General features: G+C 39.4%; 7 protein-coding genes across 13 annotated transcripts; 5 read left to right on the top strand and 2 right to left on the bottom strand.

The window, feature by feature from the left end:
- Positions 1-2,845: 2,845 nt before the first annotated feature.
- On the top strand, positions 2,846-13,757 carry LOC146500679 (acetylcholine receptor subunit alpha). Its single transcript, XM_085135744.1, has 9 exons — positions 2,846-3,134; positions 5,620-5,762; positions 5,865-5,909; positions 8,643-8,752; positions 9,154-9,349; positions 10,601-10,838; positions 12,515-12,738; positions 12,951-13,187; positions 13,287-13,757. Exons 1-9 carry the CDS (start codon positions 3,092-3,094, stop codon positions 13,413-13,415), a joined length of 1,365 nt encoding a protein of 454 aa, XP_084991870.1. The 5' UTR covers positions 2,846-3,091; the 3' UTR covers positions 13,416-13,757.
- Positions 13,758-15,521: 1,764 nt separating this feature from the next.
- Positions 15,522-28,815, top strand: gpr155a (G protein-coupled receptor 155a). Of its 4 annotated transcripts, XM_085135740.1 has the most exons (16): positions 15,526-15,812; positions 16,031-16,552; positions 17,174-17,573; positions 17,923-18,091; positions 18,188-18,343; positions 19,625-19,708; positions 19,869-19,989; positions 20,083-20,164; positions 20,419-20,509; positions 20,605-20,803; positions 21,523-21,612; positions 21,771-21,901; positions 22,498-22,593; positions 22,681-22,745; positions 27,065-27,199; positions 27,442-28,815. In XM_085135740.1, the coding sequence occupies exons 2-16, from the start codon at positions 16,090-16,092 to the stop codon at positions 27,635-27,637; spliced, it is 2,478 nt and encodes an 825-aa protein (XP_084991866.1). In that variant the 5' UTR covers positions 15,526-15,812; positions 16,031-16,089; the 3' UTR covers positions 27,638-28,815. The 4 variants fall into 4 exon arrangements, with proteins under 4 accessions (XP_084991868.1, XP_084991867.1, XP_084991869.1 ...); XM_085135742.1 differs by lacking the exons at positions 27,065-27,199; positions 27,442-28,815 and adding an exon at positions 25,908-26,164 and having other exon boundaries at positions 15,522-15,812; XM_085135741.1 differs by lacking the exon at positions 21,523-21,612 and having other exon boundaries at positions 15,523-15,812.
- An 8,314-nt stretch (positions 28,816-37,129) lies between these two features.
- scrn3 (secernin 3) lies at positions 37,130-40,342 on the bottom strand. Of its 3 annotated transcripts, none has more exons than XM_085135746.1 (8): positions 40,235-40,342; positions 39,910-40,081; positions 39,599-39,780; positions 39,320-39,519; positions 38,325-38,537; positions 38,071-38,233; positions 37,800-37,980; positions 37,130-37,685 (listed from the first exon to the last, which is right to left on the bottom strand). In XM_085135746.1, the coding sequence occupies exons 2-8, from the start codon at positions 40,063-40,065 to the stop codon at positions 37,524-37,526; spliced, it is 1,257 nt and encodes a 418-aa protein (XP_084991872.1). In that variant the 5' UTR covers positions 40,066-40,081; positions 40,235-40,342; the 3' UTR covers positions 37,130-37,523. The 3 variants fall into 3 exon arrangements, with proteins under 3 accessions (XP_084991872.1, XP_084991871.1, XP_084991873.1); XM_085135745.1 differs by having other exon boundaries at positions 39,910-40,077; positions 40,235-40,334; XM_085135747.1 differs by lacking the exon at positions 40,235-40,342 and having other exon boundaries at positions 39,910-40,221.
- An 877-nt stretch (positions 40,343-41,219) lies between these two features.
- cirsr (corepressor of RBPJ and splicing regulator) lies at positions 41,220-47,240 on the top strand. Its single transcript, XM_085135736.1, has 10 exons — positions 41,220-41,418; positions 42,891-42,985; positions 43,206-43,279; positions 43,422-43,435; positions 43,791-43,843; positions 43,927-43,975; positions 44,602-44,722; positions 45,383-45,489; positions 45,768-45,853; positions 46,197-47,240. The coding sequence occupies exons 1-10, from the start codon at positions 41,347-41,349 to the stop codon at positions 46,906-46,908; spliced, it is 1,383 nt and encodes a 460-aa protein (XP_084991862.1). The 5' UTR covers positions 41,220-41,346; the 3' UTR covers positions 46,909-47,240.
- Positions 47,241-47,334: 94 nt separating this feature from the next.
- Positions 47,335-51,577, bottom strand: sp9 (sp9 transcription factor). The gene is made up of 2 exons (XM_085135737.1): positions 51,416-51,577; positions 47,335-50,902 (listed from the first exon to the last, which is right to left on the bottom strand). Exons 1-2 carry the CDS (start codon positions 51,434-51,436, stop codon positions 49,604-49,606), a joined length of 1,320 nt encoding a protein of 439 aa, XP_084991863.1. The 5' UTR covers positions 51,437-51,577; the 3' UTR covers positions 47,335-49,603.
- Positions 51,578-52,527: 950 nt separating this feature from the next.
- On the top strand, positions 52,528-97,558 carry LOC146500684 (obg-like ATPase 1). 2 transcript variants are annotated; one of them, XM_085135734.1, is made up of 11 exons: positions 52,531-54,987; positions 55,107-55,198; positions 59,087-59,230; positions 61,259-61,386; positions 76,815-76,990; positions 80,463-80,543; positions 80,911-81,008; positions 91,132-91,272; positions 91,828-91,924; positions 95,222-95,344; positions 97,335-97,558. In XM_085135734.1, exons 1-11 carry the CDS (start codon positions 54,973-54,975, stop codon positions 97,434-97,436), a joined length of 1,197 nt encoding a protein of 398 aa, XP_084991860.1. In that variant the 5' UTR covers positions 52,531-54,972; the 3' UTR covers positions 97,437-97,558. The 2 variants fall into 2 exon arrangements, with proteins under 2 accessions (XP_084991859.1, XP_084991860.1); XM_085135733.1 differs by lacking the exon at positions 97,335-97,558 and having other exon boundaries at positions 52,528-54,987; positions 95,222-97,324.
- A 6,534-nt stretch (positions 97,559-104,092) lies between these two features.
- On the top strand, positions 104,093-114,111 carry sp3a (sp3a transcription factor). The gene is made up of 6 exons (XM_085135732.1): positions 104,093-104,264; positions 104,649-104,746; positions 108,192-109,428; positions 110,911-111,097; positions 111,180-111,376; positions 112,309-114,111. Exons 1-6 carry the CDS (start codon positions 104,258-104,260, stop codon positions 112,596-112,598), a joined length of 2,016 nt encoding a protein of 671 aa, XP_084991858.1. The 5' UTR covers positions 104,093-104,257; the 3' UTR covers positions 112,599-114,111.
- Positions 114,112-144,179: the final 30,068 nt, after the last annotated feature.

Consider the following 144,179-nt stretch of genomic DNA (forward strand, 5'->3'; position numbering starts at 1 on the left):
TGTAGTATTGTTTTCTATGTTGTCTGCAGCTTCATTTCCAGCCTTTCCCTCCATTTAGGTCTTTGTGCCTCAAATTTCACCACTAAGCATTTGAGAAGCAATCGCTGCTTGACATTTAATCACTCCGGTGTTGTGGCCACATCACATTGAGTTAATGTAAGCTAAATTCAGACTTGTCTCCGGTGATTGTGTGGCAAAATTGGATTTTCATCCAACTGTTTAGTGCCCCCCCCCCCCCCCCCCCCCCACCACCACCACCACCATTATCAGCCATTTTAAACATATCATAGTACTGTGAATGAGGGTAAGCCGCACAAATAAAGCTATCAAGCTTTCTATCACTCAGTCAGATGCGGTGATAACACCATGCAAGAGCAGCGTCTGCCAAATGTATTGTGCGCTGGATGTGCATTATTCACAGCATGAGAAATCTGAAAGGCTGTGATCCATGAGATAACTGACCTTTCTCTCTTAACTGGATGGCAACGCTTTCTTCCCTGCTGAACGCTGACCTGAATACATTTACAAGCGCAAGTGAAATATAAGTGCAGAATTTGAAATAGCAATGCTTATCCTTTTAATTAGAGGCTAATGCTTGACATTATAGCACAGTGACTGTTTCTGTGGTTTAATTTATACGCTTTCCAAATGCACACAATTTTTCACTCGTAAAAATAAATATTAACACATAACAATAATATATGGAAACAGGAGTAGTACATATTGAATTAAAAATCATGTGTATGCAAAATATGAGTCAGTGTTTCTACATTTACGTTGCCACAATTTGTAACAAAGCACAATGTTTCCTTTGTAATTTCTAATCCTCTCAATGTTCATCAAACCATAACCATTCAATATGGTGTCCACTGTTCATCCACCACCTGCAGGTATTACATAGGTGCTTTTATTTGTATTCGCTGAATATTTAATCACTCACAGAGCAGATGTAAACACACAACTCGCACTGTGAGGCTTCAAAGCTGGACAGTGCACCAGAAGTGTCCGACTGAGACAAGGCTGACTGAACAGATACAATGAAGGCTTGTCCTGCATTACATGACAGACTAGGAGAAAGGCAAAGCGGTGCTAACACGGTGTAAATTCAAATGACCTGAGTGGCTAGTGGGAGAGCAAAGGGGGAGGGTTGAGAAGAATCTCTGTTAATTCAGATATTGCCAAAATGCTCATTTGTTCCTAAGTGAGATGAATGAGGCTCGTGGTTCAGTGGTTGGCTGATTGAACGGAGTAGATATGTGAGGAAATTGAGTTGCTTGACCCACCACTGGCCCGACAGGATGGGGCAGTGCACAGCAAGAAAGAAATGCGTGGGTGTAACACCTGCCCTCTAGAAAGGACACCGTGTGGATTGACAAAGCTTTAAACAAAGCAGTCTCACAACATGATCCATTCTGAAGGTGTTTCTGGCAGGGGCAGGTCCAAAAATGCTTTTCTATAGGGGTGACAAGCTGAGATCACCACATATTTTGTGGTGGTACTGAAGACTAATCATTTTACTCAAAGGAGTATAAAGACAATGACAATGTGTCTGCATAGCAACAACAGTAATAGAGCTCTGGCTCTGCAAAAAAGCTCTGTGGGGAAAATACAAGTAACTGGATGTAACTTTTGTAAGTTTGATGAGTTTAACCCCTCCAGCAGCACTTTATTCTGAGTGGTGGCCATATTTAGTCTTTTGTGACACTAGCCACCCCTGGCCACTCAGCATTGCCTCATGTGTCCTGGAACTTTTACTCATACTAAATGGTTTCTTGCAATGACCATTCTGCTCAAGTCTTCAGAAAAAAGCAACATTGAAAAATGTACGCATAATAATTAGTTATCCCTAATTTCTTCATATTTTTCTATCAAAATAGAAAATATGTACAGTGGTGTTGTATGAAAAATATGCAAACATAAATGGAAACATACCATATAGCATGACCACAACATAGCCTGAACTCTCTGAGGCAAGCCATCTTGTAATTTCCTTAAGTAGCCTTCAGGAATAGTTCTCCCGGCTCCTTGTAGGACATTTAAAGCTCCTCTTTGGATGCTGTCTGCCTTTTGTTCCATTCACTATCAACATGATCCCACACTGCTTCAATAATGTTGACATTTGGGCTCTGGGGAGGCCAGTCTATGATGAATGGTGTTCCATTGTATCTTGATGCATGTTCAATCATCCAGGTAAGGAAATCCCAGAAAGTTGATTCTGCTCACAATAGATATGCCAAGTTGTCAGCTCTTTGGACGTTACCTTTTGGAGATTCAGTTAAAGAAATGGGAACATATTGTGTGTTTTGTGACAGGCTGCTTGAAATAACGTAGCTAAAGATAGTATTTAAAATGGGTTCTGTGATGAGTAGACACAAAAACATCCGTTTTGTTAGGTGCTTTTTATATGCTGGATTAATTCACAGGTCAGTGTTAAATGGCTTAACAACCAAAAAAAAGCATTCTTCTAAGAATGGTCACGTGCAAGGAATGGATTAAAAATGAGCGAAAAACCAAACAATGTCCAAAAGAAAAACTGGAGAGCGATTGCTAAAGATCACTTTAAAAAAATTAAAAGAAACATCTTGTAATGTTGAACCAATTAAAATCATCTGTCACACTTGAATTTATTTTTGTTTTTTTTGTCCTGTGGCACAAACTCATAAAGACAGATTTATCAATGTGGAGACATCATTTTGATTTACACAGGTCTGTAGATAAGGATTTCAAAGCTTCAATAACAGATTATTAGAAAGAGAAAACGCACAGAGCAAGCATGCTCCATGTCTTTGCACCTAGAGGTTGTGTGTGGCCAAGTTCATGATACGATATTTCAGGGGTGGATTACTGTGGAATGTTGATCTTATATGTTGTGTCCCTCTCAAATAACAAGCGTTGGCAGGCAGTCTCTCACATCCACTGTGCGACAATAACAACCAGGCTGCCAGTGGAGAGCTTGAAGGTTGTACAGTAAGTCATTTGCCAGCGCTAAAAGAATCTTTTACGTGGTTCAACGCATTTTAATTCTCGAGTCATCGACAGGCAACATGTCGAAGATGGATCTTAGTTTGGATGCCTGAGTTTACTCGCAACAATGAATGTTGTGATTTTTATTTTTCATCTAGTCACCCTAACAGGTAAGAAATTGTTCTAAACTAAAGAAAATGTGTGCTTGATAACTTTTGACATAGTGTACTCACCTTTTTTACATTAATTAAATGTTTCAGACATCAGTTATAATTATACATAAATAAAAATACAAATAAATTCTTCATTAATTATATTTACAGAAACTTTTCTGAGGTCAGTGTAAACTGATCCAATTCACAGAACACAACTAATGAGCAAATTTAAGCTTTGTACAAACTGGCTCTCTTGCGACGCCAAGTACAGTGAGGCTTTTTCTTCTGCGTTTCAACCCTTCATCTGCCTGTCACCACATGAAGTCATCTGCATAATTATAGACAGGCAATTCCTTAGTTTACTGTGTTGAATGTCCCGAGAATCATTCAAGCATTCAAACCACATGTTGCTGTAAAATGGCCTTCATTTCAAGGTCATGGGAAACGAAAGGAGGTCCTGCTTTGGCTTGTGACAGATGCGTAATGGAAAATGGAAAAATAATATCTCTGTTAACAACCCACACAGTGGAGCCATCACATGTTTCAATGAAGTGTTGCCAAAATTAAACTCTCTGCACATACACACCGTTTGTTGTGTTTACACTACAGGCAGTCCCTATGTCTCCAGGACACAAATATTTTGACAAAAACAAAGCCAAAATGCAGAAGCAGTGCGTAAAAAAAATAAAGTAATATTGAAGTGTCATGATCAGGCTGTGTGCAGGCAGGAGAGGACCCAAACGCAAACTCACGGGAAAACAGGACTGAACTCAAAATACAGCTTTATTGCTGACAGAGGATAAAGGCGATACAAAATAATATGAAACTAAACTGGGAAGTACTAAGGAACTGACTCACAAGGAAACACACAGAGGGGCACACAGTCATGAGGGAGAAGGCGACACAGAACTGAGGGAGACGCAGACATAAATACACAAAGGGTTAATGAGGGAAGTGGGAGCACACGGGGAACACAGGTGACGCTGATAATCATAACAAGACACGGCAGGAGTAAATGCAACACTGACGGGAGACTTTCAAAGTAAAACAGGAAGTACACAGAGGTTCAGACAGGAGGAGAGAGAGCACAGACATAACGGGCTGGGGAAAACATTAAATGAAACACAAGGAGGGGAAACGAGGGCTCACAGATACACAGAGGGGCACACGGGGGGTAATCAAATAAGGAACATCTTTAACAGAACCTAGGAACCACGGCATAAGGAACAAAATACAAATATACAAGAAAACTAAGAATGCAGGACCATGACACAAAGATTCAGTGCCCGAGATGTCCAGAGCCTGTCCTAACCTCCTCACCACTCCACCATTGTATTTAACAGTTGGAGGATGTTTGTGCTGATATGCTGTGTTGAGTTTTTTCTCAGTGTGATGCAGTGCATTACTGCCAGACATCTCCACACTAGCCTTCTATGTTGTCCCAGAGGTCTTGTAGTTTGTTCAGATGCAACTCTGCAAACCTTGGCTCTGCTGTCATGTTCCTTTTCTTCCCTCCTGGCAAACCTTCCAAACAAGCAACTGTTAATTTGTACTGTTGTGAACTTGAAAATGAAATTGACCGTGCACAGGCCAGTAGAGCTCTCTGTGCATTGCAAAGTCTAACTTTGGGATGAATTTGCTGGGACATCAACTCATGGGAAGATTGTTCTTCCACTTGCAAACAATCTTTCTCACTATTAAATGGTGGATGATTGGCATGGGCCTTATAACCTCTCCCAGATTGATGGGCAGCAACAATTCCTTCGCAATTCCTTAATCCAGTGCTGATTTTTGCTCCTTAGCATTCTATTAAAACACACTTGAATGTCCCAGAACAGCAAAATGCCCAAACTTATGCTTTTATATAGGCGCTCACACTTGCTGATGATTAGTTAACCAACTGCATTTTACTAGCAGCACCCGGCTGCTACCTACCCTTTTAATTCCTATGAAACCAGTCACGGTATAATTCGTTTTTTACTCACAAATTTTGCATTTTTATTCAACTTTTGTTAAATAAATAACAGAACAGTATATTTCTCCATGTCTGTAGTTCATCTGAGGTAATATTTAAATAACTTCAAGACCTGCTAAGGAAAAAAAAATGTCCACATACAAAAACCCTTCGAACTAAAAGGTATACTTTCTTTTTACAGTCTGCATGTATACGTTTTATTTATATATCAAGTAAAAGTCTATTTTACATTGTAAAATTTCATGTCAGCACTTTAAGAGTTATGCAGCACACATACTATAGATACTACACACCATGGAAACAAGAGTTTATTTTCACACTGCCGTGTACTAATTTTACAAACATGTTGCACCTACATTATCACGTCTGTTTTCCAGTCACACTAATTTAGGTCACCCTAAGTGTCAGGTGTTCTTAAAAACCATCTGATTTTCCAGCACTCAAGGAGAGCTACCAAGAGTGGTGTCACTGTTTAAATGACTCCAGACGTAACTCATCACAAAGCAACTATGTTGTCTGTTTCAGGCACGGCCTGGGGCTCCTTGGAAGAAACACTTCTATTTAAAACCCTTTTCACTGGTTACAATAAGGTTGTCCGTCCTGTCAGTCATTTCAAGGACAAAGTGAACGTTACTGTGGGTCTTCAGCTCATTCAGCTCATCAGTGTGGTGAGGTCTTAGTTCGCAGTATATCACCTGTCACAAGATTCACTGTTGTCACACAATGCTAATCTCTGTATGTGTAACACAACACATTTTTTGGATCCACAGGATGAGGTTAACCAGATTGTCACCAGCAATGTGCGACTGAAACAGGTTTGTTAATTTTTTTGTTGTGTTATAGTGTATGAAGGAGAAGGAAGGTATTCCTCTATAGTCAGTTCTGGCATCGACAAAAAGGCCAAACTCAGTCAAATATTAGGCTGCACTGACTTTCTTTTGATAACAATTCTTCCTTTAATTCATTGATAGGTGATTTTTGCCAAATAATCCCAGGGTTTTATACTATTTTAGATTTTATACTATTACTTCCTCTAGCATTGTTCAAAAAAGACAGATTAACCAAAAAAATCTGAAAAAGAAAAGACCATGAGGTAAATAATTAATCACAAATCACAAGCGAAACCACAAGTTAAAGTGGTGGTGGTGGTGGTGTGTGTGTGTGTGTGGGGGGGGGGGGGGGTCCTGACAGCTGCTGTAGCAGTGTGGAAGAGGACGAAAAAAGAGACACGAATCTATTTTAAAAAAATTACTGTGACCTTTTAATTTTCTGAGGCTTACTGTTCTTTGGGGATTTAACTGAATTACAGTTCAGCTTAAACTGATGTCTCAGTTCAATGTAACCTTACAATAACTGACCATGAACACCACAGTCTTCACTGTACCAGCTCAACATAGCATGATCGTAAACTTAACCACAATACTGCAAACTAACCAGTTTTTCATGCACTAAATTGCATTAGTATTTTCATGCAATCTGAATTCGAATTATTATATCCTGTCAGCTTGAAGAAACACAGTGCTAGAGTAGCACAGAGTAGCTGGTACTCCTCTACAACACTGCAAATTTTGGTATCAATCTGATTCTTTTGGAGAGTTGGAATATAAATGTGCCTGTCTCTAAAACCCTTTGGATCAGTTTCTGTTGTTTAAATTATGGTACTTGTTTGGGGTACATTATATTTTTTGTTTCCAAAAAAATAATTAATTAACCCAGGACAATGGGCTACATACTGACCTTAAAAGAAACAAAGTATCAGACTAGTATCGATGCAATACCATAACCAGCATTGGTATCAATACTATGGGTATTTTGATAGACCCATCTACCTCTAGTAGCTCTACAGGGTTAGGGCAAATCCACCACTTCCTTTCAAACCAGGGCCACAGCTATATTTTAGCTACCAAAGCAAATACAAGGAGGTTTTTCCCAGCTGGCTGGGATTTTTCCCTACCGACACATGGTCGCCACAGGGACACTGATGGTCTGTAGGGCTGCTGACCACTAACCACTAACAACCGATAGCGGAATACAAATTTTTCCCTCAGGACAGGTTCCCTATAGCCTGTTCACTGACCAGTCTATAGGCCTGTGCGACTAGAGCTTTATTCACCTGTTCCTACAATGCTTGATTGTCACACATCCGAAAAGACTGGTTAACATCATATGGTTAGCAGTGTTGGGGAGTAACGGAATACATGTACCGCCGTTACGTATTTAAAATACAAAATATGAGTAACTGTATTCCGTTACAGTTACCGTTTAAAAAGGTGGTATTTAGAATACAGTTACTTTGTTGAAATAAATGGATTACACGGCGGTACTTCCCTGTTTCATACTGTGGCGGGTCAGGACTGTTTGGGTTTTGTTTGACAGCTACGTTCTGTAGTTCCAGGTGGCAGCGTTAGGTTGCCATGGTTACAGGGTGACGCTCTCTCTCTGCGTGTTTCCTGGGTGAGCGAGCGCCTGTTGTTGTTGTGCTAAGCTAATAGGCAGAATGCTACCGGTATAGCTCTAAAGAATGTAGCATCATAGGCAGTGTAGTCCGTGCTGCAGGGAGAATGGACTGCCATACACGTTATGTGTCTGTGAGCGAGGGAGGGAGAAAAAGGAAAAGTACGAGCTGTCATCGAGCAAAAACAGGAGCTGGAAGCATGTAAATATAATAATAACCACTGCAGCCAAGAAGAGTGCCTGACGAGCCCAGTTGTAAATAAGCTATTAAGACTCGACTGTACACCGTGTTCGTGTTTTCCTCCAAAAACAATAAGTTCCGTTGGAGCAGCCTTTCAACGCCTCTCTCTGTCTCTCGCTAGCAAAGTTGACCCAGACAACAAAGTAAAGCTAGTTTTCGGCTACGAGCCCGACACAGAACCCACCGTATTAGCCAGAGGTCCCTTTACTACGGTTCGGAGCCGCGGACCTTCAGTAACAGTAATAAATCACAGCAATAGTACATTCATGTAGTTGTAAACAGCATGATAATATATTAAGTAATCCAAAGTATTCAGAATACGTTACTCTCATTGAGTAACGTAACGGAATACGTTACAGAATACATTTTGGGGCATGTATTTTGTATTCTGTAATGGAATACATTTTAAAAGTAACCTGCCCAACACTGATGGTTAGTGATCACGTGTCTGCAAAACCTCAAAAATAGACAGCAATCATTCCCACAAGAACTGCCTGAGAAATAACAAATCATCATTATGTTTGGTCTATAATTAATAACTCGCACTTTTCTAAGGAGTTTATGATGAACTATGATCCAAACACCAAAAATCACAGAACAGTAACTATTGATTCATTACGGATTATTTCAAGATAGTTTGTTGTCCTCCAAGCATTGTGCAAAATACTTTGTCCCTCATTACTTCAGGCTTGCTTCACCATCATTGTGTCCACTTTCAGCATGATGATTATAATTTTCACTCATTAACAGCTTTTGTGATGTTTTCTGTTTTTTCCACTAAATGAACCATTTATACTGGCTGCTATTTTTGAAGTATAAACTATTGTCCTGGCTGTCCCTCTCTGTTTTTCAGAAATGGAAAGATGTGAACTTGCAGTGGAACCCAGAGGATTATGGTGGCATCAAAAAGATCAGAGTACCTTCCAGGGACATTTGGCGTCCTGATCTGGTTCTTTACAACAAGTACGTATTCAAGCTATAACTGGCCAATGCCATTTTTTTTCCCTAAAATAATTTCCTTAATAAAATTATACTTGACTGGAAAATTCTGACTGCAAGAAAACAATCAGCACACTCATCAGTGATATTTTGGATCACACATTTCTATACTGCAGCATGTAGTGTGTGATAGCTTGGATTTCATTGTGCTAAATTTGGCCTCTGTATAGCAGACCCCCCACCCCCCACGCCCGTGCCATATGCTGCATTGACACTCTGCTGTTTTTTTCCCTTGACAACCAGCTCTGCTGCCACAACAACTTGTGCCAACCGCACCCTGTCCTCAAGTGCTGATGTCCCCCTGCGTGAACATTTAACTTATTATCGCCTATGTTGATGCCGCCTGTGCTTGTCTGTACCCGCAGTGCCGACGGTGACTTTGCCATTGTTCATGAGACCAAAGTGCTGCTGGAGTACACTGGGATGATCACATGGAACCCACCCGCCATCTTCAAAAGCTACTGTGAAATTATTGTGTTGCATTTCCCCTTCGACCTCCAGAACTGCAGCATGAAGCTGGGTACCTGGACCTACGATGGGAACTTGGTCGTCATCAATCCCGTAATACATATCACCCCATTCACAGTCTGTTTCATAAAGTTAGTTGAGGAGATTTATGCCACTCTCAACTGCCTCAGTCCAAAAATAAAAATAAAAGTGTACACAAAACCTACAAAATAATGACAAATGACAACTTCTGTTTTGCATGAATTAAGAACTCAAGCTGTCATTTGTACATACACAAAAACGGTGTTGCAACATGTAAATAATTTCGTTTTCTTTATTTACACTGGCAAGGGCTAGGCAAGAAGTTCCCCTTCTAGTCTTTCTGATAAGCTTGTAGACAACTACAGTTTTAGCCAACTAAATTTGAGGAAAAGTCATGAATTGCATATAAAGGATCGACAGAGTGACTATGACATCAGCCATTCATTTATTAACTGCTGTTTTAAAGCCTCAATTTCTGACTTTAACTATGCTTTGCTTAAGAAACCAGATGTACTACTTGGACAAGAGTGTGTAGTTAATCAGCTAGCACTAGCTAACTAGCTTGGTTAGCAAAGTGCACATGATACAAATACAAGCTTAAATTAAAACAAACTGAAACAATCAATCTGTTAGTTTTTTACTACAACAAAATACTGAACAGGCTAAGATGCAACAGACTGAGAAGGTGCTTACTCTGTATGCTCACATTATAGCCACTTATCAATCAGAGCCATGGCTTAAAATACACTCTCTTCGCTATATCTAGCACCCATATTTTACAAATTCAATTGGAAATGGATCGACATTTTAGGTTTTATCAGCTTCTACTGACCACTCAAAGCAATCAGTTAAATGTACTTAATCATGCATTCATATGGTTCTTTATTTAATACCTCCCTAAAGAACCTATTTTCCATGGCTAATCTAGAATCTCTAATTAACCAAGCATGCTTGTGATTGGATGGAGAACCTGAAAATAACCCATTCAGTTACAAGAAGAGCATGCAAACTCCACAGAGAGAGCACAAGTCAGAGTCTGAACCAGGTATTTTCTTGCTGTGAGGCAGCAGGGCTAACCACATCACCACCAAAGACTTAAACCCAGCGAGCAGGATGATAAATTAATGAGATTATTTATCAAGTCAAATGCAGGGTTATTTTCTCAAAAACACTGTTACAATCTGACTTTCTTTGCAACCAGACGAAAAGAATGAAAGCAGATTTAAAGCTTACTGATTATACTTTCTTTATAACTTTCTTTACATTTCTCTAGAAAATTTACATAATAGGAATATTTATCATCATATTCATATTTCCTGACAGGACAGTGACCGCCCAGATCTGAGCCACTTTATGGAAAGCGGAGAATGGGTGATGAAGGATTTCCGTGGCTGGAAGCACCAGGTGTACTACGCCTGCTGCCAAGACACCCCCTACCTGGACATCACCTACCATTTCCTCATGCTGCGGCTTCCTCTGTACTTCATTGTTAATGTCATCATTCCGTGCATGCTCTTTTCCTTCCTCACTGGCCTTGTCTTTTATCTTCCCACGGATTCTGGTATGTTTACACTGAAAAATGTAAACCAAACAATAAAACATCTATCATAGATCATAATATACAGAAAGTTTTAAACACATCCTCTCACTAAAAAGGATATAAACCATAATTCTTATAAGTAATTTGATATACTAATATACATTAATATACTTGAGGAAGTTTCTCACAATCTTGACAAATATAGTACTAGATTTATCTTGAGCTTTGCTTTTGTTGTATGGTTTTCAAATATTTTCAAAGGGAATCATTACCTGCGAGCCAGTACTTCAGCCTCTTTGGAAAAATGGTATGTTGTTTCCTTTCAAGAGGCTGACAGAAAGATTTATGCCACTTTCATGTCTGGAAGAAACAGCCAGTTAGCAAGCTTAGAATAAAGTCTACAAGCTAAGCTATTTATAACATGTCCAAAGGTAACAAACTCCATCTACTAGTACTTGTAAAACCTCAGTAACTTTAAAACCTTAAAATTGCATAGACAATTGCAATTTTCAACTAAAAAAAATATCTGTTTAGAAAAGGAAACATTTAAAATGTTATTTAATCGCGTTTTTCAAATCTGTTTAAGTACATTTGCTTGAGCTTCAGACAAAGCCAGCTCTTTTACTGTTTCCTGTGTATGTGTACATATATGCAAACGATTTAAATTGTCAAAATTAGACCAGGGCCACTATTTGGCTTTCCTATTATGATATCAACTAAAACCGTGTTGGAAAAATCTGTGTCTCTACACTGGCTTTTTCAGGAACTGCACAGCTTATGTGCACATCTGGCCATGTTCCCAGTGTGTCGGTCTGCTTCATTACCCAGAGTCCCTCTGTGCTGTCATGTCTGAAAGCAGGCCTTTGCTTTAATGTATAATACATCACTTGATCCCTGTTTCTGATATGGCTGCTGACAGGAGGAGGAGATGCTAGTGCCAAAAAAGATGCCCTCCCTGGGATAAATGCTCTTACTGATCAACAACAAAAACAAACCCCAAAAAAAGAACATGTCTCACATTTTACTCATGTGGAATGGTGTCAAAATCTCTTTATACTCCTGGTTTTATGAAAGAGGAAAAAAGTAGCCTATCACCGTTTGGATTTGATTTGCTTATTCGGGTGAACAGTGCAAATGTGCTGCTGTATAAATTCAAATTAAAGTTAGTTGATGGGATTCAGGAAACAGCCCTCCCTTGTGGCAGTTTAATAAGATTGCATGTTCAAGCAGTTTAATCTGCACGACATTTGCACCTATACGTTCATGTTTTTCAGGTCAAGTTATGGTCTAAACATGTTATCAACCCTTCAGAGTATCGGGGATTAGTTATGGCATAAACATGGTGTCCCTACATTTACCATCGTAGTTCCTAAGAATGTAATTACATTATTTTCTTTCTTTTTTCTTTTTATTTGAATTATTTTTAGACTACTGAAGAGGTCAAGAATAGTAAACAAGAGAAAAAAAAAGATCTGATGAACATCTACGTATCATGTGCTGATAAAAACTGCATACTGCGAAATGGAATTTGAACTGAAATAATTTAATAGGCAATTTTATGTTCTTTGATTAATAAGTCCCTATTGTCACATGACCAGAAATATTTACACAACAGCTGACTGTGTTTGAATTTCTACACCTCATGCTGATTTTTACACAAACTAAGAAAGAGTGAAAGTTATAATGGTGTCTTCCAGGTGAGAAGATGACCCTCAGCATCTCTGTCCTGTTGTCTCTGACTGTGTTCCTGCTGGTCATTGTGGAGCTGATCCCGTCTACCTCTAGCGCTGTACCACTCATTGGGAAGTACATGCTCTTCACCATGGTGTTTGTCATTGCATCCATCATCATCACTGTCATTGTAATCAACACCCACCACCGCTCCCCAAGCACTCACACAATGCCAAACTGGGTCCGCAAGGTGAGCACAAGAAAGCAAAAGACTACATTTTGATAGTGGAGCTGAATAACTAAAGGAGTAGATTTGCTCAAGCGAGGCAAGCTTGAGTTTTTCTCCTGCATTATATTGCCATCTAGTGGTAACAGACTTAAAATGTTTGTTTTTTTTCTTCTTTATCCATCTTTTCTGGTATTGTACACTCACTGACACATTTGTCGTCTCCTTCATGATAGGTTTTTATCGAAACCATTCCCAACATCATGTTCTTCTCAACAATGAAACGCCCGGGAAAGGAGAAGCAGATAAAAACCATCTATGGTGCTGATTTTGATATCTCAGATATCTCTGGAAACCAGGCCTCTGCTGTTCCCTACTACTCACCCATCACAAAGAATCCTGATGTGCGCAGTGCCATTGATGGGGTTAAATACATCGCAGAAACCATGAAATCAGATGAGGAATCCAGCAGTGTAACCATCCTTATAATAAAAAATTTTGCTAATATGTTGCTAAAATCCAATCTAGAGTCCTGCAATTGATACATTTTCTCTATTGTTTTTTTTTTCCAGGCTGCTGAAGAGTGGAAGTTTGTGGCCATGGTGTTGGATCACATTCTGCTTTGTGTCTTTATGGCTGTGTGTCTAATTGGCACATTAGCGGTGTTCGCAGGCCGCCTCATTGAGCTGAGTATGCTTTAAAAACCCATCATTTATATTCTACCAGCTACACTTCTCAGGTGATCACATTCACCTTTGTTTTTTGAAGCTCCTGTACAGGCCTGACAGCATTTACAGCTTGTTCTGCCTTTCTCTTGTTGTTTGTTTTTGGAGTGTGAACAATTGTATCCTGTAAGAACATGTAATTTGCAGTATTTTCATATTTATATTCAACATATTTTGACAGAGTTACTTTTTCCCTTGTGTGTATGGACAGGAACATGTGTGCAACTGGACATAAATCTAATGTTGTGTAATATTGTGCAGCTTTGCTTGACATCTTTATACTGTACAGCTGAATAAAATTGTTTTGTCCTGTTACAAGGTGAGATATGACTGAAGGGTAGACTTTATAGCGCAATAAGCAGAAAAACAGATGAAAATTGATAGCCTCCTTCCTGCAGCTCCTTGCATTATTCTGTTCTATTGTCCTGATACAAGAGCACTGGCACGTGCTTCATACCACTAAAAATATGAAAATTCTGACCTACACCTTCCCAGGTAAACATAGAGATTAGGAAAAAAGAATCCAGTTCTAGCTAATGTGCGTAGCAGCACACGGCAGGCTGCCAACTTCTGGAGCACATTTTAATGTCTTTAATATCAAATGGTACATGTTAGAATCATATAAGCTATAATCTAATTATAGCTGGTAATTGTGCCTAAGTTTAAAGCGTGAGGGTCTGATTGATAATCGTGTCACTATTATTAGTCAGACTTATTTTTCTGAAGCACCTCTGCCTTTTGTTTCCCACGTCACTGTTTACACTGTACACCTTATGTCGGCTCTCTATTTGAAATTCAAATATTAATGCAGATTCTGTACCTGCCCACTTTTACTTGTAATGTGCTTTTACATGCTTACTTAGCTCTTGGCTCCTCAGTTCACAGCAGTTATTTGACAGGTGCATGTGACACAGGCATCAGCTAACTTTTTTACTTAACTCACAGGGCACACAGGAGACTAAATTTGTGGTATTTCTGGGTTTTATAGGTTGTATAAAATGTGCACTCCACAGTTAACTCCACAGTTAAGATACTTGGGAGAGTATATCAACATTTTAATTTCCCTGATATACTCCCACATCCCAGATAAATGATACTGCCATGCTTTGTGCTCATTTGAATGTAATTGTTCTCCCCTGTTCTTTGCTTTACAATTTGCTAGTACTGGGTCCACAGCAAGGTGCTGGAAACAATCCTAAGTGATTCTGGTTCATGTTGACATGACAGCGTCACACAGTTGGTGCAGATTTTTCACCTGCATGTTTTTCAGTGTTTTAGCTGACAGGAATGGCTCTCATCTGGTTCAGGGTTCAATGTATTGTGCATTCAGAGACGCTTTTCTACATACCTTGGTTGTTACAAGGGATAGTTTTAGTTATATCTGCCTTCCTGACAGCTTGAACCACACTCACCATTCTGACTAACATGAAACTGCAACAACAGTCTGCATGGCTCTTGACCAAGAATAACAAAAAACACAGAAAGATTTATGATCATAGAAGACAGAACATTTCATGCAAAAGATAACTCGTACAGTTAAGTATATATTGTATTAAAAGATTGCAAAGACAAAACAGGATCCTTCCATTCAGCACGTGAGAAGGGCTGAATGTTAACATTTTCCATCACTGTCATCATTTTTATGATGATAACTGTGGTTCTTGTCATTTTTAGATTAAAGCCTTTTTAAAACTATAATTTGGCATAACATGCAGATACACCCTTTTCACAAAACTTTTGCTTAATTGAAAATTAGCATTTAAATGCTTTTTAGTCATTTAAGACAGTCTTCAGTCTTTCGTAGCGATGATTGGTCATGTGACTTGTAGACTATACTCTACCATACTTGGCTGTTGTGAGGTGGCGGTTGAATTTCCCCGTACAGGGGGTTTCCAGACTTTAAATTTTTAAAGCTGTTTAAATTTAGGTAGGCGTCTGGTAAACTAAACTTTTACTAAGTTTATGTTTGGGTTAAAATGCACCCTTCAAGCCTGTCTGTCAGCACTGCGGAAATAAGTGGTCATAGTTATGCTATCTTTCTATACCGTCTCTACGTTGTTTTTGAAAAGGATAGAAAGAAGGCGCCACACCACGCCTCTTTTCACTATCTTGAAAAGTGATTGGTTGAGATGTGTTGACAAATCATGGCTAATGAAACTTGTGGGTTGGATATTAAGCAACGCGGTCACGTAACAGTAAGAAGAGCGCTAGTGCCAAGTTATTTTTAAGAAGTTAGTAAAGGTGGAAGGCGAAATTTGGATCTGTAAGAAGCTCTGATTAGTATCTGCCTCCAGCTTCACGTTAGCTCGCTGGCTAACTCTGACGGCTACCTAAATATGACTAGCGCATGGGTGCTCAACCGCTGTCAGACAGGTGAGACTGCATTATTAAAAAATATATATACAAGTTATATCGGTTGCAGTGCTTTTTAAATATGTGTAAACAACGTTAAAACCTATCTAAAAGCAGTCTTGTTAATATACGATATTATTTCGGTTAACTGACGTAGTTAGCTCTACGTGTGTAATGGGATTACAGCTGAACCGGTGATTTTAAAGGTTATAAGTGAAAGTTTTCCTCGGTGACCCTAGTGACTGACAGTGCCGACCGGTGAGGAGGAGGAGGGGATTAATGTTACCGCAAACCAGACATGACAGCTGGCGGCAGAGGGAGGGTCAACATAATGATGGAGGCACCGGAAAGAAGCCGCAGCTTCAACTTTTCATCTGAGGAGCTGGACTCCTCTGCCCTCTCCTCCAGCATGTCCATCGACAGGCTCTTACCGGCTCTCCTGGAGTGCTTTGGGATAATTTTGTGCGGATACATCGCAGGGAGGGCAAACATTATCACCTCCACCCAGGCCAAAGGATTGGGGAGTTTTGTTTCCAAGTTTGCTCTCCCAGCACTGCTGTTCAAGAACATGGTGCTGCTGGACTTTGGTAATGTCATCTGGCCATTTCTCTGGAGCATCCTCATCGCCAAAGTGTGCGTGTTCTTCCTCGTCTGCATCCTCACATTGATAGTAGCCAGCCCCGTCAGTCGCTACAGTAAGGCTGGGCTCTTCTCAATTTTTGCTACCCAAAGCAATGATTTTGCTTTGGGATATCCTATAGGTAAGTAACTTTTAATCCCAGCAAACACAAAGCTTGTCATTCAGAGCTGTGACGTGTAAACGCGCTGTCCCATTGTTTGCCCATCCATCATACTCAGAGTTCAGTTCCCCAGGATTTTATTATTTGTTAGCAAACAGATTTTGATATCACTGCTTTTGCGGCTTTTCTTTTATTCACATCAAGTTCATCCATGAATAAATAAATAGAGTGGTAGATATAATGTGAACCAAAACCACACCCAGTTGAAAAAGTCAATTTAAGTTCAAATTAACTGACTAGCATTAACTGTATATTTTTAATATTTAATTATATAATGTTTATGTGGCCAGAGATGCTTTTTGTTTTGCACTCACTTCAGCACTTCCATCCACTGTCTTCCTTCTGGGATGTTTCAGATTAAGCCTGCTCTTCTGCTTTATGCTTAAAGTCAGAAATAGAATCAAGCTATTGCAGTGATAGGAGTTATGATCACCTGTTCATGATGCAGGCACACTCGCATTTCTTTATTTTACTACAAACTACTGTATAACATTTTGTAGGTATCCAGCTCGGTTTTGTTTTAAACCTTTTACACATTTCTTCATCATTTATTTATTTTTTTTGCTTTATCTTCATCCACAGTTGAAGCCCTGTACCAGAGTACATATCCAGAGTACCTCCAGTATATCTATCTGGTGGCACCTGTGTCCCTGATGTTTCTCAATCCCATCGGCTTTGCCCTCTGTGAGATCCAGAAGTGGAAGGATCAGGGAAACCATCAACAGAGCAAAGTAGTGATTGTGGGAGTTGTAGTTTTACAGGTCATAAAGAATCCCATAGTATTTATGGTTGTTATCGGCATCATTGCCCACTTTGTGCTGCACCAAACCGTTCCCGTCTTCATGGCTCAGTTTGTGGATGGCTTGGCTAACTCTTTCGGGGGAGCAGCTCTGTTCTACCTGGGCCTGTCCATGGTGGGCCAGTTGGGGAAATTAACCAAATCTACAGTGGTGACACTGATATTACTTACTACAGCAAAACTGTGAGTGGAAGTAATTTAGATTTTTATTGCACTTGATTTTCTAGAACAGGGTGATATTAGTGTTATCAGACAACCTTGTCTTATATTTATGAGGTGTACTATGGAAGTTTAGAGAGAGTCAGCATGTTCAGGCTTTTCAAAGTGCTCCCACCATGTTGTTTTGTGCTGATGCTTTAGATGAGTCAGACCTTTCTCTGACCAAAAGCTGTTATCAAATAGATGACATATTAAGTAGTCTCAGGCACAGCATGCTTGTCAGTGCATGCAAAGTTTGTATAGTTACACTGCATTTCACATCAGTGTTAAATAAAGCCTCAGGTAATGGTACATGACTTGATTTGGCTTTCAGGTTACTAATGCCCCTGATTTGTAAGGACATGGTGGATCTGTTGGACAAACGCAACACCAGCGATTTGAACCACTCCAGCCTCTCTGATTACGCCTTTCTTTATGGAGTGTTTCCCACTGCACCGAGTGTGGCCATCTATGCCGTTTATTATAACGCAGAGCTAGAAGTTGTGAGTTCTTTACAGCTTCCTGCCAACATACCACCTACCTTATGCTTTATCTCTCTAACTCACTGTGCATGCTTTCTTTGTTCTGATTCCTGACAGGTAACTGCTGGGATGGTGATCAGCACTTTCCTCTCAGCTCCAATAATGTATGTTTCTGCCTGGTTACTCACGATCCGTTGGACGGATCCTCAGCGTTTAATGAATTCACTGCAGAACGTCAGTTTCAACATAAGCATCGTGAGCTTAGTTGCACTGGTGAGTCACAGCTAGTTCTTTATCAGCTGATCACTGTTTAAATGTATCTCAGTGGATGGGAACTAAGGTCATAGTGAACTCAGAGTTGCCTCCACTTAATAACACACAGGGCGCTCACTGACTGTATTTTCTTTGTCAAGGTCAGCTTTATTAATACTCATCTCCTGTTTATCTGCTCTGATGTTCGACCATTCAGGACAAGTAAATTAGAGATGCAGGCAGTCTTTGTAGATGTTTAAACCACACTGGCAAACTAACCTTAAAAGCCTCTGCCACTAACAGGATATGCAAGTAGACAGATGTTTAGTGACTTGCAGACCTACTTCCTCATTCTTTGCCTGTTGATATATCCTTTAAGGAACTTGAAACTTGTTGCCACGATTATCTTTTTGCAATGATTAAACAACATTGTTTTCTTTTTTGTTGTTTCCCTTCAATGTTTCCATTTTTTTTAACATCCACCAAGGAGATTACATTTTTGGAAGTGTTGTTGGAGTGTAGAGTGGGGTCACATGGTCAAAGTGTGCCACATTTGTATGGAACAATCATTTGAAGATTTGGAAGTTTTTCATGTAACCCATATACTCATCTCTGCTCCTTAACCCCTATATGCCAATATGTTGTACTGACTACATATTGGCATATGGGGATTCTAAATACCATGTTATCTTGGACCTCTGATCACTTATCCAAGGTCAAACTTTCAAAAAATGCCCTTTATCTTTAAAAGTATGCCTACAAATCTGCTGCCTTTGTTTGTATTGGCAACAGGAAATGATACTGGTATATGGGAATTCTAAATGTCAAATTATAGTTTGCATCTAAATTTCACATTAGACCTCTGATCTCACTTTTTACTTGGCATCTGCCTTTTTTCACATTGAAAGAAAAGTTTTAAAGATAAAACCTTTGTATCTTTAAAGAAAAGAGAATGTGCTGCCTATTAAGTTAGAAATATACTCTTGTATAATGTTACATAATAAGCTCAGGTTATAAATTACATACTACCTAGTATCTATTACTTACTCTCACAAAAATGTTTTTATTCGGGATATAATACTATCTGCTTAAAAGTAGATACTGCCCAGAGAATAAACTGTCTTGATGGAAGTTTGCTCCCTCAGAGTGCTTGTTGTTTAGTCATGTGTTTCATAGTTCTCAGTAATTTCCCATTTACTTTCTTCGGAAAATGAACAACCAGTCACCATTAGTGTACTATTTCTGGTAAAGTCTTTGTTTTTGCAATAATAGATAATTTACAATCCATGTTTTCTCTCTCAGGTGTGGACTATTGCTGTCATGTTTTTAAGTAAAAAATTCAAAAGGCTGCCTCACTTGTTTACAGTTAACCTTTTCTTTGCACAGGTAAGCATGGTATTGCATTCATGAAAAACTAATAGCACCATTAATGTCTAATATGTCTAATGATTAAGTAAATCATATAAATCATATCTATATGAAGGAACTCACCTGTGGGCATTCAAAAATGACTAAGTGCCTGTATTTGTTATTTTGTTCTCTGTAGGTTCTGACTTGCATTGGGATGATCTTGTGGAACTTCGTAGTGAAGGAAAATAACTTTATTGGTCAGGTCCTGACTTTCACCTTATTATGTACCTCACTCTTCAGCACTTTTATATGGCCAGGTACGCATTAAACTAATTCATGTTGGTTCATACTGGTGAGATGTATCAGTAGTGTGACTACAAATTTTGAAATTGATGTTTTGTTGTTTTAAGGTTTGATAGCACTCTCACTTGTGCTCTTGAAGTCTGAGGATCTGAAAGTTTCAGCGGGCATGTTGGTCATTGCGGGCTGGGGGTAAGAGGAATGTGCACAGAGTGGAAAACACGTCACTTTGGTTTAGACTGACATTCATGATGCAATCAACAATGTAAATGAACTAAATATATCATAATATAATGTGATTTTGCATGATACCACCTCACTTAAAATTAAATAGTAAAAAATGTATATCTGCAACCAAGTGTCATGCACGTTGTTCAGGGTAATCCCATTGACCTGGTTTTTATATTTTAATACTGTGATTGAATTTGTTGCATCTATGGTTGCAGGATTCCAGCTTTAATAACTGCAGTTTTGCTCATTTGTGGGGAAAAAATGTTTGGAGTCATTGATGCAGCTTTCTTCTATGGCAGAGCACAGGTAATAATACCAGGGGAAGTCATTTTCCTGTTTTCTGCCATGAAATTACAGATAATGAAATAAAACCTGCATACAATTTGGATGTTTTCTTTCAGATAATCTGCACCACATTCGTAGTTGCCTTCAGCATATTCCTGGGAGGAGGCTCTTTTGTGTGTCTCAGCAGAGGAAGCTGGGCCCAAAATGTCCAAACTGAAGAGGTGAACTCATTTGACTCTCCAGAAGATCCTTTGATTGAAAATGAACCCGAAAACCAGACCCTGTTTGAGACTGACCCCCCACCAAGAGATCAAGGTGCGTTCTGGTTTGCCAGATGTCTGAAGCGAGATGTTAAAATTTAAATCTCCTGATCAAGACTTGAGCGTGCATATAGAGATGTCAGTTGTTTACAGCCAAGTTGGACTGGAAATCCAAAGTTCAAATTAACCCTTATCTACTAGTTTTCTACAGTATACTGCCGCACAGTGCAACCCCTTCCTCTCAGATAAGGTTTCAGTTAATCACGTAGACAAAGTCTCTGCAGTTATCAAAAAGCAAAGTACACACACAAAAAAAATCTTTTTTCCCCAAGGACACATGATGGTTCCATACTGAAGACACAATTCTCCACAGCAAGGACGCTGGTTAATGCTGAGAAAGGAGTGTCAGAAAGGAACAAGTTAGATCCAGTGCTTTTGTTTCGCTACATGCCACAACTGATTCATGGTCATAGTTCCAGTAAGCAAGACACATTATTGCAAACTTGCAAACCAGTTCTGCAAGTAGTGAAGAGAAACTGTTTGAATGATTCAATAAAAGAGTTTATTATCTTGTTTTGTAAGTACTTGTGTTGTATCAGCAAAAATATTTGTCACTAGTATTTTTGGGGGGCTGTATTTTCATATGCATTATTCATAGTCAGTGAAAGTACTTTACTTACTTTCCTGGAACTTGTATTTTATTGAATATCTGCATCCTGTGTAAAATGAGATAAGCTGAGAATTGCTTCCAAATATTTCTTTTTACTTTATCAGCATGCCTCATATGTGACTGTGCACCAACCCAACCCCTGCCTGACATGATCATCAGTGCAGATATGAGCAGCACACCAACCACACAAGCAGGTACTGCACTGATAAGAAACTGACATGAGTGTTTTTATTGTGAGACTTCAAAAAGCAGTAGGATTTAGTTCATTTTATAGTATATGAGCATCAAACTGAATATTCTTGTAATTTATCAGGTTTAATTATTTCCTTATTTGTTTCGCTGCCCCCCTCAGGTCAGTGTGAGAGCAGGTGCGAGTCCACAGACTGCCTCCTTGTCCAAGTGGAGGAGCTCCAACAGGTTGCAGACAGACAAGTGGCCCGCCATGTGCTCATGTGTCTGCTTCTGACTGTCAGCCTGCTTGCTGTGAGTAAACAACCACCTTTCAGTTCTACAGTGACGTGAAGTCAGCCTTCATCCGCCTGCATTATTATATTTAGTGCATCTCAAACCAAATCGGATACAAATGGCTGAGCTGTGTAATTTCCAACTGCTGTCACTGGAAGACTTTAAGAAACACATTCAGAGACCCCATTAGAAAAGTCATGCCTCTGGCTTTATATTACTGTTACATTGAATTTTATATATTTTTATTACTGTACAAAGAAATCTTAAAATAGTGTATTAGGGGTATCTAGATTAAAAAACTGAAAGTACAAGAAAAGATACTAGGTATTGCTGGTAGATGCTTTGGTATACTTTCATGTGTCAGCTGCGATGTAGTTCCTTTTCGTATATTATGAGAAATTAGTGATTCTGGGCTTAAATGAAAAGCTTTTACTTATTGCTGAAGCCAGTTTTAAAATATATAATTTGATCTCATTTATTCACTGCAGGCATACGAGGGAGGGACTCTTTTTGTTTTAATGAATTTCCACTCAGCTGGTTCTACAAGCTGGTTCAGTGAACAGCGTTAGTTACTATTTCTAGTTCATAGGTCTTCTTACATCCTGTTTTCACAGAATTTGTCCAGCTGCGTGTGGCTGCTCTTTAACCACAATCCTGGTAGACTCTACTTGGAGCTGCTCTTCTTTTGTGCTGTGGTCAACTATGGACAGGTTTGTGTTAGAAATATCCTGTTACCTATTCATGACTGTATACTCACCCACAGCACTAAAGTCATGCTTATCTTTTCCTGTTGACAGGGGCTTCTCTCCTTTGCTCTTTTTGGGCTGGACAAACATTTGATTTTGCTGCCGTTTAAAAAGAGGTAAAAGGCTTTTATATGAAACTGCCAAATTATAAAGCACATTCAGACATTTTTAGACACTTACTGGCCACTTCATTAGGTACACCTTACTGGTAAAAGTTGGACTTTATTTTTCCCTTCAGAACTGCTTTCAGTCTTATGCAGGTAAATCAAATTTACCCGCTGGTTTATATGCTCACTGACACTTTATTAGTTACACCTTACTAGCCTTTGGTTGGATTCATTTTTGTCCTTTTAACTGCCTTAATTTTTCATAGCATAGATTTAACGAGGCACTGGAAAAATTCCTCAGAGATTTCATCCAAACTGAAATAATAGCATCACACAGTTGCTTCAGATTTGTCGGCTGCACATCCATGACGCAAATCTCCCATTCCACCAGGTTCAGCAACAATGTTCAGTTGGTAGTAAGGAGCCGAAAGACAAAAAATATCCCCCACACTATTACTTCAGCACCACCGTACACCTTTGATACAAAGCGGGATTGACTCATACTTTCGTGGTGGTTATGTCTAATTCTGACTCTGCCAGCTGAATGTGGCAGCAAATAATTCGCAATTGTCCAATTTTGGTGAGTTTGTGTTTATTGTAGCCTCACTTTCCTGTTCTTAGCTGACAAGATTGGTGCCTGTCTGCTTCAGGGTTCAATGTGTTGGGCATTCAGTGATGCTTTCTCACAAATCTTGGTGGTTGTGAGTGGTTATTTGAGTAACTTTTGCCTTCCTATGAGCTTGAATCCGTTTAGCCATTCTCCTCTGACCTTTGACATCAGCAAGACATTATTACCCAGAGAACTGCTGCTTACTGGATATTTTTACAGACCATTCGGACCTTAAAGATGATTGCTCAATTCAATTTTATTTATATAGCACCAAATCACAACAACAGTTGCCTCAAGGCGCTTTATATTGTACAGTAGAGATAGTGTCTGTCTCCCGAATCCAAACTGGAAGCTGGTTCCACAGAAGAGGGGCCTGAAAACTGAAGGCTCTCCCTCCCATTCTACTTTTAAATACTATAGGAACAACAAGTAGGCCTGCAGTGTGAGAGCAAAGTGCTCTAATAGGGTGATATGGTACTACAAGGTCATTAAGATAAGATGGGGCCTGATTATTTAAGACCTTGTATGTGAGGAGCAGGATTTTAAATTCAATTCTGGATTTAACAGGAAGCCAATGAAGGGAAGCCAATACAGGAGAAATATGCTCCCTCTTTCTCGTCCCTGTCAGTACTCTTGCTGTAGCATTTTGTATTAACTGAAGGCTTTTCAGCGAGTTTTTTGGACATCCTGATAATAATGAATTGCAGTAGTCCAGCCTGGAAGTAATAAATGCATGAACTTGTTTTTCAGCATCACTCTGAGACAGGATATTTCTAATTTTAGAGATGTTGGGCAAATGGAAGAAAGCAGTCCTACATATTTGTTTAATATGTGCGTTGAAGGATATGTCCTGGTCAAAAATGACTCCAAGGTTCCTCACAGCGTTACTGGAGGCCAAGGTAATGCCATCCAGAGTAAGAATCTGGTTAGATACCATATTTCTAAGATTTTCAGGGCTGAGTACAATAACCTCAGTTTTATCTGAATTAAGAAGCAGAAAGTTAGCGGCCATCCAGGTCTTTATGTCTTTAAGACATTCCTGCAGTTTAACTAATTGGTGTGTGTTATCTGGCTTCATGAACAGATAGAGCTGGGTATAATGTATGCTATGTCTTCTAATGATGCTGCCTAGGGGAAGCATGTATAATGTAAACAGAATTGGTCCTAGCACTGAACCCTGTGGAACTCCATAATTGACCTTAGTGTGTGAAGAGGACTCTCCATTTACAAGCACAAATTGGAGTCTATTAGATAGATATGATACAAACCACTGCAGTGCCAGTGTTGGGAAGGTTACTTTTAAAATGTATTCCATTACAGATTACAGAATACATGCCCCAAAATGTATTCTGTAACGTATTCCGTTACGTTACTCAATGAGAGTAACGTATTCTGAATAAAACCCAGCATTTCTGATGAAATGCTGGGTTTATCCATCTCCTGGGGCGGGTCTACGGAGGAGTGCTGAAGATTTCCCTGTGAGGGAGCTGCTGGTGAAGATCATGAGTCCTGCTTGATCAATGCCATGAGCTTCAGTCTTCCTGGTGTTTCTTAAATGATGCCTGTTACAGCGGGTCAACAGAACTTATGGCACAGGACAGCTGTGATGAAAGAAAGGGAGGAAGTTTCTCCAAACCTCTGGACCCAGGAAACCCAGCTTGGTCCTGATGGTCTCCCTCACTAGTTTCTCTCCAGGGTGAATGTAGCTGTTGATATAATATGGACTCTATTATTAAATGAAAAGAACAAATTAGACTACACTACTGAAACATTCTGCTGATGTTTTTAAAGTCTCCATGTTACCAGGCTGTAGAGATTTAAACAGTTTTTAGATCCATTACACTCACAGTCTTATGTTAAAATCTCAAAGGACAGCATTATATTTTTGATATTAACAGTAACTCTGGGCCTCTGTAGGGTGTACAGCTGATCTCATCGCTGTCTAAAAATGGATAAAATAAAACATAAGTGTTGAAGAGTATTAAGAGTAGCAGGTGTGTAGCATCGCTAACTAGCTAGCAACAAGCCTCCAACACAGTGCGTATGCTAGCGGCTAATCTAACTAACGAATTAACAACAGAGCGATTTTAGAACTATAAGATGATAAGCTGTGTGTCTTTTTTATAACAGTGACATGGTTGTATTTACCTTAATTAAACGAGTCGTCGGTCGCGGTAAACCAGGAAAAAAAACTCGAGCAGCCGGGCTACGTAAAAAGTGTAGGGGGGCGTGTTTGCGGTCACGTCCAGCGGGTGTGTGGGCGGGAGCGTTACACAGTCGCTCCACCTCAAGTCACTACTGCGCAGACTCTGGCTCCAAATTTGCAAGATGGCAGCCTCCACAAGCGGGGTATTTTGGCTTCATTTTTGCACTATGGTAGGAGGCGTGGTCGAGTCGTCTATGTTTTCTACAGTCAATGGTCTTAATAGCTTACTTACAACTGGGCTCGTCAGGCACTCTTCTTGGCTGCAGTGGTTATTATTATATTTACATGCTTCCAGCTCCCGTTTTTGCTCGATGACAGCTCGTACTTTTCCTTTTTCTCCCTCCCTCGCTCACAGACACATAACGGGTATGACAGTCCATTCAGCACGGACTACACTGCCTATGATGATTAGCACGGCAACAACAAAAAGGCGCTCTCTCACCCAGGAAACACGCAGAGAGAGAGCATCACCCTGTAACCATGGCAACCGTAACGCTGCCTCCTGGAACAACAGAACGTAGCTGTCAAACAAAACCCAAACAGTCCTGACCTGCGACAATATGAAACAGGGAAGTACCGCCGTGTAATCCATTTATTTCAACAAAGTAACTGTATTCTAAACACCACCTTTTTAAACGGTAACTGTAACGGAATACAGTTACTTATATTTTGTATTTTAAATACATAACGGCGGTACATGTATTCCGTTACTCCCCAACACTGTGCAGTGTAATACCTACAGCGTGCTCTAATCGCGCTAATAGGATATTATGGTCAACAGTATCGAACGCTGCACTAAGGTCTAGCAGGACAAGCACAGAGATGACTCCACTGTCAGAGGCCATAAGAAGATCATTTGTAACCTTCACTAAAGCTGTTTCTGTGCTGTGATGAGCTCTGAAACCTGACTGAAACTCTTCAAATAAGCTATTCCTCTGCAGATGATCTGTTAGCTGTTTGACAACTACTCTTTCAAGGATTTTTGATATGAAAGGAAGGTTGGAGATTGGCCTATAATTAGCTAAGACAGCTTGGTCTAGAGATGGCTTTTTAAGTAAAGGTTTAACTACAGCCAGCTTGAAGGCCTGTGGTACATAGCCGATTATTAGAGATGAGTTGATCATATTTAAGATTGAAGCATTAATTAACGGCAGGATTTCTTTGAGCAGATTGTGAAGGAAATCCCTGTAGGTCAGCAGTTTCTGAAATACTCAGACCAGTCTGTCTGTCACCAACAAACATGCCACGTTCAAATTCACTTAAATCACCTTTCTTTCCCCATTCTGATGTTCAGTTTGAACTTCAGCTTGTTGTCTTGACCATGTCTACGTGCCTAAATGCACTAGGCTACAGCCATGTGATTGGCTGATTAGACATTTGGGTTAATGAGCAGTTGAACAGGTTTACCTAACAAAGCAGCCAGTGAGTGTACATTGAATATAGCAAATGTACAATCGACTATGTTTACATTATATTACGGTGTCCGCTGATTTAATTTTGTTCTGTGTTTAGATTATACAGTCTGTGGTATGGAAAACAAGAAGAGCAGCCACAGAGTGATTTACCTGAGGAGATCAGGATGACCTGCACCCAGTTCACCAAATACCACAAGCAGCAGTGTTTTCATGACATTGTTAAAAAGAGAAGGTGAGAGCACATTGTCTTACTGACCGCTGCTCTGGTTGAAGACTGATGACAAATGCGTTTCCCAGTAATGTCTAGGCAAACCTTTGTTGATGCTCGGTGACTCACAAACCACAATACCTTCAAAACAAAATTATTCCTGATTCAGTAATTTTTCTGTGTGTGGGTTCTGTCTGCTCCTCTGTTTCTTGTGGATTTTTTTACAGACAACTATCCTTTGGGTGATTTCTTCTTTTGACTTTCAGGTGTGGAAAGAAGACTATGGTGGACTGTTTTCTTGGCTGTGAACTTGTTGAGTGGCTTCTGCAGGTTGGTTTAGCTCAGGACCGTGGCGAGGCAGTACTCTACGGGACGCGATTACAAGAGGGTGGTGTGTTCCAGCACATCAAGCAGGAATACAGCTTCCAAGATAGTCCGCTGTATTATCGCTTCATGGCATAAGATGCTTGCTTAAAAAAAAGAGCTGCTTTTTTTTTTAAAAGCCTAAAAGAAATTTCAGTCAAAACAGAAAATTCCTGTACAGCAAAAGACTCGATGTACTATTTCCTTTAATGGGAAAAAAAAAAAAAAGGCAGCTGTGTGTAGTTTGTCTCAAAGGGAAGGAGAAGTGTATAATAACCACCTCAGTCTCTATATCCAACATGTCAAGTTTATTTCTGAGGCACTGTGTCAAAGCCACATTGCTAAAACTTGAACATGAGCCATACATATATTCCTATTCATCCAAATCTATTGTTTGGAGGTGACATCAAAAGGAGATACACCTTAAAAGCAGCTGAATAATTCCTGACTATGTGAAAAAGCTGTGACTCGCCTACTGTTTAATACAACACATTTCAGGAAAATCAGGTCAGGCTTCAGATTGTGATGGATGTTTACAGAGAAGAGGTATTCTTTAAGGTGTGGAGGTGTATACTGTATGTGTCACACTGGAACTTCACTGGGATTGTGATTCAAGGGAAGAAGCTTCCAAAAGTAGATTTTTTTTGTTTTGTTTTGTTTTGTGCGGGACACTTTATTTGTATGTTTTATGCCATTCTGTGAGTGATAAAGCACAAAGAGGTGTTCTCATTTTAAAAAAAAGTGCATGTGAGGTGGGAAAAAAAAGTCTCCTCTGCTTAATCCAGTCATTGATCTACTAGGACACCTTTGTTTTTCCTCACTCTTATCAAGAATCATTTGCCAAATAAATAAAGGGAAAGGAGTCACATTTCACCAATTAATTATTAATTTCGCATGAAGCAAAGGTATCGTTGCTTTGGAAACCTGTACTTGAACGGGTCTTGACAGTGATGCACAACATTATTTATACAGCTTTAACAAATAGCAACTGGCCAGTTCGATCAACATTTTTACTTGCTTTTGTTTGTCCATTTCAGTAACCACATAAAAAAGTAAACATTAGCAAGAAAATCTAAGTCTTCACTTGAAAATGGGTTTTGTTTTAGAAGTTGGAGATGCTGCAGTTATTTTTTTCCCTCTCTCAGGTAAACAAGCAAATTAATTAATTTTCTAACTCTGATATTAATAGAATGTATGTAAATATCTAAGTTACTATAATATAATGTGTATCATCACACATTGGCTAATAAAAGAAAAAGTTTATTACCAAACCTTAACTCGTGTATTCATGAATTTGTTATTGAACAATTGAGCGAAAACTTAAACCTGCATTTTATAATGTGGCATTTATGAATTTTTCACTCTGATCAATTATATGAACAATGGTTTTGAATATTATTCAGTTGTTTCATACTAGTTCATTGTACAAGAAGGTTTTGGGTGTTTGTTTGTTTTTTAAATGCCTGATTTAAAAATGAGTCTAGTGTCAAACTGTGGAATCGTTTTGTGGTTGCATGTAGATGTGGGCCTCTGTTTTTACACAGACATCTCCTTCTGAACAGAACTTAAAAACAAGTTCACCAGAAAATCTGGATTGATGACACCTCGTAGAAGTTGTTTTTCCATGTTTCATAAGCTAACTTATACCTTTTGTGATCCAGGTGCACACTTTCAGCAACTAGTGACCACAAAGGCCGAGTTACATATTTTGGTAAATTGTGGGCTTGAATTCATTGTGCAGTGGAAATGCTCCCAAAATTTTCAGATTGTGTTATGAAAAATGAGACTTTGAGCACTGATATACTTCAAAGGTTTTTACTGTGATTCTATTAGAAACATGGTTTGTTAGAAATGTCTGCGAAGTATAGTCATTGTTTATGAAGTTTATTTCAAGGGGCACATCCATTAAAAGCACCACACTGAGTATTCAATTCAGTAAATTAGTAAAAGTGTATGTCTTGTCAAATCTAAAATAAAACTTGCTATAAAGGTGAGAAAGTTTAGCCGAGTTATGCTTTTTCATTTTGGCAATTCTTAAAAAAAAAAAAAAAAAAAAAAACTTTAACAGCCCAATTAATTTAAACATTTTTAGCTTTCATCATTTACTTTCAAAGGCTCACAACCGCTGAAGATGAACACTTTAAATACAGACCTGGAATACAAAGAAGAACCAAGCAAATCCCTGCTGGTAGCTGGAGTCAAAGAGTGCTTCAAGTGCTAGGACTGAGCTCAAGTACTGCACCTCAGGCAGATCGAAGTTCTGTGAGCACCACAGATGGCACACTTCCTGTGGTCATGAACATGCCCTGATGCCATATCCGCATCCCTCAAGATATTATTCATTGTCTCTGCAGTGATATGACCTTCTGTAAATAAAATCATAACATGCATAAACAGTGGTGGTGACCATAAAACCATTGTCCTGATGTTATCTTAGTTTCCCCGCGGTGCAGCTATTCATTAACCAGTACCCTTTTCCTCTCCCAGCTCCTGCAATCGTCCATTGTGGCTGCAGGTGAGAAGATGAAATGGGTCTTTGCATCCCACCAGCTCTTACTTCATTCATAGGCCCTCATCTTTGGATGTTCCCATCTTAATTGTGATGCTACACTGCTTTGAGATGTTGCGATATCTACCTATAGAAGAGGAAAATGTGAATAGCCATCAACCAAGTAGCACAGTGTTTTTGTTATAAAACTCATGATGATACACTGTGTTCATGGGATTCTCATTTAGTTCTGTACCACTTCAGCTACATTGAATAAATGAATGAGTTTATTGCCATTGTATGTACAATGTAATTACAATGTATCTCCTTTAAGAACTGCAAACAGCCACATATACATTTGCATATTTACACGATTTAGACACTGAGAGTAGGGTTGTACTGAAGGCATTAACTTAGCCAAAAAGGTTTAATAAACTCAGAAGAACAAATAAATACATTTTTAAAAAGATCCATCCCTTACATGTACTGTAAGCGGGACAGCCAGCGCTCTCTTGTGGCTAAAATGTCCAAGTGCTATATGACATGTTTCATTTATTCTTTGTCCAATTCCTTTTGATCTTTCACACTACAAAATGGCTACATGTTGCAAAAACTCTGTCAGTTTTTCAATTTAATTTGCTTATTCGGGTGAACAGTCCAGCTATTGTGTTGCAATACCAGCTGAATTCCTGGTGAGCTGATGGAATTTAGAAACAAGGTCTATGGAAATAGTTTCCCTTTGTGACAGTTTATCAACATGACATGTTGGTGCAGCTAAATCTGCTCTGGATTTGCATTTCTGGTTTCAGGTTTCAGCCTTTCTGTGCTTGAATGACGCAGGATATGCTTTTTCATAGTGAAGTTTTTTGTTATAGTGAAAATACAGGATGTACCTCTACACTAACTTACTCTGTAAACATTTAATCAACTCAAGTTTTTTGGACACAGTGTAAGTTGTGGTAAAAAGATATATGGCAACCTAACATTTATAAAGTATTTGATCTTTAATTGTTTTTCTTTTTTTCATTTGACGACTTTTAGAGTCTGTAAGAGGTCAAGAAAAGTAAAAAATACAATTATTGATGAAGCATTGAATTATTTAAACTTCTTTTGTAATCTGTTGATTATATCATATGAGCAAAGCTCTTCTACTCTGTGCTACTTTGAATTGACTATAAATTGAAACAGTTCATTATCAATACTTTTGTGTCATCTCACAGCTTTTCAGGTTTTTATCATCCTTTGAACTGGTCTCTAACTTCTCCACTGGGAACTAACATTCTGTTATATTATCACACATATTTACACAAAAGCTGCCTGTGTTTCAGTTTCCGTACCTTATGGTGAGTTTTATTCAAAACTAAGAGAGAAGGAGCAGGTATAATGGTGTCTTCCAGGTGAGAAGGATCTCTTTCTTGCTGGTCATTGTAGAGTTGATCTGTACCCACTAATTAAGATTGGCACAGCAGGGAATGAACCTGGTACAAACCTAGTTATTTTAAAAAGTGAAAGTTCTCAGCTTTCTTTCTTAGTGTTTGACAATGACGAAGACTACATTAACTTCACTGCAAGTTAGACATGACAGCTGGCAGCAGAGGGAGGGTCAACATAATGATGGAGGCACCGGAAAGAAGCCGCAGCTTCAACTTTTCATCTGAGGAGCTGGACTCCTCTGCCCTCTCCTCCAGCATGTCCATCGACAGGCTCTTCCCGGCTCTCCTGGAGTGCTTTGGGATTATTTTGTGCGGGTACATCGCAGGGAGGGCAAACATTATCACCTCCACCCAGCTCTGCCAGCACTGCTGTTCAAGAACATGGTGCTGCTGGACTTTGGTAATGTCATCTGGCCATTTCTCTGACTCCCAATCTGGGTGAGTGGCTCCAGCAGATCCCATGAAATAAATCCAAAATCTCTGTCCGGAATAGTGCAGTCCTAGGAACAGCAAAGCTAGGACACACAAGCACTCAGGCCTCTGGCAGATGATCCGAGCTTGAGATTTTTAAGACCTAATCATCCAATGGTTACGTTTCCAAAAATATCTTTTGTTGTTTTGCTTTCATTTCAGCAGCTAACGATTCACATCCATCCACAGCTAGTTGTTGGGTAATTGTTTATTTGTTTTCATCTGATTTTTATATTTTTATGTTTGTTTGTTTTTATTTTAACTTGACTAAGGTCTCTGTGAAGTCAAGACTAAGTCCACTTAATAACTCGCAGGGCTTTCAATTACTTTATTTTCCATATCAAGATCTCATGTTTATCTGATATTATCACCTGGGACAAATAAAGGAAAAGTAAAAAGATAAACACCTGGTTGAACTACCTTGGAAAACTAATGTTAAAAGGTCCTGTTTTCAGCATTTTTAACTACACAGATGTTTTACCGACTTGCAGACTTACTTCCTCATTCTTTGCCCATTAGTAAACCTTTAAAAGAACTTGAAACTCATTTCTGCACTGACATAATATTTGCAGTGATAAAATATAACTTTTTTTCTTTGCTTTAACTGTTCGCCCACAGTGTTTACATTGTTGAGTCATGTATTTCATAGTTCTCAGTAATTTCCCGTTTACATTCCTCAGGAAAGGAAAAACAACCAACTAACACTGTTGTGTACTATTCTTGCTAAAGTCTGTGGTTAAAATAGTGCATTGTTCACAATCCATGTTTTCTCTCTCAGGTGTGGACTATTGCCGTCATGTTTTTAAGTAAAAAATTCAAACGGCTGCCTCACTTGTTTGCAGTTAACCTTTTCTTTGCACAGGTAAACATGGTATTGCATTCATGAAAAACTAATAGCACCATTAATGTCTAATATGTCTAATGATTAAGTAAATCATATAAATCATATCTATATGAAGGAACTCACCTGTGGGCATTCAAAAATGACTAAGTGCCTGTATTTGTTATTTTGTTCTCTGTAGGTTCTGACTTGCATTGGGATGATCTTGTGGAACTTCGTAGTGAAGGAAAATAACTTCATTGGTCAGGTCCTGACTTTCACCTTATTATGTACCTCACTCTTCAGCACTTTTATATGGCCAGGTACGCACACCACCATCTACCACAGTAAACCTACATTGAACTAATTCATGTTGGTTCATACTGGTGAGATGTAGTGTGACTACAAATTTTGAAATTGATGTTTTGTTGTTTTAAGGTTTGATAGCACTCTCACTTGTGCTCTTGAAGTCTGAGGATCTGAAAGTTTCACCGGGCATGTTGGTCATTGCGGGCTGGGGGTAAGAGGAATGTGCACAGAGTGGAAAACATGTCACTTTGGTTTAGACTGACATTCATGATGCAATCAACAATGTAAATGAACTAAATATATCATAATATAATGTGATTTTGTATGATACCACCTCAATTGAAATTAAATAGTCAGAAAATGTATATAGGAGGCTCTCTTGTGTGTCTCAGCAGAGGAAGCTGGGCCCAAAATGTCCAAACTGAAGAGGGGAACTCATTTGACTCTCCAGAAGATCCTTTGATTGAAAATAAACCTGAAAACCAGACCCTGTTTGAGACTGACCCCCACCAAGAGCCCAAGGTGCGTTCAGTCAGGAAACCTTTAACAGACACTGCTGGCTTCAGTAGTCTGGACTCGACAACAGTTAGGACGTTGTCATATTAATGGAAAATATTGAATATCTGAGGCACTAAATAAAGACCTTATCTACAGGTCATCTACACTTAAGTTCAACACAGTTCAACTTGTCTGTGGCATTCAACTCATTCCCATCAAAAACAATTTCAGTTAAAGTAGAAACGGTCTTCAGTTACCAAAGGACAATATATACGTGCACGCAGAATCATTCCTCAGAGGAATGACAGTAAGTTTCAGATTTGTTAAAATTCCATATCACCCACAAAATTACTCGCTTGTACAGGCAAAGAAAGGAATGTGAGAAAAGAAGAGGTTACATGCAGTGCTTTTGTTTTGACTAAATGCGAGAGTCATGGTCATAGTTCCACTGTAAACAACAAACTCTAGTATATGTAAACCAGTTCTGCAAGTAATGAGGAGAAACTATTTGAACCGCTTAATAAAAGACTCCATTATTTGATTGAAACACAAGCATTCATAATCCAGTTTTCACAAGATCCCTCATACCACTGACTGAAATGCAGCTCCAAATCCCATACCTCCAACATGTTTTACACATGGTTTGTAGACTGTCACAGTTGTACCCCTCTATCTGTTGCATAATTTGACGCACCTCAGCCTTTTCTCCGTGTTTAACGTCCTTCAGAATTACTTCTTTGCCAAGTTGTCTTTTAAGCATAGACACATCTCTGGGTCATCCCTTCCATTTGGTGCCTTTTTTGTGTTTGACCGATTCATAGTAGAGTGTTAGGTCACAAAACATTTCTCTGAAAATGGCCAGGTACAGGGACTAAAAAAGGAGTGGAAAAAGCAACCGATGTCCAAAGAAAAACTTCTGAAAGCCTGAAAAACAGAGGCTTGAGACATTTTCACGGTAAAAGTCATAGTATATGTGTAATATTATATAGTATATACTGTCACTGACCTGCATGCTTTTGTATTTTACAAGGGTTTGTATTTATCTATTTGTGTTCTGCTGCTGCCCCCCTCAGGTCAGTGTGAGAGCGGGTGCGAGTCCACAGACTGCCTCCTTGTCCAAGTGGAGGAGCTCCAACAGGTTGCAGACAGACAAGTGGCCCGCCATGTGTCTGCTTCTGACTGTCAGCCTGCTTGCTGTGAGTAAACAACCACCTTTCAGTTCTACAGTGACATAAAGTCAGCCTTCATCCGCCTGCATTATTATATTTAGTGCATCTCAAACCAAATCGGATACAAATGGCTGAGCTGTGTAATTTCCAACTCCTGTCACTGGAAGACTTTAAGAAACACATTCAGAGACCCCATTAGAAAAGTCATGCCTCTGGCTTTATATTACTGTTACATTGAATTTTATATATTTTTATTACTGTATGAAGAAATCTTAAAATAGTGTATTAGGGGCATGTAGATTTTTTTAAGAACTTACATGAAAAAGATACTTGGAATTCCCGCAGATAAAAAAAGATGAATTTATGAAAAAAAAAAAAAAAAACATTAACATGTGTTTAGAAAACACTTAAAAATGTCTTTTTCTTTTAACGAATGCCCACTCAGCTGGTTCTACAAGCTGGTTCAGTGAACAACATTAGTTACCATTTCTAGTTCAAAGGTCTTCTTACATCCTGTTTTCACAGAATTTGTCCAGCTGCGTGTGGCTGCTCTTTAACCACAATCCTGGTAGACTCTACTTGGAGCTGCTCTTCTTTTGTGCTGTGGTCAACTATGGACAGGTTTGTGTTAGAAATATCCTGTTACCTATTCATGACTGTATACTCACACCCACAGCACTAAAGTCATGCTTATCTTTTCCTGTTAAACAGGGGCTTCTCTCCTTTGCTCTTTTTGGGCTGGACAAACATTTGATTTTGCTGCCGGTTAAGAAGAGGTAAATGGCTTTTATATGAAACTGCCAAATTATAAAGCACATTCAGACATTTTTAGACACTTACTGGCCACTTCATTAGGTACACCTTACTGGTAAAAGTTGGACTTTTTTTTCCCTTCAGAACTGCTTTCAGTCTTATGCAGGTAAATCAAATTTACCCGCTGGTTTATATGCTCATTGGCCACTTTATTAGTTACACCTTACTAGCCTTTGGTTGGATTCATTTTTGTCCTTTTAACTGCCTTAATTTTTCAAAGATGCTTTTCTGCATATCTTGGTTGTTCCCTTTCTATCACCTCAAAGCAGTCTGTTCATTCTCCTCTGAACTCTGAGGAGTTTTTGCACAGTTTTTACAATATATTACGGTGTCCACTGATTTAACTTTGTTTTGTTTTTAGATTATACAGTCTTTGGTATGGAAAACAAGAAGAGCAGCCACAGAGTGATTTACCTGAGGAGATCAGGATGACCTGCACCCAGTTCACCAAATACCACAAGCAGCAGTGTTTTCATGACATCATTAAAAAGAGAAGGTGAGAGCACATTGTCTTACTGACCGCTGCTCTGGTTAAAGACTGATGATAAACATGGTATTTATAGTGTCTTTCTGTTCTAATGGACACTCAACGCACACAAAAAGCCACATTCACCCAATTATACAAGTGCTTTTTAAAATTTCCTAAGCACTTTGTCATGCACACACAGTGGGTTCAGTATTTTGCCCAAGGGTACCTTTACGTGCAGGGATTGAATCACCGCCCTTCCGATTGGTGATCAGCTTGTGCTACCTCCTGTTAATGTCTAGGCAAACCTTTGCTGATGCTTGGTGACTCACAAGCCACAACATCAAATGTACTGTTTATGTTGGGGAAACCTGCAGTCAGTAGACACTGAAGAAGTCATTTGTATGAGTGACGAAACGTTTCTCCCACTGAAAACACTACGTCCAGATGAACAGAATCAAGTTTTGGGGATTTCCTTACCATGCATGCAAATTTAACTTAAAGAAAATCCCTGTTAGTGTAAGGTGAAAAGGTGGGCACATCCTGAAATGGATGGATGTTTACAACAGAGACTTGGTATTCAAAGTGTGTCAGTGTATACTGTATGTGTCACACTGGATAAAAGGGGAATTCTAAATTTCAAGGAATGAACCTTTCAAAAGTTTAATGTTTTTGTTTTTACACCATAGATTTGATTTGACTTTATGTTTCATGCCATTCTGTGAGTGATGAAACACACAGAGGTGTATGTCCAAAAAGTCACTCAACTACTTAATCCTTTTCAATCCTAATTTCTACTAAGACACTTTTACATGTTTTGTTAGTTTTTTACTAAAAACCGCTCACCAAATGAATAAAGTGGAAAAATGATGTTATTTGATGTTATTTCTTTGGAAACCTTTACTGGATATTGTTTATGAAGTTTTAACCAGAACTATAATTGTTAACATAGCAACTGCTGGCCAGTTTAATTAAAAAATGTCATGTTTCAGTCATCATATTGAAACATAATGTGGTAGCAATATACAATGAAAATGTTTATCTTCTGAGCGTGATGGGAAAACACTTTTAGGAACAGCTGCAGATCTTCTTTTCTCTCAAGGTAACAAAATATATAAGGCGCATTTCTGTGGCAAAATTTTGTTTTATTAAACCAGATTTTAATAAAATGCATGCAATTCATTTCTAAAAACAAAAAAATGCATCATCACACTTTGGCTGTATATTCATAACGTGTTTAAAAACAAAAGTTTATTACAAAAGATTTCATTCTTGCATTATGTAATGCATTTGTTATGGAACATTTCTCATCAATGATTCGTTAAATAAGAGTCAAGACTTTAATGTCATGGGATTTAAGAACGTTACACTCTCTTCAACTTTCTAAGCAATAGTTCTGAACAGTATCCTGTTGTTTTACAGGTTTATTGCATGAGCATTTTTGTACTTGATTAAAACGTAAAAAGCAGAATGCCCTCTGCTAGTGTCAAAGTGTGGAACTACGTTGTGGCTCCGGACTCATTTTTGGCTGTAAACACAAAGCTCCCTCTGGATAGAACTTGAAAACAAGTTCACCAGAAAATCTGGGCTCTCAACACCATGTAAAAGATGTTCCTCCATCTCTTTTATCATCTCCTTCTCCAGCTGCCTCATACCTTCTGTGATCTTCCTTCCTCTGTCCTACAGAGGAAAAAACACAAGTTGCACACGTTCAGAAAAAAGGTCCATAAAAGACAAAATAATAATAATAATTTTACATAAATCGCAGGCTTGAATTGAATTAAACTGTAAAACCTTGTGGGACTCAATGATGGCAGCCACCAGTTCATGTTTGACAAACAACTCGTGCTTGCGGTCAGGCTTGCTCTGAAAGCGGGGTTTCTTCTTCACAGGGTCATCTAGGCCGTAACTCGGGGAAGACGTCTCCTTTAACGGATGGAGGTTTTTCACGAAAATGAACGGTTTGAATACAGACCTGTTGTTACAAAAGAAGAACCCAGCAGATCATCAGTAGAAATGCATTGGAAGAGTGCTTTAAGCGCTAAAATAAGAATAAGTACTATACCTTTCAGGATCTGGAGTTGCTGTAAAATAGTGAACCCCTGGCAGATCAGGATCCGTGGGTATCACAGACACCATACTTCCTGTGGTCATGAACATGCCTTCCATGTTGATGCCACTATCTTTATCCCTCAGGATATCCATCATTGTCTCCGCTGTGATATGACCTTCAGTGAATAAAATCACACCAGTGGTGCAGATTATGTAACCTTTGTCCTCCTGTGACCCCAATTTTTCTGAGTGTGTTCATTGACTAACCGTTGCTCTTTTCCAGCAACTTCTTCCCCTCACAGTATCGGCTCCCAGAGGCTTCTATTCTGGCTGTAGTCATAAAGGAGTAGATCGTGGCAAAGTTGAACTCAGTCTTCCCATCCCACCAGCCCTTACTTTGGGCATACGCCCTCATTTCAGGATGCTCCTTGTCTATCCTAGTGGTGATGCCATACTGGTTTGAGATGTTGCGATATCCACCTGTAGAAGAGCAAAACATGAGCAGTCACTAAAATTAAACCATACACATGTAACACACTCCAAACAGCATAATTTTTATTAGAGCAAATCTAAAAGCATTTATTCTCATTTAGTAAATCTATTTTACACTAACATTCCTTTACTGAGGTAAAAAAAAACAAAAAAAACAACAAAAAAAACAAACAACAACCATCCTTTAAATGTTAGAAAGTATTCTGAATAGGACAGCCAGCACTCTCTGGTGGTCAAAATGTGTAAGTACATCTAGGACAGGTTTTGGTCTTGTTAAATCTCTCACACACCTCTTTCTTTCCAGATATACCGAAATTAAAAGCTGAGACTTTGCCCTTTAATGTAGTACCCACTATTTTATTCCAAAGGACATAAAATGTGTGTAATTTTTGTATTTGTTCTAATGCCACGTATAGACTAATATATCTAATCTACTTAAATTATCAGTGTAAATATCCAACTAATGTGTATTTTGTTATGAGGCTTACCTCTTGAGGCCTGTAAAATTTGCAGACTGCAGAGTAGTGAGCGATTCAGTCCTTTTGTGCTTTTTATGCCTTTTAATAACCATAAATGTGCACACACTGAGAATATTTCATCATCTTCTCTTCTGAATTTAACAGCTCCCATCCATTATTCTTTTTACTACTACTTATCACAAATATTATATAAAAGTTACTGGTCTATTTAGGGAGTTTACTTTCCCAGAGTATTCCCTGAATTGGCCAAGGAAGTGTTATGTTCAGAGTGAACTTTTTCTTTCCAATTACCTTCGACTCTTTCTGCTGCCCAGTACTTTCCTGACGTTTCTAGGAGCCATGCTTCCTTCCTGTCTGAGATGAGGAAGCTGTTGTGGTAGGTGAAGCTACTTTCATCCTCCATGCACGATCCTCCCTGACCATACTTCTCCAGCAGCTCGGTGATAACGGTCACTGCTTTCTCAGCTGTATCAGCTCTCTCAAGTCCAAGCCTGTGAAATTGACAAACAAAATTATAAGTATAAAGATGGAGCTTTAAAAAGCAGACAATTTCTATACAAGCGGGTTTACCTGACGAGATCCATGCCGAGGAGAGCCTCCTCGCCATCTGCGCTCTGTCGGCCCCACACTGCTTCGTTTCCAATGCACACTTGATGCTCATTTGCACCCATCTCTGCCCCCCACAGCCATGCTGGTTTGCTCAATACAACTGCATAAGTGTGGACGACCTGCTCAATCTCTATATATGTGCACTTTTCACAAAAAGAAGAACACACAAGGGCAAAAGGTATTAATGGTTATCAGCTGGGACGCTAAGCAAGGAGTAGCACTGTGATAGACTGAAGGTTGGAGGGCAATGATATGGTCTCTTTATTACCTACCTCAACCTTCTCCCCTGCAGCATAGTCTGCGGCAGGAAAATACACAACCTCCTGGACTTCATCGCAAGGCCTGTCAGAGTTTTTCCCAAAAATGATGCGCTGTCCCTCAGTGGATGGGGGCAGAGCCACAAAGGTGTCACACGAAGATGGGCGCATATTAATCCCAAACTATCTAAAAGAAAGGTCTTAGTTGTCCAAAACAGTTTTCACTGGTGCTCAGATTTAGCAGATGTAGTAAACCGTAAACACACAAAGTCACTTGTAAGCCCTGTAATGTTAATATACTGATGGCGTATAGCGCTGAATAGCACATAAGCAGACTTACCCAGCGTTGTTACCATCAGTTTCTATTCTCGTGCGTTTCTTTCGTCTGTCAAAGTTCACAAACGCGGAAACAGTGCAGTCACGTGACCGAGATGAAGTCAGTTTCGTTTTCGTAGTTAAAAGAATTGCGCACAACCGTTGCTGTCAGTTTTATTCTTATGTACGTTTCACTTCACTTTATCAAAAGAGATAAAAACATAAAAAACTAGTTTTCCAGTTTCTCAAGGGGATTAAAAAAGTTAACAGAGAGAGAGAGAGTAATTGTGTTTAAGCCTGTGAGAATAAAAAGGTTTTAAGTTTTCTTTTTTTCATTCAGATGCTTAGTTCAATTCAGACACTTTTCTTATTGAACTCAGGTCAGCAGGCACATGTTTCAGGACCACAGATCTGCACCTGATGACCCGAGAAGTCTAGTTGGATGATAAGCACTGAACAAGTCATTAGTCCTAATGTACTGGGTGGCCAAACCATTGACAGTTTTTTTTTTATTAATTATTAATTAATTAGTAATTAGTAATTTGAATAGTATTTTCACATTCCCGCGTAAGGACTATGACTGCTGCTTTCTGAGCAAGATTAAATCATTCTTCTAATGATCCTACAAAAAACAACAACAACAACAAAAACAGCATTGTAGTAATCTAACTTGCTTGATATGAACGCATGGACCAAAGGCAGTTTCAGATAAGAATGTAACTTTTGATGTATTTTTCTGGCGATAGAAATAAATTCTGGTGACCTTACTAATATGATTAGCAAATTTGAGGTCACTGACAAATACGTCCAACGTCAAAGAATAGTACGAAACCCATAATGTATTTTTGATTTGGGTTTTTATATACATAAAACGGCACACGCACAACTGCAGAGCTGCCTTTATTTCAGTCTCTATCTTTACATTTTCCAAATACTGTGGCTGCAGTTTAGTCAACACTGTGTCACGTGATTTTTGCCATCCCACAGACCAATCAAGCTGCGTGCCTGAATACGTCACGTGACACCAATACAAACCCATCTTCGTAACAGCGGTTCTGTTTACATGCCGAGGAAGCTACGCTACTACCTGCGTTAGCTAAACGTTTTTAACTCAGCTAACGCTATTGGCTCGCCACCATGGGGAAGTCATTTGCTAATTTTATGTGTAAGAAGGATTTTCATCCTGCATCGAAGTCAAATATCAAAAAGGTAACTGCTTGATAACTGTTGACGCTGCTGAAACTACTGAACGCAAGATTAGCTTCCTAGCTACTGCTACTAGCCTAGCTCGCTACGTCTCAAAAGCTTACACTATGGCGACTGTCTTATGAGCTGACTGCTAATTGTTGGCTTCAGTGAGTAATTTTATTTAGTCTGTTTTATGTGAACCATAAGGTTGGATAAACCAACAAAGTTAGCTGGTAGAGATGTTTTATAAAACTAGGAAGAGTGAGTGCTTTAGCTTCCCTGCGATCTTTAGCGACAGAGTGAACATTAATACTCTGAACCTTAGCTTTCAGTCACATGCTGCTCATTTGAAGTCTGGCCAGATGTGACCATTTATTTACTTTTATGTTGTTTCTTTTCATATTTGCTTACTGTTGGATGCACTTTTGACTACTTGATTCAATGTGAGTGTTTGAAAGTTATAGTATTGGCATCCATAGTGTATAGGGTGGGTTTGATTGTGCACTTCTGATGCAGTAGTTTAACAGCCAAAATGGTTACTTTGAGATACTAAAGATACTATCACAGAGGGCGGATTGGTATTTAGTGTTTATTCTTTTCTTAAGTGTTTAAAAGCAATCAAAATTGTTGCTGATCCAACTTCTTTAAGCAAACTAACCATTTCGTGATATTAAAAAAATCGTCTTTAGTTTAATATGGATTGAAGGGTTGGTAGTAGGTATATGTATATGATTTGCCTTTAAAAGTTTTAATTCAATTCTGTTTTATTTATATAGCGCCACATCACAACAGTGGCCTCAAGGCACTTTATACTGTAAGGTACAGACGCTATAATATTCCAAAGAAAACGCCAAGAGCAACCGCGTTGGTAACAGTGGGAAGCAAAAACTCCCTTTAAACAGGAAGAAATCGCCAGTAGAAGCAGGCTCAGAGAGGCTGCTGTGACCGGTTGGAGGTGAAGGGCAAATTTTATTTTTGCTGCTTCTGGTCCAAAGTTTGGACATTTATAATGATTGTTGTAAAATTTAGTCATCAATATATCAAATACTGAAAAATTTCTTGAAAATTCCTGAAACTTTCACTAACTGTTCTTACCACAAAGAGGGGAAAGTAAATCAGGATCTGTATTTTGAGATAGATACATCAAAACATCTGATATTTGGCTCATTAAAATTCAAAAAACAAATAAATAAATCAGTCCTGTAAAGTATCAAATTTGAGTGCATACAAAAACAGTGATTCACATTGCAAAAGACAGCTGGTGATGAGTTTTGAATGGTATATAGTTGTATTTCACAATAATAATAAAAATAAAACAAATATAATACTTTTTTAAATGAAAGTCTTTGTCACAAAAATAAAGAAGAAATGGAAAAAATGTGACAAGTTGTACAACTAAATAAAAATATCAGCAAATAGTCTAATCCAAATAGAACAACATTCGTTTCCAGATCGCCCACAATGACTTTTCTCTTTCTTTCTTTCTGTTGTAGGTATGGATAGCAGAACAGAAGCTGACCTTCGAGAAGAAGAAGCAAGAAGACCTAATGCAGGCATATCTGAAAGAGCAAGACACTTACAACAACAGGTTAGATAAATACCCAGGAAGATACCTGAAAGAACACGTACAACGTGCGTTTTTGTACACTTATAATTGAATATTGAATATTTTACTCAGTAAATTGAAAACTTTTCTTTTGCAAGAACAAAATCTACTCATCTAATCATTGTCTTGCAACATCCTCCAACGTCTTATTTGTAAATGTTGATAAATACTGTTTAAATAATAATCGCTTTTTTACCTAAAGGTTGTTGATGGGTGATGATCGTGTTAAAAATGGCCTTAATTTCATGTATGAGGCTCCACCTGGAGCATCCAAAGGTATGTGGTATTTTATGAAACAACTGTAATGTGTGATAAAGATCTCAATTCTGAAAATGTGGTTGTTAAGAAAAAACATTCCTTGTGATTTAAATGCTTGTTCCTTTTTATTTTCTCCTCATAACTGTCTTCTGTCCTGAAGAGGAAAAGAAAGAGGTAAAGTAAAATTTTACTGTAATCATTGTTTCAGACCAGGTGTGGGGATAATTTAAGTGAACACAAATGTGTTGTTGTCTGTAACTCACAGACCTACATTAGAAATAATTATTTTAAAAAACCCTATGGTTAAACATCATAAACTGTGTTTTCAGGGAAAAAAAATCTTATAAATGCATTGCAAACTATATGTTCCGGGTGACCCTAAAACTATAAATATAAACTAATGCTTTTACCTTTATATTCAGTTACTTGTATGTGCATGATGGTTTGGTAGGAAACAACTTATATAGGTTCATTCATTTATAATAAGAAAAGTTACTAAAATTTGTAATGAAAGACTTCTGACTTTCAGGAGGGGGAGGAAGAGTACAAATTTGAGTGGCAGAAAGGAGCTCCTAGAGAGAAGTAAGTGGTTGATTTTCATACACAATGAAGTTTTCTGCATTACTGCCAGAATTTGCGTTGCTTTTTAAATTGTATCTTTTTAGGTATGCAAAGGATGACATGAATATTAGAGATCAGCCCTTTGGAATCCAGGTGTGTAATGAGTTTAAATTTATATTGCACAAATAATCTCCCAGCCTGGCAGTTAATGTGTAAAGCTGCTTTCACACATAAACTTGGGAGAATTTCAGGAGCGTCAGGTTGGGATGTTTTCCACAGTTGCCCTTTCTCACATGTAGCGCACAGCAGGAAACTGTCTGCTTTAGACACGTTTGCACTACTGGAAATAAACCGTGTGGTTTAGGTGAAGAAGCTGCATGGGTAGAGCATGCAGGAGGTAGGACATAGGACAACCACTTTTCACATGTGCCTGTGTCGGGTAAGTCCTTGAAAAGTTCAGGGCTGCAGTTTATTTGTGGAAAATGGCTTAAGAGTCATGTTAAGCAAGTGACAAAAGAAATTATGTTAAATTTATGCATTCAAATCCTACAAATGAACCTTTTAGAAAAATCCCTCTCTGTAGCCTATGACTAGAGAGTCAGCTGTAGACAGTTATTTGTTTTTGTTTTTTAGAGGATCAGAAGCTAAAGAGAAAATGGCAAACACCGTCTTATGAATTATCTCTGTGAATTATGGTGTATTTTTCTTTTAATTAAAGGGTTGCATGTGCCTCCAGTGTTCGGTCAATTCTAATTTCTGTTATTGCCCAACTTTCCAAGGTGCGCAACGTGAGATGCATCAAATGTCACAAATGGGGCCACGTGAACACGGACAGAGAGTGTCCTCTGTTCGGACTGTCGGGTATCAATGCCAGCTCTATGACCTCAGAGGATGGCGCAGGTAAATACGTTTTTTTTGTTTGTTTGTTTTTTAATCTTTTAAATGAGAAATTCTGTGTTAACGCTGCTTTGACATCTATATAAAGACACTACTATTATTGTTGGGTACAGTTTTTTTTATTTTATGGCAGGATAGTCAATAATGAGTTTAGCTGTAGTTCACATATACAGAATCTTTTTGCAGTGGAAAAACTAGAATAATTATTACTACAAAAGAATAAAGCGCCAGAAAATTTGCGAGCACTGGGAAGCTTTGTCTGTCACACGATTCGCAGCAGGTACACCGACTGTATCGTCCCTCTCTGGCTTCTGCTGGAGCTCCCGGCCTTGAGCTGATTCTGACTTGTGCAATCAGCCAGTTGAGTAGTAAAGTAATAATGTTTACCCTGGGAGAGTCCAGTCAGTGGTGTTGATGGTGGAGTGCTGTAATGGTCCCCCTCCTGTGCCGGGAGAAAAAATGTAATTATTGTGTATTCTGATTCCCTTAACTGCTGCTTTGGCAGAGAATGATATTGTATGATTTGCTCAGCCGGAAGTGGAGTGAGTTGATTTGATGTCCCATTCTGTTAACAAAGCCGCCTCTGAAATTCCCACTGTGGAGATAGTGGATGGTATGGCTCTGACATCAATGGGACTCTGAGGCTGTGATTTGTGCCAACAGGTCCGTCGATGCACCCCTCGGAGTTAATGGCGGAGATGCGAAACAGTGGGTTTGCTCTGAAAAAATCTGTCCTTGGTAGGAATTCAACTGTTTGCGATCCATTGCAGGTAATTGTGTCTCACACTGTCATCTCCGTGCACACAGGACAATATACGAACACACACGTACTGTAAACTATACCCTTGAACGGGAGAGAGAATAACTAACTACAAATGTGGTTTGTCTTTTGATCGAATAGATTTGTAGAAAAGTGTAAAATAAAAATCAGATAAGTAGATTTAATAAAGAAGTATTGTCACTGTCAAAGCCGATCAATGTAGATTTATTGTCAGGGCTTATATTTATTCATAAATTGTAATGTTATGTGTGGTTTGTGATATTTCAGGATTATGTGGCCAGTGAGGAAGAGGAAGACCCCGAAGTGGAATTCCTGAAATCTCTAACAACCAAGCAAAAACAGAAACTCCTCAGGTGAAAAACCTGCACATATGATCACTTTTATTTTATTAAATAAAATGTGAATATTTAGACAAAATTTAAAACATGGTCTGTTATATTTTAGTGTCTATAGCTATTGTAGGCTCAGTTTCCCTATTATGTTTATATTACATTTAGTTTTTTATGTCTTGTGTCTTAATGCATTTTTTTTTTAAATAATGCAATCACTACATTTTCCGTTTCTGGTGAAGTGTTTAACTCCAATCTCTGCAAACATTGTGCCTAATCAGAATTTATTATGCACAAATTAAATGTCCGCTGCGTCACTGAAGAATTTTAATTGAATGCTTGTTTTCCTTTATTTTTTGTTTTGCAGAAAACTGGATCGGCTAGAAAAGCAGAAGGCAAAGAAAAAGAAGAGCAAAAAACAGAAGAAGAAGAGCAAAAGAAAACACAAGAAAAAGCATGAAAGCAGCGACAGCTCGAGTGACTCCTCCAGTGGCAGCAGCAGTGATGATAGTGGCTCAGATTCAGACAGTCATAGCAAGTCCAAGAGCCAGAAGAGAAAGAAGAACAAGAAAAAAGATTCCTGTCGGGATAACAGCTCTGAGAGCGAGCGACAAGTCAAGAGTCAGAGAAAGGCCTCTTCTCACAGGAGCAGGTCACCGAGCCCTCGCACTGGACAGAAGCAGACTAAAGAGGAGTCTGGAGATTATAGACAAACAAGGATAGAGAGGGGAAGGAGCAGGAGTCGGAATCGCAGCCCCAAGAACGCGATCACGCTGGAAGAAGGTCAAGAGAGAAAGAGGCACAACAGCAGGGACAGGCAGAGACCTAGCAGCTCCAAGTCTGGCTTGGTCAGAAGTAGAAGCCACGAGAGAGGCAGGGAGGACGAAGGTAAAGACAGACGTCACAGTAGAGATGGTGAGAGGAACAGAAGTAGCACAGAAGGAAGGAAAGGCAGAACAGCAGATGGGAGGAGCAGAAGCAGAGAAAGGAGAAGAGAAAGGGAGGGCAGAGAAAGAAGCAGGAGTAAGAGTAGGGAGAGAAGAGACAGAAGTGGGGACAGAACAAATAGAAGACACTGACCTCCTTTTTTTAAGCTTGTTTTTCCTGCATATAGAACTAGAGGAAAAGGAAAATCTCATGCATGTCTCTTGCACTATCTATTAAGTAGTGATTTTTGTTATGCATGTAGATTCCCTTTATTTAAATAGAAGAAATTGTGTGTGGATTTCCGTTTCTTCCAGCAGAGGGAAGCAGTCAACAGAAAATATCTAGATGCATGTCAGTGCACACTGATGCTGTTTTGTACTGTATGAAAGGGTCTAAATGAATTGGTTACCATTAAAAGCAATTTGCATCTGATCCATTGATGGGAAAATGTTGGACTCCTTTTCAGGGTCACTACCAAAAATAATAATAATAATAATAAAATTCATCTGATGCAATTTTTAAATCGTACTTTTATGATTGTGTTTGTGAAAATTGTTTCGATTTTTTTTTTGTTAAAAGCAGGACTGTTATTTTCTGATTAAATATTTAAATCAATTAGTTTATGGAGTTATTTATCGTGATGTTTAAGTTTAATGTCAAATTTCATGAAAGTGAAGACGTGGACTGATGAGCCGTCAGTCTTTATACCCGTGTGTTTTCTTTATGCTCTGGACACCTCATAGAAATTTCATACACTTTTTTTTAATCCACAAATTATTATTATTATTATTATTTTATTTTTTTAGTAATGGGCACAAACATTTAAGACCAGTTTCCCCGAATTTTAATGGCCTTTAAAGTGCGTTATCCCTGAATCTCTGTAAAACGCTCGTTGGGCTTTTTCCGGGCGTTAAATGAAAATAGACAAAGAATAATTTGTGTACAAATAGCCAGCGAGCATAGTAACACCCAATAATAACAATAAGGCATGCAGTAGATGTGTATAAATTAAGGCAGTTACAATTGCAGTTATTTCATTGGCTACTTTTACATGAGACATTTACATTAAATATAACCTGTAGAGTTTTAATGAATTTTTGTAGCGATTTTTCTTTGACATTTAGAGTTACAAATTGCAGATTTTGCAAACTGTTTTGATGTCGATAAAAAAAATGACACATTTTGCCTCCCCCCCAAAATAATAATAATAAAAATATGGAGGGGGAAAAAAACAGTTGCTGAACGTGTCGACAAAATATTAAATTTCAGCGTTATTATTTAGGCTGTTTATATCTTTTTTGATTAAATTCAGATTGGAAATGTAGTAATTTGATAGTTTTCACTTTCTGCCCGTTTCCTTGAAGCCGCTGCTACACAAAAGGAAATGAAAATAATTTCCCTCCTATTGCCTTCTGGTCAATTTAACATCCTCCTTAAAAAGAAAAGGGGAAAAAAGAGGGTGTCTGGATGAGATGCTTTTCCGTGACGTATCCCTAGTCCTGGATTCATGCTGTAATTATTCCCCGGCCTTTTCTTTGAGAGTCGGACGCTGCACTGGGTAAGCACAAAGAAGTCAGAGAGCATCCTTGAACCCTTTCAGTGCGGGGCCACTGATATTCAAATAACATGCAGCTACCGTTTGACTGCGCCGTGCAAAGAGCATTTTAAAATTCAACATTTGCATGTGACTCTTTGCCCCCTGTCTTTTTCTGAAGTTTAAAAAACTGTTCCCATAACGTGTTTCTGTCAAAGAGAAAGAAGCCACATCCTTATTCTCAGTCCATCGATTGCTATGCAAATGAAAGCAGTTAATTTGGACAATTAGAATAAATATTCGGGGACCTTTGTCAGCGAACCCCCTTGGAAACCCCTCGATAAAGTGAAACCGAACAAAAGATGTCTCGGAGATTAATTAGATATTTGATAAGACACGAATCCCTAATCGCAAATACAAGACACATGGGGCTGCGATGTGCTCCAAGTCATAATTAATACCATTTAACAAGATTTTCATTTGGGCATGAAATGTCTTTTCCGGGGCATTAAACATTGATTTATTCCATAGAGGAAATAGTTAAAGTCGACGTATTGTAGGTGATTTTAAGAAGGGAAAAAAAAAGCCTGTGATGAGCTGTCACACTTTTAAAAAGTAAAAAAATAAAAAATATATATTTTTAGATTTAAACCTAATAAATAAACAAAAAATATATAAACTCTACATCACACACTTAAAGCCTTTTTTAAGATGTTTTAATTACGATAAAATGAAAGCCTTATACGTGTGACTTTATACAGGTAAACATTTATATATAGATAATTTTTTTTAGCAAAGAAATAAAATGGTTAACCAAAGTTTAAAAAGCCGTGTACATACATATCCACAAAGTGCGTCGAAAGTAAACTCCCTGATTTCCAGGATACCAACACGAATAAAACAATCATAGCCTAACATTTACATGAAAATAACACATAGTTTAGTCGTCAATATACAAGGTGTAACTCACATTGTCCAACCAAAGTTCAACAGGTTTCGCGCATTAGCAAACATCCATTTCATTTTCAAGCTGTCTCCCTCAAATTTTCTGAAGGCCTACAGTAAATCACTCTTTTTTTCTTTCTTTCTTTTTTTGTAAAGATGAATTTACGAATGAAATACTCGTCACGCCTGTGCAGAATATATATATTTTTTTTAGATTTTGCTATCGCTTCTCGAAACATTTTCCCCTTTACTGTCCGTCAGATAAGACCCGTTTTCATTGCTGTGCAGTTTGTGTTTTTTATTATTATTATTATTATTATTTTTTGTGTGTTTTTTGTTTTAATCTGGATTGATTTTTGGGAGATGCCTCAGGGTTCGTCGTGAGGAGACGGATCCTTAACAGTAATTCTGGGGTTCACCCCTTCCAAAATAAGTTCTGGGGACTCGGACCTCGGGGTCTCCAGGTTACTGGTGTCGGTGTCACTGTCGCTCCCCTTTTTGCCTCCTCCACCTGCCGTGTGAGTTTTGATGTGCTTGCTCAAATGATCACTCCGCATAAAGCGCTTGTTACAAACCGGGCAAGCAAACCTTTTCTCGCCGGTGTGGGTGCGCAGATGTCTCTGGAGCTCGTCGGACCGAGTGAACCTTTTGCCACAGAAAAGCCAGTTGCAGACAAAAGGCCGCTCGCCGGTGTGCCATCTCAAATGCGCTTTGAGGTGAGAAGTCTTTCCGTACACTTTACCGCAGCCGGGAATGTGGCAGCTGTGGAGTCCCTTTCTCCGCAGGCTGGCCCCGGCGGGTCCCAGCCGCTCAGCCTCCTGGCAGTTCGGGCAGTCGCATGTTGCTCTGCCAGAGTACCTCCTGGACGACCTCGAGGAGCTACTTATTCCTGAACTGCCCCCTGAAATCATGGCGTTGGCGGCAGAAGCGTCTGTGTAAGAGGGGATGACTGTTTTGAAACCGTCCTGCGTTAACAGGTGCTGGCTGGTGGACAGTAGGTGAGACGCAGAGGGGCTGATTCCAGTGGAGCTAAACGCCGAGTGGGTCAGCGAGGAGAAGTCCGGGTTGTAGCCACTGAGCTGGGAGTGGATAGCCTGCGGGGTGCCGGAGTGCAGAGAGGTCTGAAGGGTGCTCGCGGGGTTCTGGACATCGAGCCACGACCCGGGATTTGTGTGAACGTCCCACCACGAGGACGCACCATTGGTAACGTCACCGGAGATGGTTGAGTGGAACCCCGACTTGTACCACGACTCGTAGGGGTGCGCCATCCCCACGCGCGGGTACAGAGTCTCTGCTGATGTGTGGACTTTGGAGATAAAAGCTGACTGTCCAGATTCCTGGGTCGTGACGCTGGCGGAGTTGGAAAACAGACCGCTGTACTCTGTGGAAAACGCAGACGAGGTCGGGGAGGTGGAGGCTAAGCAAAAGGCGCTGTTGCTCGTGCCACTGGTCTGTGTTAGTCCTGTCGAAGCGCGGCTCGTCGCTACCGTGAAACCGGGCAGACTGGATCCCAAGTTGCAGCTGGAGGAGGATCTTTTCCACGGGTGAAATCCACCTTTCGAGAAAGCGCTGGAGTCAGGTAAAGTTGTAAGAGGACTGGTGTTGCCAATTTTGTTACAAGTTGCAGCCAGCATCGCTAGAGGTGTAGTTCCAAACCGTGGTTCTTCCTGGGTGGAAAAAAAAAGAAACACACAAACACACAGACACACACACACATGGGCTTAGAACAGAGAATAACAAACGAGAAAATGAGGAAAAATCATTTCGCTTGGCTTGGAGAGCACTCAGCATACATGACTAAAATTAATTAAATACGACAAAATTTCATAACTTTACTGAAACGTCTTTGGAAGCGAATGAACCCGAGATTTTCTTCTTAAATGTGTGCATGTATACAGAGTGCGTAACATATAAGCAAAGCAAGGTAAGAAATAAAAGTGTTCATCGAGTTTCTAAACATATTAAGAAAATCTTTAAACGACTGCAAAGTTTCATCTCCATGTTTTATACGTTTTGTCCAAGATTAAAAGTTTTAATTGTAGTAACTGAGAAAATTATAAATTCTAGCCGTGGAAAACACGCGTGTTTTGAAAAGCAACAAACACATCCCGCCGCACAGCAAAGTAAGCGGCGACAACTTTACGCGCAACTTCTGTGCTTGGACACAAAGTCAGACTCACCCCAAGTATAGACGTAGCCATATCCAGGGTCTGTGCTGTGATGAGAGGGTTCGCGATTTCAGTGCTGTATGGCTCCAATTTGTGTCAGATTTACCGTGTTGACTCAGGTCACACGGTTTCTCTCTTGGCTCGCAGCTCCCAACACTACCTAGTTGTAGCGAGCGTGTTCTTTGAAGTACAGCTGGCGAGGACGCGCAGCCAATCTGATAGCTGCATTCATGGCCGGGGTTTCAAGTCGGCCAATGAGAGAGCCGACCACAGACAGAAACACCAAAAACCCCGCCGTCAATCATCTGTTTGTGCAGCCTCCGGCCAGACTGTCATACAAGACACGATTTGGTGTTTTTTCTTTTTTTTAAATGCATACAGTTATTTTTATGTATTCTCACACGAAGGCTCAATGTCTCCTTTCATTGCAGAATAGAGTTTTTTAACACGTCAGTTCTCCAAGAGGTAAGCGTTTCACTAATTCTCTAAGGCTTTTGTAGATTGCGGCTTCTAAGGTGCAGCTCCAGGTTTTCCCTTCTGATTTTTTTTTTTTTTAATATTCAGATCATGCGCAACACGTCATTGAGAAATTGTTGATTTAAGCGCAGACTGTATGCTTGTGAAAGATAACTCGGAGATGGCTTTATCAGAGCGGTCTGCAGAAGTGCAAGCGCAAGTGCAAGCTGCTGCGTGTTAGGCACGGTGGGAAACGACTGGGGTTTTAAAGTGGTTGTGTTTATATTGGGAAATCAGAGACGGATTAAAGTTTAGCCAAGAAGTCCAGAAACAGGCCTGACAGCGCAGATCTCCACTTTTCCGAGCGCAGTTAGATTATTTACGAGCCTGCTGCATTCGAGTGACTTTATAGGTGAAGGAAAGCAGATTCATCCAAGACTCGCAATTAATCAGTTAACTTTTTTTTCCAGCCAAAATCTTCACTTATTTGTGCCTATGCTCGTGTTTGCGCGCGCCAGTGCCACACGCATACCTCCCTGCCCACTTGTTTGGGGGGTGGAGGGACGCAGGTGAGGGGTTAATTAAAAATGACAGCTCACCTGATAAGTGAAAGCAGTAGATCTGTTTTAAAAGACAAGTATTTTATAGTGGGGGGGGGGGGGGGGGGGGGGGAGAGAGAGAGAGAGAGAGAGAAGTTTCAGTATCCAGGAGATTCCTGCTGTAAGGCCGCCAGTCATCTCCATTAAACCGATTTATTAACGCGATGTCTTCATTGTAGCTGAGAAATATTTTTTTTTAACATCAGCCCAATCCCACATTTAATTAAATTGCGGACAATAAAGAGGATGCCGCGTTTCGCCAGTTTCTTCTTCTTCTTTTTATTATTACTATTCTCCTTTCTCTAAACTCGAGACTTTTATTTTTCTCCCTTTGAATATAACAATTCAATAAAGCCGCATATTTCATAGCTTGTTAAAAACGCTCAGGGATAATGGCATAATGTAAAATTGACCTGCTCTGATGTGAATCATCATCCTTTTAAAAGTTAAAGCAATTTTCCAGAGAAAGGCTTGACCGAAAGATGTGCATTACTGTATTCAAAACGCGCAAATAATGCTCTATTATAGAGTGTGAATGCTGCCAGTAAACACAGGCGCAATTTGTTCAAATACTCTTTTTTTTCTTCTTTTTTTTTGCTTTAAAGCCCCACCTTTAGAAGGGTGAATAAAAATCAGTCTCATCAAACAGGCTACTTGGCGCTGCCAAGAAAATGGAATCATTTTTTGCAATCATGACAATTTGGCAGAGTGCTGTTAACAGTATTAAGCGTTTATTCTACATAAGCACAGTTTATTGTTGCTAAAGAAGTTAAATGAGTCTGAGGATTAAATGAAATTTAATGTAAGCGTTTATAATTTTTTTTTCCTGCATGAAAAATATCTTCACCCTGCAATTAATTTCAGATTACCATTATTTCTTAGTTTTGTTTACTATAATGTTTGTAATGAATTATATAGTTAAAATGAAATCGGCTATTGTTGTTCTTATATTAATATTTCTTATTCATAATAATAATAATGTATTACTATTATAATTATTCTGATGAGCAGTGTGACCGTTCACATTGCTCCTAACAAAGAAACGTGTGTAAGAATCACAAGACCCTTGTGCACTGATAAATGTTACCCACCTATATTTTTTATTTAAATGTACTAGTACAGAAATGTTTGTGTTAGTTCCATTAACCCAGGCTGATAAAATATGGGTGGTTTTTTCATAGCATGTTTATTTGGGACAAGAGGGGAGAACATGATCTTTCCTTGTCATTCAAAGGAAAATTCTGAGTTGAATCTGTAATTCTGGACTCCATTCGTGAGCACTTCTCTGTGGCAATTAGGAGCCTATTACAAGCCATTAGATTGATCAATGTACCTTAAACAATGGGAATGATTTATTTGGTCGAACAAAACGCTCTGCATCTATTGTGATGAGTCTAAGTGGGGGTGCATCCATCAACAAAAGATAAATGATTAATTCAGACCTATTCATTTAAATTCTTTCTACAAAGCCAGCCTCACTTGCCTCAAATCCAGATTATTAGAGCCTCATTTTCTGCATGTTAAACTAGACAGGCTGCTGGATGGGGCAATGGTTTTTGGTTGTGCCCCTGTGTGCTTTAATTTGTATTTCTGCAGCGGGAAGTTTATTTGAGGATGTTTAACTAATTGTTGTAATTTCGTGTGCTCATGTGGCTACACCTGTTTCTCTCGAAAGGGGGTTGAAGTGTAAACTGTGAGTGAAAAGGATGTTATACTTTACTTCTGTGGTGCTGAAGCTGTACATCTTTTTATCTGGCAAGTCCACTTGGATCACAATATCAGAGGAAGCCCAGTTAATAGAAAATAAATGGGTACAAATATGTTAATTTGATCCTTTTTTTGTTATTTTATGGCTTTTTTGTAAAATAAATGTATAGATAACGTGTTATATATTTTGCATGGATTTCAGTTGTGTGTTTTCCATGAATTCTTATTGTTATATTAGTAACAACTAAAGAGCGACCGCAGTCAGAAAATAGATGGCATAAACTGAAGTGCATTGGGAAATTAACCACTTGACAATCAGCTTTTATTTCCATAGGAAGGTAACAAGCTATAAAACAAGGGAACAAGACAAATTTGCACAAACCTTTGAGCACTGAGACCCAACTTGTGGAAGCCCCAAGTTAGACGAGCACCAAGACTGGCGATGGAAATGTTCATTAGAAAAAGAAGAAAAATAAAATCAGACAATACAGTCTAGCCTCTGAGAAGGAAAAACTTTGCTTTTAGTAGCCACTTTTCTTCAGCACTGTAGTGCTGATCTTATAGGAGCTCATCGACCTGCATCAATATTATCGACAGCTAAATTTGGAGGTGCAGGTCAGCTCGCCAGCTTACAGTGTCAACTTTCATTTCCAGGGGCTGCAGGTTCTATTTTGAGCGCAGCGAGCGATCTGCTCAAAGTGCAGTCAACTGGTTGCATTTGAGGACTTAGCTTAGCCCATTTTCCTTCAATGAATGAGCTTTTCTTATAGCTGTAGTGGAATTCATTGGAATCTTATAGTGTGAGAAATGGCTCCAAAAAAGGTGTGTTTTGTTAAGGAACAGATTTGTTTAAAAAAAGGAAAAAACGATAGCATACCCTGTAGATTATGCAATGACAAGTGCTTTTCTGACTGCGTGCATTTCCACATTGTCTTGATTAGGGCAAGGGAGCTGATGCACCAAAGCCACCACCATTGATTGGAAGGTTTGGCACCTCGCTGAAAATAGGGATTGTTGGCCTGCCCAATGTTGGGTGAGTAAAACCTTATTTATACAGACAGGATGGGCTTCTCACTACATTTCATGTGCCCCATGTCTACTGTTGAACTGCACCGACTGTATGTAAGACAAGATGTAAGCTGCTGCATGACAAGTGCAGACAACTTCTACCTTTATTTCATTGTTCCATGAGAGTTTCTCCATGTTACACCTTTTGCATGCCTTGCTACATGGTGATAAAAATAAATAAATAAATGGCACGATTTTAAATCTGCGTGCCAGAAAGAGCCGCTCCTTGGATAACTGTGGGAAACGTTTCTGTGTTCCTGAATAACCACAACAATGTTTGAAAAGCTCTTAAATTCCTGGAGCCACATGTGTCCCTACTAGCAGGGCTCAAACTCTGCAAGAGGTTTTCAAACCAGGTCTTCCCTTGCATGCATCTTAACCCTCTCTCTAAGCTACCCATCCTTTCACAAAGGTTTCAGATGTTACCGTTGTTTCCTTTTTTGAATGTTACAGCAGAAAAGTGTCATAAGGGTAGACCTGGGGCGTCAAGCATCTGCAGCTCATAAAAACCCACGTTGATAAAAAAAAAAAAAAAGGTTAAAGTTTGCATGCCTTTTGTTTCCTCAATGTCTGGATTTATGAATGCTGAATATTACTATTAAATCAGTGGAAAAAGTAGAAAAAAATAAAAGAGCAACACCTTACATGTGGGAGCGTGCTGCATTTGAACTGAATGACAGCATGCAAAAAAAACCCTGCATTCCTCTTACTGTCTACTATTGTTTCTGTCCTTTTAATGAATGAGGGATTGGGGTTCTTGATTGGTTTTGAAAGCTCACTTATCGCTCTGCAAAGCCCATTGCTGGTCAAAGCTCAGTGTCTCAGGCAGTCTGTGAGTCAAAAGGCTGACATCACGTTTCCATGTCACACCTGATCAGACAAATCTTTTTTGTCAGCATCTACTACATCTAAGACCTTCAGCAACATCCGTGACATAGTGTAATAACAGTGCAGACCCCACCATGACTTCCCTGTAGGCCCCTTTGAGTTACAGGAAAGGCTACGGTGATACATCATGTTCTTTTTCAGCTGTCATGTTCTCATCACTTTGCCCCTCCGTGAAACTTTTTTTTTTCAGTAATTTTCAACAGAACAGTTGTTTTTTCGAGCAGTTTGGAAAGTTTTGGAAAACCAATGGCTTTTGGAAGGACATTGAAAACATTGTCCATGCTCTGTATTGTAATTAGTCAAATGAAAGTTAGTCTTACTGTTTTAGTTAAACTGTGGACAAGCTGGATTTCTTCTTCTGTTCTTTTCTTCTTCTTCTTTTTTTTTAGCAGACACTTATTACTAGAAGGAGGAGATATTTATACAAAGCCAGTTTTCTGCAGCCATTTGTTCACATGTGGTGTGTATTGGTAGCTGTTTTGAAGATTATTGCACACCATCCCATCATCTCTCTAGTGCCCAATGTTTTCGTTTCTTACCCCAGCAAAACCACAATGTCTTCCTGGGTTAAGAAGTAGAACTCACTGAGGTTGCGGCCTGCCATACCATGTTTATGTCAAAGTACAACTTGTCAACCCTCCTATGGTTTCTTCCTGAATGAACTATGTTCAGATGCCAGCCAGCTGTTAGTTGGGCGTAACTGACCACTCTTCACACATGGGAAACTCGAGAGTGTGATTCAGCCAGCCTTTCAGCTATTCCTACACTTAGACCACAGCACATGCTCACTGTGTTTACTGCCATTCTCCTGCTCATAGGCTGGAAAAAAGTTTATTCTTGTCTGTTAAGGCTTAGAGAAACACAGTATATGGTCTGCATAAAATCTCCTTCACTTCTCTTATGCTACCAATACACAGTATCTACCTTTTGCCTTATTCCGCAGCTCCATTTGCCTTAGAAGGCAATGTAAAAACAAGACAATAACTGAATAATAACCTCAGATTGGTATGCCTTATATAAGCTATGCATTTTCAGCTGTTTTTATATAGTGAGTGGAGAAATTTGTCCAACTGTGTCATTATGACAATGAATAAGACCATTTGCATGATGCTAGCCAAGATGATCAAGATTAAAAAGGCATTCAGACAGAAGAACTGACCATTAGACTATCATGAGAGTCCTAACTTCTGATATGACTTGTTAAAACAAGCATCCATTGCTCAAAGCATGTATATCCTGCAGAGATATAAATCCTTGATATACACCAAGTTAATGTTTGCGCCAATCAAGGTGGAACCTCCCTGCAAAAGAAAAAAAAAAGTTAGTATGTCACCATGTGCATGTGCTTTTGTCTCCCCTTCTGGCAGTGAAGAAATTACAGAAACACTGTTGGTGCATGCTTGTCATGTTAGTTATATTCCTTTTAAATTTGAATCCTTCTTCCATCAGAAACTTTTCCTGGATACTTGCTAGATTTCCCCCCCACAGTCCTAGTTAGTGTAGCCTACCTTATCTCCATTGTTCCATTTCCACCACTTGTTGGTTGGCTCAGCGATGTCTAGGAAACAGTTTATTTAAAGGAAAACGGAAGTGTATGAAACATCTTTTTATGTTATATAAACACTGAACCTATGGCACCTGATGCACCGCCTTTTGACACTTCTGACACCACCTGCCAAGCGAGAGAAAACATACCTCAAAGCCCATCGCACTACAGTTGGCATCACTTCAAGGAAACATAGCATTCAACCTGGAAAATGAGCTCCAGGTTTAAAACTCTAATATACTGTGAATTACCAGGATCCTTACCTTGCGCTGATGGGCTTCACCAGCATTGTTGGACTAAAATCGAACTTGAATGAAAATGAAATTTAGATGTGAAAGTTGCAAACTGTAGCTTTGACTTTCTATTTACCAGATGATAAACATCCCTTAATATCCTTGTTCAAGTTCACATTTGGGCATTTTTTAATTTGAACACCAGTGACACATACTATCTTTGTTAAAAGATGTCGCATAATAACAATCCAGCGAGCAGCGAGAATCCTAGCCTATGCTAATCATGAGATGTTTACCTTTAGCTCAGTAGCAGAGCTGTTTAACACATTTGTTTGAGTTACTGCACTTTAAATGTAAGTGTTAGTCTTTCATTAAAAAGATTGATTGATTTCATAGCTCCAAATCTTGACTTCCTAGTTTCCATAACCCACCAGCTGAAAAAACACCCAAACCCTGGCTGCAAACTACTAATCTTCTTTTTGTTTTTTCTTTTACTTACTGTCACATCGCCCTCAGATTTGCACTGCAGCAAGTGTGTGCATTGCTGTGCTGTTCTCTATATTAAGCATTAAAGTCTACACCTGAGAGATGTTTTAGTGTTACTTTTCTTTTTTACCCAAGGTGACCTGGGAAAAGCTTCAAGTATGTTAGAAAATCAATCTAGCTTTATATAAGGAATTAATACATGCACTTTGGCAGTCTCAAGCAATTTCATGCCTATAGGACTTAACAAACAATAATTTCAATGTGAAGCACTGAGTGAGGGGATAAAGATGGAAAGTCCTGGATTATAGGTAACTGCCATGCCATCATTACTCTTAGACACTCACCATTGTCTGTAGATTTTGAAGTACACTCGAGCTGCTTGTGCCATAGAAAATAAATCTCTGTGTGATCACAACATGAGGCTGCATTTTGTGAGTCCTGTTCAACAGCCAGTCGAATCCATTTACAACAGATCTATTATGGGATTATCTAACCTTGTAATTGACGCAGGATTTTACATTCAAGAGCTCAAATATTCAGCCTGTTAGCACAACCTTTTCTGCCTCGTGTGCAGATTAAAAAACAACAACTTCATTTTGCATAAATAACTAACATGTTTTAGGATCATGCTATTGAACCGCCAGACCCTACACAGCAGCACTTTTAGATGCCTTGACCTCACTGCTGTTTTTATTTTCAGTAAGTCAACCTTTTTCAACGTGCTGACAAAGAGTCAGGCTGCGGCTGAAAATTTTCCCTTCTGCACCATTGACCCAAATGAAAGCAGAGTGCCCATTCCAGATGAACGCTATGATTTCCTCTGCCAATTCCATAAACCTGCCAGGTATGAGGTCTCATCGTTCCCGTATTATTCACACTTCAGATCTGTAGTCTCTGACAGTCCCCTTGCTATAGGTATGAGAAAACATATACCAATGTTGTTGACATGTAGCTGTGAGCTTTTAGATTGCTTCTCTGCTTCTTTCAAAGAAGAGCCAAAGCATCTTTCATCACCTGGTTATCATACATACTCATGGAAACTGCTTAAGCAGGTTCAATTCAGATTTCCTGCACTATGTTGTATATTAGATATACCATAGCTATATGCATAGATGACACTTTTTATTACTAATTATCCCTCTAACCACACAATTAAACCTCCCCACCTCTCACAAGGTCACGCAAATGATATTTTGCATGTTTCTTATTTAAAGAATATAATTTAAAAACAACCATAAGCATTTTGAATTGATTCTGAAAATTATTACCTGTGCATCTAAAAGCCTCATATATGTTATTCTTAAGTGCCATAGGCCTGCAGTGTTGTTCAGATTATAACAAACACATCAGTGAGCCATTCTACTGTCATAACCTTCCAATCAACCAAATACCATTTATTAATTATGTCTTATATTTGGTCTTGTCTTAGTACTACTTTAAGTGTCTATTGGCAGTGAACATTGGACTACCATACCTTTGATAAGCTGTCATTAATACACGTGTGTGATCCTTAAAATGAATCTGTTGTCACTTTTATATTAATGTCATTTACAGTACAGTACAAAGGTCTTGGGCCACCCCTCATTTCTTTATCTTTTGTTATAAAAATGAGAAATAGGTGCAAATGCAGCATATAAGATAAAAACAGAATTTATGTTACTCTCATGAGCTTGAAAGTCAATATTTGGTATGGCCAGCTTTATTCTTCTACACAGCTTTCTTGTAATTTCTTTAAGTACTGTTCCAGGCTTCTTGAAGATTCAAATCTCCTCTTTGGATGTTGGCTGTGTTTTGTTGTGTTTTCACACACTGCTTCAATAATGTTGAGGTCCATGGTCTGTGGAGGCCAATCTATGACGGTGTGTTTTTCTATCACAGAGCCTCCTCCGTGTTTGGTACTGCTGAATATGTACCTCAACAATTTCTCCCTTTCTTATAAGTGGCTTCTTGATAGCCTTTCCTCTGAAACCATTTTTGATGAGGCTTCTTTGGACAGTAGATAGATTAACTAACAGGGTAAACAGGGTATAGGTTAACTATACCATGTTTCCCCACTAATATCTCTTTAAGAACCACCTTATTAGTACAGAAAATAATATTTTATGCATGTAAAACTTTGTTCTCCTTGGAATAATTTTTAGAAATTGGAACAAATTGCTTAGTTTTGGAAGTTTTTGAGTAACAAAATGCCTAAAGATTCCATTTAAAACTGGTTATTTGCTAAGTTGTCTGTTATGAATGAGCACAACACTGCTTCCTCCCTTGAGTCAGATGCTTTTTTTATGTTTGAATGAATAATAGTGTCAGGTGGTTTTATAAACAAAAAAAAAATCATTTCTCTCAAAAGGGTCAGATATATAGTCTGGACTGAAAATGAGTGAAAAGCAGCCAAAAACCTTTAGAAAGTGAAGAACTATGACTCAAGTCAACTGTAACCAGAAATAGAAGAAAGTCTGACTTGTTTGAGGGGTGGCTCAAGACTTTAGCACAGCACTGTAAAAAATTAATAAAGTAAAATCTAGAAAAATAGTTTACTCTTACTCTGAAATGTGGGTAGATCCTGCTTTTTAGTGACTCGTGACTTGAATAACATTGCCATTGTAACATTATTATAATCTGATACTTTGTCTGTCTCGTACTACACCATCAGCTTTCAAATTTCACAGCACTTTATATTATATTGTAGTAGAAAACAGCAACACATCAACCAGGACACCCACCCACGAGTTCAGTGTGATCCATTAACCTGAGTGTACTTCATATTGAATCGTATTGGACTGAAGCACAAAAATATGTTGTTTCCATTTTCATCTGAATTATCTGACTGTTTCCTTTTTTTTCTTTATTTATTTTATTGCTTCTTTGGTTGCAGCAAAATCCCAGCTTTTCTTAATGTTGTTGACATTGCTGGTCTGGTGAAAGGTGCTCATGCTGGCCAAGGCCTGGGAAATGCCTTCCTGTCCCACATCAACGCCTGTGATGGCATCTTCCACATGACACGTGAGTATATATGTGCATATACATATAAATATATTTGGGATTTCGTCATTAGGAAATCATGAAATGCTTAATATATAATATTTCATAGTAGTGCTAAAACAGTTGCACGGTCAACATTTGATAATACCAGGACTCCAAAACCAGACATCTGAAAGCAGCAGCCACAGTTTTAGTGGAGTTTTGCTAGCAGAGCATCTTGTGTGGTCGGTGCCAAGATGAACATACCAGTCAGAATTAATGAAGTCAGGCCAAACCTCACATTCCTACTGGGAGGCTCCCTCAATGAGAATCACAGTAGTGGGGAGTGCCTGGTTTCGACTTCACACAATCAGTAGCATATTCTGAGGGCTGGAAACATCACAGGACTGTTGAGAAGGAGCGCTGCTTATTATTGTAACATGATCCCTAATGCCACTTGTGATTAGGTTTTGTTACAGAAGAGGTAAGTAAGTTATTAATAAATAAAATCTATGAAATTTTGTCCTTTCTTTGTTTGTTAAAAAAAAACCCAGTAAATCTATTCTAATGTATTGTCACCTATATCTAATGTTACTAATGATGTTGTTTATTTGCTATGATTCTAAACGCTGCCTGCTGCTACTGTGAAAGTGCAAATGTAATTATCTCATCAAATTATTCCCAGTCTGGCCCTCAGCGAGACAGCCTTCAAACCACTTTCTAAGTCTTCCCCTGCCTCCAGTTCTTCTGTGTCTCTGACATGGTCTTTGTCTTAGACAATTAAAGTGTTACACGCTAGAATAATTCAAATTACAGCAACTGAAATGAATGCAGAGGCCCCATTTAAAAATAGCTGAATTTGTTTGCTGATTGTATGCTGTTATTGACTTTCCCACTGTGTGAAAGGAGCTCTGATTAAGGTCGGCTGTGACAGGCACAGAGCAGACGGACAGAAAGGGTTAAGATTAAGGCCATTTTTCTATATTGTTCCTAGTTGTCTCTGTGTATCACTGGCAAACATATTACTTCTGTTTCAGTGCAGTTTTCAAACAGCATTGCTGCATGGTGACTCTGTAGTATGTGAGATGTGGAGCTAGCAGACCACCTGCTGTAACTTAGTAATGATTTACAGAATGGATGAGACGTGTCTGGTGAGGTTAACGTTTGTCAGCTCAGTTTTTATGGACTTTTTCTGGAATCACAGGCATATAATCCTTTTTTTTTTTGCTCTTACAATAAATCTGTTGGTCTGCTACTGATGAACTCACCCTTTGGTTTCTTATATATTATATATATCTATATATCCATATATCCATATATCCATATATATATATATATATATATATACATACTGTATATACTATTTTTTTTTTTTTAATTTTTAGCAAATCAAAGGAAAAAGACAGAGAATTAATTCTGCTCCCAAGGACTCTTTTGGATATTCCTCCATGCCACTTACTGCACCTGCTGTCCAAGAGACACATCACTGAACCACACCATTGTAGTCATGGACATATTACTTTATTATGCAAAAAAATCCATACTAGTCTATTTACAAACAACCTTGTGCACTGATATAAAGATAATATAGATAATAGATAATCACTTTTATCATCTTAGAAAGTAGTTCGTTCCACATGCGTGTATATTCAGTTCTGTTTACACCTCTTCACAAGTTTTTGGAGTTCTTACCACAACTTGCTGATTTTGGGCTGAATTTCTTTGAACTAACTGCAGTTTGTTCAGTACAGTGAATATTAAAGCATTACTAACTCCCAAAATGAAAGTATGAGATGTACAAGGTATTGAAAAGAAAAGATACAGACAGCACTGAAAAGAGATACTGACAGAGATGACAGTAATCAACAGATGATAATGCAATCCAATCATCTGATATCGAGGCACTGAGCACCACAAACAGAACTACAAGAAGCTTGAGGGTTCAGCTGCAGTCAGTGCTCTGCAGTGCCAACTGAGGCAAAGTGTAGATGAAGCAGTGGATGTTTTGGAGCGTATGCTGCAGGAGCTAAAAGATGGGTAAGGCTAAAATGGCCTGTGTGTGTTATAGCTACTACAGTTTCGCAATATAGCCGAGGGCTAGATTGTTGAACACTTTTCTTGGTGAAAACATAAACTGGCAGCAGAACTGAGGATGCAGCTAATGTTTACGGTGCAAGCTGCTGTGTGTTCATGAGCATGCTAAGTGGCCACAGGCAAATAAGCTAAAATAGGACAGTTTCATTTTTAATAAACAATATAGCATATCCTGGTAAAACTGTAGTTCTTAGCAAATGTTACACAAACAAGTTTAAATAGTGCTTTTATTGGAGATTGTTTTCATGTCCATTCAGGAGTCATTTATTTATTCATGTAGTGTTTAGCAGAGCTAAAGTGGTGTCACTCAATGCATAGCTGTGACTCATAGGTTAAATCAGACACTCTGCTATCTACACTCACTGACCGCTTTGTTCAACCGCTCGTTAATGGCAATATCTAATCATCCAATGACATGGCAGCAGTGTAATGCATTTAGGCATGTAGACATGTTCAAGATGACCCGCTGAAGTTCAAACTGAGCATCAGAATGGGAAAGAAAGCTGATTTAAGTGAATCTGGTTGTGGCATGGTTGTTGTTACATAGTGTCTGAGCATAGGGAGAAGAATCACAGCTCACAGTAATTTCTAATGTGAGCTTCAGTAGATTTTCTTCGTCTACATGCTGTGATCAGCTGACCTGCTGCTCTTTGTGGATTTACACAACTGAGTTCAACAAGATGTCAGCAGCTTCACGAGCTATCCTGGCTGATTTCCATCTCATACACGGACACTGACACTATATATTTTTATACTATCTTTATACTAGACAGTGCAAAGTTGGTATAAAGTTGGAATTCAGTGAATTAATTTAAGTAACATCATTTTAAATGCAGATTATTCTCTGCTACACTCTATGTAACCTAACTTTGACCATAAGCACCACAGCCACTGTGTGCCAGTCCAAAGTGGTTTGTTTTGCAGAAAAAAAGACATCACATACAGATCCAATATGTGATAAAATTATGAGATTACATGTAAGCTTTAAATTTGCAGTTTATTAAGCATCACTGAGCAGTCCTTACATTTTAATCTCTTCTTCCTTTCCTGTCTTTTCTTACATCTTTCTTTATCTCTGAGTGAACTTATCTCACATTCTTTGCTTTGGAGACCTGAAAGGACACTGGGTAAAAAATAAACACAGAAGCAACATGGAATTTTTTCCTCCAATGTCCTATGTGGGTTTCCATACTTTTCACTTCCTGTGAAATACAGGAAGGACTGACCTTTAGCTATCAACACACTGTGCAACAAACTGCACACAAACAGTTTGTGTGTTTGCTGATGTTTTTTGAGCTGATAGAAACATTGAACATTCCCTTCATGCTTCCTCCTTCCTGTATTAGTGATTAAGCCTGGTGGTGGTTTTATAGTATATGGGATATTTGGGCCCCTCAGTATCAACTGAGCATTGCTTAAATGTTACAGCCTACCTGGGTATTCCTGTCGATTATGTCCATCTTGTTATGACCACAGAGTACCCATTCACTGATTGCTGCCTCCAGCAGGATAGCGTGCAATGTCACAAAGCTCAGATAATTTCAAACTGGTTTCTTGAACATGAAAAGAAATTCACTGCAGTCAGATGACCTCCACAGACACCAGATCTCAATCCAATAAAGACCCTTTTAAGCACTTTGAGTGCTCAGGGAGAGTAGAAAAGCGCTATGTAGGAATGAGTCCATTTACCTTTGGGATGTGGTAGAACAGGAGCCTCTCATTACATATGTGCAGCCAACAAATCTGCAGAACTGTGTGATGCTGTCATGACAACATGAACTAAAATCTCTGACAAATGTTTCCAGCACCTTAATATATATATATGACCTGGATGAGTGTGAACCTACACAAAGATATATCACTTTAAAAACAACAACAAAAAAACATATATTTTGCATCTTATTTTAAACAGCGTGACCAGCTTGTTGTCATTTTTGTGAGCTGTATATTAGTAATACTTTCATGGGTTATATGTGGTTAAAACGACCCAAAGTTGGGCCAAATGTAAAAACTAGATCCTCACCCAAAACCAACTCTTTTGTTTCTAGTCGCACAAAGAAGGCAAACATTCCTGACAATCGGAAATAGAAATCGAAAGCTTCTCTGTGTGTGTCTGTGTGTGTGTCTTCAACTATCTGTTCTGGCATACCATTGTTTCCCACTCTTGTGAAGTCCCTGGAAACAATGTGGTTTGTTTCACAAGTTAACCATTAAACATACCCGCTTTTGTTTTGTAATTATGTCTATCTGGTGTTAAGCAGACTGCAATGTTGAAGCCACTGCTTTTATATAGCTTGATTATATGGTTGTGGGGAATCACACTTTTTTGTGCCTGGAGTGGTATGTTTTGGGGTTTTTTTGGAATTAGCACAAGAGTTTATATAGACACTGTAGAGAGAGATTAATCAAGAAAAAAGGTCAGTGCAGTTGGATGATTGTTAGTGCAAACGGAGCACACAAACTACAGCCTGAACCTAATGAAACTTTAAATATCAGAACAATTTTCCTCCAACCTGTCTGGTCTTATTTTGCCGTATTTCCTTGTCTGTTAAGGGCTATAACTGTAACTTTTTCCAGGCTGTAGTAAAAATGTATTTTCCTTTGATTTTGGGTCTGCACATTATGAATATTTTTCTTCCCCTAATACCTTTGAAAAGGCTGTTTAAACAGAGGATTTGCTTTCAACAATGCCTTCCAAAATCTATTAGAGCACACTGTGACATCCTGAAAGCCGATTCTGCTGAATGCACGGCGTTTCCTGGTCTCCCAACAAAATACTTTGCAGTCTAACTGTTCCCAGCCCTTTTGCACTAACTGGAAAGGGTTTGGATCGTTACTGTCTGTGACAAGACACAAACATGTTCTACTTCATCTACTCCTCTGTTCCCCGCTATAACTCTGCCAGCCCACCTGGCCTTATTCCCAGATGTTTGGTTTCCAGCAATTAGATGTTTGAATGCTCACACAGTGCCCCACATCACTGCAGGAAACCTCTAGTTCACTTCTAATGAAGACTTATTTATGGTTGCACGGCACTCAGGAAGAATCTAGCCTAAAGATACCGGGTGCATTTAATCTTCAGGGACTTCCTTTGGTTGTGAGCAGCAGACTGGAAAGTAGCTGTTATTTTTGGCGACTTTTCTTTTACTGTGATAGCGATGCTTTCAGCACCTGAATTCCTGGTTAAGTTGAGGTTTTCCCACTGCCTGAAGGTTCAGTTTAAACATTTAGAAAAATAAAGTCGATCAATCAAATGAGATCTTAGTTATGATAGCAGTGTAGATGTTACATAGCTGTGGCCTTTGTGGAGCTGATGTTGTCTATTAATTTGTAAGTTGTCGTTTGATGCCATCCTAGTAGTAATTAGTTAGCAACTGCAGAGTGTTGTTGGCAAATCAAAACATACAATAACATCAGCGTGTATATTGGGAAGTTGTGAAGAACAATTTTAGCAGTTCTATTCATAGCTGTTTTTTTTGTGGTGTTACAAAACTAAAAATGTATTCATTAAAAAATAAACATGAAGGTTTTGAAAAACATCTTCAAAGTATTGAAGAAAACTGGATAGCTCACAAAACATATGATAAAGAAAACCTTTTTTTTTCTATGGGCGTCCACAGGCATTTGGGTTTTTGACCTTAAAACATGAACATGAACATTACTGCCCTTCTCCAGTTAAGACTGCCAGCCATTTATAAGTCAGCACATATAAATGGGTTAAAAAAATATTATATGACACTTATATGAAAAAGGAAATTCTAAGGTTTGTGATGGTTAGAAAAATCTCGTTTACTGTTCAATTTCCTCCTTAACATTTGCTAAGGAGGAAATTGAACAGTAAGAAATGTTAAAGAGGAAAACTTACATTACAGATCAGTGTGCATCATGTAATGAATGAAGAAATTGCAGTTTGGCCATTATGCTAAAGGAACAGCGCTTCCTGGCTCTGATCTATCCTCTTCTGGGTGTTTTTCAAGCTCAAAGTTAGAACCAAAGTTAGGACTCCCCGGCCAAGAAATAATCCAGCACTAATGTCCCTGAATTTCATGTCTTTGATTGGATTAAAAACACAAGATGCCATGTTTTCATTCATAGGATTTAGTTGAGCAGGTAAAGTAGATTTTGGTTCCGTTTGGCAGAGCCAGGAAATGGCTTTTCCTTCTGTATGCTATGCTACTTTATATTTACACAGTTGGTGCTGTTTGAGACATGTACAGATTTTTGCATCTACTGCAACCTTTACTAGAAAAAAGTTGATAAAGTCTGTACACATTGCAAACTAGATGCACAGTTAATGCACTGCGAATCAGAGCTTAGTTAGAGACCAATAACCAATGAACTTCTTTAATTCTGAGGATAAGTCATGTACTTAGTTTGAAGTCTTAGACACCTGGAAAACATAATTTATACTGCTGTTGTATAATCTGCAACTCACCGAGTGCAATATTACAAAGGCACTAGGTGGACTCCAAACTAGCTTGCATGAATGTAATAATTTTGTTTGTCTATTAAAAATGTAATATACATGATGTAAGACTAAATTCCTTAATTTCTTTTGTTTTGTAGACTTTGAAGGTGCAGGTCAAATCATCATTTATTGGGCTGTAATGTAAGGTGTAAGTATATTCATATATAGATGATATTGCAAGTTTGAATTTTAAGCAGGAGCAGGTTGGATTATTTCAACCTATCGTAAGTGAAGGTAAAAGGTAAAGACAAATGAAGGGCAAGTTAGTTAAATGAATCAAGAATTCATCAAAAACTTTGGGAGAGCTTTTATCTATTTCAGCTGTGGGTGGTGGAGGTTCTGGGATTCAAATCAAAATACCTTAAAAGTGACAAGATCTACAAAAAGTTGATGATTTAAAGACATTCTTTGCCTTCACGGACTTCCACATGAGTCACCCTTATCTGATGAATACATGAAGGCAGGCGATGGCAGGTTAGTTAGTGAGACGTTTGTGGTTGTTTATTGCATCGTTCAGACGTCATCCCACACTTTGCTTAATGCTCGCAGTGAAAAAATCAAACCGATTGTTTAGCTACAGGCGCTACAAGCAATCTGAATCAGCTATTCAGACAGAGATGATTTATGGCTGACTTGCCTCCCCACAGACGCCAGTAATGGCTGTTCTCCAAGAATTCAGCCCTATCACTCACCAGCTCACAAATTCTTAAACTTGACTAACGTCCAATAGACGTCACCTGGCCCAGCGTGCTCACCGTGTATGATGTTGTCAGCCGCTCAGTTGCAAAATTTTCTGTTCAACTAAATTAACTTTCAAAAGCTTTGGTTGTTTTTCCAAAAACAAATTTAATTTTGTTAGCAGCCTTTTGTTAATAAAATAATGAAAAACACAGTGAAAACATGTACACATCGTGCAACATTACAGTACAAATACACTACGATAACTGTTGTGTTTTGAATGTCCTCATTAATGTGTTACATGTGGTCTCTTGTCCAAAAAATAACTAAAAGTACACAAACTAGGGTATGTAATTGAGTTTATTTAGCTAATAGTAAACATATGCAGTAAAACTATTTTGTTTTTAGAGTAATATCTTTTATTTTCTTTCATGTCAAGGTGTATTTTTCCCCCCTTATCGGAACAAGTAAAGCAACAATATGTGAGTCAGCTTTAATATTGAAAGCATTTGTGAATTAATACTTCCAGACTTGCCTTTCCCATGGAAAATTAAAAAAAAACCCATATAAATTCATTATGAAACATCGAGTCCTGATTAACAATTAAACAGCAAGGGGCTGTAGCTTTTAGCAAACATTACAAAAACATAAGCATATGGCATTTTGGTGGAAATTTTTAATTTATAGCAGTAGCATCATAAACATTTGGAACTCTGTTAACAGTGTGTGGGCCAACGTAGGTGAATGCAGAGGAAGTAATAAAAAGATACAAAGATAAACATGAAAAGAAAATACATATTTTTGTCTTTTTCAGTGATTTTTCCCCCCTTTTTCCTATAAGCTATGCTAAACAGTAAAATGAGCGTAATGAGTCCAGTCATGTTCTCACTAGCTTAGAAAATGTCAAATCATCAATGGCGCGTAATATAAACAGACTAAGAGAATCTGGAGCAATCTCAGTGTGCTAACACTCAATATTGAAAAGCATTAAACTAGATAATTATCTTTATTGGAAATCCTTGCACAGGCTCGAGAATGCTTGTGGAAATTACCGTAAGTGCGCATGAGCTCCAGTGCAAGTGGAATGGCAAACTGTCCTGTTGTCTGATAAATCACCTCCTTGCTAAAGAGGGAAGGAACATCAGATGGTATGGGGGGTATGTTAGTGCACATGGGTAACATCTGTAAAGGCACCGTTAATGCTGAATGATAGATTGTTCAAATAGCAACATGGTAACATTCAATGTGCAGACTGAACAAGACGGGTATCGAACCACTGACCTCCTGATTAGTAGATGACCCGCTCTACACTTGTCATATGCGTTATTTATAAAATAACGCATATGACAAGTATTCCCAAACTGTTGAATAGCTTAAAAAATATCCAAACCAAGAAGAAAGGGTGAAAACACTATGCTGTTAAAACATGTAATAATAAATGTTATTAGTAGTAGTAGTAGCAGTAGTAGCAATATTTAACAAATAATAACAAAAAATACAATTTATATAATGCATTATATTATTATAATATATAATATAAAAAACAAATCATTGTAAAACTTAGGGGACGTCTACAAAGAAACCATTGTTTTGTAGCTGAAAGTTGGTTGCTGAGGAAAATTTCAACCTCCAGTTGCCTAGGCAACTTTGTATTTACAATCTTGTCAAATGTTGATCCAGGGTATCCTTTACTATCACTGTCACTTTATTGGTTTCCCTCAGAGTTGACAAAAGTCTAACCGGGGACCTGGCCATAAGTTGCCAAAAGTCAGCGACTTTCTGTGTTCTCTGGTCACCACATCGCTGAGAATTGATTCCAGTGTGGAGGCCCCTTCACGCCTGAATTATTTTTCTACAGTAAATTTATGTAGAGCCTATGACACAGCCTGTACAAGTGGTAGAAGCCTTTAACAGCATTTATACCTGTAACGGCCTCCTTAGATTTCTAGGGAAGTGCACAACAGCTTGAGTTTGGGAGTAATGTTACACAGAAGTATACAGTACATTCCCTGTTAGTCATTGTAGATGATAAACAAAGCAATTTAAAGATGAGAACTACACAGTAAAAACAAATCAAATGTAATTTTGGCACATTAAAACAAGTTGTGTATAGGATTAAAATCAAAGTCTACACACTGTTGTATTCAGATTAAATAGTTTACAAGGTTTACAATAGTTCACCTTGTACGGCTGACTTGCTGGGTCCTGCCACCAGCCATTCTTTCTATTTATTGGTAAAAAGTAATAATTGTTCATTTAAACTGGTGATAAAAAAAAAAAAATCTTTCCTGGCATGTATGCGAATCTTTGCTTTTCTAAGCTGTTGTTTTAACCAATACTCAAACTTTAAAATCTCCACCATTTAGTTGCCGTGGGATCGTCCTCCTTTTGTGTGTTTTCAGGCTGTGTCGAGGTGCTGTCACAGCATTTAAATTAGCATTTTGCTTCAGCGAGAATGAAGAGTTTTTGTCAGCCTCCACTCATCATGGATGATTAGAGAAAAATGTCTACCCATCTTGACTGGAGATCGCCACAGCTCCAGATAACATGCTCGGTGATTGAAGGTCGCAATATTTTGAATTCTAATGGGCCTGCAAGATGAATTGCCTGAAATAGACTGTAGAATCTTCCTGCTTCCTCCCCATGCCCCCCTTGCCTGTCCGCTGTGAAAAGAACCACTGGGAATGGCAAGGCCCGATGATCATAGAATTATTGGATGGTGATTCTAAACCCTTCAAAAGGGAGTTGCTATGGAGATCTCGTTCCAAACTGTGAAATGATTCACCTTTGAAAGGCTGGAGGGCCTGAAAGCTGAACACATCATTGTTCAGGTGGCGGTTGGTTAGGAAATTGCTGGTGTCTGTGCAATCAGCAGCACTATAGTAGTTAGGGATCTAAAAAGGTTTGTTCTCTGAATGATGTGGGACAACAGTGGTCTGCATATGACAGTTCCTTTCAATCAAGGCGCTCTCACGCTCAGCGGTTTAACAAAATGAATGAAATGACAGAGGTTAAGCTAATGATAAGTGAATTAATACCGTTGTTTCTGTCTGTAGTCAGTTCGGGAGAACAGACTACCCACAACATTCAGTTTTCAGCTGCACACGGATCAGACATGTCTGAACAACTTTTCCCTACACATATATACATTTTCACTCGGTGATATGAAACCTGGTGGAAAGATGCACTTTTAAAACTCAGTTTACCATTAGATTTTTTAGCTGTCAGTAGATTACATAGGAACTGGAGGCACTCTGTGAGGTACAGATATTCATATTATTAAGCACTATGATCTATTTTTAGCTGGAATCATGTAGAAAACATGAGTATATCTCTGAAGGGCTACAACCCACTATTTTCAGGAATCAAACTGCTTTTTAGCAGCCAGTGTATTTGCCGTAATTGATATAGGCCGAGAAACAAGGCTGAATCTTCCACAAACTCTGTTACTGAAGCCATGTGCTACAGATATGGCTGTCAGTTTCATGCATCTTAAAAAGAATGTCAAGAAGATATCTCCTGAATGAACATAAATACCCGTATGTGTATTGCCTGTGTTTTTATGTCGGGAAGACATCCATAATGTGCTTTTCCTGACAGACTCATAAAATAGCTTTTACTGCTCTGAATACCAGGAGAATTGCGGCACTGAGTTTGCATGAACATTTTAAGAGCAGCATGAGGAATGCAAGTTCTTCAGATGTGCTCTTACCTATCTTGCATGTGAAAACATGCACAGGAAGTTAGAAGTCAATGAATACTGTAATTTGACTGAATTATGTTGACCACATATCCTCCCAGGTAGCAACATCAGAGGAAGCAGCTCAATCAGTATTGATCTTGACTTGACTCAGATGACTTTCTGGTCTGTGTACCTGGCAGATAAGTATTGGTGTTGTGTTAAACTTGGTATTTGTGAATTTTGTTTCTTCTGTTTTTGTTTTTTGTTTTTTGTTTTTGTCTTCTTAAATACTTTTCATTTATAAATGTCACTTTGAGTTCTATCTTCTCAGGCTACACCTGCCTGCAGTGCTGCTGTAATTTTACAGAGCTTAGCCTGATCCCTAATCAAGCCATTGAACACTGCACAACCTCTAGAGACTAATCCTTTTGTTCTGTCAATAAAGGAGCACCTGTTAATGGTCTCTTCATAATGTACACCATTTAAAAAGAAGCAGTAAAACTGAACTGTGAGACAAACCTGACTCCTGAAAGTTGGCCTTTCCAACCTCTTCTTTCTTTTTTTGTGTGTTTTTACTGTCTTGCATGTGGTTTTGTGTGGCGCCACAGTTTCATAAGGGCTGTCTTCACTGAGCCCTGCCCCGACCCATTTTTTTAAAGGCTAATTGTGGAGATTGCCCCATCAGATTTCCCTCCTTTCTTTCACTTTGTGCATTTGTTGCCGGGCTCTAAGCCTTGAATGGGAAGGCAGTAGAGTAGATGCAAATGTTAAATTAGGCGAGATTAATTAAAGCAAATTATTTTGGAATATGCGGTAGTCAGCAGAGAGTGGCAGTTGATGACTAAATAGTGAGTGATCAGCTGCTCTCCTTCCTTGAAAGCTTGTTTGAATTTACTTTTTTATTAACATATATAACAATAGTTTAAACATTGTTAATTACTTAAGACATTTAAAAAAATGGGCTTACTTTAGGCATATAGGAACATACATGCATTTTAAGGCTTTAAATAAAACCTACACCAGCCAAGACTGGATGTACCTTTGTAAACTTCTATGCTCTAATTAATATGTGCAAAATTAAGGAACAGTTTCCCTCTGCAACACAGTGCAAAACTGTACATCATGATTGTTTATAATGTATGTATATTCCTGCAGCTAACAAAATGATTACATTGCATTATTTTTTCTGAGTTCATGCAGACACAATAGCAAATTTTCATTCAATCAGTGCTGAACAGGGAGCTGGTAAATTGGAGCAGCAAAACAATAATTCCACTGATTAGCCCCTTTCTGTGTGGCGTAAGTGAACTGTTTATACTGTGGAGTACCTCTGCAAGAGGAGAGGAACCAAAACAGCCTGATTAGGCAAAGAGTAATTGAATAAGTTCATTTCACCATGAGGACAACGCACAGGATGACAGCTTGCACAAAAGTCTACAGCTTCTGTTGACTTGCATGGCTAATAAGATGTAGCTTTTTTTTTTTTTTTTGGTTGTCTATCATTTTCTTGTAGAGCTTGATTGCAAAAGTTTGCTTTTATGGAAAACCAAGGATTTATGGCTCCTTAACACAGTGAAAGATATAATATTCATGGTGTACAGAGGTTTTGGTAAAGGTCAGCATAAAATGTGAAAAAGCTCATTGCTGGTATCAGAGGAACTGGTTCTTATTTGTCAAGTTTATAAAGCAGCATTGTGAGGCTGTACTCTGACATAATGTTGCTCTAAGCTAACAGTCGTAACAGTTGTAATGCTAGTTTGAATGCTTTACAGGTATGATGTTTACAGTGTAGCCTTCTAGTTGTAACAATGTAAACTGTGGGGCAGGAGAGAAGCTCAATTGCCAACTTTCATTTGCTCTCCAAAAATGTCATTGGAGCATGCAACCTAGCATAAAACCTTCCAATACAAATACTTAATATGCATATAACTTAATTTTCCTCATCATGTTTTATTACGTTTTTTTTTTTTTTTTAAATTTAAAATTCAAAAACAAGGCAGATGGAACCATGGGAAATCGGAATATTTCATCAAAAATAAAATCAGTGTAGAACATTTACTTACTCGGATCGACTTGGCACAGTTCGCCAGAGTTTTCAGGTTTTCCATTAGGCAATAGTACCTGGTATCACGTGCTTTCTGGTACCTGCTCGACCAGGATCCCAAGTGATCCAAGCAGGTGTTAAAATGTGACATGGTCAGACTGCGTGCCACCAATTGGCTAGTCAGTAGCGTCACTCGATGACTCATGAGAGCGTCTCGTTCACAAAAATCAAAACCGACATTTTTGAAACTGGGCAACAAGAGAAATGGCTACAAATAATAAAACCGTCATCCCTGATCTGACAAAAGGCTGCAGAGCAGCACCAGATATATTCTCGACCACTGTTAAAGGGTTCATGTCGCATATTAATTACATTAATATCCAAGTCGATCCGTGGCGAGTCCGTCCAAGTAGGTGGGGGTTTTCAGGATGACGTTTGGCCCTATTACCTATAATGACTTATAACATAAAAAAGTGGCCGCACAAGAGTTTTAACTCTTAATTGTTTATTAAATATTAGAAAAAAATATTTAGACTGTTGGTGTCACTCCGTGCCCTTCCTCTGGACACGCCCATGCGTGGGTGGCAATAACAGATGTAATGTGTCTGTTTACTTGGTGTACTTAACAAAGACATCAATTTGTTTTAATTTTAAAGTTCAAACTAAACAAACTTCTCTTTAGGAGCCTCTCAAGTGATCTACATGCGTCACATATGGTGATGTTTCATTGTAAAGATAGACCTGAAACTCAGGTATGCTGTTGCTCATCAAGCCAGTGGTGCATAGCTATGAATCATCCATATTTCCCATATATGTGACTGTTAGAACTTGTTGAGATTTTATCTCAAAGGGCCCTTCCTGTCAACAGTTCTCCACACATTCAGGTGTCAAAATATGAATATTGATTGTTGATAAAGTTTGTTATATATACACATTCCAAACATCACGCACCTGACAGCCACTTCCTTGTTGAATGAGATGGGATTCCTATTATGCTTCAGTGAAACTTCACGAGTTGCTGTTGTTGACTGATATATGACAATGTGTGCAGCTATATTTCAAATCTAGCTATACAGTGTTTACAAAAATGTTTCATAAAGACGCTCTATCCCTTTGGGTACAATTATTCAAGTAGCCTACAATTTTGAAGCACTTTTCATGTAAGGCTGGCTGTAAAAATACTGAACATATTCATATTATGTAATAACTGATAATTGATTTATTGTTGAATAAAGCAAATATAGATGGCTTGGGGTGAAAAGGAAAACAAAAGAAAGTTGTTTGTGCATGTTGTGGATATTTGACATGGTTTCCATTGTTTGTGTTCAGCATAGCTATAAAGAATTCCAGTAATTATCAGTGAATGGTTGTTAAGGCCTCACACACAGGCCTAGAGAGTGGAGCCTTTGTGACTTCCTGACAATCGCCACTTGAAAGAAAAAATTTGCTTACTTGTTTCAAATTGTTAAGTTAATTTGTTGTTGTTTTTTTTGCCTGCAAGAGTAAAATTCTACTTTAAACATTCATGATAATCTAACAAGAGCCATATATAAATATGATATGTAATACTATTATATATACATGGACATTTTTCGGGGGGTTTTGTAGAATTGTGGGCCCCCCCCCCCCCCCCCCCCCCCATGTTGTCAAACAAGCTCTGCACGAACTGTACTTTGTAAATTGAAGAAATTATTTGCAAGACATTTGGGAGAATTGTCCACTCTAGTTGCCAGTGTTAATATTAAAGGCTTGTCACTCTCATGTGCCAGATGTACAACCCACCCACCACCACCCCACCAGCCCCCCCCCCCACCCGCCCCCCCTTCCAAACCCTGAGCACTGCTGAAGAATCAGAAGGAGTCCTAAGAGCCGCTGGTGGCTAAATGGTCTGCTTCACAGTCTCATTACCTAATCACCAGCATAGCCACAGCTAAGATGCAAATGATTAGAAGACTGCTGTCCTCTTTCATATAAGAATGCTGACATTTTCTCCTAAATCATGCTTAGTTTTCTGCATTTTTTTGTTGGTTTTTATGTTGTTTTTTTTTTCACTAAATGGCTAATAGTTTTAAAACGGAGAAGTAGGAAATGCAAGGCCAGATGCTCTCCACTTCATGCAGAATGACAGACAGGCCTGTTTTAGTTGCACTTAAAGCCAATTTTAGGGGAACTTGGCTTGACACTGTGAGCTGGTTTCTAACTGTTCTGACACACTGAAAATAAAGATTAAATATATTCCTGAATATTGCATTTCTATGACTGACATTGTGCTTTTTTATGTGGATGCCTTTTTTTCATATTCTCTGCAAAAACTAATGATTTTCCTGGGCTGAATCTAATCACTGTTTTGCATTTGATTTCCAAAATGTCATTGATTCTGTTACCCCAATTTGCTGTTTGGATTATACGTGTTCATCTAAAGCAGTGCTGTTGTTATTTCTAAGAAGAAGAAAAAAACCTTTATAGTGATGCTCTCCCTGTGTGTTTGTATTTTATCCCTGCAGGTGCTTTTGATGATGAGGATATCATCCATGTGGAGGGGACAGTGGACCCAGTGAGGGACATGGAGATCATCCACGAGGAGCTGAGGCTGAAGGATGAGGAGATGATCAGCCCTATTATTGACAAGCTAGAGAAGACAGCCATTAGAGGCAGTGACAAGAAACTCAAACCAGAATATGTGAGTCAATGTCCCAGCAGGCCCTTTGCTCCCCCTCACAGCAAGGCACAAATAATAACCCACCCACACATGGCCAAGGGAAAAAAAAGTATGTTTTTTTAATCTCCCTCCAATAGGTCTCACCCCTCCCCCTGGCCCATTTTTCCCTTTCTGAGATTGAAAGTGATCAGGGGTCAGGGGTTTTCTGCTGTAGAAATCATTAATAGAGAGTTACTTATTCAGCTACTGACCCTGGGTCACAGCACTGGGCTAATGAAAGTGTTTCCACACAGCTCTTTTCATCTAAAGTAATACTCAAATCATGGCACAGCTCTGTCTCACACTTATACACCTACAGCAGCTCGGGAAATTGTGTGAGGCCATATAGTGGGTGACACATATGCCTATACCTTGCTATCAATACAGTAAATGTTTAGAATATGCTTTGACAGAAGATTCTCAGTTCTCGGTGGTGCAGGGCAAAATGCAAGGCAAGATGAGAAAAGAATCCACATCTTGGATGCTAGATCAAAATATATATGGATGCTCTCACACACTCAGGTGGTTATATTGTTCCGGTAATGAGGCTGAGCAGCTAACTTTAGCAATGATTTGGTTGCAAATGTCACATGATGCCCTTCCATCATTGGAGCAGGTTAGGATGGGCCAGCAAGCAAGGGGGATCTGGCCTTTCACTTGGAGCAGCATGCCCAATTTCAGGCCCCAACACACCAAGGCTCTGACCACTCATTACACTAACGAGAGGGGCTATTTCACCTGCTGCAGAGGCCCCCGTGACTGGTTGGTTTCCCTCACATGAAACCCCCCACCCACCCACCCCCTTACAGCCAGCAGCACTTCCCCACACCCCTGTAGCCCCGCAGACAGGAGCCATTCAGGCTAGGCAGGTGGCCGCTTACGCACATAATTGCTAACAATTTTAGGCAATGAATAAAAATGATCTACATTACTTGTCAAAGGTTGTGCACGCGTCGGCAAGTGAGAATCTATAGAAGACCTCTTTAGATGGCAAAGAATGGTGCTTATCAAAGGCTGCACTAAGCTTTTAGATGGGAGGGGTTGTGTGATTGTCTCACAGGCTGAGCCTAGCGTGTGACATGCTCAGCTGTGTGTAGGCACACGTACGCATGTCTAATTCAACATCTATATGCAGAACATTGAGACTATGTCTAAAAATGTACAGTTTAGTAGAAACAATGGTGCTCGTTCTTTCTTTTGCAGTGCCACGAAATAATGTGAAATAAAAAGGATATTGTGTGCAGCCCTTTAAAAGGTGATTGCTTGAAAGACCTTTGAAATGGGATTTAATTTCCTTTGTCGTGCTCATTTGTCTATAGACTCTACAGATCTGCGTGTGGTGTGAAAATTCATGAATAAAAACATATTATATCCTGTTCCTAACAGATTTAAAGAATTCATTTAATGGGATTGAAATGTGAGAGTGTCTTATGGTACTATTTAAGTCTGTGGTGATTATCACAGTGGTAAATATGACATAATTCAGAATGATACACCCTGTTTCTTGTTAAAACATGGCCTAAAAATTCAAAAATCAGGGGAGGGTTTTTTGCACGAAAAGTAGCAGTGTATTTTAAATAAAAGCAAGCATCTCAAAGCCCACAAGTTGCTGTGTTACAAAACTGAAAATATGCTTAATTTTAAAAAAAAGAAGAAGGTCAGCATTGAGTTCATGTGAATTTGCTTCTGTTTGCACTCATCAAGTGTTGGATTGAAAGGGCAAAGTGTTGTCTTGCAGAAAAATGCAGACCTTTACCCTGTTATATAGAAACACAGTGCCAGCGTAGTGTATTACTCTGAAAGAAAACTACTGTGCAAAGCAGCATATAATTATGCAGTATAAGATAACACCAAAAGGACAACACTGAATAATTGTAGTTTGTGACACAAATCAGCCTAACTTCCTGCTGAAAGACAAAATCCTTAAAGACAAGACTGACATCATGCGATTAAAGGATTTGAGTTGTGAGGAAGTATGCAGTTTTATCGAAACTGTTAAAAAAAAAAAACACTGCTACACAGATGATGTTATACTGTTTAGGAAAAATAAAGACATATATGGAAATTACAGTAAGGTTCAAATTCCCAAAATTTCTAATATTTTGTTGTGCTAAATTTATGTGCATGCACCACTACAAGGCTCAAATTTATGCATTGTTAAAAAATGTAAACATGTTTGCTGGTGCTGTGTTTACAAAAACAATGTTTCATTGCTTTTGTCCAAGTGAATCCTCAAATTCCCTCTCCCTGCAAAACAATAATAAGAAACCGGCCCACCAGCGGCGCTTCATGGTGGCAAGCGTATGTGTTTGACCCCTGTGGGACCTATATGCCTTTTATTAACACCTGCCTGTTAGAGGAGCTCTGCACGGCGGCTGCGAGCTGATGAGGGAAACCTGGAGCGGGTTCAGCCTGTGTCACTGGCCGTTTGCTGTTTCCATTTCACAGATGATTAATCTCTCTGTGAAGACTTGGGCCGGCGCGGGCGGAGTGTATGCAGCTCTTCCTGCGCTCTCTCCCGCTGGCTGCACTCTGGCTGCCTGACTAAAAGGCCTTTAGAATTCCTGTGGAGAGAGATGTGCAGAGAGTGAATGCAGCTGGCTGGGGGTCAGTGTGTGGAGCTTTTTCTGCCATTGTGTAATTGAGGCTCTGGCAGGATTTTTTTCCTCAGTTCTTTCAAAAGGGAGTATGATTGTGAAGTGCTGCAAGGGTTTGGGGAGGGAAAAGGAGGTAGGGGGAGTGTTGCAGGGGGTGGGGGAGTTTTTATATGAAGGGGGAGGTCAAGTTGACAGGAACAAAAAGAATGTGTTCCGCTAATTTCTGTGGGGCTGGATCAACAATAATAGGCTCAATTTCTTTATTACAAATTTTATAACTACCTCCCTCCCATTTTCCCACCCTTTTCCGCTTCCAGATCCTGTCAAGACCCAGTCTTGCCTGTGGTCTCAACCCACAAGTACCTCAGTAATGAATGTGGCATACATAGCTGGAAATGCTCAATATTTTCTCCAGAAGAAACACGGAATAATTAGCTCTGTACCTCACTAGTCCTTATTCAGTAGGACTACATTCTGCAAAGTGCCTGAGGAGGGACCAATAATTTACACCTTACTAACCAACTTCCAATTAGTTCCCCGCTCTTTCCAATTTCGTCTCCTCTCTCTATCCTTTTCATTAAACAGTCCCGATGGAATATTGATGTATAAAGCTGAGACTCTGAGAGAGACACCCCAGAAGGCATTTTGTCATGATTTAAAGGAGGGAAGGGGGTCTTGTGCATGCCATCCCTGTCAAAGATAGGCCACTCCTGCTTGAATACGAGCAAAGGCCATTGTTCATTTTGGCATCAGGATGCCATGCATTTAGGAAATAATTACCCCATACCCTGCTGGGTTTATATTCTTTTTCATCTCCTTTAATGGCTCCTTGTTCATTCTATTTTAACCCCATACAGGACATTATGTGCAAAATCAAGAGCTGGGTAGTGGATGAAAAGAAACACATCCGTTACTATCACGACTGGAACGACAAGGAGGTAAGCCTTTGATGTTGCTGTCACATTTATTGCCGTGATTTATCATGCTAATCTTTTCATCTGACCTAAAAGTACAACTGCTGTTTCCTCTTCTTTTGTTTTTTGTGTTTTGTTTTTTCAAGCAACATGTTTTTTGTGCAAATCGCAAGTTAATATTATGCACAGTTATTTTTTGACATTGCTTTTGTACAAGCTAATGACATCTGGCCATGCTGATCTTGATTTAGAGGCTTCCTAGTTGCGCCCCACAGAGCCTATACACCAGACTCTAATTTGATTTGGCTTCGCTTGTCTCTGTGTTGTCCTCAAAGGCTACTTTGGAAAGTTGTGGATTCTCAGTACTTGCCTTGTCTGTCTTTTTCTACAGATCGAAGTGCTGAACAAATACTTGTTTTTGACATCCAAACCAATGATCTACCTCGTTAATCTCTCTGAGAAAGACTACATAAGAAGAAAGAACAAATGGTGAGTACTTCGATGAAGGGCGGGAGCAGATTCGTCGCTCTCACTAATCATCACTAAAGAGCTTTCCTTCTATTTACGTGAGGAATAGCGTTCATTTTTAATTAGTTTAATCTAAACGTGTGCGCATTTGCCGTTGTGTGAGACTTACTGTGGTCTCCTGCTGACAACACCAGTCATATCTCTGTGAGAGAATCTGCCTGGAGGTGGCACTAAGTAAGCTCTAACACAACACCCAGCCCCAGACTCTGCACTTCATTAAGCACATATGAGCATATGGTCTCCATTTCCAGCAAAACTTCTCATTTCCATATGATATCAAAGAGAGTGAAGGCTTTAAATGACAAAACAAAACAAGCGTATGTACATTTTGAAGCCAAACAGCTGATTAAAATCATCTGGGCCAATAAATCATAGGGGCAAGACTCCTTAAAGATTATCTGAAATTGTTTTTGCAAATATTTGGTTTTGTCTTCACATGTTGTTGCTCTTGCTTTACAAGCATCTCTTCACAGCCATGAAATTCCCACAGTTCAGAACGACAGCCAAGGCTTCCTAGATGTGTTTAACTGACTGTTTTCCATAATAATGCGCATGTACAGGAAATTGCATGACTCATGCTTTCAGGTACAACACTGGTCACGATGTCAAAGGGCTAAAGATGACCTTGAAGGCACTAATATAAACTTCCAGATCCTTACAAGCACTTTTTTTGTAGTAATGTTGTCATGTGGCCTCAGTGAGAGCTGATCCAGAAGGCTGGTGTTTGACATCCATTATGTCTGAAAGGGCTACTTTTCCCACACTGCAGCCATTTTGTCAATAATACCAACTTGTGGATTGTTATCACACTTTTCCAATTGCCCTCCAGGCTGGTGGTGTCACTTCTTAGAAAATTTGTTTTTGGCGCTTTACTTGGCAGCATTGTATTACAAGCGAAGTTGTTTACCTATGACTGTTTGTTAAAATGTTCCTGACACGAAAGTATGACTGTCAGACGGAGGGAGGAGAAAGAGAACTCATAAATCAAATGATTCATGGCAAGTGGAACATCCGTCATCGGTAGGAATAGAGGTCCCCCCTCCCCCCCTTTTTTTCTCATGTTGTGTGTGTGCGTGCATTTTTTTAACTGTGTGAAATGCAATAAATCTCGCAGTGTTTTAAACAGGCAAACAGTAGTGCTCAGGTGTCCCGAGGGCTCCGCGATGAACAATGCCGACATCAAAGTGTTGATGTTTGACAAGTGATGAGTCACTTCCCTTGTCCAGAGAGGAGCTCACACCTGTATGGAGATGATTACAGGTAGATCTAGCTGTCCCTAATTGTACAATAAATGCTGCTCTCAGCCCTAATGGCAGCTAGTCTGCAGCAGAGACGCCAGACTGCCATTTGGCTGTCGCCATGCTCCCGTGTTTTTCCACCAGCACAGTTGAGATGATGATACGGTTAAGGACTATTCAAAGCAAACAGCAAGACAAATTGCAATCCCAGGTTTAATGTGTTCAGGAAAAGAAGGCGAATCATAGAATGAGGCAAATAAGCCAATTTTATCTGTGTCTCTCAGGACACCCATTCAGGCCTTTTCACAGGTTCAGTTCCCTGCTTCTTTTTATTTTTTTTAAGCTCTTTTATATTTAAGGTGTTTTGCTGAGATGCTGCCAATCAAGATTTAGGTTCATGTTATTTAATCTCAGTTACACACTCCTGATATTTTTAATGTATGCATATTAATTGAGTTTTTATTTTATTACTATTTTATTACTTTAATAGCATTTTCTCGAAATAGTTATGGCAATTGCACTATCATTTGCAATAGTTTTATTTAGCATTGTAAGTCTCCAAAAACATTCTGTTGTTAACCAAGATCATCCTGTTTGGAGTATGGGAACCACATACCAAGCTGGCCTTGTTTAGACAAGAATACAGAGTATTAGCTTTAGAAAGCCATCATTAATGGAGGGATCAGACAAGGAGCAAGGCCTCCTTTCATCCCCAGGTTCTCTGCTGGAGACAGTACATCATTTACTGTTGAGAGGAGCACATGGCTCCAATCCTATACAGTGTATGTGTATGAGAATGCGTACATGTGCATGTTTGAAGTCTGTTTCAGAGGCGACTCCATGCTCATTTGGATGCTGGTGTAATTGCGGTGTGGAGATCAAAGGCGCGCTGGCCGAGTGATGTTCCAGAGGAGACTTTACCACACAGCCCTCTCCTCTGTGCAGAGGGGGCCGCCTGCTGCTCACCGCTCCCCTCTCCCCTCTCCCCTCTAGCCATGCACTGCCCCCTGCACATCCCCGCTCGTAAAAAATGATTAAGGCTGCATTTGTCATGTGTTTATGACTGAGAGGCATTGCGTGATAGGGAATGGCATCTACAAGAGTCTATCAAGAGGCTTTCTCCTCTTTCCCCGGCGTCAGTGAGCTGCCTGGAAGACTATTCAACAGAGCGCAGGGTGTGTGTGTGTGTGTGTGCGTGTGTGTGTCTGTGAGAGCGCTGTTGATAATGTGGTGGCTGCAGTCTGCCCAATGCTGGCATCTTTACTTGTCATCTAAGACGTTGTGCATTTTACAAACACGTGGCTTCGCCAATTTTAGGACTCTTTATTTGTTTTAATAGATTTGATATCAGAAATTTGTTTAATCTTCTTCTTCATCTTTGAAGAGTATCCATATTTTGTAATGACAGAAGACACAATTAGAGGACACTTCAGCTATACTGTGATGTTTTTTCCTCCCTTGTCATTTCTTTTTCTGCCTTTTTCTTCTCCTTCTTTTGGACAATGTGCATTAAAGTAAATTGGTGCCTCTTAAGTAGATGAGTTGACCTTTAAGGAAACCGGCAAGCGTGACCTGTCTGTGAGTGCCTCTGCCGTGTGGGCTCTCCTGGTGAGTGTAAGAACTGCAGGGTACCACTGCTTGCAGCTTTTATTAACTCTGTGCGTGTGTGTGTGTGCGTGTGTCTGCGTGCATGTGTTTGCATGTGTGAGCGTGTATGTTAGTCTTGGTCTGTTTGTCTGCCTGTATACAAGTGGGCATAGGTCTGAGGATGTGTCCTTTTCTCTTTAATCTCCAAATACTTTTTTGTTGTTTTACTCTTCCAAACTTATTCGTACTTTATCTCTCTTAAGCATTGTTTGCCTCCAGTGCGTGTTACATTTGGTACCTCTCTCATTATTCTTTATGCCGGGAAGCGCCAACTTTAACATGCCACAGCTGCTCTTTCTGTCGGTCTCTACCTAATTGTGTTTTCCTACCACAAATGCATCCATATCTATAATCTACTTGCTAATGTTTTCTTGTCGTGATGTAATTCAGAAAATCTTCTGCAATCCTGATTCCCCTCGTTAGCCATTTCAGACAACGGTGATGCTTCAGAAGACCTTTATTTAAGAAGTCATCAGTCTGATTTCAGCACAAGGCCTTGTTTAACGCTGGTGTGTTCAAAGATAAGAAAGCAATATTTTCAGTATCTCTTATTTCACTAATTCCAAAGTAATAATAAGACCAAAACCAAGAACACCAATCCTATTAATGTTTTTTGTTTTCCAAGAACAGTAAAAAAATATACATGGCCCACAATGTTGAAATGTGACATAAATTAAATACAATAAATAGAAACAGTGCAAAATTGTGGAAGCTGTCCTTATATAAAATTCTGTTTTCAGAAAATAAAAAATACCCCATGTATATATTTTAAATAGACTAAAAATGAACCCCAAAATACACCAAATTATAGTTATTTGTGGTGGAAAATTATATTAAAGCTTACATATGGATATGTATTTGTTTCAAGATGTATCTTTTTTTAGCAGGAGCAAATTGGTTTTGGGCTGACAGAGCAGGAGGATGAGAAAATACTGAGAGAAGGAGTCGGTGCACCAGTTTAAATCTCAGCACTGGATTTGTTGACAATGAGAAGAATGTAGATTCGTCCCCGGCGTAACCTTTGAGGCAAATGCGGTGTAAACATGAGGTAATATCTCCGAGTAGGTTGAGGAAATCCAGCCACAGAGGTTGTTATTTCCCCAGAGTCTGATACTCCAGTCTGCCTGTAGGAGGAGCTTTCACAATTAAAGTAAAGGAAGCCCCGAGAGGAGCTGCAGCATTGTGCTGCTCTGTCTCACAGCAGACAACTCGAGGTGGAGAAGGGGGGTATACTATGTCTGCTCAGCTTAAGGGTTGACTTGTATTTTGTTACCTCCGCTTTTTGGTCCTGAAGAATGTCAGTAACAACTTTATCATGCCTTATTTTTTCATTGTCTTATAACTTTGACAAACAAACACTCATTTCAGGAACCACACCAACATTTAAAGACTGAAAAAAAAGTCAAACCCACAGACAAAGCCAGTCTATGAAAGAAATCACTGCTACCCACTTCAGCTACTCCAAACCATAATTCACACAAACACAAGTGAAACTTTATTGAGTGCAAAACCACTGGCTCCATCCAAGTTTTCTTTAGGAACTACTATCTAGGGAGTTAGAGTTCACTTTTCAAAGCCATGTGGGAGATATACGATCGCATACTCCTGTTTGATTTGTCCACTCTGTCCTCGTTCAGTGTGGGATCCCGAGAAACACTTTCCCATGGTAGGATGCATACCCTACTATCCGCAGTCGGTCCTAATGGATGCTGTCAGCTAGCTTTCAATGAGTGAAAACAACAGGAGAGGAAGTACCGTAAAACTGAAACAGATGTAAAGTCCTGTCGACTCTGTTAGCCCAGTTATTGACTGTCCCCTGTCCAGGTAATGAAAGGGCACTGTTGTCGTGTACCACATGACCCCATTGTCTTTGATGTATTTCGTGATGAATACCTTGTAGTAAAATTGAGACTAAAAGTTTTTCGTTTTTCTTTCTATATTCTTCAGTTTGGTCTCCAAAACCCAGTATAGATTTCTCCCTCATTCCTCAGCCCCAAATCTGATAAATGCTGAGTCAGTCTGCCCCCAACAGTTCATAATCCACTTACACACGTCTGCATCAGTACAACAAGCTTGCTTTATTCTGAAGACACACACGGGGGGGAATTGTTCTCCTGGCATTTTGATGACATAGAAATAAATGTCTACGAGTTTCGCGTCTGTGAAAACGCTAGATTTTGATAGTTGAGCTTCTTGAGAGGAGCTTTGTGTTATCTTTGCGATACGCTTAAGGCCAGGAACACATGCTGCAGTGAGTGGCCTGCAGCCTCGACAAGTTTAATGAGACAAATAAATGAATTTTACTGTTGCCACATACAGCTCCTGAGCGCTTATTAACAGGATTATTGTTGAAACTGTTATGAATGGACGAGAGGAGAAAAAAAGATGTCGGATTGTAAGCGGGGTTGGGGAGGGGGGGCATGATTGGCTGATGTTACATATGTCCTTGATTACCTTCCTTCTGCTTTTATTCTAATAAGTGGCATTCTTTGTACTCCCTAGGACAGCTAGACAGTCTGACACACGATGAGAATAAATATTGCATGTGGTAGACATTAAGCTGTCATCCTGGAAAAAAAGAAGAGATGGAGAAATCCGTGTGGTGTTCTTCGGTGCTACACTTTGCCTGCTCTTGTCACAATTGTCACATCTTGATGACTCCCCCCTCTCTACCCCAGCCCCCTTATTTTCTCTCGCCCAGTCAACTGCCATGAATGACAGCATGGATACCCCATATAGAGAATTATTTTGGGTGATGTAGAATGTACTCCTCTGGGTTACTGTTTGAATTTCTCATGTTTGCCTGTTTTCTGTTTTTTTTTCTTTTTTGCACCCCCACCCCACAGAAATATCTTTAATGAGTTATGGCTTTGATATTGTGTCCTTAACGACCATCTTAAAGACAAATCTATGGCGGATGGGGTTGTTAAGGTTTCATCTATCATGTGCAAACGTTTAAAGTCACAATATTTAATGGGTGTAGTTATCAAAGAAAGGAAAGTTGTTTTAAAAAGCTTGTTACCAGCACACCCTCAAGGTTTGTTTGAGATACGATGTGAGATGATGCTCTTAATTAAAGCTGCTCCCATTGTGCGTGCGCCATGTTCTGTTTCCTCCAGCCCATGATTGCTTTGAAGATTGAAAGAAGTTGGTAATATTGCCGATAGTGTGTCTGTGTGTGCGCGCGCGTATGTGTGTGTATGTGTCAGATCTCCTCCCTTTCTTAAAGACGCGATGGGTAATGCCTTTCCATCCAGCTATGGCCACAGGGAGCAGAGAGCGTCTGCACTCTTGTCGCTCAGGAGCTCACCACTGGGAGGATGAAAAGCTTCCCACAGAGTCCCCGACTTCCCAGCCTCAAAAGCCACCATGAGCTCATACCTCTCATTTCTCTCTCCCTCCACAGAGGAAGGGAAGAGGAGGGGGTAGTATATGCTGTGTGCCGCAGCATCTTGGCCCCCTAGGTTGCTCATCCTTGTAACCTGGGACCAGACAAACAGGGGGGACTCTGGGTTTATTACTTGATGAGTCTGTGCCTGGCATCTAAGCCAGTAGCTGTCAGGACATGTGAAGGGAGTAAGTAACACATTCAGCTGAGCTAACCAGACTCAGGTGCTGGGAGCTCACCTGTGGGTGTGTCAGTGGTCGAGCTGTGGAGGATGTAGGTAGCGGATTACTCTTCGGGTCTGTCAGCATTCAATTGCATTGGGACAGAGCACTCAAACCGGAGGTGGTGGCCGACCTTATACAGGCTAAACTGGCTCTGCACTCGTGATGAAGCCAATCTGTTTGAGTGTATGTCAGACGCAGGCCCAGGTCATTGTCTCAGGTAGCTGCCCCTGTACTTTAGATGTTCCTATTGTTTGAGCCATTTAAGCAGATCAAAGCTCTGACAAAGCCCAGGGAAGCCCCCAGGCATTCAGAAACACAGGAATTATCCCCCTTTAGGATTCTCACACAAAAAGACAAACAGGCAAGCTCCGGAGGGTGGCCCCACCTGGGGAACATCTCTATTCAGAGCCAGTCTGTTGCAGAAGGTCCAATTGTGGGGGGTTTTCTTCTTGTAATTGTAGAATATATTGTGTTTTAAATTACATGTACTTTAAATACAATAAGCATTAGATCCAAAGCTTGCAACAAATGGTGTGATGCCTATTATTTTTTCTAGACGTAAGATAAACAGGTGTCACATGGTCTTGGTTTCATGTTGACTGTTTTTTACCATTAAAAAATAATAATAATAATGCATAAATGTTTGAGTTTTGCCAAAGTTTTTCTGGTAAAAAAACTATATTTTTTCTATTTGATCGGAGAGCACAAACACAGCTTGTTCCTTGGACTTGTTTGAGCCTTCAAGCCAGTGAATGATTAGCAGAAATAATGTCTCTGTCACCCTTAATCACATTAAAACGTGGTTAACATTTAATTTTTCCCACTTGATATGCAAAAATTTCCACTTGATTTGCAGCAGAAGCCATTGGAATTCCATTATAAAAAGAATAAAAATTTCAGGCATCATTTGTTCAGAGAGGGATATCAAGAGCAGAAAGTGCTGAATCTTTCTATTAACCGAGCAGTGAGAGATGGCACTCAGTTCTGGGACATAATAGAGACTGACAAGACACATGAACTCGCACACGCTCTCTCTCACACATGCACACACACACACACACAGATCTTTCTCACTTGTATTAGTTTAGAGTACGAGGTTGATGAAGAAGACCTACAGGGAAAATATTTTACTTACATCTTATTACTGATTTTAACAAAACTGCATATCTTTTCACTTGCTTATTTTTAATCAGGCAGTAAACCTTCCTCTAAAACAAAAGTCAGGCCTGTTTCTTGTGTTAAATAGGCATTTCACACTGTGAATGGGCCTCCACGAACAAGAACACCCCTTTATTCTTTAGTATGACTGAGAGCCATAAAGACACAAAGAAATCTGCAGCATGTTTTACATAAACATTTTTCCAAATTTACACATCCACATAAAATTTCACACAAATAATTGGAAGGGACATAAATACAAATTGCAAAGTGGCACGGGTAGACAGTGGTGAAGTTGACAGAATTGGTTTTGGGAGTCATGTTGACGGCACTTCAAAGCTCTTAATTGACAGCGCTTTGTTTCTGGAGTTGTGGGAAGGAGGTGTTTCATGTTCCTGTGGCAAGGTGTTTGTCTGGTCCTGTGTCACTCAGTGCAAGGACCCGGAGACCCCCGTGCTCATTTGCAGCTCACGTTCTCCGTCTCGGCTTCACATTATTAAAATCATCCCTCAGCCTTCTACCAAGAGCCTCTTTGTTACTTGGCTGGCTTGGCTCAGCTCTGTCAAGTCTTCACCAATTACAGTCTCAGGTACAATGGTCTATTCAAAGGATCACAGCCCTTGACTGGTGTGGAGAGAGTGATTTGTGAATCATTATTCAGCCGCCTGTAGAGAACGCAATACCTGAGGAATGCAAATAACGTGCCACCAAATAGACAGCTGTGCTGCTAAAAGTGACAAACTACAGCTGTTATTATCTCAGATTGGATTTTTCCCCTCTTGGAGCGCCCTCCATCTCCTATGTTTTCAGGTTTTCTGCTTTGGCTAAATGTGTTTTATTTTTCTGTCCTTTATTGGCGAGACGTTGGATGCCACCTTATTGTGTGTTATTGTGGTGGCAGTCAAGCGTCAGATCTGCATACATGGTGTGAACAGTAAGGGAAATATTAGGTTATTCCTCTTAATAGATGTGCATCTGAAAAGGCAGACAGACAACCTGGCATATGAGGCATTTCAGATTTACTGCACCGGCCTGTGGTGTTATTTTAACTTGTTGAGAAAAACATTCAATCAAAGCAAAACCGTGCTCTTACTTTTGCCCGTTACCTTGTCATATTTTGTATATTGATAATCATTTGGTAGGAGCAGCGATAGGGTGCTGCAGGTGATAAAGCGGTGACATTGTTATTGGAATAGATGTGGTATTGAGGTGGTGTGGTTCCTCCCAGTCTTTGATTCTTATGGGCTTTAAACAGGAAACTAGGATTACAGATAATGACAGGGACCCCTTAGAATCAATCCAGCCCAGGAGCCGCCGTGTGAAAATGGATTTGTGTGATGCTGCTCTTTGAGATCCGTCCAATCCCAGCCTCGGAGCTTGTGAGGCTAATCTCATAATTGCTCTAACCCCCTTGTATTGTTTTGACTGAGGGTTACCATTAACTGTGAGGATATCTTTGTCCTGCAATGTCAGGTGTCCTGCTGGACAAGAACACGTAAAGGAAAAAAAAGATCATGCAGTTAAGAAAGTGCCAAAGATAACAGTAGGTGGTTAGTTGCAGTGCTTTCTTCTTGCTTGAATGTTAATGTTTATCTAACATTCAAAAAAACACTCGGCTGGTGGAAGATTTCTTTTTTTGTAGTTTCAAAAAGTATATCGTGAATACGTTCTTTTGAAAAGAAGCCATGAGATGAACTGCTGACCTTAGCCACTTATCCACCTAAAAGTGGCTTAGGTCAGTGCAAGCTGCCTTTCTGTGCAATTAATTTAAGAATACCTCAAATTACAACAAGGACAAAACAGCATGAAATGACATACAAATGTCTTTAAAAGTCTGAATTAGGTTAATGACACAAAACACAACATTTAACACCATAAAGAAGGCGCTGAAAACAAAAAGAATCAGGTAACATATTTAACAATAAAATAAAATGAATGAAAACCCAAACCTCAGCAAAATTAAATATTCTTTACACTTTTACCGCTTTATGTCTTAAAGTGGAAATGAATGCCCTCCTACGTTTGGCATCATTTTAGGATCACTGAAAATATTAGGACCTGTTTTATATATATATACGTGTATATATGTATATATATATATATATATATATATATATATATATATATATATATATATATATATATATATATACATATATATATATACATATATACACGTATATATGTATATATATATACATATGACGTGTAGTCAAGTCTGATTTTTAGTTGAGAACTTGAACGGAAAGAAAGTCAAACTCTGAAAGGAAATGCCACCTTTAGAGTGCAGTCTCCCACAAACACTCATATTTTCAGCTGCTCTCATGAATATGCATGCATGCAGCGAATAACAAATACGTTCATGTTAATCAAGTCCTCCAACGTGTTTTGCGACTGCTGTTTTTCTTTTTTTCTTCTTTTTTAATCAGGTTGGTGAAAATCAAGGAGTGGGTGGACAGTCATGACCCCGGAGCCTTGGTCATCCCCTTTAGTGGCGGCCTAGAGAGCCTGCTGCAGGACAAGAGTGAAGAGGAGAGGCAGAAGTACTGCACAGAGCACAAGACGCAGAGGTTAATTAGCATTCAGTCTCCCCACACTTTATTATCAGCTGTGTCCTCCATGCACTCCTTTAATTGCATGTGCTGATAGAATAATAAATGGCAGAGTAATTACCATTATAAAGCAAAGGATCCCTCTTCTTACTGAACAACTCAGTCAAAGGGTTTTCCTCTAAATTAAGTTTTTAACTGTCATCTGTCATCTGTAGGTATAATTATAACTTGGGCATTTTGGGTTTATTGTTCTTGTGTGAAAACCTCTATGGAGAGAAAAATTGTGACAGCAGATTTTTTTCCCCCTTCTTTCTCTCAGCAAAGATCGAGGCATTGGGTTGAATTCTTAAAAATGTTAAATGAGTCTACAAGCCTCCTAATTAATCAAAGAAACCATTGGAGAGTTGAATGTCTTATGCGAAACGAAGTGACCCATCTTATTCACTTAATGAGTTTATATTGGAATGAATGGGGCCTTGCCATTGAGGTGAACTTTGTCTAGGCATCAGCAGCGATAAAGAATACTTAAACAGTTCAGACCCCTCGATTCAAGCTGAAATCTCTCCCCATCAGTGCCCTGAGCAAGATCATCAAGGCAGGCTACGCAGCCCTGCAGCTGGAGTACTTCTTCACTGCTGGACCAGATGAGGTCCGTGCATGGACCACTCGGGTAAGTGCCAGCTGCCTGCTGTGCGCATACGTACATGTGAGCGTGTGCATCAGACTCACACACACACACACGAATACACACAGTATCCCATGTTCCACCCTGCTGGCACCTTCACTGATATCGCACACTTTCAACTTTGTCATGGTTGTGCTTTAGCTAGTCATTACAGACCAAGGATAACTTCAATTACTGGTGAGCTGCTGAACAGTGAAAGTGGGGGCTACATTGATTGAGGAGGGCAACAATTGATTTTGCCCATTACGTCCATGAGAATGTTTCCATCCTGTGCAGATCTGCCTGCCCTCCTCCTGCCGCTGGAGATAAGGAGCCCGTGCATTGTGCCTGCCTAATCTGTGTGACGGAGGTTGTCTGTGCCAAAATTGATGTCGCTTTTCATTCGACTGTTTGTGGGCCTTGCTGGGGGCTCCTCCTCCCCGTGTGTCTCAGTTTACTGAGCCCAGCCCGCCAAGAGCTTTGTGCAATGGGATCACAGCATTTACATCAATACAGATGTTTGCTTTGCATGTTGGTATTGTGTGCACTTATATTTTCTTTCCTTGAGCAGATAGAAGTATTGAGTGCAGAAATAATAAGCTATTTTGTCTGAGTAACATTTATAAGTTCATATCGGTGGTTTAAAAATACAACAAAGTAACTTTTGAGAAACTTCAACAACTAAAGATTTGGGTTGTATTCAGTCATACAAATTCATATCCATTCTTTCATCCCATCAGATATTTCAAAAGATTGTAATTTGAATTTTTTTTTTTTTTTTTACGATACAGAATGCTTTCAATCTCATAAACATAACTTGTCCGTTTGAAAAAAGGAGTCCCATTTTCAAAAAAGCATTGCAATTTTCCACAATGGCATCTATTCAAAGAACTTGTCACCAAGCAGATCATTATGGTTTTGTTCCCCGAGTGTGAGACCGTTCACTGCTCACATTTTGTTGTTCAATTTGTTCAAAATCTTGAAATAGCCCACTATAGATGGTGGAGGCAATAATGGTAGAAAAAGTCTCATGTATGGGCGGGTTACAGATTTGACCACTGATGGAAATACTGCTTAAATTTTTATCTTGCCCAAAGATGGCATTACTTGTCCACTTACAAAACACACATAAATAGGGGTGTTTGTTCTGCGTGTGATGCAGCTTTACCAAGATCATTTTCCCTTGACTTTGAATAAGCTCATATTGGCTTCAGCCTATTTTCAGACATCTTCTTTTCAGTGCATGGGTGGATTATTTTGCATAAGATTTACAAGTGCACTGTTCTTCACGAAAAGATGAATAGATTTTTCACACAAACAAAACACTAATTTAAAATGCTATCTCGTGCTTCATTATTATTACTATTATTGTTGTTATTATTGTTATTATTAGATAGAGACGTGGCTTCAGACAGTTACATTATGAGTAATACACAGGTTTCCAAATATCCCCTAGAGGACTCCAATATGCATTTGTAATATCTGCTATAGCAAATTGCAGTGATGAATGTCCTGTTTCTTTTTTAATTAATGAGAAAGACGTTTTTTTAAAAAGCACAAGATTTTTCCTTTTTCTCCATTTAAATATATTTATATAAATATATAATAAAATTGCATGTTTCTTATAAGGAACATAATGTTCACTTGATTTTTTTTTGCATGAAAAAAATGACACATACTTTTTTTTAATGGGATCTATATGAATTTCTGCTCTCCACCAGACAGGGTCTCCTTTTTCCCCCTAATTAATTCTTGAAACAAAATTTAGCCACCTTCAAACGATTCACCAAAATCATATTTCGGGTGAATGTTAAATGTTTTGTTGTAGATTATATGACACCCATCCACACATCAAGCTTCATCCTTTATTTTTCTTTTCTAAGCATTTTTAAACTAAGCACAACCCAGAGGGGAAGATGAGCTCACTCGCTCTTCATCCTCACAAGACACGTTACATTTTAGTCAGATGACATCACCGTGTTTAGATGCACACGTCTCAGCATGACTGATGTCCTCGCTATTTAGAGCAAAGTCCCAAAACACTTCAAAGGCATCCTCAAAAACACGCTTGTCCTCCTCGGAATAACTGATTACAGCCAGCCTTGATTGTGTGTGAGGGGCATTTAGTCAGGTAAGCATCAGTGAGTAACTATATTAAGCCAATACATCTTGCATTGTAAAAACTACACTCAGTAATGTCGTGTTCCTAAGTCCTTTAACATGCTTTATTAGGCAGCCTCGAGGTGACCATTATCTATCAGCCTGCTCTGCATAGCTCTTAACTAGGACAATGTGGATCTCTTGTAATGCACCATATGAAAAAAATCCCTCCCTTAATCTATTTTTCTCCAGATAGACAAACCTTGATGCTGATTAATGGTAGTTAAACTCACAAGCACTCCGTCAATGAGATTGCAAGTAGATGGTAATGTATTAGAGTCATTAAATACGCATCATTCTTTTGGCATGAAATATGTTGACCCCAACCTGATTATATACATAATTAAAACTGCTCAACAGTTTCTGAGCACGGAGCTGCAGAGCAGAGAGGGAGCGAGCAGGTCGACAGGCAGGAGTCATAATGATGCACAGCAGCCACGTCACTTATTTGGGTCATTTGTCATTTCCACCCAGCATTATTTCAACGCATATAAATTGCACATTTTGTCAGTCACCAGTTTTGTCTTGGAGTGTTAGAGAGGGCTCAAAGTACAATATATAAAATATATATACATATTTTATACATCTATTAAACTGCTACATGTAAATTGAAATCTCAAACAGCTCCAGTTAATATAAAATCTCTGCTGTGTAAATGTAAAAAGTTATAATACTCCAAAACTCACAGGAGTACATTCAACATAGTGAAATATCACTGAAGGGTTGAGCTGAATTTGAATTACCAAACTCTCACAATAGTAAAGGCCTGATGCAGTGGGGTCTATACCACGCTTGCTTCTCACTGCAACGCTGGGTCTTCTTGCTGTCATGACCAGAGAGCCGAGCAGCGACCCACAATGAGGCAAGATTGCTTGGACAGAAATCAATACCACCACGGAATGGGAATCAGGAGGCATTGATAGCAGTGCTGGGTCCTTATCGGTGTCCAGGCTACCCTAGCAGGTCACAACTGAGTGGAAAGCTATCCAGAAATCAGGACTGAGGCAAGAATACCCCCGACTGAAAATCACCCCCAGAGTGATCACAACGCTATCACCCCATCAAACACCGTGTCGCTCGCATGCTGTAATCCATCTTCTCCAAAACAATTCATTTGTCCTCTCTTTTCCTTCCTTGTGACAGAAAGGAACTAAGGCTCCACAGGCTGCGGGGAAGATCCACACAGACTTTGAGAGGGGCTTCATTATGGCGGAAGTAATGAAATTCCAGGATTTTAAAGAGGAAGGCAGCGAGAGTGCTGTCAAGGTGAGCAGTCAGGGTGCCAGAGGAGATGAGGGGAAGTCTCCTGTGATCAGTGGAGCTGACAGTCGCCACACAGCTCCTACTGAAAACTGCTCTTCACCTTTACTCAGGGGAAGAAATTACTGCACACACTCCAGCACCACTCCTGACAAGCCAGCTGATTCTGGCTCTAAACACTGCCATTCTGCTCCAGCTGTGCATATCTTTATCACAATGTGTCTTAACTGGCTGATGGTAGTTCTTGCTCGTGGCTCAGCGCAGTCGCTCCAAGGAAGCACTTCTTCACCTCACCAGGCATTTATCAGATCTACAGAGTGCGCTGTTAGCTTAGAGCTCTCTGTTACCAAATCCCCAAGCCACTGTAGGCATGTGACAGTGATATAAAGCGGCAAGTTAAATAAAGTGTGAAATTCCTTAAATAAGGACTGTTTCATGGTTTGCAGCACAGAAATGTGATGTCTTCTGTTTTTATGGGCAGTGTTTGTTTTGACCTTTTTAACTGCACCGTGTGTTCACACCTATCAAGTGTATTAAGTCATTTCACTGCTAAAGGCAACACAATACTTTTCTTTCCTGCTCCAAGTTGTACTTCGACATTGAAAATTTGTTTAAAATCTGCAAACTGCAATCAACTTATCGAATGCACATGGTTAATAATGAGTTCATCAACACTGTAGGATGCCTTTTAAATTAAAGGTGCACTTTTTTTCAATCATTTATTTTCTTTAACGAGAAAAAAAAATCTACTTTTAAATCTCAGTTAATTAAAGCAGAAGTGACTCTGATTTTATGTGCAACACTTGTGCAAAGCAGCTGTAAGCCATGCTGTCGCAATCCCCCTATCACCACCATCAACTCCATGTGCCCACTTACAGACTCAACTAATGTAATTATGGTGGCACAAAGGGCCCACGGGGACCAGTGTGGAAAGGAAGCACTAAAAAAAAAAAACATTTAAATCTCCTTGCTATTCAAGTCCTTTTTAATAAATATTTGATATTTAATGCATCGGCAGTGTATTGTCCACACCCTCCATAAGCTGCAAAAAGAGAGCGAAATATGTAAGTCTCTGGGGGGTTTCGCCATTGTTATCAGAGGTTGAGATCTCAGTGTCAGGTCCTTACTGCATGCTCTCTTACTAATCCCTTTTTGAGCCTCAGAAGAACATGGAGCGTTTCTGACTGTGGCATTAAGGTCCATGCTATTTAATGCCAGTTGTGGGAATAGGCTGTCTGAATAGGGCCAGTGTACAGGGATATCACATTATTAGTAATCATATCTGCTTAAGCCAAGCTTGCTGCTCCAGATGGCTGCTTTCAAGTGCAAATGAACCAGTTAGACGTGTCTGGTTTAATACATACTCAGGAATCACAAATAGCCATTGATTTTTTTTCCTGTCTCCCTCTCCATCCAGTGTTTCTGGTGGTATTGAGCTTGGATTAAATGGTCTCCTGAGCCTTTAAAGGGACATTGATTCTTCTAATTAATTGTGCACTGTGCAGAACCAGAATGCATAAACCTGTCCGTATTAGCACTTCAAGTCAATTATTTTGAGTTTGCCGGGAAGGAGAACAAACACTTACTGTACACAAAAGAAATGTTAGAACTTATTTTGTTTCCTTGAGAAGTTTTATAGTGCTGTAATCAAAGACTTATTAACATTTTGTGCTTGTGCACATGAAACTGAAATGGGCAGAAGAGAGGATTATCACTCAGTGGGAATTCAGGCACCCCTCAAACAAAACATGCGTGCAATCGTGTGTGCGTGCGTGCGCCTGTGCAGGCGTGTGTGTGTGTGTGTATGCATGTGTAGATGAACATTTGCAAGTGTAATTTTAGTTAGTTAAGTTAAATCTTTTCTAATATTATTTAAATTATAAAGAGTTTTTAATCTGTTCGAGTTCATCCACATAACAGACTAGCTATTTCTTAGCATACAGCTTACAATCTTTTATATTATTTTAATGATTCTTTTTATTTTTTAACCCCACAGGCAGCTGGTAAATACAGACAGCAGGGAAGAAACTACATCGTCGAGGATGGAGACATCATCTTTTTTAAATTCAACGCGCCGAACGCACCAAAGAAAAAGTGACGCAAGAACAATGCATTTGTTTGCACAACTGACTGTATTGTTGCCTTATATCTGGCCACTTTTTACACTTTTTGTTTTCCGTGCTGTAGGACTGAATCCCCCACTCATGTGCCAAGGCACAGGTTCAGTAAACTCTGACAGCTTTGCTATTTAAGATCAGGATCGGCCCCCACTCCAAATTGTAGCAGCATTTGAAGGAGCATATTACTCTCCAGATACTTCATTAATCTCCATCACGGGTGCCAGCACTGACACAGCTGACAGCGGGGACAATGCCACCTGCTCCTCTCCCCCTTCTGCAGATAATGCATGTTTTACAGTAGCCCAGATGTCTACACTCAATAAAACATTTGACAAAACCAGTCTGTGTGTGTTTTGGGATGTCTGTATTGAGTGGGAAGCTGCATGGGGATAGTGATAGCGGTCCTGCCGGCCACTGATTAGAGAATTAAAAGACACAGCTGACACTGACTGTAGCATAGAGGGGACAATTATAATTAAATCTGTTAACTGAGGCTGATTTTGGAAGGGCACATGCTGGATGCAGGTGTCTTGGCCAAAAGAAGTGGTCACTTTAAATGATTATTTGCAAAGAGACTGAGTTAACCTTTCATTTATCATTTTTATGACATTATTGTATGATATTATCTCTCTCTTTCACTATGCCACCAGCTTTTGGACTCTGTCCCTAAAAACAAAAAACAAAACAAAAAACACAAAAAAATAAGAATAGCACATTTTTTATGTTTAAAGTTTCCTACTCCCATCCTTGAACAACAAATACGCATCTGCACACACACACAAAAAATCCAAGAAATATTCATGCAAGCCATATTTTTACAAAAAAAAAAAAAAAAAAACTCCAGCTTTTAGTATATTCTGTATGGTATGAAAATAGAAGTTGATACAATCCACAAGCACAACCAGAAAACGATTCCTGTTGTCTGAAGTAGTGTTTTTCTCACCCCCTATACTTTGTGTGTAAGTGTTTGTGAAGCGTTTATGCTGATGGAATTGTATGGCTGCAGCCGCAGTGCTCCAAAGTAAGATTGTATTCTCCGTGGGAGTCCGAACAAAGAGCTGCAGATCAGCAGTGCTTTGCTGAATATCTTGTAACCATTAAGACTGCGGAGAAAAAAATGGCTTTTTGATGGGAACAAAAAGATTGAATAAAAATGGTCATTTTTCAGAAAGAGTATTGCATATCCAAGTTTTTTGGATGGGATGTTTTATGGAGTGGAGCCTGTGCTCGCACTACAAAGCATAGTGTTTGTCATGGAAATAAGGTGGATTATAGTTTTCAGAGTTTGAGATCAGTGGCAAAATATAGGATAGTGTTTATTGTGGTTACTTAGAAAGAATGACGGATGACAACATGTGTATCAAATAACATTATGCTTATTTTTCTTGGTAGCTTTACCATTAACCAGTGGTTTTAATCATTGAAATTTCTTGCAGCAGACAAAGAATGTTATTGCTACCAACACTTAGAGCTCTCGCGTACAGTATATGCTTTTACGACGGACTGCTTTGAGTTGACTGGTTTCTAAGTGAAACCATACAAATCCTCTGGAGAGCACAATGGGGGCTTGAGACTAAACTGTTTTTGCATTCTTCTCGGGGTAGTATTGGTGTTGGCCAACCTAAACCCAACACAGAAGATTATTCATCTGCTGCAGTTTTGAGGCGCGGGGATTGATGAGTTGTTCCCAGCGGTCTGGGTCATGGAGTATTTTGTTTTTCATAAAGTGACAATAAATCCTTTCAGGGCAAGTAATAAAGCTATTTAGAATCATGCAGATGCAGTATAGGAACAAAACACCAGAGCGAAAAAGTCCTTAACATGCTGTTTCAGGATTTGATACCAATAATTTTGCTGTCACAGAAGAAGCAAGGATTCATGAATTATAAACTCATTGGGTGTCCTGACATCATGGAACACATTATAATATATATATATATATATATATATATATATATATATATATATATATATATATATGCGCAACCTCACAGTTAATAGCAAAAACAAACGCTTGTCAAAGTATCTATAAACATTACCGGGTGACATAGGTAGGACAGTAAAACCTGCCCAGCAGGGCTCATGAAACGAGCCCAGAAATGTGACAGAATCTCTGCTGGTACAAATGTGCCGTCAGCACCATCAATCAAGTGGTGCCACTCTGCCCTGAGGCAAACCACAGTGGCATCAAACCAAGAAGGACACAGAGTGGAAAGCTCATTTTAAAACACACACCCAACAAAACAGACTGCGGCCTGCTGCTGTAAATCACACGGACACCAAAGAGCTTTGAAGATTTTTTTATTTATTTTTTTTAAACGGAATGTGTGAGTTATAACAAATAAACATATAAATAACTATGGCATTTTTCAGAGCAGTAACTACACACGAGGGATTGTGTTGGGAAATTCAATGGTTATTATAAACATGCTGTATCATATTATTACAGTGAGGAAATTATCTCTATTTTGGATAACAATAAAAATGTTGCCATGTTGTAATTGCTGCTATTGTGTGACTTCTCTGTGTGCCAAATGCCGTATGCTGAATGGAGGTAATACGGAAGCAGGATTGGACTTTAAGGGGGGAAAAAAAGTTTACATTCACATATGATACTTCATGCAAACGTTTCCTCTCATTCATGTTGAACTACCATGCTTTGATTTATTGCTTCCACAGTCAGGGTGATAAAATACTGTCCAACGCTGTCCTGAATGAAAAGAATGCCATAAACAGCTGAGAGGAAACTTAGAAAAGAGTGTTTAAATCATAACCTCTGGAATTCAGTTTCTCTTTTTCTTTATTGTTGCCACATCACAAATCTCCTTTCTGTGCCATCATGGTCGCAGTCTTAATAACAAGTTAGGTGTTTAAACTATCATACAAAATGCAGCAAACCATCATTTAAACAATAAACGGCTACATCGCCTATGTAATGTCCAAGAAACGACTCCTGTGCATCTTCCCACCTTTACTGTTACGTGCTGCTCTAACTGCTGTGCATATATACTGGCCTCTTAATTACACACACCTGCAAAATCTATTGCAATTCAGAGCACCAGCTCTGAAACTATAATTAATAATAGTTTAAAATCCGTAATCATAATCATAATCTTATAGTTGATATATAAAGGTGACAAGTAAAGGTGTTGCATTGGACTAGGTGTTTTGTGTCCTCTATTTTGTTATTACTGAACATAATGCCAGGCATTATTTACTATGCAAAAATGTGGAACTGCATTACATTTAATTGTGTAGCTGTAACTGTTTAAGTGGCCACCGAGTTTAACCTCCTGAGACGTTGTGTCCTCATATGGAAACGCTGCATTTTGGCTTTTCTGCTACTTATACTTCATTCTTCTCAATAAAATGTTTTTACTCTGTTAAACAATGGTGACTTTTTGGTTATGCTGTCAGGTTGAATCTACTCCACAATGACACATAATGTGTATCTGAGAAACTTATGCCACGTTGCTGAACTCTGTGCTGCACCCTTGCTCCACTGTTTACCGCACTGCTGGTTGTCTAGCTGCTGTTTATGTTTGTAAATGTATATCTTTTCATACTTTCCACCTTTGTGCCTGCTTGTCGTTGTTTAACCTTTGCTTTTGTGCCATGCAATCTACTATCAAAGAACCGTCTATCCTTATATGTTTAAAAAAAATTCATAGGTTCGATTGTGATCCCGAATGGGAAATGCATCCACACATCCTCTGTGTTGACAGGATGTTGAACTTCCACAATAAGAATATCATACAAGGTTTTCTAGTAGCTACGTTTGACCTCAGCCCTCATTGTATAAAGCGCCTCTGACAAAGAACGGTATGATTGTTCCTGTCTCAGGTGCTTCATAGTTGTGTCTGACACACATTTGATATTCCATCCACACTTCTTCATGCTGCACCAGTTTCAATTTTCTCTCTCTGGACCCATTTACAGTGCCCCCAGTAGGGCAGTTTCTCTCCGTGGGGTCACTCTCTCTTGGACTGGCCTTCATGAAAACAACTGTCAATATGTTAATACGAAACACTCAGAGCCATTGTGGACTCACTCAGTTATCTTTCTTATTTCTACTATGTGCCACATAAGCAATGTCCACTCCTAGAAGCTGCTGCAGAGAAGCTTTTGCATTGCAACAGACTGCTTTGCTTTTATAGACTTTCAACTATAATTTCATAGAGTTGGTTAATAAAACATTGCATTTGCATAGTATTTTAAAGGTCCTCGCTCATGTAGTTAAAAGGTCATTTATGCCCATGCTACACTGAACTTTTACAGACAAACTGAAACGTCCACTGGGTAACTGCTCTGCAGATTTCAGATTCATCTCATGAGGTGCATACAAGATCTGTCAATACAATCTAATTTCCTTTGTTTGTAGCTACGGCTCTAGAGAATACTCACAGGTTTAAAGACAAACACAAGAGCAGTAACCTGCCTCTTGTAGGCCACTGAATCCGCCAGAGTGTTGCATTTGTGTTGTTTTTAGGATATTTGACTCTTCCCTTTAACTTCGAGGTCTGTAGAAATTGTTGATACGTTTCCAAGGACTCCTGGAATAAGACAGACGTAGCTGCAAGGTTTTTCTAAAGCTGTTTCCATTGGCCTGTGTTTACCTGACATTTGGATTGACAGCAGAGTGATTGGAAATATCCACCATTCACTGCCGTGAGCTCCTGAGTGCACGGAAAGTGCTTTTGTAGTCTGGCTGTAATGGGCCAAGTTTGAATTGAAGGTTGGGAGAAATAGCCTCACTGCGGTCGCGCACTGTGAGGAACTGACACACCACAAATAATACTGAGAAGTGGGGTCCTGATAGCATCACAGCCACAGAGCAGATACAATAGCATGCAGACTCTCATTTCAATGCACTTTCACAATGTTGTAATACGCACAATCAGACGGAGGGGAAGAAATCCAGTCAAATACAACCTCAGATTCTGTCTCAAATGTGTTTTATCCCCAAGTAAATGACACAAAAACTTCCTATTTCCATATGCATCGTGGGAGAATTCAGAATCTGAATTTTACATATCATCGCCTTAAAGAGTAGAGTAAATCTCTTCCCTAAATTTTAAAATATGTATAAGCTAATCTAGCATTCTGACTCAGTACAAACCATCAGTTATATTAGTTCAGTCCCAGCAGGCCACTAACTGAGTTTTTAGTCAAAATCCACCCTTTTGTTACTTTGCATGATGAGAAATTAAAAACCTTGTACACACAAAAATATTATATTCCCAAGTTATGGCACCAGCAGATAATAGTGGTTTGGTCGATTATATTAGAGTCACTTTTTGAGTGATTAACATTTTGATACTTGTGTTGTTCATCTTTTATTTCCATGGGTCCTTATATGTGTGTATGTGCATAAATGTGTGAGCAGGGAAATATTTGTCTGTGTGCTTTGCTGACTGATTTTAACTGCATCTTACTGTTTTTTATCTGCCCGGAAACTGCAGATGGATATTAATTGGTAGCTAAATGGGATACAAACCATGCGATTCATGTATTTTGTACATGGTCGCTGAAAATAATGAAAAGAAACCCAAACACCTGATATTTGCATTAGCTCGATTGCTTCTAAATATGTGACTTCACAGCAGCCATCTCTAATGTTTTCTTGCAAATGGTAGGCTAATCTGCAGGACCTGTGGTCCCATGATCTGTGACAAATGACAGAACATCAGCCACATTGGGACGTAACAAAGTCCTGAAATAAAGTGCAAATTCAAGGTACTGTACATATATATGGTTTTAGTACACCCTTTTTAAGCAACTTTATAAAATCTTCCTTCTTTAACAGGGAGAGGAATATTGCAAGTTTCACTTCACTACAACTGTCAAACAGTTGTAGTTACTTTTCAGATTAGAGTTTGTAATATTTTATCTGTGTCCCATTTCTTTTTAATAAGAGGTGAACTTGCTGGTGTGTTTCAGGTCATTGTCCTGTTGCATAACCCAAGTGTATTGTACTTCATGGCACAAACTGATAGTTGGAAATTCTCCTTCCGGATTTTCTGATAGAGAGGAAAATTCATTGTTCCATCAATTACGACAAGTGTTCCAGGTCCTGAAACCGCAAAGCAGCCCCAGACCATTGTATTACCACCACCATGACTGTGGTAAAGTCATAGATGTCATTTACATCTATGCAGAGCCTAAGTCTGAGAACCTTCACAGACATGTCAATTACTTTGTTTCTCAGCTTTTTCTTTAGATTGCGGCATGATGTGTTGCTTTTTTTTTTTAGATCTTTTTGCCTACTACTCAAAGTACTTAAAGCAAAGGATATGAATACTCACTATTGACCACTGATGAACAGGTGATCTGGTGGAGAACAGCTGTAGGTGGCAGACAGAGCTCTTGAACTATAGTTAGGATCATACAGAGAGCGTGACTGCCATGCTTTGGACTAAAACAGGGTTCTTTCACTGCTAACAACAATGTAAATACAACCCTCGGTGCCACCAACACAGTCCAGCTGAAAATGCATACCAAACAGGAAAAGAAGCCAACAAAGGCTGACTGACGTGTCGGCTGACAAATAATAACAAGGTAAAACAAACCTGCAGCCAATCATTTTATGTAGAACGGCGGGATTTCCTGTATGTGACGCAAATGCTCCCAGTCAACAGCGGAGGCCCCACCCTTTGTGTTACCTACCGCCCGTCAATCAAAATAGAAAAAAATCAGACACTTATCACTAATTTCCACGCGTATACAATCAGTGTAATCTGTTGATCATGTCCGGTGGCTTGTGACTATCAGGACTCTCCGTTTTAGGACAAGTCACGCAATGACTGGTACGTAATATCCATTATTTTTCACCCACGTATGCTAACGAGCTATCTCGGGCATCCTCTGGCTAAATTAGCTTGCTAGCAGGCTAGTGGGGATTCTCGATGGTGATAGTGCTAATCATCGCCGGCTAAGTTGGCAGCAGCGGCTAACGCAGGGCTCGATAGCTTAGCTGTCTAGATTAGCTTGTGTAGGACACATCACTGTTTAGCCTTCATTTAACTAATCAGTGCTACAGCCCCGTTTAATGGAGGTTTGTGATATTAGTAACAGCGGGTGTATTTGTCGGTTTAGTGGCTAACTGTACTTTAACGTGGGTGTGAGTCACAGGTTTGTTTAGCTAACGTTAGCTTCGGCTGTTCCCACAGTAAATGTTTTTCACTTCACAGCCCCAGAACAGCCAATGAAAGCGGATGATATGGCTGCCTTAGACGTGGACAGCAGTAAGAGCGACTTTTTGCAGCAGGAGGAAGGCAGGGGCAATCAGGTAAGATTTTTATACTGTATCGTGGTTCTCGTCATAGGTCTTGCCTGCGGTTTTAGTAACAAGAGAGTTTGCATTACATATTTGAAACCTGGTGGGGGTTATTATTGTGCCCTGATTTGAACTTCTCAAGCAACACTTCCTCCCAAGCTGCTTCCAAATCCCGCCTCCTTTGCTAGATTTGATGGGACAGACTCCATTCAGACCCAAGCCTTATTTTTAGGTGGTGTCCAAGGTTTTGTCTGAGGAGCACTAAACAAGACAGCCATTTAACCAGTACATTCACTTCTTAGCATCAGTCACATTTTCTGTGCGGTCCAGACTGATGTCAACACACTTTATTCCTTTTAAAGCTGCCCCTTTTGAGCTGGAGACTTGGTCATCACCCTTCGACCTGCTAGACCTGCTGACCCAACCTACACTGAGATTGGGTCACTATATTCAGAGGTGGACAGCAGTACTGTCTGATGTAGTGAGCCAGCACCTCTGCTATATCTGATTCTATTTTAGCAGAAGGAAAGGTTTCGGTCACACCTGAGCAAAACTGTTGGTTGGACAGTAAATAAGCAGGTTCAGGTTACTTCATTTGTCCACTTAGGTAGATTTGGTCAGCAGTAGTCAGTTACCCATCCCTATATGCGTATTTTCAATACAAACAACAGATAATCGTAGAAAAGATTAGGGGGGAAAAATTTGTATCAAAGCTATGATTTGTTTATGTGACTAATAGCTGCCGGAACAAAGCTGCTCTTTAGGCCTGAAACCTTCGTCTAGAAGAAAGAAACTGAAACACAATATGCAAAGGGTGCAAGTCGTTGAGTAAAACTGAACCAACCAACCAGCGTAACCATCGTGTGTACTGGGATGTTGGGTTCAGCTGTGGCTCACCAATCAGGCTCTTAGACCATTTAACAATTTGATTGAGTTCTTTACAACTCAATATCCAAACCATAGCATCAAGGTAGGGGCTAAAACAGAGCCAATAAAAGCACAATCAAATTATGGTTTTATCATTGTGGAAATAAGCAAGCCATCTCAAACATGACAGGCTCTGGTGCACTTTTTTACAAACAGCTCCATCATTTGCTTCAAAGTTCAGCTTTGAATCAATAAACAGACATTTGCTTGACGTGTTTGTAGTTATAAACTGAATTAAGTAAACTAAATACCATTCAACAGAACTACTTTTTGTTGCTCCCTAATTCACAATGGGTCACGCCACTTGTTTTATTTGATAGGGATTTGTTTTGGTTTGATTTAGGCCTATGCCCTTCCTGATTCCTGGAAAGGATTTGTACCCATTTTACCCATGGCTCACTGATATATTACAGGTTCATAGTCTATAGTATAATATTGCAATGTACACAGTCAGACAGAGGAAACTGATACCAATTCTGTGTCAAATGTCTTTTATTCGCAAAGTTAATGATACAAAAACATCTTATTCCCATATTCATCATGGGAGAATTCAACATCAGGATTTTACTTATCATTACCTTGATGAACAGTCTCTCTCGTTTGGCTTCAAGTATTCCTGCTCCATGTAAGCCATCAGTTATACTAATGCTAACTCAGTTTTTATTCCAATCCATGCCTTTTGTTATTGTTCCAAGCTAAAAAATAAATTCCACAATTCCTGAGTTTTGATATAAGAACTGGTACTGGGGAAGAAGATGTTGGTTTGTTGTATTAAATGGCAAAATAATTATCTGCTTAATAATTTTAAACATAAGATACACTAGCAACATCTGCACATTTATTAAAACAATTGATCAACATGACAAATTAAAAAAAGGGACATGAGATGTATTTAGTTAGATAATATTTTTAATTCATAAATGAGCTCGAGCAGTGGTTGTCAATATGACAACCAACCGAGTGGGCAGATTATCTAAAATGCTATTTTAATACCTCTCCTGTTACTGTAGCCTAATGTAAGGGTAGTTTGATCACATTTAGCATAATGGTTGTCTTTTTGTAAGTCATTGCAAATTCACCTTCACAGCCCAAGGTCAAGTTAAAGTGTTTAGGAAACAAGGTTTGTTTTTTGTTTTTTTTGTTTTTTTTAAACTATTCCTGTGTTAAATTAAGGTTGACTACAGCTTCTGTTTTACAACGGGATAAAGACAGGCCGTCCATTTTTCAATTTAACTTTCAGTCTCTCATCTTAGCCTATTGTTTTACACTTTAATCTGTTGTTAATGAAACTTCAACATCAATCAATCAGAGAAAAAGCTCTCCAACACCTTAAGATGAGCTGATATACATTAGTTTTAATTAGCTTTAGTGTTTTAATTTTTCTGTAAATGTCTGTTTAATTTACTTCCATCAGTCGGTCAGGATTTCAGGTTCTTGTTTTGTTAGGTCAGTACTGAAGACTTAACTGAAATAGACATGTCATACAAACCTGCATGTATTTTTGTTGCTCAATTTCATTTTATTCTTTGATGATATCAGTATGAGCTCCTAAATTTGTGTGTCTGTGAAGTAAGTCTGCAGTTTTTGGTTTTCATATTTCCATAAGAGAAAGTTGTTTCGCTATGTTTGGTTTCTGTTTCTAGCTGGTCCGAGGTTATTGATGTATTATGCATAGTATTGCTCAATATTTTTTTTATTAAAAACAAATGTGACCAAAACACTGCTGAGAATCAGCCATGTCTGCTTTGAAGCAAGGCGTGCACCAATTCCATGCATTCACTTTAAAAACAAATCCAGCAGAGACAATTTATTATAAATACAACCTCAGCTCATTACAGCTCGGGTAGCTAGGCACAGTAGAGTGAGAAAACTTCATGTAAGAGATGTTTGATGCAGTCAACACAAACAGCGACATGCCCATTCGCTCAATTGAACTGTAGTGGAAAACCTCACGTGGATCAAACAATGAAAAAAGACAACCAAGTACAGTTAGGTGTGTTGTCCATATAGCATTGATGCAGGACGCTGATAACATTGGGTAGACTGACTAGCGCTTGGATCTTTGAGGTTTGTGGTTCGACTCTCCTAGTCAGCTGTGGCGTTTGCGTGTTCTCCCTGTGCGGGTTTCCTACACATGTGTCAGCCTCAGTCTTGTTAGGTAATCAGTGATTCTAAATTGGCGGTGGATGTGAGGGAAATAAAGTGCTTGAAGTGTTTTATGAATGTAAAGAGCTTTGGTGGTCAGTAAGACTAGAAAAGCAATAGTTAAAAGCCAGTATATCCTCTATTTTTGGAGTCAATGCTACAGTGCTAATAAAAGACAAAGGGAATCAGCTTAGTTACATTAGCATGAATAGGAATGGCAGACAGACCTCTAAATCCAGCCAAACAAAAGAATTTTGGTCATTTAGCAAATGCAGGTTTTTATTTTCATACAATCATCTCTGTACCTTAAAAGATGAATATAACTAGAGTTCTGAATATACTTTTTAAATGTATTTTATTTTATGTGATTTGTTTTCTTTCTCAGATCTCAGATCCATCTACGCAGCTTACTGGGACAGAGAAATGGGAGGTGTTAACCCCCACAACAGCAGCAAAAGATGAGTCTGGAATAGTACAGATCCAAAGTCAAGGGATATTAACGTCAAATGGGCAGTATGTTCTTCCTATCCAGAACTTACAGGGTCAGCCAATCTTTGTGACATCAGGAACGGACGACTCCTCTGCCAATTCAGTGCCTAACATTCAGTACCAAGTAATTCCTCAGATTCAAACAGCAGATGGACAGCTGAGCTTCTCCACGGCCAGTGTGGAAGGACCAACCCTGACTCAGGATGCTACGGGACACATTCAGATCTTGCCTGATGGTAGCCAGAGTCTCAGTGTGACATCAACTGCAAACATCCTTAACAACAACCAGAACCTCATTTCACAGACTGCTAACATCCAGCAGATCCAGGGGGTTTCTATTGGCAGCTCCACCTTCAACAACCAGGGCCAGGTTGTTACTAATGTGCCTGTGGGTTTGCCCGGGAACATTACCTTTGTTCCTGTTAACAGCGTAGACTTGGACTCCCTTGGCTTGTCTGGTGCTCAAACTATAGCAACAGGGGTCACTGCTGATGGCCAGCTAATTATGGCAAGTCAGCCCGTGGATGGCTCTGAGAGTCTGGCTAAGACAGATGACCACCTCTCGCAGACACTACCAGTAAATGACTCGAATGCAAATCCTGAGATATTTGTGCCAACGTCTTCCTCTCTACACGTTACAGCAAGCGAAGCAGGTCTGCTAACCCAGAACACTTCATTACCATCAGTGGCTACGGAGCAAGCCAACTCAAGTTCTGGTCTCCAAGAAGGCTTCGTCCAGCAAAATCAGGAGCTAAATGTCCATGCGTCGTCAGCTCAGCCAATCATCCAGCTGCAGCAGGTTCCTGTTCAGACCACCAACGGACAGGTGGTGCAGTCACTGGCGGCAGGTGGGCAGAGTCTGCAAAATGTGCAACTGATCAACCCGGGAACCTTCATCATCCAAGCTCAGACAGTTACGCCATCAGGTCAGATACAGTGGCAGACCTTTCAAGTGCAAGGAGTGCAGAACCTCCAGAATCTCCAGCTGCCCACCACACCGCCCCAGCAGATAACTCTTGCTCCAGTCCAGACCCTGTCCCTGGGTAACATCAGCACAGGACAGATCCCCAACCTGCAGACAGTCACAGTCAACTCAGTCGCACAGCAGGAAGGAGACACCGATCACCCTGCAGGTATAGTAGCTCTTCATATTGTCACAATACACTCAGGAGAAGAAAAATTTTGACCAATTTGTCCTTTTGTGGCATCTGTACATGTACCTTATTGGCATTTATCTCCTTTTTATGTTAGCTTAGATGCATCTTTTCAGAGTGGGACAAATTAGACCTTTGCTGTTGTTATTAGTGCGTGAACTTTTTTGCTCTCTGACCATTTTTAATGTAGCCGAACCCACCTACGAGTAAAGGTCTAATCAGCAATGGAACCTAAAACACATGTTAGACTGTCCGGGGCACTTTTTAAAGGTTTTAAAGTCAAAATGCTCTTTCATTATTTTACATCCCATAATTATATTCTAATTCTGTTAAAGTTTCTTGCATATTTACTTTTAAATCTAGCCCGTTTAGCGGCTTCCAGAAAGGTCTTCCATGTGCAAATGACTTGTAAATTGCTATAATGTATTCGATTACTAATTATACTAATGCAATGAAGGTCAGTGGAATTTGTTCTTTGTGCTTTAAGGAGACAATCCAGTGACGTCTTTGTATTTGTTTTACTTATTTATTCATAATATATTTATATAATAATCCATGTAACTTTTAGATTATGCGTTGTTGCTTAAAAGCACACATGGAAATATCAACGTTGGTAATGGCTGAATTCCATTTAGATGCTTTTGTTTCAAGATCCTAAAGTTGTGCACGTGAAACATCGTCGTGTTTATGGGGACACAGGAATAACATTAAACAATTACACCAGTGCATTTTCTCCAATAACCGCTCTGGTCCATATTGACATGACAGCATCCAACAGTTTCAGCAGATTTCACATCATAATGTGAATTTTCCATTCCCAGAGGTGCTGTATTGGGCTGAGATCTGGTGATTTGTGTAGGACATTTGAGTACCAAGAGCTCATTGTCATGTTCAAGAAACCGGTTTGAGATTAGCAAATTATCCTGGACACAGTCAGCAACAATCCTGTAGGGTGTGTTGTTTAAACAATGCTCAGTTGGTACAATGTGGGCCAAAGAGTGCCAAGAAAATATGGCTCACACCAATACACCACCAGCAGAAGCCTGAACTTTTAATACAAGGCGGTCTGCATGCCTAAATGCACTGATTTGCCCCCATGTGTTTCCATTAAGGAGCAGTTAAACAGGTGTACCTAATAAAGTGGCCAGTGAACGTAGTCTGCTTAGTCTCATCAACACTCATTGTTTACATCCTCAAAACGTCTTTGTGTTTCAACTTTATATGTAATTATTGCTGTCATAACATTGTGATGAAATTTCTGATTGTAGCAAAGTCCATCCACCCATTTTCTGTCACTCATGTGGGCCAAAAAGTCCACAGGGTACGCTTAATTAGTCATCAGAATTCTCACTGATACATTAAATCTGCTGCCTTGCTGTCAATCACACACAGTTACAAAGCAGCTCTCACTGTTCAGGCTTTTTGGCCAGTTATAACTGAAGACTTAATATTAATTTTTAGATATTCAGATCAAGGAAGAGCCAGACTCTGGAGAATGGCAGCTTAGCACTGATTCTACCCTGAACACAAGCGATCTGTCCCACCTCCGAGTCAGACTGGTGGATGAGGAGGATCAGCTTGGCCAAGAGGGCAAGAGGCTTCGCAGAGTGGCATGTACCTGCCCTAATTGCAGAGAGTCGGGTGGCAGGTGAGTAATCTTGACCTTTTGTTTCTTTTGTTTCTCTCCTCTATGTATCAGTATCTTTAATGTCAGTGCCTGTGTTTCGCAGAGGATCTAGCATGGGGAAGAAGAAGCAGCACATCTGCCACATCGCGGGCTGTGGGAAAGTATACGGAAAGACATCGCACCTGCGAGCACACCTGCGCTGGCATTCAGGGGAGCGACCTTTTGTTTGCAGCTGGATGTTCTGTGGGAAGAGGTTCACACGCAGCGATGAGCTGCAGAGGCACAGGAGAACACACACAGGTGCCCTTTTTTTTTTTTTTGCTCCTTCGATGTTTGCACATCAGGAAAACATCCATAAAATCAGTAAAATGTGTTAATTTGTGCCCTGCAAAGCGTGAGTCACCTAAGAAATAACAGCGTTTGTCCCCCTCTGGATTTAAAATGTCAGGTTAGGATTGAAGACCATTGTGAGAAAAATACACATAGCTAGATTCACAGGCTTGGAGGGAATCTTAAAATGTGCTTTAAACAGTTTGTCCTGCAGTTGAATTTGAAGGATCTGTTAACAACAGTGAAACTTTACAACAACAGTGAGCTGAATGTTTATTGTTTTGATTTTTAGTCATGATTCATGAAATGCAGGAAGTATGAGTTTATGTATGAGAATTCCAGATAAATCTACTGCCACAACGTTAATGGCAGGACAGACCCTTGATAGCGATATCGCCACTTGGTCATACTGTTATCGTTGCATATCGCTAGAAGAGCGAGGCCTCTGACAAGACGGGCTAAAGTAGCCTTTTATTACGCTGTCAGCTGCAGGATATGAACAGTTAGCATTCACAGTTAACTTTTCAAGAGGATGTTCGATGATTGTAGGCTTCTAATTGGTAATAATTGTAATCAGCTGTATAGCGTCAATTTGTCATTTCTGTCAGTGACAGACTGGCTTTAGGAAACTAATTCAGATTAAACATTGGACCCAGGTCATACAGCGTTCAGTAACAGCACACAATAAAACTATTAAGAATGTGCATGTCGCTGGCAGTTCTGCCTTTTGTTATTTTTGTGTGTTCCATCTATTCATGGATCAATCAATTTGAACTTTGCTTGGCACTTTTTTTTTTTACTTCTTGTGATCTGGTGATAGACGACATGCTTAACCCTCTCCAAATGAATTCAGCATCAAACTATCTTTGAAACTGTGTTTCCTCTCTCTCTCTCTCTGGCAGGAGAGAAGAAGTTTGTCTGCCCAGAATGTTCCAAGCGCTTCATGCGGAGCGACCACCTGGCGAAGCACATTAAAACTCATCAGAACAAAAAAGGCGTGAACTCTGGCAGCGCCGTGGTGGCCTCGATGGAATCCGCAGGGTCCTCAGACAGTATCATCACCACGGCAGGCGCCACCCTCATCCTCACCAACATCCAGCAGGGCTCCAGCAACGCCCAGGACATCCTAGCCAACGCAGAGATCCCACTCCAGCTCGTCACCACAGTAGCGGCCAGCGAAGTCATGGAGTGATTTACACTCCGCTTATGAACTTCTGCGACCTCCCTCATACTGTATACTCCTACCTGCATTTTTATTCAAGTTTTGAAGGAAAAAACTCAAATTATAAATATATAAATATATATATTTTAACACAGAAATAGTCAATCCGTGTCCATCCTCAGCGCATACTGAGAGAAAACAAGCAAAGGTGGAAAAAGACATTGCAGTAAACACACAAGGAAATGCCTTATTTTGTACAATATTGTGTAGTTGAAAAATGTAGGATTCCACTTTCTTTTAAAATTTACTTATTTGTTAATAAGGTGATTTTCATGGAAATGATTGGTAAGTTGAGCAGTTTCTTTTCTCCTCGCCTTTTGTTGATGGTGTATTTTGATGATGTCCTTAATAATAGGCAAGACCTCCCCACCCCCAATATTTCTGTGTGCAAAGACTAAATCTCACAGCAGAGCTAATTCTATCCGGCTGAAACAAAGTTATTGTTTATGCCCATGCAAATTTTACATTGTTTAAATTATTATTGTTATTATTATGCATTCTTGTTTCCTTCCAGTCTGCTTGCAAAGTCCTCCTTCCTCCCTTTTTAATGAGTTTGCTCAAGCCTGCTACATTTTGCAGGTGAAAATGGAAAAACAATCAAATTTTTTTTGTATTTTAATTCCTCTTAACATTTACTCTTGATATGATACACATTATTTGCATATGAAATATTTTGACTGAAGAGCCATTTATATTGGGCTTTACATAAACAATGCGTTTGCGCCATTGAAGGTTCAGAACATTTCAAATGGCTCCATTATATGTAATTCATGTGTTTTTTTTGGGGGGGGGGGAGTTGTAAAAAAGAAAAGAAAAGAAATCCTTTTTGGAGGATTTCCAAATGAAAATATGTTGTAATATTAAGAAAAAAAGCCATTTTTCTGGAGGTAATTGCCAAATTGAAAACCAAACTCAGGGTGACTCGTGACTGTGTGATGTAAGTAAAGTTAAATTACCCCTGTAGCTTCTCGGGCCATAGCGGGATGTTGTGGGAACATTTGTTTTTTTTTTTTGATGGATGGAAAAGCTGAGGCCAATGAAGCTGTCATCATGTTACCTATTTGATCCTATCATGTCAGCTGTCCTTTATATTATAATTTCTCTTTTCATAGCACCCACCTGTTCATGTTAGGAAGTTTTCACCAGGATCTGGCTCTATCGGTCCTATCGCGCACTTGAAAAATGTCTGTATTACTAAAAAGTGGTACTCTTTTAAACGTCACTGCTCTCAACACTTTAATCTTGTTCAGATTTTGTATAAAAATATTTTGTATGTTTCCCAGCAAACTGTCTGTTATACCCACTGTCAGTAAATGTGCATTGCTTTTTTTTTTTTCTTTTTCTTCTCGTGTTGTATTTCTTTATCTGCATGTTACATTCCCCTGTAGTGGGTTATCCATTTATGTCTCTTATTTCTTTCTTCTACTGCCACCTCCCAAACTGCTTAACTATTAAATTGAATACACACACACTGAACATTAAATTTACTTGTGGCATATTTATTCTTTAGTTTTTTCCCCTATTTTGAGACCTTACTCTTCAAGAGATATTAAAATGCCATCTGAGTCAAATAGCAAGAAATGCATGAAGAAGAATCTTCATATTCTGTGCTAAACACTGAAGGTTTATCCTCACTCCAGTCTTCTGTATAAATATGTCAATATAGCATCAATATAAATGTTTCTGTTATACTTGAATGCTCTTTATTTTTGATTTCTTCATTTTTTTAATGTATCTTGGTTGTACCATGTCTGCTGTCTGAGGGCAGTTTGATATTTCATACTAAAACGACTAAACATGAGACCAGTTTGATTTTTTTTTTTCCTTTTTTTTCTTTTCCCCCAAAGAGCATCAGCTCTTTGCAAAGCGCATACTGTGGGTTAGTAGTCCAGTAGATGTCACTACAGCCAAGGGATGAGGACGGGAGGTACGTTTGACCCCTTGACCTTCCCCGTGTAGCTGCAGCTAAGATGAAGACAGAAGCCACCGAGGCCAATGAGAAGTGCAGACCCCACAATTAACCGCAAGTTAATGTCACACAGAAATGTCAGGAACATATTCTGCTGCTGGAGAGCAAACTGCTGTCTTGTGACTTTGAACAAACCCTGCAGAGAGGCACGAGACGTAACAGCTGCTCTGCCTCCGACTTCAAAATGTGCACGCCATTTCCTGATGCTAATTTATTAATATTTTGATTAACCTCGGATCTGACACATGCCGCATCACTATCTTTAACTCGTCCACTAAATGGGACATTTTGCTAATTAGGTAGTGTTTCTATTTTGTTCTATAACATTAGACTCAAGTCTGCAGAATCAGGGAGTTGGTTACGTATTAAATCCTACCTGGTTTTAGTGCCTGTGAACATAATTAAAGTGGTAGTCTATGAAAAGCTTTATCTGGTAAATCTGAGTGGAAAGCACATGCTTTTTGACTCTCAGTCAATTTGAGTTTGAAAATGTGGTCCATAATGTTCAAAAGGACTCGTTCATTTTGTCGTTCCTTTCATTTGCATAATTTAATGAATCCAATTCATTGTAATGCAATACCAAGTGCACCAGGAACATAGAATGACAGTTAGAGTTAATGAAATGTGTTAACGGTATCATCATTTACTTGTATGTTAATTAGTCCAATTAATTTCCTCTGCTCGGTAATCTGAATATTGTAATAATCTTTGCTCCCCTGCAGGAATGAAATCTGTGATGCACAGACCTCAGGGACGATCAGCGCCAAGTATCGTGGTTTTTCCAGTTGTGAAGTGTTGCAGATTTGAGAAAAATTCAGGTGCTTTAAGGTATTTTCTTTTAGTTTTTTTTTTTTTTTTTTTTAGGTCTGTGCAGCTTAATATTGCTTACCACTGGTTTTGTGTCATCTGCTTTAAGCTTTTATGATGCAAATCATACTCTTAGACCAGTATCAGACCCCAGGATAACTTTGTCTTGCTTGATAAAGTGCCACTGCCTCGTAACAGGAAGAGTCGCGGTTCTTCTGGCCGTGGTAGATAAAAGGAGGCCATCAGTGGGCGATCCTCCGTGGCAGCTCGGCAGGTTAAAGGGAGGAAAGAGAGATCGGGTGGCTGCTAAGCGTGACACTATCCACACTCACTTTTCAACTAGCCACCTAGATTTGAGGCGAACTTTGTTCAAGCTCCTCTTTTTGTGTTCTGAGACGCTTATGTCAACATCACCCCGCAGTATATAATAACGACAAGAGCTTTCGGCAGTCCAGTTAATGAATTTTGAGATACATCTTACATTTTTAAAAAAAAGAAAAGAAAAGAGGCACAGCTACATGCAAGGCTTAAATTTGATCAGGTGATGTCTTCGCAGCACGCACTTAGTTGCAAATTGTAAGTGATGCCGTTTGAAGACTATGTGGAGCACATTTTCGCAGAACAACAACAAATCAGAATTCCACCTGTGTCCTGCTTTGGAGAGCAGAAGCAAAGAGATTTCCATCATATGACTTCTGTGTTGTGTTTTTGTGATAGACAAGTATCATTTCCAGCAGCGCTTACACTACAAGTTGCTTGTACGCCTCCATTGTACCAAATAGATTTAGTTCTTTTAACTCTGTTTTTGAACAGCGGTGTAATTGTACATGGTGCTCAACTTCTCTTCCAATTCATGTGCAAAATGCATAAATACAATAACTGTGCAGAGGGAAAGGAACACTGTAATCATGCAATAACATTTCCAACTGTATGTGTGATAGAATTCAAAATGATATTGGGATTATGGTTCTTAACCATTGGGAGGTAATGTGAACTGTTGGCAGAAATGACTTATTTCATTATGCTGTCCCAAATATACGAAATACTTCAGCGAGAGGGCTGCTTCTTCCCTATCCGTGCCCAATTTTAACTGTTTTCCCCAGTTGTTGAAGGATAGGCCTGCAATTTTGCAGAATGACTATTATTTGCCTTTCTCAAGGAATCAACAACTTGAAAGTACAGTGCAATGAATTGTTGGGGTTCTGCAGCTGCATTCATTTACAATGTGCCCCCCCCCCCCCCCCCCCCCAAACATTTCACAGAATTTAAAGCATAAAGCCTTTATCTAATTTTTGCTTAGATATGAGCTGCAAGCCTCTTCATAAGTGAAAAGCACTTACCATGCTGCTTAATATTTTGTTTACAGCGGGTACTTATGTTGTTTTTCTCTTTAACCATTAGGAGGACATTTGAAAGTATGTCTTTTTTTAAAAGTGCCTCCCGCTTCAACATTCCTGACACATTCTTGCCCTTGATCAACTGCAGAAGGCAGACAATAGTGCAGATCATTTTCCCCAGGCAAGGAAACACAGCATGGATCAACTCAATAACCTGATATTCGCTGTCTTCTGAATGTGGCCAATTTAGCAGAAGGTCAGTGCCTTTTTTTTTTACTTCAGAGACTATTTGGTGACCTCCCTCCAGAGCCCCAGCAGGACGAGAAGAGACAAACAGAATTGTCGAGCTAGAAAGTGCTTGTGCTGACATTGCTTTAAGGTCTGGACTTGTCAAGGTGAACAGATACCTGGCGTGGGACAGGGGGGCTATTATGTAAACCTGGTTGCCAAGACTAGTAGTTGCATGCTTGTGGATTTGATTTTGTTTGCGCGCGTATGCGTGTGGTTTTTGGTCATTATTGATAATAACATTATAGATGTACAGCCAGTAGAAGAGTAAGGTGTGTGCGTGTAGCTGCAAATCGTCTTCCATCATCCTTCTATGCAGAGGTGCCCTTCACAGCGACAAATTTAACACTCTTGTCTCAGGAAAATTATGGTCTGGCTATGTTCTGTTTCAAGAGGGTGGAGTTCAGATCAGATCTGTCTTTGCTATCTTTATTGTGAAATTTCGCTCTCCTGCCGTTTTGCATTTATTCAATGTATGTTTTTGGGTGGGTTTTTTTTGCAAATCCAGCTGAGAAAATTGAATCAACAACAATGCAAGACCTCCATTTGAAATTTCCCACATTATGCCATTCTTTGTACTCATACACAGTATGAGTCTGTTTTTAGTGTGGAGACAATTGCATAAGATAACGTTAGAGATCTATGAGAAGATTAGCAGGGATAATTTTTAGCCTTTCCTCACAGCAGTCATATAGTTTTCACTCTGTATGAAATAACTCTCTTTATTGTGAACCTCAAGGTCAAACAGCTTCAACTTTCCCGAGTCGAGGGGAGAAAAAAAAAAGAAAGAAAAAGAAACACTGCGAGTGTGCGCTGAGTATTTTCTTTCTGTGACAAGAGCTGGCCTCTGGACCATTGAAAACAATTTCCGACATGAAAGGAGACGTTTTGTATCTGAAAATGTACATTAAATGGTGTCAACAACATCCCAGAGGTCAGAGCAGAGTCCCCATGGAGACTGAATCTGGCTGCTGCGCTCAGAGACCAGACACCCCCCCTGAGTGGCGGCTCTGTGATGGCTCTCAGTTTCTCTCGTCATGTCCCTGGCAGCTTTGACACAGGTAATATGCATGCAGGCTGACAGTGCCTGGGATGTGCGGCAGAGACAATGATGTACATATCATTTTCCTCACTGACTGATTGAAGACTGTAATCTGTGCTGGACTTTCTCTCTGATTACACACGTCTCAGGGAGCAAAACAAGGACTCTGAGCTGCCACTGGGCACTGGGCTCATCCAGGGCTTTCAGCCTTCAAGAGGACTGAAGTCCGCCTTTAAGGTGAGCTCAATTTTCGTCCCATTTACACTATTGTTACAAGTGTCGGATAGAATGCATCTAGTAGATAGTGGTCAAACAGTGGCTGTCTGAAGATGACACAGGAACAGAGATGTATCTGACACCCAAGGTCATCCTATTCCCATCTCCAGCGCAGTCACAAATGTTTAGAGCTCCTGTAAAGGCACTCACAGCGAGAGAGCGGAGCAATATGAATGTTACATTCACTGGCAACATGCAAAGTGTCTCCTAGAGCTCAACAGGCCAATATTAAACCTTTCCAGCAACAAAGAGAGAACATGCTGTCGGTAGCTTTTAGTGCTCTATTGTTCTCTGTACAAAGAAGGCATTTAACTGGTCTAATGATGAAGCAAACCATTATTTCGGGGTATTTTCTTGCATAATATGTCATGTTTGCAAACAGCGCGCTCGCACACGTAATACACTCATAACCTGCCTGAATAACCTTGCGGGGTACTCTTGTGTCTTTATGTAAAACCTGAGAGATTTCTCTGTTGACAATAGGTCAATCCTTTACAGAAGGTACCTAGCACATTACAAGGTTGGTCTCCAGGGAGAAGTAATGGGTTCTGGGCAATTGACCAACCTGCCATGCTTTACTGCACCTGCACTGAGTTAGAGCTGTCATCATTACCACTTCCTCTAACGTTCCCCCGCAGCAACCCAGACACTCCCACTTACAGCGATATTTCACTTTGGTGGAACATTTTCACTTTTTTTTTTTTACACGCTTCCCCCCGTATACGAGTGAAAGAGTCTAGCTTTTAGTTTCGAAGCAGTACGGTAACCTCTGGCAGGCATTTTGGGGTCCGCACTAAAACATAACATTTCCAGAACAGGCCCCAGTTACAAGCTATGATCTGACTTGAACTTTTTCGATTGAAGAAGACGCTTTCCAAAAGGGAAAAATCTTAAGGAAAAAAAGGTTGTGAAAGATGTCTGCCCATATTCTCTCTGTGTCAAAATATGAAGAATATGAGGTTAGTCATTTGAATGGCATTCATCCTCTATTTTAGTTGGGTTATTCAAAGTGATTGCGAGATTGTACAGTCTGAAAATAATCATTAGGCAGTTCCGAGAAAAAAGCTGTTTGAATGGTTCATTAAAGTGAATCAGAAACGGAACAAGCTCCGGCATTAGTTACTTAATCAAGACTTGCTGTTAGAAAGCACCTTTAACTTAATTTGTATTTTTCATTAGTGCAATCCTTTTGAAATTGTTCTGCATTTAAATATGTAGCTACACTACAGACAGAGGAGGAATCAAAACTGTGGAGGTCACAGACGTCAAGCACGTACAGCTTACTGATTACAACACCGTCTGAAATCAGGACTAATCAACAATTATGACAACTTCTTCGTGCTTTAACAGTAGTTACATTAAGACTAATGTGGACAGAACAAACAACTGCAGAGACGCAAGTCTTTCCTCGCAGGTTTGTCGAAAAATGATCTCACCGCAGGATCTACTTAAGTGACTGCAGAGGTGTTTTCCATCCTGTATCGTGATATTAATCAGCAGGTAGTTCTCTCCATCTGAATTGCAGATGTTTAAGTTTTCAATTTTTTTCTTCATTTCTTTTTTTTCTTCTGAGGACTTTTGAAAAGATTTAGCAAATTCACCCGATTTCACAAAGCTTTTGAGATAAAAAAAAAAACCAGCAATATTCACTTGCTGTTTAAATATTTGGAGAATTCTCTCACACAGGTTGTTTTCAGAAATGTGTCTGATAAATTACAGTAAGGTACTGACAGCTACATTTGACACCATTAAGCTATAATTGTACAGTGTCACCACTCTAATCCACAACAGCAGCTTCTTACTGTTAAAACTATGACGGGAAAGTCCAGAATATAGGTTTTACAGTTTATGACTAGCGAGTGCCATTACATAGTTATTTTGGTATTCATGCTGTAATTGCCATAAAAAGATAATGTAACATAATATTGTATTGACCGTGAACTCAGTTTCCTCTCTTTTCAAATATATCCTTTCACTCCTTGCGCTGCATCTTGCTACATTCAGTATTTTGACACCCTGAAGGTAAATTTTCAGGAATCCCATACATGGTGGTCCACAGTTCTTTTACACATAAATGCTAAAAACAAGAACACACATCATTAAAGTCTAAAAACAAAGCAATACTGAAAGAGCCATGTCTAAATTCATGATTTCAACGTATCCATTAAATTTACACTGTCTGACTGTGTTAAATGAATTCAGTCAGTAGTTTGTACTTTATAAAAGGTTTTGTTTCTGCTCTCTGGGCAGGTAACTAAGATGTAAGAAGACATGAAAAGATGTAAAAGTCACTATTATATAGAAACTAGCCAGTCACTTTACCGTATTAAAAATATTTCACAATTTTTGAATGACAAATATTCAAAATTATCAAGGCCTCAAAGCCTGCAGCAACTTTGCTCTGACTTGCAGATGTTTTTCTCTCGGTTTTCACTTCCTCCTCCCACACATGTCTTATATCAGTATTTGCCGGATCCAAAACGACCAGCTTTGAAAATGAAGGAGAGGAACTTTACATTGTGCCAGAAAAAGGAATGGAAATTGCGGGCAGTGTCAGATAATTGAGCTTGTCGTAAGAGACATGTTAATAACAGACGGAGATGCAGAAGACTTGTCACTCCGTACCCTGGGTGACAGACTCTCTCTGCTGTTGATGAGCTGTTTTAGAGGGGAAATTGTTCCACGCAAACACCATCGTTATTACAAGCTGGCAAGCTGCTCGCTTGTGTACCCAATTCTGCTTGAACTGACAGAATCCAATTGACCGGCACATATTCATGCACTTTATTTTCTTTATTCTCACCAACAATGCAGATAATTACTGCACCAAGTAAAACTGAAAATAGAATTTCACTGTGTCCCAGAAAACAATGCCGGAGCTGTCTCAGCAACATGTCTGCTGAAATTGCCATGACTGAGAGACCTACTGTAAGACAAGCAGCAATCCAATATTACTTGTCAACGTAAAATCTACTGAAAACGTGTTGGCACTTTTTTGTGTTGCAGAATACAGTGAAATAACTTGCAGTTTTTCTGCTGTCATCGTCCCTTCAGCTGTGAAGCGAGGCCGCATGCAGTTCTTTATTTAGCAATGCGCTACACCGAGCCTTATCGACACATTTAGCGTTGTCTTATAACCCACACTGGATTCGAGGGTCTCTGTGCATCCTGTTGAGGGTAAACACTTCCATTTACTGTTGCTCGACCTCGGGGGTTTTCTGTTTGCATGTAACAGCGTAATCAGTATCTGTAAACAAAAATGGTGAAATTACAGTATCAACATTTGAACTTGAGATGTCATCAGTAAGAGGAGATTTGGGTTACCTCATCGGCTGATTATGTGCAGAATATTTTTTGTCTTTGAATCTCCAGGTTATTAATCAGCTGCAAACTGGAGTGTACTTTTATGCTCAGACGATGGCAATATTTTCTGGTTTAGTTACACATGAATAATTCACCATTTCTCCCTTTTTTTTTCATGTGTCACTGAGGCTTGTTCTCAAAGAGAGATGACATATTTCAAGAAAACAGCACTTATTTGTTTTCATGTGTTTTTGTTTTGTGTTCTACTGTAAAGGTTTTTTTCTCACAAGTTAATATGTTTTTTTCTTCTTTAAATTTCTTTAGCTGAGCAAATTTTCTTTACGACATCTTGTTTAGTTTATTTTTGATAACTTTGTATTAATTGGTGCAGTATTTAAACTGTCAAAAGGATCGACCCAGGATGTCATTACCTTGTTTTTGGTTTTTGTTTGGGGTTTTTTTTCCCAAAAAGAAATCTTTTGACATTTTTAGCAGTGAATGTGGTTTTAAAGGGTTGGAAAAGGACTGAAAATGTATATGGACATTACCCAGAAGAGTTGAAATAGATTCATTTGCCTAAAAATGACTGAACATGGATTTTGATGTGGTTAAAAGGCACATTTGCCCTAAATTTCAAGCCTGTGTTCTGCTCAACAATCCCCTCGGGACCTAATGTAATCAGCGGAGTAGCAAATGGGACGTTGTCTGTGATGCTCATGCCCTCGGAGAATAGCGCCCATGGCGGGAAGGTAAAGTGTCTCCCAGGGACCGAGACCACATCTGCTGAGTTCATGTCCCTCTACCACCTCTGACACGTCTCATTAATAAGGAGCTTTCAGTGACATTTATTTAGTTATTTATTTAACTTTAACTTTGTTGTGAGTCCCTGTGTGCGGAGGATGTGTGGCTGTCATACTAATGTATAGGGACAGTGTAGTGCCGCTGTCCAACAAGTCGTCCGTTATCTGAGGGAAATGTGTCTGTCCAGAGGTGGGGGCGGCTTTGTGCTCTCAACCAGGCCACCTCTCAGCCTTTGTGCCAGTAACAAGCTCAGCTCAGGCTCCAACGAAGCGAGAAATTGTAAACTCTCCGGAGAGGCCCAGTGGAGAGATAAGGGCTTAGTGTTTGCTGGCAATGTGCATGGGGAGGAATCTGATACGGCCGAGTCCCACGCCAGAATGGGAGTGATGATACCTCCCCTTCTATGGAGAGTTATGTTTAATCCCCTTTACCAGTGTATTCACTTGCAAATATTCCTGTCACCATTAATATGTATTAACATCCTTCACACACTGTTCAATACAGATTTATCAGACTCCATTTTTCCTCTTGTGCTCACCATCATCTCTGTGCTGCTCTTGAACCACAGCTTTTTATGAGGAGAATAGACCTGAATGTGCTGCTGATGTTCAAGCAGTCTGGAGATCCTACAGGGTTTAATGTTGACTCCACCAAATAACCAAAAAGCGCAAGAAGAGGTGTGTTGTGCAACATTGCGTGCATAAAAATATTTTTTTTAAAAATTAATTAAATTAAAAATCCCTAATCTGCCTTCTGTTGTTCCCTAAAGTAAGCCGTAACTCAAGTGGTAACATATTGGCACACTTTATATTTGTTTTTGACAATATTTTTTATATCTTCATATCAAAATTACATGATTTGATGACTTATAAACCACACTAACCTAACATAAGCATGTATATATTTTATGCTTACCTGCTATGATATGTTTTTGTTATAGATAAACTCTTACCTGCATAATCTTCCTACCTGAAAAACATCTTTAGCTCACTGAAATCTACAGAAACCTGCTTATGGCTTAACTTTTCATGTTAAAATCTTATTTTTGATCATTTTTTTTAAACTTTTTTTTTATTAATTGAAGCTAATTTCAAATTGCAGCACGTGGCATAATCTAACAAGATGAAGAATCTTGGATGGGATTTGGGTGACATTTTGTTTCTGTTTGGGGGTCTAATCTAGACAAAGCCCTGAGAAGCTCATTACAGCCTGGTGAGGCCTTAAGCCTGTGCTGTCTGCATTAAAGCAGCCAAGAAGTGTCTGTCAGCTTTCCTGGCAGAGCCCAAATCAAGCTGTCAATTACTGGACGTGTTTATGGAAATTACATGTTTGTTAACATGCTGGAAAAATGTGCTCTCGTCTCAAGCAGCATGTGTTCGGAGAAACAATTTTGCTCGGAAATCACCTTTCAAATGGATGAAGGTGATCCTCATCAGATCACAGACACAGGGAACATTTTAATGCTCCCTGTCCTGATACGGAAAAGCCCAGACGGAAGGAGACACAACCAACAATCAAAGGTGGAGTCCATGAATGACGCTGTGTTTTTGTTTATTAAGTCATCTCTGTTGTTCAGCCTCCTTTGTTGTTACTCTTAAAAAGACAAAAGCACAGGTTTTGGTTTCTAATGCAGCTGTGAAAAGAGAAAGCTGACATCCAGCTGTGCAAAGTAAACGTTGCACTAAAGGCGTTCTATATGTATACAAAAAAAGGGTGGTTTCACCTCGACAGGGAGCAACGTGTCTGATATATAAACAGGAATATCAAGTTAATAAGGGATGCACAGCATCTCTATATGAAGTTAACACTTTACACCAGGAGAATACAGCTTCACCTTAAATAGATTTGTGACAATGCCTCGTGAAAATGAAGCGCTCTCTCCCATTCAGCCTAATGTCTCAGATGAGATGTTTATGTCAATTTCCTCGTTGAATTTCTTGCACATAAAGGCCTTGATTTCAGCCTCCCAATGATCATGAAATTGAGCCAATCGACATGCATGTCTCAGATGTCTGGTCGAGCTCATCTTAGACAAGGTAATTTTGTCGGAGCAATTACCATTGTAATGTATTCCAAAGTCAGGGCATTTTCTGCTGCTTAGGTGAGCCGCTGACAGCATGTTTTGATTTTTAAGCAATTGTGCTTTTCACTCCGAGATCATGGCCCAGGTCTGCATTTCTCCCTATGTAACAGCCCGCTATGATTCCATTATTTCACATTAACATCTAATTACCTCACTCAGACCCGCAGCTATATTGAAAAGTCAGTGCGAGTTCTGGGGTTTGATGAAGCTGTAAGTAAAGATGGGTGTTTACGAAAGAAGAAAATCCAACAGTAAGGCATACGCAATTCCCAGTGGGACCATATTACCTGTCAGGGATGATGACAATGCCCTGGAGAATGTCACTGTGCAGTGAAACTGTCATCACACTATTACGCTCACCATTACTGGCCCTACATCTCCATGTAATGGCTGTGGCACACTTTACAATTCAGATTGTCTTCTCAGTCATTGGCACTTAAATGCTGCACTCCATTTTATGAAAAGATAAAGATCTCTGTAATCTGCCAGAGCTCAACCATCCCTTGAAAGCTTGTCAGGCAGCATTTTGTTGTTCACAAGAAGTTGTCATACCCCATAGCATCTCCCATTGTTGGGCTGGTGAAAGTGTCTTTTTGAGTGCACTATTGTGTGCTTGTTGATGTGTGCTTGCCTATAGAGTCAGATAGTGTTTTGGTCCAGCAATCTATTCGAGTCATCACAAGAGGAATGTGTAATGCGGTATATTGTACAGTTGAGATGTGACTGCAGAGCAGCACTGCACGTCAGGCGATCCCTTAGTCACGGGTTTCCAAATTAGATCTCAATGGCGGCGTATGTTTTGTCACACTTTAGCTCAAATGCGTAGCACGCCATACTCGCCGGGTTTACATTTGAAATGTGGGTGTTTGTAGGTTGAAGAATGAGTCTGGAAATAATGAAGATTTTTATAATCCTTATCAAATTGAAAAAAATTGATAAGAATTAAGCCGTCGATCTTTAAAACAAATGTACATCTTTACTTTTGAGATGACGGCTGGGCTCTGTAGCTTTTGGCAGATGTTCTTAAAACTATTGTGAATAAAAGAAGGATATAGTCACGTGTCACAGTTAGAAAGGTGCATCCATAAATGGTATCAGTGCATTACACAGAGATAGATACTTGCTAAAAAAACGGAGTAGCGTGCACTTAAAACATCAGGATTTACCTGACCACAACCTGAGAATAGCCTTTTTGGTGGTGACTTTTGTTTGTACAACCAAGCTAGCTCTAATATTTGTTAGATAATTGCATTAATAATGCTTCCGAATTGGCCAACGCAGGTGAAATGGTCCAGTTTAGCAACTCAGAGTAGCTGAGCAGAAGCTAAGCAGATAGCTTCTGCCTTACCTGTGCCCAGTAATGTGGCAACCTTAATGGTTATATAAAAAGATTCATTCTCATACAGTTGTCATGAAGTGTGGATGTAAGCTATAAATATTAAAATCATTTTTTGTGCTAGGCTGTATCAGAAATGATTATTTAAGGTCTAGTTTGGAGTCTATGGGGATTGATTCACTTTTGGGCCTGTGATGCTTCAAAGTTGGCTTCATTTTTTAGACCCATAGTTTACCACTTTGTTTAAATATGACTAAACTTTTAATTTCTTTTGATTTATTTATGTATTGTGAACAGACATCAGGAGAACTGTCTGGACTCTGTAGTGACAGATCTTTCTTTCTGTGGTGGGTTTGGTTTACTGGTGACTTCAGTAACTACTCTGACTATGTTTCGTTTCTCACACATTTAAATTTCCATACTGAAAAGTGTAAAGAATGCTTAACACTCTAAGACTAGATTTGTAAAAAAAAAAAAAAAAAAGCACTTTCTCACTGAAAATCTCCAGCCTACATAAAGTACAGTCTTTGTTGCTTCCACTCTCATAATAATCTCAAGTCACTTTTGATTTGGGGAATTGTTTGCACGAAGAAAAATACATGTATAGAATATCACCAGACATATGTCTTCACATTTCACTTGCCGGCAGATCTGGGAACAGTCCAAATGGAAAAAGCTAAACTGCGAGCCTGTGTGCGATAGCAGATTGAGTTTAACAAGCCAGATGGGTTGTAATTGTCTGATCAATCCAATGTTTGTGAGCTTTTATGCCTTTTCTTATGGTTTGTTTTCCTTACGTGCTATTTCCTCTGCTGATTTGCCTTCCCTTGGGGAGTGTCTGTGTCAAAAACACTCTCTGCCTGACCAGCTCTACTTTGCTCAGGATTTTGTGTGCTGTCTGAGTCGGGCAGCACCTCCCGTGGAAGCGACTGGAGCAGTATCATCTTCCACGCCTGTCTGCCATGCTGCTGCAGTCTCACTGGTCACCTTTTCAGAGCAGTTGTCTGTTACAGTGCTTTATGATTAACGCTGCCCCCGCTTTCTCCTCTGCGCGGAGGTTAGTGAAGACTTTCTTTTCCACTAAAGAGTCACAGAAATGTCATGTCATCTTTAGTGGAAGCACTCATCCGCATTAAGATATTTACATACTTCCATAATTAAGCTGCCTTTCTGCTTTAACATGATTTAGACTTGAAAAGAAATAAGACGTTCACGCGTATCTAACTTACAACTTTTCCGAGACACAGCCTCGTGATGCAGGCATTGTTTTTTTCATGCCACGTGTAACAGCAGGCACTCGTTCTAATCATAACTTGAGAGTTGGTCCCTGTACAGATGTGAAGAGGTTAACCCTTCACTTTTGGAAGCCGCTGGTTTTCTTGCCTCTCCTTTACTTTATCACAGTAATTGAGACTCTTTCACAGTACTTCTGTTTCTTTTCCTAGATATATAATGTACTGGATATATCCTCAACATGCTCAATCACAGAGAACTAATTTGACTGTATTGTTTGACAAGTGTTCCTTACAGCTTGGTGTGAGTGAAATGCAATCTGAGAACAATTATGCCATTTTCTGAGAACAGTATGGGGCAGGTAAGAACCATTTGGGATTTTTGGAGGTTAAATGTAATGGCTACTCTTAAGTACAGAATTTCAGAGTTTTTGGGGGGGATTTTTTTTTTATAAATATATTCAACCCTCACTGCTTCCTGCAGGAAAGAGAAAAGAAAGTCAACTATCTGTACTGGATGCGATATTGTAACATTTACAAAATGCCCATCCTCGTATCCTCTTTCTTGCATTTTCTTTAAAAGCTTTAGGATCTGTGACTGTCTGCCACAGAAAAAGAGGAGATCCGGTCATTTTCATGGTGAGGCTTTAATTCTAATTCTGCACCACATCAGGTACCTAATCTTAAAAAATGGTCGGTAAAAGACCCTGAAGGTGCACTGGCATTTGAGAGGTAGTGAAGTAAAAGAGCTCAAGGTTGCAGAGGACTGAAGCCCATCTGAGCCACGTCTCTGAAGCCCCTGTTGGACTTTTAAATTTTTATCACTCCTGATATTTGTTCTCAATGGCAAATTAACAGCCTTCCTCGTGCCATTCAGTTTCCTTTCTGAAGACAAGGCTTAAATTTTGTCTAACTGCCTGAATTTACTACTCTTCTATTTTTCACACGACAGAATCGATAGCAGGACTGAAGAAGAGGGGATAAAAATTTATGGTATCTTGCAATTTAATGGTTGAAAAGATGCAATTTGAAAGATCATAAATTGTGAAGGAGCTTATGCTTCATTGCACTTGATTCAGTGCTTGCTGTTAGAACTTGATTTGCGAGTGTCTGCAAAGTGTGATTAACGAGGCGATCAATGTGCAGTGCAGCACACTATGGCACTAATGCTCTTCATTAGAATAAATAAAATAAATTGACTGCAGCTCTATGAAAACTCTGTAATGGTTAAAAATCAAAGAATGTCATCCCCCCCAGCCACAATTTAGCTTCTCTCAGCCTGCATCCACCTTGATCACATTATCCTGACAGCCTTGTCTCTGAACCTGCAGGGGCCCTGAGACGAGCTCACGGCGAGGGAAGTAAAAGGAAGTGGTGTATCGGCGGGGGCCGCAGCCTATTGCTTAGTCGACTGGTAATCATAAATCGGAGGCTTTTGTACAGAAAGTGTTGGGGGGAATGCGGTCCGTGGAGTATTAATGCATGAAATAGCATTTCAAGCTGATAAACGGTTCGCAGGATGGTCAGTCTGCGCAGATTGCTCTTCCCTCTTTCCTTTTCACCCAGGCATATTGTTTGTAATAACATTTACCAGAAAAATTTATTCCACCTCATCTCATGTTTTCTCGCCAGACAGCTTGGTATTGCTGTTGTGGCGGTGGGCAGGTAATATTCACTCCTCCTGTCGGTTCTCTCTGGATTATTGTCTTTCCAGATTACACTTTGCTGAATTGTCTTCAATACGAGCTGTCATGCAGTCACTTAACTTGGCCCTTTAATTGATTTCTTGCTCCGTCTCCTGTGCAGCTGTTAAAATCAATTAGCTATAAGTAACTGGGCAAGAAAATGTATTTGTAAATGAGCTGGTATTGATATTTTCATCTTTCTCCATTAAAAGCGAGGCATCGACTCAAAGCTTCACGTGTCATGTTTCATGTTGTCTCTTTGCCTATATTATTACTGAGGAAATAGCTACAGGTAAAGCAAATATGACATTCATAACAGCAGAGCAGCTTGTGTGCACGTATTGTCTACAGCTTTCAGTATGTAAGCTGTTTATTTTTATCCTCTTCACTATGGCTCCGTGCAGGATGTTGATGATTGAGTCCATACAGGTGACCACCAGCCCTCCTCTTTGTCTTTGCAACACATTTATGCTTCTACTGTAAGGTGAGTCACCTCTCCTGTCACTCGGTCCAACCTTTATTAGCTCTCTGCCCATTAAACATGGCCTGAGTGCTCATTTTGCGTGGAGACATTTAATTGCGTGCTGCTTAAGCGTTAGACCTAATAGGCTAAGTGTTGGCTCCTACAGAGGCTATATGAACTGTGCATGAACTGCAAAACTTTCCTCCTTCCTAAACCCTTCACTATTCATTATATTAATCAACTTAGACAGCTTACTTTGTTGTCTAATCATGGTAAGTTTGTGTCAATTAACTAATACATAATCATAAAAACATCCCCTTCATTGCGAAGAATTCCTTTAAACTTATTCGATGGGTTGCAAAGCTCTGTAACCATTTAAGATCAGTTAAATCCAAAATAAAAACATAATTGTTTAAAGGTTTGCTCACTAGATTGGGTTTAAAAGCCCTGGAATATATGAAATTTAATTGTGTCAAGCTGAAAATCACTCATGTGTGTATAAGAAAGCAAATATTCTCTTATATATTCCAGTCATGATGAGCCCAGTATGGCACCACAGAGGCCAAAATGTGTTATTTAGATCTTGGATAATCCAGCTACACTATAACTGTAAAGATCAGCAGAACTTAATAGTGCTTTATATTTAAGCTCCCATTAAATATTCCAGCAGGTTTTGGTTTGGCCAATCTAACAGAATACTGAAAAAGACCAATAAAGTTTATTCAACACTAAGGTTAATCTTTCATCATGGATATGTCACGCCTAATGAAACACTGTTGAAATTTAAAAATGTATTATTTGCTTTCAGTGTAATGACCTTCTGCTTGTTTGATCCTTAGTTTTAAAAGTATTTTATTTTATACACACAGAGAGCAGCAAGAGAAATGTATAAATGTATATGCTGTATGTAATTACTTACAGGAAGCACTTTGTTCTCCATTTCTACAAAAATTAATCAAGACTAAATATAATGAACAAACAGGGGGGAAAGGCATACAGGATTTTAAGCCTTTTAAGGTGAACCCCCTACCCACACACAGGATTTGTAGTAATCTACTGTGGGTGGATCATCTTTTAACTGATTTATATATTCTATTAAATTACTTAAATTTTTTTTATTGTATTTCAATATACAGAAAGTCATGCTATACAATATAAAGCACTCCAGTATCACTCCACTTATTCTCATTCAGTTGACATATTAAAAAGAATAGGTTGAAGTGCACGCTTATTTAATGTGTCATGTCACACCCTTCTCCATCAGTTATCAGTTATTATTTATCCGGCCTCCTTACTTAAATAAACTTTAATAACAACATGGAGCAAATTTCTAATAATACATAACACATGCACTACATATGTATGTATATGTATGTATTACACTACATAAAATACAAATTATCATCTTATCTTGTTTTAACAACTATATAAAATCTGTTCCACAGTTTCACTCCACACGCAGAAAACCAAAAACGTTTGTGGACGTACACCTTGCTGCTACTACTAGGGTTGGACGTCTTTTTTTTCCTTCAGAACTGCCGTAATTCATCAAATTCCTCAGATTTTCATCCATATTGACTTGATAGCATCACAAATTTGCATGATGTGACTCTCCAATTCCAGCACATCCCACAGGTTCTCTATTGTATTGATTTCTGGTGACTGTGGAGGCCATTTAAGTACAGTCAACTCACTGTCATGTTCAAAAAACAGTTTGAGATGATCTAAGCTTTGTGACACGGCGCTTTATCCTGATTCTAGACCATTTTTTCTAGTCGTATTTATTTTTGATGCTCATGCAAATCATAGCCTAAGTTCGAGAGGCACCTGCTGTGATCTTCTGCTGCTGTAGACCATCTGCTTCAAGACTCAACAGGTTTTGCATTAAGAGATGCTCTTCTCCATATCTTGGTCGTAATAAGTGGTTATTTAAGTGTCTGGACCATTCTCTGTAAAACCCTAGAAATGGTTGTGCAGGAAAACACCCCCCCCCCCCCCCCCCCCCCCCCCAATTCTGATAATTATGACTTTTATTTTTAAAAGTGCTAAATTGTGGCTTTCTTTGTGTGCTGTTTTGGTGAAAGTCAAACTTTCTGTGCCTGTGAAAACAAAGCCATACTTACAGAGTACATTTAAGCACAAAAGAATGCCAGATACTTTACACTGTATTTGTTTATAAATCATAAATAGTATAGATTACTTTTTACTAGTTGACTGTAAGCCTTCTGTGTCGTCCCTGTCAAGGTGGTCAGTTTCTGCAGGGTTTTCTTTTCTTATGAAGGAATTGTTTTAGCCGTCCATGATGGGAGGAACATTTCTTGTCCCTTGTTTGCTTGAGATTTCTGCAGCTACTGTGGGTCAGACCTCAGACATGGTGGCCACTGATATATTCCATGAGAGAGTACTGGATACCCTAACGTAATTATAGCGGCATCCTGAATTATTTTGGGGTTTTTTGTTCTCTTCATGATTTCCCTGGGTATCTCTTTTCAAATGGAGGACAATGTGTGCAGTCATTTCTATATTTTTGTTTTCCACCATCAGCCAGGACACTGCTAATAATCCATGAAGGCATTTTTTTTATCCTAAAAGGTAAACCGTAACCTGGCCCAGATAAACAGGAAGGGTCAGTGCTGAAACAAAACACATTACGTTTTGTTGTTTAGCCTTGCATGTCTGTAAATAACATATTTATTTCCAAGAACTGCTTGAAGATCGGGTTTAAATTGCTCAGATAAGATGATAGTAGAAGAAAAATGTAAAATTTAAGGTTATGTTGTAATAGTCTCTCTGTGAGGTACAATATCCACCCCTCTTTATTACAAATTTTTAAAACTATTTTCAAGTTGGGCAAAAGGCCGGAGTGGAAAATATATGAGTTTAATCCCACAAGAACACAGACAAGGGGTTAATACTGCCATTGTGAGAACAAATTAACTAAAGGTTATTATATGAAAACATTTAACATGTTGGATATACATGTATATTTAAAGCAACAGTTCACACCAAAATCTAAGGTACATGTGTTAGTCTAAATGTGTTCCCTTTGGTTTATAGCCCTATTTAACTGTCTGCTATGCTTTGGTGTAATAGTTGGAAATATTGTGATGTCTGCCTCCTCTGGAACATAATAAAGCTAGAAGACAGACCCTAGAAAGTTTTCATATCAAAGCTTTTCACTTTTATGTAATACAATACACCTGCGTGGCAGATAACCATCTATCAGATTATATTATTATTAGTATTATTATCATTGTTAGTATTATTATTATCATCCATTTCAACCGCTGTAACAAAACAATTTCCTTAACAAGAGATAAATAACATTTTTGTCATTGTCTTTCCAAAAATTCCGCCAAAAAAGAGAAAGTTGTATTTTGTGCGTACCAAATTACACCTGACAGCTAAAGGGAGCGTGTAGCTAAAAGGGATGCCACAAGTGTTTACATCCTATCTCACGGTTAGATGCACACTTCCTTCGGCCCAGATACACAGTTGGCAGGTGCAGTTCAGAGGAAAGAAAACCGTAGGGACAAAAATGTACATTTAGAAGGTTTTGTGAATGTTTTGAGTAACCTGCTCATTCCTGTAAAGATTACTATGTTAGCTTGTTTCTACTACTGAAAATCTCAAAATTTGAACGTAAAGTAAATTAAAATTTTGAGTTATTCAGTTTAAATTTGAGATGATAATGCTAATTTTGACTTACGGCATCGCAAAAAAATGTTCGCAGGTGGAAATAAGCTTTTACACAACATGTGTTTTCTACCACAATGCATTTAGTTTGATGTGAAATGTCTCTGTCTCTTTAAGAGTTACAAGTAAAAGTGCAGAATTGGAAAGGTTATTTGAGCATTTATCTAACCTTTAAGTAAGGAAAATGTAAAAGCATTAAAGGCATTTATCATACAGAAGTTACCTCCACCTGATAAATCTAATGAAGTGAAACTGATAAATAAGTATTCAAATACTTACTTTTAAGGTATCATACGCGTTTTCCAAACACTATCAGCGATTTAAAGTCTATGCCGCTGTAAGTTTAGTATTCTCTCCATATGTTGCAGTTTCTGGTGTGTCTTTTAACTCCCACTGTCCCCCTCCATGCCGAGGACAGAAACAGCTGTTGTTGCTCACAGCTACATAACAGTATCGCTTTATAAAATCATTGATTTGAAACTTTGACATCACACTCCTCATCATGTTGGAGCATGAGGAGCTGGGAGGGGGCACAGGGCAGCCGAGCTGTGAATAGACCTCATCAGTGAGGGTGAGGGTTCAGATCCTTATATTAGTTATACAGGAGTCACCCTCCCCGACCTAAGGCAAATAAGCCACTTAACGCAATTATTTGCAATCACTAAAGGTGGTGTTCATTAGAAAAAAGATTTTTTTTTCTCCCTTGCCTCGACATAATTTCCTATTGTTCGTGTGAAAATGGCAACCAAAAGGGCATTTAAGTGTTATTGTAGAGAGATTTTTTTAAAGACTGCTTCAAAGTCTGAATAAACTTTGAAATTGTGAGATAAAACTGAGCCTTATTGCGCATTGACCCTCGCTGGGAGAGAAAATGGCAGCCTTCTGCAGCACATTGTATTGGGCTGATTTGTAAATATAAGCTTTTGAAATGCAGTACAATGCTCCATTATGAATATTTCAGCTGTTACACTTTCCGTGCTATTGTAATACTTGGACTGTTTTTATTAACCTTATCAGTAGGTATTGTGGTTGGAGATTTTTCGTCTCGAGAAGAAATCGGCTCCGTGCACAGAGCGAGCAGATGAACAATCATCTCAAACTTTCCCTCTAGTGTTTATCTGTACATCTGTCTTTCTTTGATTACAGTCTGAAGAACAGAAGCCTCACTCTCTTTAGCCTTCTATCTGTGTGGGGTGTAATGTGCTATTTGGTAATGCATAACAAATATCTGACTAATTAGCAGCTCCCTCACGTTGCTATATGTTTTTTTCGCTCTGCATATTTCTGCCTTCCAGATAGTAATGCAATTAAGCACAACACTCCCCCCCCCCCCCCCCCCTTCGCAAAATTGCTTAAGTAGATGTAATTAGGGAGCGAATGTTTTGATGAGGAGAATAGAACTTATGGAATATATCTATAAGTCTTCACTGTGGAGAAACATGGAGCAGCTATAGAAAATGTGCATTTGCAGATTGTGTTGTGTTTCTCATTTAAAATACAGACTGATGTCTTCGCATAGTCCACATGAAGATTAGAAGCATGTAATTTTCCATCTGTGTCCATATTTCTGTCTCCCTGGACAGTGGTTTCTTGCCGAGACACATAAAGACTAAATATAAGAATTAAACTTAAATTAAGGGCACAGCTCTTCAGAATATACCCATTTAATTTGGTTACATTTATTATCATTTGGTAGAATTTTCCACAGACTGCACTTGGTCCTCATCACTTATACTGAAATAGCATTAAAGGGGCATTTGAAGATGTAAGGTGTAAGAAGTGCATAGATCTTTTACTTTTATTACAAACAATTCAGAAAGTGAATCCCCCAAAGATGTAATGAAAGAATGTATGAACAGTAACATTTATAAGAGTAAAGGCAACTTTAGATGCTGCTGTATATGTTTTAAATTTCCCCCAGGGGATCCTTAAAGTTTTCATTTAATCAATAGAAATACATCTTCATTTATTATTATGCATTTATTTGGAATTGCATTTTGTATCTTTAATTTCTACGCATGTTGGAGGGAAGTTATAACTTAAATTTAAAGAAATGAGTCAACTACAAGTACCTCAAAAATGTGTTAAAGTACAGTATAAAATGTATACTTTGTAGCAACACTGGTGTCTATGTAAGCATTCTCCTAAGATAGACTTTTTCCTGAAGTTTATACTGAAACACTGATGTGCATTATTTGTCGATGTAAATAAGGCATTCCTTTGTATTGTGTCATTTTAACTCCTCTGAAAATCCCCCATTATTTACCGAGAAAGCAGCTGAGCCAATCCCTCCTGATATTAAAGCCGCGAGTTTGAGAACTTGTGATGGCATGCGCATCTGTGTGAAAACTGGTGGCTGCGTGATGCGTCACAATCGCCTCTGATCAGTTACAATGGAAATAAATAATTCATGCTGGAGGAAATGAGTCTAATTAGCAGGCAGTTTGGGTCCTTTGATAAAGCTGGGGACTAATTCTATGAAGGGCAGGAAGCTCTGTCATCAGTCAGCCCTGAACAGATTAGCATCTATTATGAATGAGGGACGAGCACCCTGGTGAAACCAAGTGTGTCCGAGAGACAAACTTAATAACTCCTGCGATGGGACGAACTTCCCCGCAACCTCCACCTCCTCCACCTCCTCCACAGTATAACACACGTATATCCCCTCTCCCCCCTCTCTCTCTCTCTCTTTTTCTGCCATCCTGCAGGTTTATTGTGTGCAGGTAGGAGCATGCCGTTGCAGTGGAGAGACTCGCCCCTCTGTCCATCACTCTGACAGCTGTGGAAATACATTCGCCATGCTGCATTAAGGAGCACCCACAGTGTTTAACACCACACTTAAACACAAAAGAAATCTGGGGCACCTTCTTCATGCCTATTTTACACAGCCTTGCCCCAAATACGCAGCTCTTTAATGAAAATATCTTTCAAATTTAATGTTTTTTTCCCCCAAATCCTGACAGGATTTATTTTTCTTTTATTGAAGAATAGGTTGCAGTGAAGAGATACTTATATAAATGTGAAACTTTTGGATTCGACTGATGTCGCATCTCTTCTTTTTTTCCCCTCTTTTCTTGCAAGAACAACACAATTGAGGCCAATTAGAACTGAGTGCGGAGCCGCTGTGACAAGCAAAGGTCCCGGTATCAGGGGGGACACGCGTGGGCGGGGTGGACCTGTCAGCGCTACATTGAGAGAGATAACAATAAATAGCTAATAATGGCACTTAATGAGCTTGATTAAGTTGATTTGTTATGGAAAAAGTGCGGCAAATGGTGGATGTAGGCGATGTGATGAGAGATTGATTTTAATAGATAGAGAACACTGTTGGGGCTTTGCTGCACAATGGGGCTGCAGAGGGAAAATAAGGTACAAAGGGATGCCGAATGGATTCTCACGAGACATATTTGAGATAATTAGATAAATTTCACACTAACATACATCATTCACTCAAGGACATGATGAACATGTTATAGCCTATTTCTCACCAGGGTTTCATATAGTCTGAAGGAAAGGCTGGTGTGATTATTTTCAACTTACATGTTTCCAACAAGTGCAGTATGTTCATACAGTATATGAATGTCGGTAAATGCTATAATGGGAGCAGTAATGACTGCCAGATAATTATCCCTCCCACTCAGACTTGACGGCTGCTGAATTTCTTTCATTTCACCACATAATTGTCTATGATTGAACTGGAGATTTTATATCCTTCTCTGTTCTTTCAGGCTGAGTTGACTTTCCACAGAGATGGTGGAGGTTATCACAGGGCTCTACAAGTCCCCCGAATTGCCCTGTAAACAACACGCAATAGTGAACAAAGTTTCCCTGCATGGCTTTGAATATGCCTCTCCCAATTTTCCCTCGAAAGCGACAGAAAGTCATATGAAGGGAAGTTTAATTAAGTAAGAACCTGTTGAGGAAGATTTCCAATCATGGTCTTCAGAATGAGTGCATTCAGCGTATTCATCTCCAGGCGATATGCTCTCTCTTTATCCAAGTGTGCGCTGGAGCTCTCTAGAGGGACCCCAGTTAATTGAATACATTAAAGTAGAGCGCCGGAGGCTTTATTTATTTTTCTACTTTAGTCAGGCTTGTTTAAAGGAGACCAACTGCTGATGTTTGGCCCCTTCTAGAGTTTAAATGGTCTCTACACTGGGAGTGGCGTGCAGGAGTAGAGGTTTGAGAAGAGATTTGATGTAATCCACAGCCTTCTTTATTCAACACGAGCCCCTGAGTGAGCCTGGTTTATGTATTTGGCAGTCATTCAAATGTGCATCTTGGCCCTCAGGCCCACATCCCATTATGCATCTATAGGACTCAGTGCATACACTGAAGGTTTTATTTTGCTCCCCTTTAAAGTTTATCTGCCGCCCCTGCGGCATTCTTTCTCGCTTGTAACTTTTACAGAAAGTTGAACCACTCTTTGCCAACTTGACATCTTTCTGGGGGCTTTCAATTTTAGCATCTTGTGGTTCTTTCATGCATAAACCAGCTATGCACAGATGAGGATACCCTATAATAATTCTTGATTTATGTGAACTGAGATTGCACGTGCATTATGGACACAACATGTAAAACAAACAAAAAAAAGTTTCAGATCTTTTGTTATATTTAAATGAGTCATGTGCATTTCTTTTTAAAATCTCTTTAATTTGCGTGTTTATTCGGACGTCTGCGAATACATATGTGAGTGCTTACTGACTTATTACCCCGAATACTGGATGAATGAGTCAAACATTGCACAAAACTTCAGTTCAAATGTTATGTTGTTCGTTAGTTGCCACGGGCGCAGATTAAGTTTATGTTATTTCAAATCAAATACACTACTAAAAGAAGCGGTTAGTACCTGACTTTTAATTGCATCTCAAGACCTGCACCCTAACCCGAGCCTAGGTGGCTGTAGCAACGACAGAGCAAGTTCTCTAACAAGCAGCTTGACTGCTGGACCTTGGGGGTATTAACATCATGTGATGTGTGAAATTCAGACAGTGGCTTCTATCCCCCCAAGAGGGCACCGAGATCAGATCCCTGGACAATACTCATTAGTCAACATGCTCTTCACCTTCATCATCGCATTTATCACGAAGGCACAGAAAACTTACTTGCACAAGCACATTATATGCTCATTAATAACCTGGTACAACATTCATCTTGCAGAAAGAAAATTAATTTCCTTGCTCTTGTGCACTTGTTCATTTTAATGTCAATTGTCAAAAAATCCTTTTTCTTTGTTTTGCCAAGCAGGACTTCCAGTATCCATTTAATCATAGTTAAAAAAGGTAATAGGACAAATGTTTTACTGCATTGTTAATCTGGCCGGCTATTAAAAACTGTTTTGAAAGGTTAAAGCCTTCTCTCTCTCTTTTTGCCATAACAAGCACAAATGTTCAGGCTAAACAACAGAAAGGTCTTTTTTGAAACGCGTGTTTGCTGTTGAGAAAGTTCAGTTTAATCAGAATATGTAAAACACTGTGATTTGAATACCAGGATGCCTTTTAATAGAAAAAAAAAAAGGACTAAAGTGAGATTTAAAATGAACAAGGTGATTAAGAGCGACCGTGCTGGACATTTATAGAGCAGGACTGCACATAATGAATAAAGATTCATGCTTTAGTCCCAAATTTAAATTTTTGCACAAAATGTGCCTGATGTAGGCAGCTTTTAATCACCTTACTGACAGGAGTAACTGCTTTCATTTAACCTTGACTGAAGATCATGAATTCTAAAGCATTTAATTGGATACATCATTTAACAGAATGAACAGAGCAAATTTTCACCAATTCAAAGGCTCAGATTGACAGACAGTGGCAGTAAGACCCACCACAATTAAAGCTGATCTGTATTCACTGGCCCTGTCACCCATCGCCATTAGTGATGTGACTGTTTGATCATCTCTGCAGAGAAACTTTGCTGAACTTCACCTTGTTTTGAAAGGACTAGACGTTGAATGAAAGACGAGGTTTAAGGAGGGGAAGGGGACACACACGCGCGCGCACACACACACAAAACCCACCTCTGAGACCAAAGCTCCCTCTGATGTACCTCAGGTTTAATAGCAGTAACTCCTAAAAACTGGACACGACTGGACAAGAGAAAACAGTTCAAGTCTCACGCCATTATGTTTATTATATCCATCAGTGGCTTAATTGAAATGTTTCAAAATCAGAAAATAACAATGCCATCTTTTTCAGACATTGAAAGTAATGGCTTTGTCTCGGCGCTCTCTGCAGACAATTGCCCCAGTGATGTGAAAAACTGTGTCAAGTGGTACACTGTGAAATGTGCGGCAGACACTTAATTGTTTTCCTGCCTTTGACTTTAGAGAGAACAAATTCAATCTGCGTGCCAGACATTTCCTCTGTGACTAAGCCTAACCAGCCAAAGCATGTTTGGTTAAGCAACCACCCCCAGGGTTAAATTTCTGATTTTGCAATTACAGGTTTTTTTTTATCCGCAAAATACATTGTGTTATTTAAATGAACATAGCTTTGGGATGTTTCTGTTAACCAGATCCAATGTATTGGTTCTGAAAGTCAGGTCTGGGTACCCCCGAGGGTCCTTGGGAGCGCCTTGGGGGCTGTTCTCCAGAAAAATGAATTGTAGATTAATTTCACTCTATTCTAACTCACAATTTCATACAGAGAGAATAGAACAGTTTTTGGGTCATCAACAAGACATCTCTATATATGAGGATATTTGTGGTATCCCTGTGTCAGCCTGCAAAAGACTGTAGGAGACTGTGGAGTTTTGATTTAAATAAAAATACTTTGGGAATGAGTCTCCGTCTCGAGGAATAAACAAAACCAACTGACTGAGTGTTGAATCTGCATAGCGTCAGCTACAAACCAAAACACTTCATTCTGTCCTCTTGGGAAAAATCTCAAAGATTTTGCAACTGGGATGACAGACACTGACTTGTTCCAGCTGGAGTTGATCAACGCTGACATTTTGGAACAGAAGAAAGGCATGTTAAAGGAAATGCAGATTAGGGAGACCAAATCAAATCCACTCAAGTGTTGTTCATTCTGCCCTGCCACAATGCAAACCATGTGTACTGCTTTTAAGTGGTGAAAATAATCTTAAGATTACAGAGTGGTCTCTGGTGCTAATTGTCTAAGAGCTGTTTTTCTTTGGCTCCCATTAATTCTTCCTTTAAGAACTCGCCCTGCATGTTTTTACTGGATTTTGTCAACTGTTAGCTTTGGAGATATTATTTGATGGCAAATGTAATGAGGGAATCATCATTTCAACATGTGTGGTGAAACAGATCTCACAAATGTTCTCCGGGACAGCTGTCGTGACAGATTTGAAATGTTAAGAAGTTTAGACTGCCTCAAAGGAGAAGCACTTAGCACCCGCTCACTGATGTGAGTTGTTCTCATGCTCAGCGAGGGAAGAGTTTGACAACAAGTCCAAGGCATAAACAACTTCACTGCTTCCAAGCAAGAATCTGTGATGCACTCAATCACATAAAAATGCAATATTTGGAAAACCGCAAATTTTATTATGGTTAAAATATCAGTTTCTTTTGAAACTGGGAGCTATAATGTTATTAAAAACACTTTTTTTTTTGTTTAGGGTTAGGGATAGGTTTGCATAGCGTTGCAAGTTGATTGACACTTGCGGTGCAGAATGATGTGTAGACCTTCGCACAAGAAGGCATTTTTATATACTTCTCTACTGAGAGCTTAATTTGCACACTTATAAGCATATATTGTTTGCTATTCTTAAACGTCAGTGCACAAACGGTCTTGTTTTGGAGGTGTCGCTTAGAAAGAAGACTGATATACTCTCTAGAGAGTCTGGATTATTTTACAGAGGGAAAACATTTTAGGATTGTATTAAATCACATATTATTCCAACCAGATTATTAGTTCTGTTTTTAAACCTCAAACAAAGTTTACCACAACTTGTCCAACTCTAGTTCACAGTTTCTCACATCAAACATCAAATAAAAAGTAAGGTGTACTCCAACTTTTCTCAGGAGTTCTGCATGCAGTTTTCATTTTTTCCCCATTACAACACACACAAAGTGTACTGTTACAGAAATGGTCAATCACTTAAAAAAAAAAGTTAGGTAGGGTAGGGTGGTTTAGAGGGTGGGGGCAAAAAAGCAAACCAACACCATCCATTTATCCCTCTTTACCTCCCGACACCCTCCCTCCGCTCGCCTTGCAACCCAGCGTCACTTGTCTGGAGTTAATGGTGACGCAGGGCACAGCAGCATGCATAGGTGCTTTCATGACTGATTGATATTGTTGGGTTTAAGGCTATAATATTAAACAAATGGTCCATTCTAAAGGGCCCAAGGGAAATTTTGAATTCCTCGCTGTGAAACAAAAAGCACCTTGCAGCCACGGGAGTAAGTAAACACACTGCAGTGAAAATACAGCAGCTATCTGAGGATGAGGGTCTGTAATTATCAGGCTGGATTTTAACCAGTCACTGATGCATTCTGAGAAAACGGCGACAGTGACGTGGATAATTGTGTGAAAATGCCTTTAATGCCTTTGTCGATAACAGAATTTTACATCCTCGATATTAAGAAAGACTCCAGAAAGAAGTTTTTGTTTCCATGTTTTTTAGGGGTTTTTTGCTTTCTGTTTTCTGCAGCTGTAATGACTGTTACTGATACAGCACTTCATCTTATTGTGTGTGCAATAAAATGTTACATCCCCTATGAACATGTTTTTTAAATGTAAAGACACAAGTTCCACAGACTGATCTGAGATTATGTATGTTTCATGTGTTACTGATTTGTTTTGACAGCCTTACTCACTGTATCCACTCCACTGAAAGTCATCCCGGGCTTGTCCATTTGCCTGTAGCCCGGATTCATGACCAGCAATGAATTCTCCAACGAAGAGTCTGAAGGAGAGAGTTAATGAAGTAAAAATTAATGAAGCACGTGAGCACCACCATCTCAAGGCTGTAAGCTCCTCCATGCCTCATTTATAATGTATGATCTCAATAAAATCAATCCAATGTACCAGTTCTTACTTAGGGTAAGAATAGATTTACAGATTACAGCCCTGTGTTCCCCTGGTCATAATTACCCCACCACCACCTTACCCTACTTCAGCTCCTTTAGATGTTTTTTATGTAAAGCTTCAGAACGTTGTACACAGACACATTCATGGTCTTCCTGTCAAAAAGCTGAATATTCAGCTGTGATCCACCGGATGCAAAGCCTCACAACCCCTCGCTACTTTTTCCTCAAAGGCTCGAAATTGACTGAATTTCCGTTTCGTACAATAAGACTTTGCGGAGAAGCACACACGTCTCGGGTGTCGGTTTTTTCGGATAAAGCTCTGATGGTCCTTCCACTTTCTTCTCGACTCCTAAAGACTTTCTGAAAGTTGAAGACAGACTAAGTGCACCGAGTTACCTGTATTAGAGCTCCCCCTTCAGGTGCCACGGAGAACGATGCATCTAGGGACTGAACTCCTTCACATGATGAAGAGCAGCAGCGTTACATGACAGCGTACAGCACATTGTTTACCAGACACACAGTGAGATCATGAGTGTCTATTTTTAGATCGTTATTGATATTTTTAAAAATATATTTGGCAGTGCCTTAGTGACAACTGCAAGGGAAACGCGAAGAACGTCATTTAAATTCCTTTAATTATTTGTCCAGTTGTTAAATGTGCAGACACTCTCCTGTAAATCCATCTTTACCTTTAAAAGCAGACTGTACACTTACCTGTATACTTGCAGTAATGGCGCATCTGCTATATAAACAATATACATGAAATAATTTCCCCATTTAAATGTTCTTTCTGTCATTATTATTTTTTTGTCTCGTCAGTTTATCCTGGAAGTGAAGCTGCAAACTTCGCAATGCTCCTCTCTCAACTACCTTAAATGATTAACATTCGCAATCGCAGTCAAAGGTGGATAAGAGGCAGGTTTTGTTTTACATAAACCCGTACGGGCTTTGGAAGTGTACATGAAAAACTGAATTGTCAAGTTCAGCTGCCTGATGTGCCTACCCCTCCACCTCCATGAACAATTCTGTATTTATAATGTCATCTTATCATGCTCCCCTTGAAGGCAGCAGCAAGTGCACTTATGCCTTCCTTTGTTAGGGTGAGTTGGCAATTTCCTGTGAGATGGAGCAACTGCAGGCAGCCCTTTTCTTTGATAATGTCCCTGACACCTGGACCAAACTGCTGTTTCCATCACTTTCTAGGCTGGAACAGGAGGGAAAGGAACATGTCATGAGCCTCCTGCCACCCCAGAGTCGCTCACTATGCATTTAACAGCACTCTCCTCACTATACTTTACAGGATGTAGAGGTCAGAGCCAGTGGGTGACTCTTGTGTGGAAAGTCTTCTTGCTGAGCGGCATCAAATAGTAGGAGCGCCCAGTGTAACTCCTCTTTCACGTCCTATTGTTTGTCTCGATTTATCATGGGAAATATGTAAGTATTTAATTAGCATATTCACAATAAGGACTTAGCTTTACATGGTCTACCACAGTGTACCATGTTACATTCGTACCATGTAAAGCTGGTTATTAAGCAGCAAGCCTGAAAGGGTGTTTATTACAGAGGCCTGACAGATTGATTCTAAATTATAATTAATCAGTTGATTTTGACCCACAGATTGTGATTGTGCCCTGTGAGTTTCATTTATTCAGCTTTTCTTCTGGCTCTGCTACAATCACCATAGACCTGCAGGACTCTCAAGCAAATTAACAGTCTTCACGCTACCCTGCAGCCATAATGAAAATATCAGTCAATCAAAACCCATATTATGCTGTGAAATCCTACCACATATCTCCAGCCCTGCATACAAATAGTAACTGCAGAATAAGCGCTCCACCTGTTCTGGCTTTATCGCTGAAAGTACATCAATAAAGCAATTTTTAAAAGCCACTGTACTGAGTTTTTTACACTGCCATTGTGTCTGTTGACCTGCAATAGAAGAGATGATTTGGGCATTAAGATGCTTTTGGGGATTCCAGCCTTAATACCTGGAGGTGGGAGAGCAGGGCATGCAGGGATGTGGAGCCCATCTGCGACCTGTCTGCAGGTCCGGTGATGTATTGCTGTGGGCTGGACGGTCACAGTTAGGGCTGTGTGTTGCTGTTCACTGTGCCATGGCACTCAGGGCACTTCAACCCCTAGTCCCTCCTTACAGGTACCCCGCAGCAGCCCCGACACCACCGTGCGCTACTCATTTACTGCTACACTGGTTTTCATAATTAGCGCCGCAAGGCCTCA

The sequence above is a fragment of the Neolamprologus multifasciatus genome, chromosome 16 (genome assembly GCF_963576455.1).
Source record: "Neolamprologus multifasciatus chromosome 16, fNeoMul1.2, whole genome shotgun sequence".
Lineage (NCBI taxonomy): Eukaryota > Metazoa > Chordata > Actinopteri > Cichliformes > Cichlidae > Neolamprologus > Neolamprologus multifasciatus.

Bases quoted from the DNA above. Each gene is read 5' to 3' on its own strand.
- scrn3 (XM_085135746.1), bottom strand. From the start codon at position 40,065: ATGCGCCCATCTTCGTGTGACACCTTTGTGGCTCTGCCCCCATCCACT. The intron at 39,781-39,909 runs GTAGGTAATAAA...TTTTGTGAAAAG, and splicing joins CTGCAGGGGAGAAGGTTGAG to TGCACATATATAGAGATTGA. The intron at 38,234-38,324 runs GTTAGTCAATGA...TATTCACTGAAG, and splicing joins GTTGCTGGAAAAGAGCAACG to GTCATATCACAGCGGAGACA.
- sp3a (XM_085135732.1), top strand. The intron at 111,098-111,179 runs GTGAGTAATCTT...TGTGTTTCGCAG, and splicing joins TGCAGAGAGTCGGGTGGCAG to AGGATCTAGCATGGGGAAGA. The intron at 111,377-112,308 runs GTGCCCTTTTTT...TCTCTCTGGCAG, and splicing joins GCACAGGAGAACACACACAG to GAGAGAAGAAGTTTGTCTGC.
- gpr155a (XM_085135740.1), top strand. From the start codon at position 16,090: ATGACAGCTGGCGGCAGAGGGAGGGTCAACATAATGATGGAGGCACCG. The intron at 16,553-17,173 runs GTAAGTAACTTT...CTTCATCCACAG, and splicing joins TGCTTTGGGATATCCTATAG to TTGAAGCCCTGTACCAGAGT. The intron at 22,594-22,680 runs GTTTGTGTTAGA...TCCTGTTGACAG, and splicing joins CTGTGGTCAACTATGGACAG to GGGCTTCTCTCCTTTGCTCT.
- LOC146500684 (XM_085135733.1), top strand. The intron at 59,231-61,258 runs GTATGAGGTCTC...CTTTGGTTGCAG, and splicing joins CAATTCCATAAACCTGCCAG to CAAAATCCCAGCTTTTCTTA. The intron at 81,009-91,131 runs GTGAGTACTTCG...TTTTTTAATCAG, and splicing joins ATAAGAAGAAAGAACAAATG to GTTGGTGAAAATCAAGGAGT.
- sp9 (XM_085135737.1), bottom strand. From the start codon at position 51,436: ATGGCTACGTCTATACTTGGG. The intron at 50,903-51,415 runs GTGAGTCTGACT...TTTTCCACCCAG, and splicing joins TGGCTACGTCTATACTTGGG to GAAGAACCACGGTTTGGAAC.
- cirsr (XM_085135736.1), top strand. From the start codon at position 41,347: ATGGGGAAGTCATTTGCTAATTTTATGTGTAAGAAGGATTTTCATCCT. The intron at 43,844-43,926 runs GTAAGTGGTTGA...GTATCTTTTTAG, and splicing joins AAAGGAGCTCCTAGAGAGAA to GTATGCAAAGGATGACATGA. The intron at 45,490-45,767 runs GTAATTGTGTCT...GTGATATTTCAG, and splicing joins CTGTTTGCGATCCATTGCAG to GATTATGTGGCCAGTGAGGA.
- LOC146500679 (XM_085135744.1), top strand. From the start codon at position 3,092: ATGAATGTTGTGATTTTTATTTTTCATCTAGTCACCCTAACAG. The intron at 5,910-8,642 runs GTTTGTTAATTT...TCTGTTTTTCAG, and splicing joins GCAATGTGCGACTGAAACAG to AAATGGAAAGATGTGAACTT. The intron at 10,839-12,514 runs GTATGTTTACAC...GGTGTCTTCCAG, and splicing joins TTATCTTCCCACGGATTCTG to GTGAGAAGATGACCCTCAGC.